Genomic DNA, 135,154 nt, shown 5'->3' on the forward strand with positions numbered 1-135,154 from the left:
GTGGAGCCGGAAAGAAGCCATCTCCAGGCACTGTCCACTGAACTCCGCGTCAGAAGGCACGCACTGCGGGTGGTGGTGCACAGCGGTATTCCCAGCAGTGGGGGAGGCTTGTGGGAGACAACTCCAGTCACTCCCTTTGAATCCAAGACAATTACTCTGACTTTGATTACTTGGAGGCTCATTTTCTCATACTGATATGTAAAAGTTTGGCTAGGGTATTTCCTTCTTTCTTCAATTAGCTCTGAGCATTGCAAATAAGGCTAGCAGAGGTACTAATATGCAAAATCTATAGTCATCAGATAGTCCTGTTTCCTTGCATGGTGCTCTCCACAATACATGATTGAGCTGGTGAGATGTTAGAGCAAAGAGCTCTAGGAATGTCAACTGGGTAGGAGCCTTAAGATAAGAGCTATGACTCCCCGGGGCACAAGAGTTTGCATATCAGAAACAAAGAGATAGTCCCCCCCCACCAAGCAATTCCACTGCTACCTTAATTGGATTATGTAGACTGACCTTTCTGCATATCTTTATCTCTGTAATTTACAGAGATGCCAATCTTGCACCTGGCCAGCCAGCTCAAGTTACTCAGTAATCCAACATCCTCACTATCACTCCTCCCTGAGCCACCTCTCTTCTTCACAAGATAATAAATGCTGGGAGAGGCCTAGGATCGAGGCCTTTGTCCCCATGTCCTCAGGAAGATTGGATTTAGGGCCCCTTGGCTGCCTGTAACTTGGAACATGTCTTGGTGTCTTTACTCTCACCATGGGTTGCATTGGTGGTGGTAGATTGGAATTTTTTAAAAATTTTATTTAAAAGGAAAAAGAGAAAAAACAAAACAAAACAAAGTGGTATAAGGGTACAAGTAATACAGAACTACAAAAAAACAAAACAAACAAAAAAAAAAAACAGTAAGAAATCACCAGTTAATAGATTACATATTATCATCTTAGAGATAGTTGCTCAAATCACAGTACCAAAGGATACAAAGTGGACATTCAAACAGTGAGACTGCAAACAGTTGTGTTCAATGATTCAACCAAAAACATTAATATGGTCAGCTATTTAACACCCTTAAGCACTCTTGCTGTTGTATCCTTTAGAGCTCTTTTTTTCCCTCTCTTTTTTACAACAAAATTTACACATTTTGGGTTTTATTACTCCTTAGTTCTTATTACTTTTTTGGGGGGGGGGAGAGAATAAAGTCAAGTATGGCAAGGTAGATTGGAATTAATTTGCTAGGATTCCAATGACGTTTCAGTGGGATTACAATAACCTTTTGGATTGTGAGGAAAACTAGAAAAAGTATTACAGTACTTGGATGACCGAACTTGATATTTGGGTTTATCATAAGGCTGAAGCAAGAGGATCTCAAGTTCAGCCCAGCCTGGGCAACATAATGAGATCCTGTCTCAAAATTTCAAAAGGCTGGTGGTGCAGCTGAGTGCAAAGGCCTCAAGGTTCAATGCCCAGTGCTGATACCCAGGACATAAATGCAACTCCTAACCTTGTCACGTATGCTGAGTTGGTGTTCCCCAAAATCAAAGAGTGAATTCTAAGGAGCGGAGGTTAAGAGTAGGAAAACTTTGTATTTAGAGAGACAGCTCCTGAGAGATAGGAGGGGACCTGAAAGTGGGTGCCAACAAGCCCACTTCTCAGAGGAAGTTTTATAGAGCAAAACCATGAGGTAGGGACGTCATGGGTCAAAACTACGACCAACCAATAAGATTAGAAATAACTTAGGTAACAGTGATCCAATGGGGAAGCAGGATACATAGCAAGGGCACAAGGAAAGAACAAGGACACTTTCAGGAAGAGGTGGGTCAGGGGTCCTGGTCACCCACTGGGGTGACTGATCCCTCTCTAGACTTCATCGGACCAGGTGATACCAGTTATCCCCTGGGGACCCATGCAGCGTGGTCATTCCATCTCTCTCTCGAGGCCTGGTGTCCGACAGATGCGCCTCCAGCCACAGCTGCGATGCACGCGCTCCCCCGAGGGCCCAGTCCTGCCTGACTGCCTAGGATATTCCTACCTAACTTAGCTGTCAGTAAGCGTGCCGTGTGCGCCTGCGCACACACCCACCCACGGGGACTCTGCATTTCATCTCGTGGCATTAATTTTCCATGGCAGCTGGATAACTAGCACTTGATGAAGGCCCCAGGTTGATTTATTGAGTTACTTTCAGAGATTCCCAGATTCATTCACTCGTCCAGATGTGAAGTCTGGAACCCTGCTGAGAACGAAGCCTGAGCACCTGAGCCGGCTCTCCGTCACGTCACGTCACGCTGCAGTGCCGGGTCGGCAGCAGCTCTGTGATCCCTGTCCCCACCTGGCCTCCGGTGCGGTGTGGGTTGGGGCTGCCCCTGCTCCTGCAAGACAGCAGCAAGAAAGCACAGAACTGTCTGCCTGGAGTTCAGTGTGCCGTGGAGCCTTGAACATCTGGAGACTCAGATAAAATATTTTGGGCTTTTAAGAGCCAGGGATGTAGCCCTGGCTGTCTCTCTCTATATAACACAGAATAGAGCACCCACGGAGTTTGTTGACCAGAACATCACGGGAGTTCATGCTGTCCGTGACTTTCCCTGCTTCTTCTTTGTTTCCCATTCCCCTCCCTTCCCCAGCTTCTCTTCCCCTCTTTATTTACAAAAACTTCGTTTCCATTCTTCCTTGTATTTTATTTTTTTCCTGTCCCTTCTTTCCTCCCCTCACCCTGGTCCCTTTCCCATTTGAACATTTTCTACCCATTTTCCAGTATCTGTTATACATTCTGGTCCTTATTTATATTTTGGTTTCTCACACCAGAGAAACCGTGTGATATTTGAACCCGTATATCTCACTTATTTCACTTAGAGTGTGGTCTCAGGGTGAATCCATTTACCTAGAAATGTTCCAAGTTTATCCTGCTTTATGGCACAGTAGTACTCTATTCCATAAAAAGCCAAATCTTCTTTATCCAGTCATCAGTTGATGGGCCTCTGGGCTGTTTCCAAGACTTAGTTATTACCAATTGTGCTGCTATAAACATGAGTGCACATATATCACTGTGGTCTGATGCTTTTAATTCTTTCAAGAGGACACCAAGAAGGGGAATGTCTGGATCAAATGAAGCCACTAGTCTTAGTTTTCTGAGGAATCTTCACGCTGATTTCCACAGTGGTTGCACCAGTCTGCACTCCCACCAGCAGTGGAGAAGGGTCCTTTCCCCTACAGTCCCTCCATCATTTGTTATTGGCTGATTTCTTGATAAAAGTCATGCTTTGTGGAGTGAGATGGATTCTCAGCGCAAAACTGTTCTCATGCTTTGGTTGGATGAAGAAAACCACATAAGAGTGAGGAGGGGTTAGAGTCCTGAGATGGGAAGGGAGGGCATAGCTGAAATGAACTGGGAAAGGGGGGCTATTTTTAGTGCTTATCTTGACCAACTTTTTGCTCAGGACAGAAATAATCCAGATCAGGAGGAGGAGACCCAGAAGGGTGCTCCAGCACCTGCACAGCCGGAAACAATATGATCTATGGACCTAGGCTGAGGGGAGGCAGCATTATGGCTGGGGTCCAGAATCCCCACCCCCGCCACTTAAGACTTGGTTGCTATCTAATCAGGAACTAAACGGATTGTGAGGTCTGTAACTTTATCAAGTAGACTACGCATTTATGCATTCATAGCTCAGAGATTACTGGGAAGTGGGACTTAATTGGAGGAGGTGAGTCACCGAAGGCCTGGCTTTGAAGGCTGAGTCTCATTTCTACCACCTTCCTGTGACACATTTTCTTTTCCTGGTTTGGGCTCCTGTAAGGTGAGCAGCTTTCCTCTGCCACAATTTTCCACCATGATGTTTCTACCTCGAAGCCAAGTAACCAGGGACTGAGCCTCTGAAACTGTGAGCCAACATAATGTCTCTTCCCCCAGGTGTGCAGAGTAACTGTTTTCCCAGTAACAGGAAGCTAATGATCACACTCTTATTCCAACACTCGGAAAGCTGAGGCAGGAGGATCACTATGAGTATGAGGCCAGCTTAAGCTACATAGTGAGCTCAATGCCAGCCTGAACTGCATAGTAAAACACTGTCTCAAAAAAGAAAAAGCTATCTATTATTTTCCCCAGCAACAGAAAGCTACCTAGTACTCCCTGGAAGGCCCACCTGTCCAGATTTTCCCTGGTCTCTTTGTGCTCCCTTCGTGTGTGGTATGTGTGGGGCTGAGCCTTAAGAGAGCAAAGAGAGGGAAGGAGAGACTTTCCTAAGCTTTCAGGCTTGCTCTGGGTCACAGGTTCAGTTTCTGTGACCTGCCTTAAGGAAAAGTGTAATAACTTGGACCCCGATATAAAATCCAAGGAAGCAAGAGACTGAAATTTGGGGAGCAAAGGCTTTATTTAGGCCAGGCCTGGCGACAAGTCTCCGGGAGCCAATTTGGAGACTGTGAGCCTGAGACTGAAGGAAGGGGGATTTAAAAAGCAGAAGAGAGGGGAGAGGAAAAACAAAGAAACCCGCAGAGCCCTCAAACTTATTAACCCGAATCTGGAAACTGTATAGCTGTCCACTTAGTTCTGACAACATTGGTAGTCTTTGGTGCCTTTTGAGTTACTCTCATCCTGCAGATAAACATTATCTTAGAATAGCACATCTGCAATAACATTTGGAGAAAAAAGTAGAAAGCTAATTATCTCAGGACAGCTTGTTAGCACTAACAGGTGGGAAGGGGTCGAAAGCTACAAGAAGCTGAAACTTAAGTTTTCACAAGGATTTGGAACTTAACCCTTTTGGTGCATTAGGGTTAAGCCACAACATTTTCCTGTAATTTCTTTGAAGCAGAGGCACATTTTATGACAGACCACCACTGGGTTGGGAAGAGGTCACCAGAAACCCAAAATCTTTATGGCCTGGCCTAGATAGATAGGTAAGGGGAGAGGGAGGCAATAAGGCGCCATACAGAACAGAAAACAATGGTTATGTTTTTCTTTCTTTCTGGGGAGGGGGATCAAGGTCAGGTAAAGGGTTATGCTAATAAGCAAATCTCTGCCTGCACACAAGCAAGTTACTTCAAACAAGTGTAAATTGGAGGGCCATCCTGGTTTTCTTTAGCTCTTTAGTGGAGAATAGAGGTGCCTAACAGTGATTAACAACCCTTGTTAGCTTGTTTTAGCACCACTTCTGTTGTTTGTAGAGGGAACAATGTTTAACATATCAGTTAGGTGAGATTTTACAATTCTTTACAGAGGAGAGCATTGCTTAACATATCAATTAGGTCACTCGAGGGAAAAAGGAAAAAGACACATTCAGTAAGCTGTGTTACAGGTTTTGTTATAATACACATATAACGAAACTATTTTCTTCCTAGAGTACAAGAGGAATGCTGGTTTCCATGACTCAGAAGAGGAGGAGAGCAGAAGAGGCTGGGAGACCTGGTCCCCAAAGCCCTGCCCTGCATCCTGTTGGTGGGCTGCATTTCCTCTCATGGCCTTTGAATATGAATGGGAATGGTTCACATCCTTACAGCCTTCCCTCACATTCTCCTGGCCTGGTGCAGAGGGCCTTATTCCTGGACATGGCAGGTTAGGGGTGTGCTGATAATTTTTTTGTCACAGGAACATAGCACGTGACACCCATGACTAAGAGAAAGAGAGCTTTAATTTAGCCCTCAGTTTCAAGGGCTTCAGCGTAGGGTCAGCAGCGCCAAGGTAGGGGCCTCCTGGCTGGAGAGTGTGGCCCAGCAAGGTCAGTTCAGACAGCCAGGAATCGGGGAGCCTGGCGAGGAAGGAAGGGTGAGGGATCAGTCGTGAGCCTGACACACCCAAGAAAGTGCTCGCTGGTCCCTTGGCAGATGGCAAATCACGGTGACATCCACTCCAACTGCCTGGGGTGACTCTCGGGTCAGATGATGCCAATTATATCAAGAAGCACCTGCAAGATAGGCGTCACCTTCACGTAGAGATGAAGGCACCAGTAAAAATGATGACGATGCAGGCTTTCAAAGACCTCAGAGCTAAACACACAGAGCAACAAGATAAAAATACACAGCCACAGAAAAGATTCCAAATGCCTTTGTCCTAAATAACCAGATAGCCCCAAAAGCATTCAGACCAATAAAACAGTGCAATGGTATAATAGTTAAAAATTACTCAGATGAGCAGAGTATAAAATCAAATGGCTTGATATAGTATGCATGAAGACTTCTTGCATGCCATGGAGAAACAAATCTTCATAAAAAAGAAGGTCGTGGGGATTCCTGAGAACATGGCGGACAGACAACAGCAACTGCTGAACGCTCTCTAAAGGCTCGGCTCAGAGGCCAGGAATGATGCGGACTAAGGAGATACGAACCAGTAGAGATATGCTCTGCTGACTCAGGAACGAACTGGGCTGAGAGAATCCAACTTGGAATACAGCCCTGGCGCTAAAATAGGAACAGAAAAATCTCGGTGTGGAGACTTGACTCCGCGCCATCGGAAACCGCGGTTTGGATTTCCCGCTGCGCAGCGGCCGGCCACCTCCACAGCGGCTCGGCAAGGAGAGACGCGACCCCCGAGCTCTGGGAACGGGCGTCTGGGAACGGTCTCGGAAACGCGACGGGCAGGAAGGAAGGCTGACTGGTGGCGAGGTGAGCGAGGAACTGACTCCCTACCGCAGTCTGACTCCAGCGGAGGATTTTCTGGGCGCGGGCAGTCCTGTAAGAGCATTTCCCTCTCGGACGGGATTGGTGAAAGGTGCCTGGCCGGAGGGACGCTGCTCGCGGACTCCCTAGGCTGGCCTAGCCCAGATCCCAGAGCCTGACGGTGGCCCGGAGGAGCCACCGACTTCCGCGTAGGCTGCTTCCTCCGCAACTCCCTGGGGCGCAGCGGTGAGCGGGAACAACTAGCCAGCGCAATTCGATCAAGCTGTAGCTGACAGGCAGGGAAGCCGGGCCTCCTGTGTAAGATTACATTTTATAAGGAACAGAAAATATGGGGAAGGGAAGCAACAAAAAAGGCTCCTCGACCCCCAATCCTGAGAATCAGGCAATAGTGGACACTGTACCAATATACATTAAGCGCCATTTAGAGAGCCTCATAGACCAATTCAGGAATGAAGTTATCAATGACCTGAAGCTAGAAGTATGCAGAATAGTTAGAGAAATGCTAAGCACCACCCAGGAAAAAGCAGATGGTGGAGTGGAAGAACAGAAAAAGAGGGGAGAATTGCTTGATGGAGAAAACAGAGAAAGCATTGAGTATGTGAAGCAGGTGCAAAGGGACTATCAAGAAATCAAGAAATATACCCAAGACTGGCATAACAGCTTGAAAGAAACTAAGGACAGACTATCTGAATTGGAGGGCAGACTTGAAACATGGGAGAATGAAATGAAAAACTTCTTAAAAATAACAAAGAAACACACAGCAATAATACAAAGACAAGAAGATGATAAGAGGAGCCATAACTTAAGGATTAAGAACATAAAAGAAGAAGTAGGGACACAAACAAGTGAACTACAAAAGCTACTCACAGAAATAATCCAGGAGAATTTTCCTAATTTAGCAAAAGGTAAAGATACTCAAATGTATGAGGCATACAGGACCCCAGCTACCTACAACCCTAACAGAGAAACACCCAGGCATATAATAATAAAAATTCCAGAAATTCAATACAAGAACAGAATATTAAAAGCTGTAAGAGACAAGAAACAGATCACTTACAAGGGAAGACCCATCAAAATTACAGCAGATTTCTCTTCACAAACCATCAAATCACGAAGAGCATGGGGAGAAATAATTCAAGCTTTGAAAGATAATAATCTACAGCCAAGATTGAGATATCCTGCACAACTGTCCCTGGAAATTGATGGAAAAACGAGGTGCTTCCAAGATAAAGAGGAACTGGGGGAATTTGCAACCACCAATCCAACCCTACAGAAAGTATTGCAGGATATTCTAAAAAAAGAAAAATACAAAGAACCCAGAAATAGGGGCGGGGAGGCCACAACGAATAGAGCAGAGACCAAAACGAAGAAGACAAACTGACAGCTACTGACAGAAAAAGAGCTCAACAGAAATGAGACAGAGAAGATTGGATGATAGGAACAGCTTTTTTTGGAGAAAATGACATCTTAATAGGTAATGCTGATTTAGTACCATCTTGTTTTGAGGTCTCATCTAGCTTTTGTTCTTCTGTCTCCAATGGTCTAAACAGGTTGTATCTTATTGGATTTTACTATGTACGATAATATAAGAAAAAACCTTTTAAAGACAAGGAGATTATACAGAGACCATTGTTCATTTTCTGTTGGTCGATTCTAAATGCTCTGTAATGCTGTTATTCTCTTAAATGGATATACATTGTTTTGATATACTTAATGCTACAGTGTATGAAGTTGTACTCAAGGACTTCAGGGAGGGAGTCAATATGGTAACTATTTTTGGGTCAGGATTAGCTGGTGGTGAAACACTGTTCTGCTTAAATGGTTATGTTTTAATCTGCCCTGTTTCGCTGTTATGCCCTTTTTTTTCTCAATCTCCACTCCATTATTTACTTTTTTATTTTTACCCATTTAATTACAGGGAAAAATATAGCAGGATATAATATAGTAACCCACTTCGACTTTCTATTATCTCGATTTGAAGCCCTGTATTGCTCTCACCATCTTGTTTTTGACTGAGGTTCCTATATTCTGTTTTGCTGGATAGTATCAGGTTCGAAAGTTTAGGCATCAGCTGAGAAGATAATGAGATTCATTACAACGCCCATTCTCGTTAACTTTTATCTACTTTTGAAGACCTACAATGTCTCCAATGTTTTGGTTTTGTCGGTTTTATTCTTTACGGTTTTGTTCAATTGTATTACAACTAATGATATAGGCAATTCTATTAGAAATAGCGGGAGGCATTAGGGTAACCATTGTTGATCACCTTGTATTATGTTTTTATATTATCTATTATGTCCACCCTTTTGACTTGACCGATTCTGTTCTATTATGTCACATTTGGTTTTACTCTCTTCCAAAAAAGCAACAAGAACCGTGGGAGCAATGAAACCCAAAATGTGTAATAGTCACTGTACAAAAGAGAGGAAAAGAAAGTGCTCTAAACTATATAACTGCATGTATATTTAAAAGTATAAGATAGAAAATGATATCACAGAGTTTTATTGGATCATTGAACAGAACTGTTTGCAGTATCATTGGTGGAATGTCCACTCTACAAGCTTTAATTTTGTGACTTGAACAATTATTTCTAAGATGGCAATATGTAATCCATTAACTAGTGATTTCCTACTGCGCATTTTTTTATTCTGTAAATCTGTATAACTTGTACCCCTTCACTGTTTTTTTTTTCTTTCTTTTCTTTTCTCCTTAAATAAAAATTAAAAAAAATAATAATAAAAAAAAAAAAAAAAAAAAAAAAAGAAGGTCGTACACATTTTTTCAGGTTGGTCCTAAACAAAGCTTTAATAACAAAGATAGTAGAATTTATAGGTCAACTTCTCTGATCAAAAGCTGAAAAATTGCCAGGTGGGGTGGCACATGCATGTAATTCTAGCACTTGGGAGGCTGAGGCAGGAGGTTCCCTGTGAGTTCCAGACCAGCCTGAGCTACACAGTGACTTCAAGGCCCATTTGGACTACATAGTGAGACTCTCTCTCTCTCTCTCTCTCTCTGAAAAATTAGAGACACATGATTTCTAAAATCTTAAAAAAATAGTTAAAAACTAAGAAACTAAACTCCTACCTAAGTCTTAGGTAAAAAAGAAAATACAATAAGCCTCATTACATAGGAACATGGAAAAATCACCTCCTGTTGAGGCCGACTGGAAGTTATGGTTAGAAGCACATTTAGAACCCTCAACCACCTTTACAATCTAAAAAGACAAAACAGTAAAGAAATTTCCTAGTCATCTGGGGAATTTAGAAAAATAAGGCAGGAGATTGGAATTACTAAATATAAAAGTGGGAACTAATGAGATAGAAACAATAGAAACATAAAGGCAGAAGGAGGAATAAATACATTACATCTGAGGACAATGGTGAAGGCTTACAAACGACTTATAAGTTTCAAGGTAAAAAAGAAAGTAGGGGGCTGGGGATTTAGCTCAGCCGCATAAGTGCCTGCCTTGCAAGTGCATGGTCATGAGTTCGATCCCGGTACCGATAAAAAAATAAAATGAAATAGAGGTTAAGAGTAAGTAAGAAAAGCACGGACACGGGCAGGAGAGGCTTCAGGAGGCCGCTCCGCGCGTCTGTGTGGGACATAAAGACCCACAGGGCGCAGAGACTCCATGGGAGAATCCAGCGTGCCGAGCCTGACCCAGAAGAGACCAGAAGCACGAAGGGGCCGATTATTCTAGATGCAGCGGCCCGGCGCTCCGAGGTTTACTGCTGGGAAGACCGCAGGGCCGCGTGACCTCGTGGCGGAACTTCAGCACCTCCGCAGGTGGAAGTTAACGCAGCGCTTGCCGTTTAAGGTGTGCCCAGGGCTGGCACCAGCGCTGTGCCTGAGGGAGCATTAGAAACCAGGCTTGGCTACTCCAGCCATGGACAAAGCTTTTGGACTTACGATTTGAAGCCCTTATCATTTTAATATAAATATTTTAAAAGTACAGATTAATAATTACTAATTATGACAACAATAAGATATTAATTTCACTTATGATTAGGTGGTCAAAATCATAAAGAAAACATTTGCTTAGAGAAGGCTTCCTTATATCAAAGGAATAAAGGACACTGAGTAGGAAAGATTTATTCCACAACTGTGGAAGTCGCTTTGTATTCGGTCTGATCACAGTCCATTCTATCCATAACCAGGCAACTAAATGGACAGCAGGAACCTGGACACCAAAAAGGCAAGCTCGAGCCCAGGTGTGCTGGTGCAGACCTGTAATCCTAGTACTTGGGAGGCTGAGGCAGGAGAGTCACCCTGAGTTCAAGGCCAGCCTGGGCTACAGAGTGAGTTCAAGGCCAGGCTGAACTGCATAGGGAGATCTTGTCTCAAAAAGAAAAAAGAGGGGGGAAAAAAGTGCAGCCAGTATGAATGGCACCGTGGAGAAGAGCAACTAAAGATCCCGAGCCCCATGAAAAGACAGTGGCGTCCTCTGAGCCAGGGAGCCAGCTGGGAGCTAACAGTAAGATAGCAGAGGTTCAAAGGAGCCACACGCCCAGTGCGTGGCTGGTGGGGTCTGAGAAAAGCCTCCACCCACTGGCCGAGGCACCAAGGGTACAGCCTGGGGGAAGACAAGTCAGCGTTAGTAAACAGGAACGCTTAATGTGATATTTGCTGTGTTCATAACGAACGCTGTACAGGTTAGGCTTAGGTAAGCGACACTTCTCAGAGGTAAAATGCTAACCCTGTGACTCAGCAACTCGAGCCTTGGGACTCACTGTTCCGTAGGCTGGGCTGCCTGGGGCTCCTGCTCTGGTTTCCATCCCTCTAAGGGGAGCATGGCCAGCTGCTCCCCAGAGGCTGGGGGAGGGTGTGCTTGAGAAGCATTTATACAGGGCTCGGTGGGTTCAGCTCACGACGCACCTCAGACATGCAGGTCCTGGGGAGGGACTCAGGGACTGGTAACTTTCCAGAAGACTCGGACACATGACCACAGGGCCGTGCGCTAGCTGGGCAGAGCAATACCATGTAGGATATCTAAAGCGGGAACCAGGGTTTTAAGCTATTTACTTGTCATTACTGGTCACGTGTGCAGGACCCCTGGACCACATTCCTGGAAAACAGAGCAGCTACCTCCCCTTTGGATAAACTTGGCCCTGTGTGCACAGAGCTGGCCGGACCATTCCTTTTCCCTTCAACTGGCTCCAAGCAGTGTAAACTGGGCTGGTTGAGGAGCTGATGTGTGATCTTTGAAGCCAGGTGACAGTCGCTGTCTCCCTGCTCTGTGGCTCCCAGAAAAACATGGTTGAGCCACTGGGATGAAGAGCTGTGCTCCTTGCCATCAGAAGGGATGAGCCTAGAGGTGAGAGGCTGTGACTTTCCAGGGCAGAAAAGTTTGCACATCAGAGCTGAAGCAAGGACCCCAGAGTATTAGACACTGCCTCACCTGTGCTACGCAAGTCACTCTCTTCGCTGTCTTGTCCTCTGCATATCGCAGAGGTGATCTCAGACCTCCTACCTAACCTAGCTCACATCAGTCACCCATTTCTGCTGCTTCCTGTTACTCATCCCCAAACCACTCTCTTCTTGGAGAATAAGTAAAACCCAGGATGGGCCCTCAGTTGTGCCCTTAGTTCCCGTGAAGCTTCGTCCTGGCTGGACTCAGGACCCCTTGGCTCCCCATAACTGTGAATATGTCTGTCTTTACTCTTGTCATGGGGTGCACTGAAATGATAGATTGGAATTAGCTTCTAGAATTCCAGTAACTTAATGGGACTGATACGAGTTCTGGGAAAGGCGTCTCACGGTGGACAGAGCTAGCAGCTACTGGAAAATGTGCACACAAAGGGACAACATGAGTCTGGAGAGGTAGAGTTGTATCTTCCAGTGGAGGTGGCAGTTGGGGTCATACAGTGGTTGGCCAAGTCCTGGTGGCACAGGATGGTATCCCTAGGACCAGAGACCAGGCCACCAGTGTCATTCCTTACTGACTGTGTGACTGTAGGCACCACCCATGGTCAGCACCTGGGTCCTGCATTTCAGGAGGGGCTGGCACGCCTGTCCTCCCCACAGAGGACACGACATGTGTGGGAAGGGCTTGTCACAGCCAGCACTGTGTGCTTTAGGGCTGTGTGACAATGGGCTGCCCAAGGGCTGAGACAGGGTGGTGGTCTGACTTCTGCATATCCGGTCTCAGCCCTGCAGCTCCCTGGCCTCCTCCAGCCCAGTGTCTCACAGAGCTGTCCTGCAGGTTGCTCTGGCACTGGGCCAGCAGCAACTACACTCACCTGTCCACTCCCAGGTGCACCCAAGGGACGGGACTCTGCACTGTTTTGTTTCCTGCTCAGAGTTTAGTCACTGCTTAGAGCAGAAAGGGGCATGACCAGCAGGCACAGGAGGTGACAGGAGTCAGGACAAAGGTCTCACTGCTGGCCACAGCCCCATGAGCTGTAGGAAGGGAGAGTGACTAGGAGTTGGAAAACATGTGCAAAGCCCCAGCCCTTGATGGCTGTCAGTGCAGTTACTGAGCTTTGCCTCTGGAGAAGAAGTCTGGCTTTAGCATGGTCGCAGGCTTTGTGCAAACAGCAGCCTCCACACACCATTTCCCGGTCAGTTTTCAACTCTGCTGTACGAAGTATTTGAAGAGTTTTGTTCCTACTTGATCCCTCAGATGTGTGCTTGTGTGTATGAGTTCCTGAAGTGACAAGAGTGACCCCAAGCTTTCTCTGTGGCCTGTCCAGAAGAAAACATGCCTGCTGTGGTGGTGCATGCCTATCATCCAAGTTGCACGGGACGGTGAGGCAGGGGGCTGCAAGCTTAGGGCCATCCTGGGCACCTGAGTGAGTCTCGCCCCAAAATAAAACATAGAAAGGGCTGAAGATGGAGCACAGGAGCAGGTGCGGCTGAGTTCAGTCCTCAGCACCGAAAACAAAGGAATGAACACCACACCATCAGTAAGGATGCGATGCACTTTCCTTAGTGCACGCAGAAACTGCAATAGTTACTTTATTTTTATTTTATTTTTGAGACAGGGTCTCACTATGTAGTTCAGGCTGCCTTGAGCTCACTTTGTAGCTCAGACTGGCTTTGAACTTGCAACAGTCCTCCTGCCTCAGTCTCCCAAGTGCTGGGATTACAGACCTGTGCTACCCTGTCCGGCTAATAGTTACTTTTTAAAAAATCCGTGCTACTATATACATGACGTAAAGTCTTTAAAAGGACAGCTCAGGAGCATTAAGTCTATTTATATGGTGCCACAAATCCCCACTACTTTTCCGTCTTGCAGAGCTGAAACAGTGCCAGGTAAGAGCAGCCCTGCACCTGCTCCACCTGTGTACGCAGGGTCCTGGAGCACAGCTCCAGGAAGTCAGAACCTGGACATTTCTGGGGTGGCCAAGTGGCTGAGCCACAGGACGGGTGATGCAATCCAGACCCACGAAATACAACTGCAACACGGAGTCTTAAGTGCAGGGTTTGCACACAGCGCAGCGTACACTCCAGCCGCAGCTGGAGGAAGGGGCTGGGCTGAGCGGTCACCTACGCAGTCACCCACCCCGTGTCTGCTAAGGAGACTGAACCTGGGGTAGGACAGAGAAAGATTAGGTACCAAGTAGACAAGAGAATCAAGATTTTTAAAATTAAGAAAACCTGCATCTTCAAGACGTGAAAATTCTTCAAGACTCTTCTCAAGCAAACAAACCCCAAAGATCCTTTCGCACTGAGCCTTTGAATCAGGCTCTGCCCCACTGTCACCTGTAAAGAGCGCTTCCTCCGCCCAAGGAGGCAGCAGACCTCAGTCCAAAGGGTGGCGGGGGCTCGGGTGAGGGGATGACCTGCCGGCATTAGGGACACACAGCGGGCTCCCACAGCTGTGAGCAGGCTCCTGTCCCTGGGAGCCTTTGGAGCGCGTCCCACACCCTCCTCAAGGCTCCTTAGCTGGGTGTGGGAAAACCTTCCACCGTGGCAGGGCAGGCTCATCTTGGGAGGTGGGATGGGGCCTGCTTCAGCCTCAGGGATCTGGCTCGGATGCACCAGGTCCTCTGGGAGGAAAAAGCAGACAAAACCAGCCAGAGTTCTCCCTGCCCCTTCCGCAGCCTCCCGCAGCCTCCCGCAGCCGAGCAATAGCCCTCTCCCCTCAAATCTGCTGAGTTTCCAGGGCAAAGACACAGAGAGCCACGTCCCGAGTGGTTAAACTTGGTTTCACCCTCTGGTTCTTTCATAGTTTTAAGGTTAAAATGTTTGCCAAGTGCGTGGATTTAGGCCATGTTTGCCGAATTTCTGCCTCACGTTTCGTAGGTGAAGAAACAGGCGCCCAGTCTCTGACTGGGCAAACTTTGCAAGTCATGAAGGCAGTCAGGATGGGATGGAAGCCTTGCAAGTCAAGTTGGGTGGTGTGTGTGTGTGTGTGTGTCCCCGTGTTACTCACACCCAGAAATGTGTTGATCAGTTCTCACCAAGCACCTATTGTGCAATTTCCGGCCCTCCCTGGCTGGGGTGCCAGATCCCACCGCTCACGTCCAGCCCCTAGGTGTTTACACCTTAGGTGCAGAGTGCTTTCTGTGAGGAGAGAGATTTGTGCTTCCGTCTGTCTCTCTTCCTTGTAGGCTAGTACCTTTTTGTCTACGTCTTGTACTCTGAGTAAGGACTTTGAAAGTGATATGCAGTACATCAGTTATTGTTTTCTACTTTCTAATGAAATTGTTTTATTTTGTCATAAAATAAAAACACCAAACATACCCAGTGCTGCAAAGCAGTGCTTTTGGACGTGAAAACACAGGAAGCTGCTTTCACCTGGGCTGATGCCGGGGGAGGGGGGGTGAAGGGAGGGGCTGACAGGCAAGAATTTTTCTTCTGAAAACAAAACTTCAGGGCCCTGACCACACTGCTGCTGGCAGCCAGATACACTGGAGCGTGTCCTGTGAGGCCCAGGGCTCTGCGACTTCATGTGCATCTAAGTGCATTGTGGGAGGATGGCTGCCCCTACCCAGCATCCTACCTGCTGAAACTGGCTTTGGTGATTGCACAGCCTGTGAAATACGCACTCTGTAAAGTTTCATTTTACATGTACTCATTGTAAAGTAAAAATCAGAGCTGAGTGTACTGGCACATACCTGGAATCCTACCACTTGTGGGCCTGAGATGGGAAGATTGCTGTGAATTTAAGGCCAGCCGAGGAGACATGGTGAGACCCTGTCTCAAAATAACACAGCAAAAACAGAGGCTCTGGGCTGGTGATGGTGATGCAGCACACTGCAGAGCAGCTGGGGGTCCTCTGGGCAAGCAAGGTCCACCCCAAGACCAGGCGGGTGACTTTAGGGACCTTTGCAGCCCTCTTGTCCCCCAAGGTGGTATCTGGCCCCCAGGCAAGTGCCCATCTTGCAAGTGCTAGAGCACGTTCCGAGCCCTCAGCTGGGCAGCCAGGTGTGGGAAGAAGCAGTCGCCACCCACAGGGTCTGCGCCCCGGATATGCTGACCCTGTCAACGATGGAATGGCCTCAAGGGCAACAGCCAGGACTAGAGCCACCATCTGACCGGGCTTACCCACTGAGCTCTCTACTGCAAAGGTGAGGGGCCTTGTGGTGACACCTTGAGATATAGCCACCTGCCATCCAGGCAGAACCTTACGCCCAACACCCTGGCCTTCGCTTCTTCCCTCAGGATAGGGTAACTTAAATTCAAAAGAAAAACCAACTAAGCTGGTTGATTCTGTTATGTATCCATCTACACACTCACATGCCTGTACATACGCCCTCCCTAGACACCACCCCAGGGCCCCTCAGATCTATGATGGGGTCCTGGGTCTCTGGGTGTTGAGCATGTGGTTGAGGTGATTTTTTAAAAGGTGAAAGGACATTCAGGCATCAAGAACATAACCTCACCTCTAGGGTGAGAAACCACCTAGGGAGCTGAGCCAGCAGGATGGGGCGATGAGATGGCTTTCTGTGCCTGCAGGGCCCACGTGCTCCATCAGGCTGGTTACCGAGCCTGGATGTCTGCTGGGGAAAGTGCTGTGGAGCTGAAGGTGGGGACACAAGGCCTGGGTTCTGATCCTGGGACGTCCTTGGAAGGAGTACGGAGTGCTCCTGGGGCCGCCTCCTCTCCAGGGAGGTAGGGAGCCCAGCCCCGCAGACATTGGGGAGACAGGAGGTCAAAGGCATGCATGAGGTTTTCAGAGCTGACTCTTGCGGTGAGTCCCTCATTTGGCTCCTGCACTAAGTGCCAGGGCAGAAGTTCTCAGACCTGGACACACTGATGCCCCAGTTAGCTCTCCGAAGAGGCCCAAGCAGGGCTTGTTCCTTGCCCAACTCTGTCCTGCAGTCGGTTTAGGAGCATCCGTCTTTCCTTTGGCAGCCAGGGCTTCTGAGCAGCCTGCTCTGAGTGGTGGATCCTACCTGGCAGGATGGGAAAGGTTTCTGGGGAGTGGGGAGGTGTTGGGGGGTCTTAGACGGGAGGTTGGAGATCTTTGTGGACTGGGTGATGCACACACAGGGGAGCAGGCTCAGGTAGAGAGAGATTGCTGAATCCTCTTTCTCCTCCCCCATCCCCCTCCTCCCTGGAGGCACCAACCTCTGCCACTTCCTGTTGATACTCCCAGGCAGACAGTGCATGCATGCTCACAAGTGTGTATATGTTTGCGTGCTTGTGTGTGAATGTAAAATTGAGCCCAGTGGGTGCTGAACTGCACCCCCTGCCCTATCCATAGAGTCTCACTGTCTGCCATGCTAGCCTTGAGGTTGGGATCCTCTGCCACCTTTACAACTGCTGCTGTGGTTGGAATGCGCGCCCCCAAAGTCTGTGTGCTGGAGATGTAACCCCAAACTTACATGTGAGTGACACTGGAGGGACCCTCTGGAGAGTCACGAAGTGGGGCCCTGTGGGGGCTTAGAGGCTTCATGAGAAGAGGAAGAGAAGCTGCTTCCATGGCGCCTGCCTCTGATCCCAGCTATGGCAGAAGCTGAGGTGGGGGAATCAGAAGTTTGAGGCCTCTGGGCATCGTGTGAGACTCTGTCTCCAAGTAAACCGGGGCTGGGGCCCTGGATTCAGCTGAAGTGACTGGGGGTTGAGAAGAGGGAGGAAAAGAGGTGGCAGCGGCAATGGAGGGCAGAGAGGAGCCAAGCTGCTCACCATACCTCACAGAGACCCTGGCCCGGCACTGCTACCACCATGGGGGCCCGGCGCTCCAGAGCCACAAACGGAGTAGAGTCGCCATTTACAGACACAGCGAGTGGACAGAGACAGTTGCTGTGGAGGGCCTGGTCCAGTCGGCCAGGGGACACAGAAGGAAGGGATGATGCCATTCCTGTCCTCGAGCCTTGCTGAGCACAGACTGGCACCTCCACAGGTCAGCCTGGGGATAAAAGTCACCCAGAAAGGAACAAGGATTTTCATGGCGGGGCTTTCTTTCTCTGCTTTAAAAATAAAGCAGTTCATTACTTCATCCCGCAACAGAAAATTCTGAACAGCTTGATTTTGTTTTGAGATCACTGTAGATTCCCATGCAGTTGTAGGAAATAACACTGAGCCAGGATTTAGCTCAGCGGCACAAGTACCTGCCTGGCAAGCTCGAGGTTGTGAGTTCAATCCTGGTACCAAAAAGAAAAGGAGAGAAAAGAAATAACACTGAGAGGTCCCCAGCCTGTGCTGGGAGAGTGTGGGAGGGGAGAGGAGAACAGAGTATTTTCAATTTCTTGTGGTTTCTGGGAAATCAAAACTGGCAGGCAGCCCTGGCTCTGTCTCAGCGGGCTGAGCCTCTGTGGGGGAGCTGCTCCTCCTCAGGGTCACCTCCCTTCCGGAGTGGGGCCAGGCTTTCCCCGGGGAGCTGCAGCGGAGGGCTCTGTGAGTCCAGCCCCCAGGCCTGATGTCCAGAGGACCCCGTGCCCCTGTGCAGGCTCGCAGGCCAGCGCTCAGGGGCCTTGGGCTGTGGTCGGGGCAGCAGCAGTACGTGACTGCGCAGAGGGCCTCGCAAAGGAATGCGGATCTCGGGTCTGTGGGGTGCCCTGTCCTGCCACCTCTCACTGTCCTGCTCGGCAGGAAGCGACACACGGTGTGAAACAGGTGGCCGGAAGTGGGCTCCTCTTCCCACACCCAGGCAGCTGCCAGGTGTCCTGTGAGCTGAAAATGCGGCCCAGTAGCCTGAGCTCCACGGTGTCCATGAGGCTGGGTGCTCCCTCCCCCTGGACAGCTCTGGCCTAGCGGGTGGCTTCTTGGGCCAGTCCCATTTGTATTAATATAGAGAGGAAGAATGATCAAAAGGCACAGTGGGTGTGTGTGTTAAAAGTTTATCACAGTGCAAGACTCTAGCGGCCAGCCCTCCTCAGCATGCTGCCCCTCCCGCTCTGGGCTCGCTGGTCCCAGTGTCCCAGTGTCCCAGTGCCCTCACCGCTGTCTGCTGCAGCTCTGCAGGCCCTCTCTCGTGGCATCGCTTGTGTGGTCACAGCAGCCTGGTGTTCTGAGTTTATTTAAAGTGTTTCTCTCCCATGTCTTCTAACTTTGGAGAAGAACCAGACGTTGCATGGTGCCAGCTCTGGAGAATCCAGAGGCTGTGGATGCACTGAGTGGTTTTGTTGGTTTGGTTTTTATTTTTATTTTTTTCTTTTTGAGACAAGGTCTCACAGGCTGGCCTTAGCTCACTTTGTAGCCCAGGCTGGCCTCAGACTTGCAGTGATCCTCCTGTCTCAGCCTCAGGCACCTTCACACTGACTGGAATGTTTTTACTTGAGAGAAACTGGGGATTAACAAATGCAGTGAACGTTTGAATTTTGAAACTGGATTACAGTAAACCCACATTCCTATCAATCCCCCTCAGAATACTTCCCCTTGCACAGGCTTACCCCATTGCCCTCAGGAAACGTGTCTTTCCCCATATAAGTTTAAAACACTCACCATGCATTCCAGTCACCGTCTGCACGTTAGTACTGTGTTCCACGTGGAGCAGACTTCTTTTTCCCTGTGATATTTAAAGCATGCACAGGGCAGCGCGAGGTCCCAGCAGTAGTAGACTCCGTCCCAGACTCTGGCGCTGTGAGACTGGAGGCTTGCTCGCCTGCCAGGCTCAGCGCATGCGGTCCTGTGCTGACAGCAGGCATCGTCCCCTGTCCCCTTGGAGGTCTGGACAGAGCACTAACGTGCGAGGAGCACCACGACCCTGTGACCTGTGCTGCGTGCTCGGTTTTATGGAGGGAGTGAGGGACGCCCGCCAGGCGAAGCCATTGTTGAAGTCCAGACCACTGGACTTGACTTCGCCCAGACCTGTCTGGAGCTGGGGCCAGAGCCAGAGACCTCATCTGCCTTGCCGTCACACTGCATAGCTGGCAGCTCGGCCTCCTTTAGAATGCTGTAATGTGTTTAAATGAAGAACAGGGAGGAGGGCAGAGCGGAAAAACAGCCTCTCCGAGAGTTACCGTCCAGGTGCTGGAATACAGCATCATGGGGGAAGACAGGAGGGAAGGGAGTGGGCCCCTGGCCCAGGAAGAAGCTGAAGTATGAACTGAAGCCCACAGAGAGAGTAAAAAGGTGAACTTCAGTGAAGAAGAAGGCGGTAGCTGGCAGTGTCTTCTTCCTGAGCCAGACTCACTGTGCGAGAGGAGCTGTGGTCACAGTGACGATGACAGCTGGCAACCCAGAGGCTTCTGCAGAGGAGAGGAGTGGTGGACATGGAGGACAGCACTGGCTGGTGGTGAGTGCGGAGGTCTCATGACCAAGTGGGGTTCATCCCAGGGATGCAGGGATGGTTCAACATGCATAAGCCTGTAAATGTAATGTACCGTACTGACATCGAGCCAAGGCCAAAACCATGGGATCATCTCAATAGGTGCAGAAAAAGCTTTTGACAAAGTCCAGCACCCATGCATGATAAAAACCTTACGAAAAAATTTGAATAGGTGGTCTTTATCTCAGTCTGATAAAAATAATCTACAACAAACCAACTGAAAACCAAAAGTTTTCACTCTAAAATCAGGAACAAGAATAGGATGTCTCCACTGTTATTCAACATAGTCCTGGAACTTTAGCTGGAAAAAGAGAGAGAAATAAAAGAAAGATAGAAAAGAAAGAAGTTAAACTATTGTTATTTGCAGATGACATGACACTCTACCTAGAAGACCCCCAAAACCTCACAAAAGACTACTAGAGTTAACAAGCAAATTCAGTAAGGTAGTTGGTTACAAAGTCAACACTCAAATCAACAGCCTTTCTGTACATGAATGATAAATTCACTGAGAGGGAAATCAGGGAGACAGTACTTTTCACAATAGCATCCAGAAAAATGAAATAGCTAAGACTCAATCTAATGAAGGAGGTAAAAGACCTCTACGGCTAAAAACTACAGAACTCTGAAAAAGGAGACTGAAGAGGATATTAGAAAATGGAGAGAGATCTCATGCTCTTGGGTAGGAAGCACCAATAGAGTGAAAATGGCCATACCACAGATTCAATGCAATCCCTATCAGAATTCCAATAGCATATCGCACAGAATTAGAGAATACAACCCTAAAATTCATCTGGAACCAGAAGAGAACTAGAATAGCAAAGGCAAACTTGGGCAACAAAGACAAGATTGGGCATCACAATTCCTGACTTGAAACTATACTATAAAGCTACTGTGATAAAAATAGCAAGGAACTGGCAAAAAAACAAACCTGAAGACCAACGGAACAGATTAGAAGATGCAGAAACAACTCCAGACACACTAAGCCACTTTGTCTTTGACAAAGGTGCCAAACACATCGCTGGAAGAAAAATAGCCTCTTTAATAAATGGAGCTGGAAAAACTGGCTCTGCACATGCCAAAGATTAAAACTGGACCCTTTTGTTTCACCATGTTTAAGCTAAAGTCATAATAGATCAAAGATCTTAATATTAAAACAGAAACATTAAATCTGCTGGAAGATAGAGTAGGAAAAACTCTTGAAGACACTGGTACAGGCAAAGACTTTATGAACAAAACCCTGACTGCACAGGAACTATTGCAAAGAATCAACAACTGGGACTTTACACTATTAAAAAACCTTTGCGCAAGAAGAGAAACCACCAAGAAAGTAAAGAGACAACCCACAGTGTGGGAGATGTTTGCCAGCTGTTCCTCAGACAAAGGGCACTACCAGAACATACAGAGAACTCAAAAAAAAGTCCTCCCAGATTTAAAGACCCAACTCAAAAATGCGCATCTGAGATGAACATGTACTTCTCAGATGAAGAAATACAAACAGTAACTAAATATGTGAAAAAATATTCAACATCACTGGTCATTCAAGAGATACAAATTAAAACAACACTTAGATTCCACCTCACCCCAGAAAAAAAAGGCTATCACCAAGAAATCAAACAATAACAAATGCTGGAGGGGCTGTGGGGAAAAAGGAACCCTTCTCCACTGCTGGTGGGAGTGCACCCTGGTGCAACCAGTGTGGAAATCAGTGTGGAGATTCCTCAAAAAACAACAACCAAAAAAAAAAAAAAACCAGGATTGGAGGACCATTCCACCCAGTTATTCCTCTGAGTATTCCCCCCCCAAAAAAACATCAGACCACAGTGATATATGTGCACCCATGTTTATAGCAGCACAGTTTATAATAGCCAGATCTTGGAAACAACCTAAATGCCCATTGACTAAAAAATGGATTAAAAAGAAGTGGTATTTTTATACAATGGAGTACTACTCAGCCACAAAGAAGGATAAACTAGAGACTTTAATAGGTAAATGGATGCACCTTGAGACCATAATTCATTAGTGTAATAAATCAGACACGTGAAAGCATCATATTATTTCATTAGTGTGAGAAGGTGAAAGAAAAACCATACATATATGTATATGTATATGTATATGTTAAGATCGTTACACTACTGATTTCTCTGAGTCTGCTGAAGCGGAAGGTTTGTGCTGGTGGTGTGTGGACAACTGAAGGCAGATGTTTGGGTGAATGATTTGGGGGTGACAATGTGCATTGTTGCCCCCTGACTGATGTGTTTGGAAATTTTGTTGTAGTTTTTCTTCTTCTCCTCCCCCGCCCCTTCTTCTTTTCTTTCTTTTTATCATTGAAATAAAATGGATTTGGAAAAATATGAGGTCCTGACTTCCTGGGGGTGGGGGGAGAAAAGGAGAGGAGGACAGAAGCAGCCTAGAGACCCACAAACCCAGCAGTCCGCTCACACCCGGTCGGGGTGGTGGGCTGTCTGGAAGGTGGCTCTGGTAGGCCAGGCTCTTGGCCTAGAGTGGCCCTGTCCCAGGGAGGGGTAGCAGAGCCGAGGGGGTGGGCACAGCCAGCCTGCCCCACCCCGGCACACTTATCCCATGGTCCTCCTGCTTGCTGCAGCTGCCCTGGGCCCCCTCTACCGAGGGCCTTTCCCGAGGTGGCCTCAGCGATGGGTGAGCGCTGGCCCAGGCTGTCCACCCCGCCCTCCTCCGCCTGCTCACTGGGCCTGGCACCATGTGGCTCCGGCTCCTCCCTAAGGTCAAAATGACCAGGAAAGGGAGACTTTAAATCAGTTCAGGACATCAAGGCAGCCACTCAGCCCGCTGAAGACCTCAGGAAAGGGGCTCAGAAAGCGGGGAGTACTGTGGGGAGTGGGGAGCTGGAGGCAGGGGTGGGAAGGAACGTGACAGGCAGTGTGTCTCTTACTGTAACAAACTTCTTAAAAACCACGAAACGTTCACCACACGTCATCGCACCTGTGCATCTCTGGGTGTGGTGTGGCTGGGCGTGGACCCTGCTGCATGGGTGGCTTTGTGCCCTGGGGCCCTGCGTGTGTCTGATGCAGGCTCTGAAATCCTCAGGGGTTACAAAGCCATGAGTGACACAGATGTCAATCAGGTCAGTGATTTCTCCTGGTAAAAAACAAAGACAAAAACCCAGGTTCTGTTGGAGCCGCAAGAGTTCCTCGACTGTGTCCACAGTGGGAAGAGATGCCATCTGGTACAGTCACAGGAGTGGCAGGGAGGCCACCTCCCCACCCAGGTGACAGTCTGTCCCCCACCCTCTCCCCCTTCACTGGTGAGGAACAAAGTTCACTGCCAGCCTGGGTCTTGTTCTTAGAAGCACAGAAGCCTGGCAACGTGGCAGGAAAGACAGCAGGTGCACTCCCTGCACAAAGTCCCTTTGGGACAGCCCCAGAACACCCAGGCAGGTCACTTTGGGTCGGCTGAATGGTGACCAGGTCGGAGGCAATGGCAGGTGGCACAGTGGCACCCCCACCCGAGCCCCATGAGGACTAAAGAGCCCTTAACACCAAATGGTCACTCAGTGTTTTTCCCTTGTTTTCTCCACGGTGTAACTAAAGCACCAAATCATCCAATGACAAAACCAAAGCTCTGGTTGTGTTTATGGTGATGCTTTGGAGGAATATTTAAGATCTTACAGAAATAATGTTTGGTTTCCCTCCTCTACTGCTGTGTCAAAGTAAATTAAAATACAGCAAACCGTGGATCCTCTAGCAGACAGAGCCGGCCAAGCCACAATCGAGGTCTCACTTGATTTGCAAACATAAGTGAAACTGAACTCTGGCTGTTTCTTATCAGAAAGCCCCACTGAAGTGAAACGAAAGTTAAACACAATGGCAGGAAGCCATGGCTGTCTCCCATGACCAGTGATTTGTAGCAGGACAATAAATAAGGCCTCTGAAACTCTGCCCAGTCACAGCGCCCTTTCCTCTCTCCCATTCGTCCACCCGACCATCTTCAGTTTGGTGCAGCCTGGTTTACAGGTTGCTGTTTGTTCCAATGAACATTTTACAGCTTTGCTGAGATTCGGTTTCCCTTTAATACCAGGCCAGAAAGATGCCTACACTGGGCAGGAGGACGAGGTTGCCCAGAAGGGAAATGAGTGTTTATCTTAGATCCTGGTCCAGCTCCCACCCACAGGAAGGGCCCTCCTGAGCGCCCTGGGTGGTCGAGTGCCCAGCGGGGCAGGGAGGCTGGGTCAGGCCCAGCCAGCACCATGGGGAGACGCTGCATCGGCTAGGATGGCAGTCTGCCTGCTCTGCCTGCTGGGACTCAAGACAGTGAATACACAGAGACTGAAGAGTTGGGGCCGAAGTCTCACAGGGAACAGCTGCCCCATGGAAGTTCACACGTGATGTGCAAACTCTGAGGGACCACGGACAAGGGAGGCACCCAGGCTGTCGGATGCAGGCCCAGAGCAGCTAGGAAAATGCTCCCTTGGAAGGAAGGCAGCAGGAGAAGCAGTGGCACCGCTGGATGGGCTCACCCAACAGCAGCGATCTTTCTAGAAGAGTCCCCACCGCTTCCTCCTGCACCTGGGCCCAACCTGTGCTCCACGTGGCTCCTTGGCCATTTTTCCAAGATCCAAGAATGGGGACATAACTCTGGGAGCATCAGGAAAATGGGCCACAATTCCTGACTTACTCTGAATGTGCAAAGTTTCCCTGATGCCCATGCTTCATTCTGAAAATGTGTGTTGATTCCATTTCACTCCACTTAAATGTCTACAGTTACGTACAGAAATGTTTCTGCATTGCACAAATAAAGTCATTCCTGTAAGGCCAGCCCTGGCCTGGGCCCTTGACCCACCCGAGTCCTTACTGTGGAATCCCAGGCTTGGGGAGTGGGACCTTGAGTTATGTATAGTAACAAGAAGGTGTATGACAGGGTTTTGGCCCAGACAGGACACTGTAGCAGGTGAAGCCTTAGAGGCGGAACCAAGGAGTTAATATCTCCCCCACCCCTAGGAATTTACCTGTGATTCCAACTTCCCCGCCCCCTAGGAATTTACCTATGGTGCCAAACCAGGACCAATGGGCTACCGGTGCATCCCTAATGCCCCCTTAGATTCCACCCCAAACCAAGGCTACTTACATACCCCCCATGCCACACATCCGCCAGAGAGAAAGCTGGACTCCAGCGGTCCAGGGTTTTGGTTTTCTCTCTCTGTGTTCTCAGAATAAAGGCCTCTTTTGTTTTATATGATAACTCGGACCCCGGAATAAAACCCAAGGAAGCAAGAAATTAAAATTTGGGGAGCAAAGGCTTTATTTTAGGCCAGGCCTGGTGACACAGCCTCCAGGAGCCAATTTGGAAACTGCGCACCTGACAGCTAAAAGTCAGGGCTTTTATCTTGTAAATCCACAAACAGCTGCTGGTCACACAATGTAAAGAAGGGGATGGGGTGTGGCACACTACAAAACAGAAACAGGGCTATTACATGTCTTGGGAAGAGCAGGATCAGGTAAAGGTTGTGCTAACAAGCAAGTCTCCCTGCATACAAGCAAGTTTAGATAAGAAGAAATCCTGTTTTCCTCAGCAAAGAATAGAGAAGTCTAACAGCAATTAACAACCTTAGTTACCTTATTTTAGCACCACATCTGTTATTTGTAGAGGGCAGCAATGGTTAACATATCAACTAGGTAAGATTTTACAATTCTTTACAGAGGAGAGCATTGATTAACATGTCAATTAGGTCACCCAGAGGGGGAAGGGAAAACACATATACAGTAAGGCCAAGTTACAGGTATTTTGGTATGATACAAATATAACGAAGCCATTTTTCTAGAGTACAACATTTTATACTTCTCATCCTTTGGATGTAATCTTATCAGTGTAGGCACGCACAAGTTCTTGATAAATGCTTTGCTGTTTCTGTTAAAAAACCTCTATTCCCCCTAAGTACCTGTGAAGTATGATAAAAACTGTGAGGAACGTGTAGGTGTCCAAAAGCTTGTCACAGCTGGGGTGAGGGTGCCACAATCGACCTCACCACGCCTGTCCTTGCTTCCCACACATGTGTCCCCTTGGCCCCGAGGAGCCAGGGCTGGATCAGTGAAGGAGATGCACTGGAACGGTTTTATGAGCCTGACTCTCCAGCGGGTGGCACTGGGCAGCAGGGTGGCCCGTGCCCTTTATTAGGCTCCTGCAGACTCCAGGGTCGGCTGGAGCGGCAAGCCGGCAGGAGGAGCATCTCGAGGGGCTTAAAGGCAATGTGTTTTTTGACGTAATAATTGTTTTCAATTTAAGCATTCACTGTACGCTTCAATCACACCACCTGCCTGCCTGCCTGCCTGCCTGGCCATCTGCCTGTCTGCCTCCCTGCCTGTCTGTATCTGTTGCCATAACAAAGCACCTTCGCCTGCCTGCTCCCTGAGATAGAGCCCGTCTTTTCCAGGTCTGGGTGTGGAGCCCTGGCTCCAGCAGGCGGGATCTGCTACCCCTTTCTTCCTGACACCCTCAGAGGTCAGGGTGCTCCGGGGCCTTCTCACAGCATGTTAGCACCATCCTGGAACCCAACTCCTCAAGCACCCCTGTTACCATTGAAAAGATTTTGCCCCAGAAAGGACAAGAGGCTCTATTTTGAGGTCACCTTTCCCGCCCCTAGGCAATTTACCTATGGCTTGAAATGAATACCAATGGGCTACCTGTGCATCACTAATGCCCCTTAGGCACCACCCCAAACCTAAACTATACGTATGCCCCCACACCACGTGTGTGGTAGAGAGAATGCCAGACCCCACAGAGTCATGGAGTCTCTCTCCACATTCTTAAAATAAAGGCCACTTTTATTTCATACTTATCTTTTTAGCCGCGCCGAAAATTCTATCAACCATGTCAGCCTGCCTCTGTAGGGGACAGGCCCCACTCGCACCCCAGATCAGCTGGCTCCCCAACAGGGAAGTGAGGGCTCTGCGCCAGGCTGGGAGCCTTGGGCAGTGAGGTAACACGCACACACTTAGGGTTTACTGCTAAGAAATCAGGACCGGTGAGCCAGATATGAATGAAAATGTTGCCAACGGGTGGCCGCAGCGTGGGCTCTGGGGAGGAGGAAAGAAGAACCAGAGAGCTGCTTCTCTAAGTGCATCTTTTTAAAATACTCGGGACCTGTGAGCTGTGAAAATGCCGTATATATTCTAAAAATACAGTTAAATGCAAGAGATAAAAACGAACTGTATAGCTGGATGTGGTGCCGCATACCTGTGATCCCAGCACTCGTGACGTGGAGGCGGGAGAATCACCACAAGCTCGAGACCAGCCTGGGCTGTGTATGAGACCCTGCCTCAAAAGCAAACAACAACAACAAAAACATGCTGCCAAACAACAAACAAAGCATATTAGAGAACAATCACCCAGAGGAAAGTGTTATTTCAAACAGTGTTTATTTAATATAGTATTCTGATTATAGTGGAATATATTCTAAGAATACAAGGAAATCTTGTACGACTCTCAGTGGTGTCTTGGTACTAATAATAACAGCGCTTTAGAATTACTTTGTGTACCTTATAAAGTAAAGAAAATAAGTAAGTATACTACTGTTTTAGGAACAAGATGTCAGTGTAAGAGAAAACAAAATTAGCATGACGTGACGTGAGCTGAGAAGAACTCTTTGGATTTACAATGTGAAAATGAACTTAATTTTAGGAATGTATTAGTCAAGGCACACACAGGCTTCATTCATTTTAGGAGTCGGGGGAAGGCAGCTGCCTTTGTGTGTGTGAGGGGAAGATGGCTGTGGTCATGTCTGTCGCTCAGTGTGAAGTTTGTGAATTTTGCCAAATGCTCTTTTGTGAAGCAAACAGCTTGCAGACAGGCGCGTTCATGAACCGAGGCAGAGCCGTGACTCAGTGGCAGAGCCCTGAAAAAGCCTCGAGACCAGGCCTTGCACTTAGGCTTTACTGCAACGTGCAGGAAGGGGCTCGGGCCCTTTGCAGGTCCAGGACCCGTCTCAGTCCCAGCCCAGCTACTCTGTGTCGTCATCTCCTCCTCCCTGCTGCCCCCCAGCTCAGGTCCTTTGTATCTGATGAGAAGCAGCCCTTCTGTGGGGTTCACAGCCCGCCAGCCCTGCAGGCCTCCATCTTCATTCCCAGGCTGAAGCTCGGCCTGAGACCCTGGCTTCAGGTTGCTACCAGGCATCCAGTATTAGAAGAATAGAAGCAAAAAATCATTAAATCTGTGAAATGCTATACACCAAGCAGAAGTTTTAGCTCCTCGGAGGGGCAGAGAGGAGGGCAAGAGGGGAACCGCAGGATGAGGAGGAGAGAGGCACACAAGACGGGGTGGAGACCAGTCCTCGACCTGTGAGTTGCATGCTGCGCTCTGGCATCCCTGCTCGGGACGGGCCATTCAGTAACATCACTCTGATAGCCCAGAGTCACCCGCAGTAAGTGTATTTCTACCACATGCAGTGGCACAGGCTGACATCGCCGCCTTCCTCAGGGAGCCTGGGACCCCATGGGGCTGGGGCTCCTTGGGCTCTGTGCAGGAGAGAGCGGACAGACAGCCGGTCATCTCTTCTGTCTCATCTGCTCTAGAAATTTCTCTCACTGAGGTGCACATGTGTGGGGAGCCTAGGTCATGATCCACACTGCTCCATAAGTGTGACTGAAAACCATAGTGAACACTTACATTTTAAAATTTCTTACAGTAAATAACGCATTGCCACAAATCCCCCTGAAAATCCTCCCCTTGCTTCAAACATTCTTATCCCATTGCTCCTGCCGCTTTCTGAGGCAGCTCTGGACTGCTCCACAGATTAAAGCCGGTTACCTTACATGGTCATTCTGACTCGGGAAGAGCCAGAAGCCAGCACAAGAGCCAGATCAAGAGGATGCGGGTACAGCATCATGTTTTATGAACCCACCTTCCCAGCACTGGGAGAAAGCTTCTACCATCTATTTTTTTTTTTTTATTACAACTCGTAAAGACATCCACAAAAGAAGGCTTCTAGAACTGCTTCAGAAGGCAGCCGCAGTGAGGGGCTAAGTGTGTTCAAAATAAGTGGGAGTATTTCAAGGAGGGGTTCACGGTGAGTGTATTTTTACTGTAATAAATTTTAAAAATGTAAACAAAAATCACTGTGTATTTTGATCAGACCTTGTAAAAAGTGTCCCCTGGGCATCCTAGGGCTGACAGTGCTCGACCCAGCTGTGCAGTCTGCCCTTGGAAAGAGGGAGCCAGGATGGAGGCTGCTCGATCAAGGCTGTAAATTCAGGCAGATAAACATGGGGTCTCAGGACCAGAGCATGGTGGAGAACAAAGAGGTGGGGATGGATTGTAATCCCAATGTAGAATACAGGAATCCAAGTATCATAATCCTTTTTCTAGTCTTCTTCACAATCCAAAAAGTTTTATTTGCAATCCACTGAGGCATTATTACAACCCGGAAAGTTAATTCCAATCTCCACCTCTAATGCAACCCACGGTGAGTGTAAAGACATCAAGACATGTTCCAAGTTAAGGGCAGCCAGAGGGTCCTAAGTCCAATCCCCGTGAGGATGTGTGGACAAAGGCCCTGATCCTAGGCCTCTACCAGGATTTATGATCCTGTGAAGAAGGGGGTGGCTGAGGATGAGTGACAGTGAGGATGGTGGGAATTCCATGAGTAACCTGAGCTGGGGAGCCAGGTGGGGAGAAGAGCATCTCTGCAAAATGCAGGGACAACCATCTGCAGAAGGATCAGTCTGCATAATTCAATTAGGGTAGCATTCGAGTTGTTTTCGGAGGCTGTTGCTTCGGTTTCTGATATGCAAACTTCTGTGCCCTGAGGACTCATAGCCTCCTTATGGTGAGGCCCCTACCTAGTTGGCATTCCTGGAGCTGACTGGCTCTGCCATCCCATTGGGCTCATATATTTTACGGAGAACGTAAAAAAAACAAGAGACTGTCTGATGGCTTCAGAGATTACATACCACTGCCTTGTCTACCCTTATTCACAATGCTTAGAGCCAATTAAAAATACCATAGTCAGCTCTATAAATCAGTATGAAGAAAGAAGGCTTGATGTAATCAAAGTTACAACAATTGCTCTGCATTCAGGAGAAGTCACTCAAATTGTTTCCCATGGGACCCACAAGGGCACCCCTCCCAGCTGTGGACCTCGTGCTCAGTGGAGGGGTGTGGCCAGAGGTCTGTCACAGGGACGGCTGGCACTGTCACACTGATTGCCAGAGGTCCATCTGCCCGGGGAGGGCTTGCCTGATAAGAGCTTCCAATGTTAATTATGGCCTCTGGATTAAAGCTGCCACACGTGCCACACTGCGGGTCTCAAAGATGGCTGTCCAGAGCACCCACACGTGCGCTGCCAACATGGAGGTGAGGTACCGTGAGCAGGCCGTGCCTGTCCTGCCTGACACTAAGCAGCTGTGGGCCAGGAATATTCCTGCAGGGACTCATGGGCGAGGAGTTGGTGGCAGCAAAGGAGTGACGGGCGACGGAACCAGGCTGCACTGTGTGCAGTCCTGGCCCCGGTCCATTCTCTCCCTGGGCAGCCAGCGAGCAGCATAGACGCCTCCCAGGTCCCATTCCAGGGTGGCCCGCACCCTCTTTTCAGGGTCTCGCACTGCTGCCATCCCACATTATTTGGGGATGTCCATGTCCTGCGTCTAGGACTTCATTATAAATGGAAAGTTCTTTTCCGCTTTAGCTGTGGCTCAAAATATCATCCTCAGCACCTGAGTCCTTGCCGACTCCTTTGCGTCTAGGGGCATTAATGCCTTGGAAGAGGCCAAATAACCGACGGTGGCAACCCGAGGCTCTCTGAGGTCTCCCAGAGATGAGCTGTTGACGGGAGGTGCTGAGAACAGGACGTGCCCCGTGCCCCATGCCTGTCCCCGCAGGGTCGCTCACTGCCTGGCATCAGTGCTTAGCTCCATTTGCTTCTCCTGATACCCAGCAGATCGTGGGGCTTTGCATCTTCTCCACTTTACTTTGCCGGAATTAATAAGCCATGAGCAAGGACATCACTTACCCTGCTCTTCTGTTAGGTCCCCTCCTGGGCGGGACAAAGAGGCTGCTGGGATTGTTTTGAAACTTGGCGTGAGTAAGCTTATGGTTCCAGGCTGGAGATAGTACAGATCGCTTTGTCCTTTGCTGTCTGCTTTTCAGATATTCAATTCATTAGCAACCTTGCTACATGAAAGAAGAAAGGGGTGAGAAAAGAGAACTGAAATAATTTTTTTTAAGAGCAAAGGCTCCGTGTGCAGCTGCTGAGAGTCTGAGACAGTGTTCCCCAGTTCCGCATCTCACGAAGCTAAATTTATCTACATACTGTCTGTTCCCCTTCATAACAGGTAACTGAAAGAGTTGCTGGCCCAGACTGGACACTTTAACCAGGAAAAAGCCGCAGCCGCTGCCTCCCCCGCCCCTATAGACTTGCCTGTAACCCTATACCCCCAGCCCTGTAACCCTGGCGCCAAAACATGTGCCAATGAAATACCTGTGCATCTCTAATGGCCTTAGGGCACTGCCCTAAGCTTAGGCTATTTATATTCCCCCACACCAAGTGTCTGAGAGAGAGATCGCCAGATTCCAGCGGCCAGTGTGCCAGTCTCCTCTCCCTGTGTTCCCGGAATAACCATGGCCCGGGTGCAGCGGAGATGCTGTGCCTCGGGGCCAACGGGGGGGGGGGTGTCTCTCCCCGCATTCCCGAAATAAAGCCACCGCCGCCCACTACTTTCACGGCCGTCCACTCCACTCCTTCCACGGACTTCTTCCTCTCCCTCTTCCCCTCCTCCTCTTCCCCCTCTTCTCAGACCTAACAGTAACTTTTGCCATTGTTCAAATATAAAAATTCTAAGGAAAAAAAAATGTTTTTGAGACAGAGACCCACTATGTAGCCCAGGCAGGCTTCATACTCACAGTGATCCTCCTGCATCGGCCTCCCAAGTGCTAGGATTACAGGTGTGCACCACCAGGCCTGGAAGGAAGATCATTTTTAACTAGCTCTTTTGTAACATGGGCCTTGTGTAATTCCGTCAGTGAGACTGCTTCCTATTAACTATCCAGCCAGTGAGTTTCTGATAAATACCACCATCTGCTGGAAATTAATACTAGTGTCTAAAAGATTAAAAATCGAAGTATACTTTATAAAAACTTACATTTACATTAACACAGCTGATTTGTGAGCCAGCCATCAAGGTGCACACCAGTAAGCCCAGCACTCTGGACACTGAGACAGGAGGATCACTGTGACTTGCTCAAGGGCAGCCTGAACTACATGGAGAAACTTTGTCTAAAAAAACAAAACAAAACTGGTTGGAGTTAAAACTGATTTTAATGGTAAAGATGAAATTGGAGCAAATTCTCTGTTTCTGTGTCCTAGACAACGTCACTGCTGGCCTGGCAGTAAACTGCTGGATTCTGAGAGCCTGGTTTGCCCAGCTTTTTCTAGATGTAGCCCAGAAAGTCCATGCCCCTGGAAATACCTCAGAACCATTCAAACCACAAGTTTTGCTTTTCCAAGCTGGAGGAGGGGGCAAAAGCAAGGATGACGGGTCCAAGGTGCCCCACATGACAGGCACCAAGCCTGGCCTCCCATCTCCTGCCACTGCCTCACCCCCAAACCGCAGATCTGCCATGGGGAGCCATGCAGCTTGCCCACGTCTGAGGGGCTTCAGTGGGAGGAATGTGTCATCCAGGCCAAGGCCAAAGGTTGCATTTCCCAGGGAGGGAACAGTTAACCGTGGAGCTGGGACTTCAGAACACATTCGGGCAGGTCCTGCTCCTCACTCCCCAGGTGTGGTGGCCTTAGTGTCAGTCAATCACAAGGCTAGACAGAACTACATTTCCTGGAGTTCCCCTGTCTAGGTGGCTCTGGCTAGGGTGGCCCAGGAAAGGCAATGCTCCGTCCAGGACCTCTGCATCTGTCAATACACCTCAGTCTAAAAAGTGGTTAAGGCTGTGACTTCCCACCAGGACAACTCAAGCACTGTTTGACGACCAGATTTAAGGTTTCTTCCTAACATAGATCCAGCAACGTATTTGGCTGCCATCTGATTTTGTCCCTAGGGACATACTATGGTTTGGACCTAAAGTGTCCCCAAGAGTCTCACGTGTTGAACGTGTACCCTGGTCAGAAGGCAAATGCTGGTCCCCAGCCCCCACTTCTTGCCTGGCTTCCTACCACCGTGACATGAGCAGGTTCCCTCTGCCAGGCCATTTCTGCCTTGGAGTCAGCTAACCATGAACTGAACCTTATCAAAAACATGAGCCAAACAGAGCTCTCCTCCTTTATGTGCAGATGCTGCATATTTTGTCCCAGTGCCAAGAAACCTGCTAACGCAGGACAGCACGATCAATCAGCCAGTGCCTAAGTCTCTGGGAGCCAAGAGGACTCGTTAGCGATGTGTACCCACGTCCTGTCTTGGTGGCTGAATACGGCCACTCTGGGATTCTGTCATCCCTACTCACATGAATGGTGACATCCCTTACTGTCACATGCAGCCTACCAAGGGGACAAGCCCAGAGCCCTTCATGGCCAAGTGTGCGTTAGTGAGGGAATGTAGCTGCTGGGTGATGAGTCTGTCCCATGACTCTGGCGTCGTCTCCTCTGTTAGCTGGCAGCCATATGAACGAGCGTGGCTCCATCCACTCTGTATTCTGACACCGTTAGGATGCCCACTCACACACGTTCCCCAGGTTTCTGAGAATTCTTTTGGCATATAAATGATTTTTTCCTGGGTCATGGAGTGTACCCGTCCTCCTGGGACTGTAGGAACGACACTAGTTAGGGTCCAGTGGCAAGGCGGGCTGGACGTGGAAGGCTCCAAGGAGAATGAGGAGCCCTGGGGAGCCCCTGGCCCAGATGGTACTATGGGACGTTTTTATGCTGAGTCTGGTCTTTGACAGAAGCTGCTCCTGTACAGGACAGGTAAGTTCAGGAACTGTGAACTCAACTGCTGCCTTAATCCAGCAACCACTTGCTGTGGGTGATACTCAGTATCAGTTTGAGAAGTCTGAAGGCTTAACTGACTCAGCAGCTCTGCATCCTGGGGTGTGGAGGACAAGCCCGTGGGGCTCAGGGATGTTGCTCACTGTGTCAACCTGAGAAGGTCAAAGTTTAAGTGACTCAGCAGGGGACCAAGGTCCATTCTTGGTGACACCCTTAGCCTATGAAAGAGGAGGAGGGCACAGGGATTTTGTGTTACTCAGAGGGAGTGACCTACATACAATAAAAGGCAAAACAAACAACAAAACCTGACTGCTGGTTGTTGGAAGGAGCTCCAGTCTTCACCTTCAGCATGGACGTCATCTCCTGGTTTGGCACAGACTGTTCCACTTCCGCCTGGGACTCTTCAGCCTTCTGTTGTAGACTTCAGTGTTCCACTGCAGGTCTGCTGGCCTCTGATGGGGACTTGCACAGGACACTGCAGGGAGCTCCACCCTTGGGCTGGACCCTCTGCCTCCAGCGTGCAGACGCCCTCTGCCTGCTCCCTCTTCTGACTCTGTGGTGACCACTGTGAGCCAGTCTTGTAACTTCTTATACATGGTACATCTCGTGTTACATCTGTCTCTCCAGCAAACCCTGGCTGATAGACCACTCTAAGTTTTGCATTTCATTTTCAGTAATAGGAGCCCTCTCGCTCCAAGAAGTAGCACATTCTTTTAGGACTCTCATGGAAACTCTGGCTCACTGTCATTTCCTTTCTGCAATCCTGAAAGGGGCCCAGAAAGTTCTCAAAGCACACTCTGTGTGGTCAAAGACCTCCAGCAGTTAAAGGCAGTGCCTGGTGGACTCTGGAAACACTTCACAGCAAGTAGCCCGCACGCACGGTGATGCCACAGGTCACCAGTTGCCCATTTCCCACTGGTGCGGAGCAGGGGGCCGGGATCAACAGATCCCATCTCTGCAGATCCATGTCCCAGGGCTGTTCCTAAGCCAGCCCCATACCAGTCACACTAGATACCAGACCCAGGTCCTGGCATGAACCCAGCAGGTCCAGCCTGACATGAAGACCTGGAACTGTAAGCCGGGATGGCCAGATGGGACCGGGAGCTCTTAAGAGGACCCCTAGGGCTCGAGTCAGAAGCAGTCCCTCTACTCTGGATGGGATTCAAAACTCTAAAGCAGTGTGCAGCCCCTGGGACGATGGAGTTTCTGGGGTGACCCAGGCCACGGCCTGTCCTCGGTCCCTCAGTTCCTTCTTGGAACAAGAGGCCACAGGCTGGCTGAGACCACTGTCAGGCCTGGCAAGCAAGAGGTATCCCCAGGAGCGCATCGGCAAGGCTGGTGCCTGCTTTGGGAAGCAAGGCTGTGGCCAGCCTGGGCGAGGGCTGACGGTTTCCAGGCCTAGTGGCTACGGAGTGTGACGAGGCCGTGTATCAGGGCAGTGGGGAATGGCCAATTGGGTGGCAGGGGCTGAGGGCTGCTGAGCACTGCATCTTCTAGGCACAGCAAGGACTGCTTCGCCACGGCGCTATGGCGGGAGTGGCCTCAGTGCCACCTCCCCGCACGCTGCAGGCTGGAGGGCCAGGTCTCCAGAGGGCCTCTGTCCTTGGCTTGCAATTGGCCTTCACAAACTGTTCCAGTGCCTGCACACGGTCCTCCCATGAGTGTGTGTGCACACACGTGTGTGTATCTCCTTTCCTTGTGGGGACACCAGTTGTATCAGTATAACGACCTCATTTAACATCTGGAAAGATGGTCTCCAAACACAGTCACATGAAGACAGACCTGGGGACAAAATTCAGCCCATCACGCTTGGGCAGGTTCACCGTGGATGTCCTGTGACAGCCACAGTAGGGGCAGGAAGCCTGTCCTGTGCTGTGTCACAAGCCCATCCTTCCTTTTACTGCCTTAACTTTGTGTCTCCCAAGCCACTTCAGATGACTTCTGGGCCCTGGGTCACCTCCACCTGTACACACGGCTGCACCAAGTCAAGCGGCCTCTGCTGACGATGCCCACTGTGGCTCAGAAGAAAGCCTGTGGGCCCAACTGCAGGGCGTGGAGTGGGTGGGGAAGGGCGGCTTGGCTCTTCCGCCTTCTTAGCATGGCTGGGAGTTTCCAGGCGGCCCCTCAGTGCTGTGTCTGCCTAACCCAGACAGCCACATGCTTGGACTCTCAATGAAGTTGTGTTTTGTTTCCCACCTTTCCTGTGACCGTAGTTGTATGCTATATACCTCAATGCTTTGTTTGGAGAAGGTCAGACCAGTTTCCCTGAAAGTTTATAATTCTTTCAGGTACAAATTAAAATCAGTAATGGTGTGCATGGCTGTGGACGGGGGTGACAGCACTGGAAATCCGGTTTTTCTGTTGCTTTTCCTATCTGCTTTATGAGGGTCCCCACTGCACCCTCACTGTTCCTCAGAAAATCACACGGTTCCTTGCAGCACAACGCAGAAACCCCTGTTGATCTTCACTGGAATTCGTCCATAGCACTCTTCCAAAAGTAGCCTCCTTCCCCAATACCCTTTTCCGTTACTAGCCTTTGTGTTCTCCGTAACCATTAGTCACTCATCTGTTACTGGAATGCAAGCTCAGCTGACCATGGTGGTGCATACCCGTAACCCCGGTTCTCTGGGAGGCTGAGGCAGGAGGATCACAAGTTCAAACCAAGCTTGGGCAAACAGCAAAGCCCTGTCTCAAAATTAAGAACAACAAAGGGCTGAGAAAGGCCCTGTGCTCCATTCCCAGCACACACACACACACACACACACACACACACACACACACACATGCACACACTCAGAGCAAGCTCTGGGGATGTAGGGATGAGTTCTGGCCTCTGAGGCGCCCTAGGAACTGGAGTAATGCGTGGCGCAGGCAGGCACTTGGCTCATGGTGGTGAAACGAATGGCTGAAAGTATCACAGAAGGAGTGGTTTTTCCACAACAGAAGTGCATGTGCGGAGAGGGAATTTTAGCCCCTGACTCAGGGTGGCAACAATACAACTGCATTCTGATATTCTTACCTGAACTTGGCGAAGATGATCTGCACATACTTTTCTAAAATTATGCTGCTTTTATATGCAATAAAATACACCCTGTTCTGTGTGTGCACACAATGTTATGAGTACTGGGAAACGCACACACTCATAAGAAACTATTGCAATCCAAATACAGAGTGGCTGCACCAGTTGCCCGAATTTCCCCCTGCCCTCTTTAGACAGCCACTCCTGGGCCTCGGGTCTGGTGGCCACACCTACACTTTCGGTGCCTATATCTCTACCTCTCCCAGAGCATCGCACAACCACGGGACAGCTGTGTTTAGGAGTCTTGCTTTTCTCCACCTGGCATCATGTATTGGGATCCATGCATTTCACACAGGAACCAGTGGTCTGTTCCCCGGTCCTCTTCCGTGGCTGAACAGTCCTCCGTTACACTGGATGTGCCAGGATTAGCTCATCCTTTCATCAGCTGAAAGGGTGTCTGAGATTTTCGGGGGCTGGCACAGTGATTATGGAGGAAGCCACTGTCAACGCTCACAGATAGGCTGTGTGTGAACACACGTGTCCTCTCTAAGTGGCTGCCTACAGCAGCATCCCCAGCTCACGTGTGCAGTCCCAGTTAACTCTGGGAAGTCGCCGAAGTCTTCTGCAAAGCCCCAGCACTGTTCTGCATTCCCACCAGCAACGTCCAAAGCTCTGGTGCCTCTACGTCCTCCCCCTCACTCATTAGAATGAGGCTGGGCTGTAGAGAAACCAGGAGTCTTGGCCTTCTTGTTCTCTGAGTTCCCTCCCAAGGCTTCTGTGCTTGCTGTTCTCTCTTGTAGAACATTCTTACCACGTGGCAGTGAGGCTTCCATTAGCATTTGATTTGAAACCATAACCTGTCTTTTTGGCCGTGGTGACGCATACCTCATCCCAGTACTTGGGAGGCTGAGGCAGGAGGGCTGCCCAGGCTCTTCGAGGAGGGCAAGGTGGGCAGCAGACACAGGACCAAGAGAAGCTGGGAGCGGCATGCAATGCACTGGCTGAGTCTTAGCAGGGTCAGCTTGGCCCCTGTGGCCAGGACAGAACGACAGGGACAAGGGAGAGGGAGCAGCTGCAACTCTGTGGCCGGGACCTGGAGGACAGCAGGTAATGCGGCCAGCAGTGGGAGGGGTGTTTGGATGTGGGTCGTGAGAAGAGCAGCAGAGTCATGGAGGACCCAGGGCCTGTGCCAGGGACACGGGACACCAAATGGCAAGGTGGGGCACGGCATGACAAGGAATTGCAGTGCCCCGCAGGCATCTGTGTGGCATTGAGGTAGAAACACCAGCCTGGTGGCTCAATATTCAATCCTGCCCAAGTCACACTTAAGGACGGTGCAGGCCAGATGGAACAACAGTCGTGGGTCTGTGTCAGGTCATTTTCCCAGGTGACTGTTACTCCATGTCCCCAGGGAAACCAGCTGGGCTGCTGTGATGCAGACACACCTGAACAGAGGCTCTGGAGGTACCAGTAGTATTGTCGTCAAGGTTTGCAAGGGAATGAATTTGATACAGGACACACAATTTATAGAATTACCTTATAATATTCATCCAAAAAGCCAAAGGCAGAAGAGCACAAGAGGCCTGTCCACACTGGAGACCCAGCTGAGGGCTTGGATCATGTGGCAATTTCTTCCCACGAGCCCAGCTGAAGACCCAGAGCTTACGACAATGTCTTATTCAAGTCTGAATCAAAGATATGCATGGGGAAGGCCCAAAAGCCAGTGGTAAAGGCTAGAAGGTCTGCACCAGTGGGGTGAAGGAGCTGTGCTAGCAGGCTGAGGGATTTGCACTGCAGCCAGGAAGCTGGAGTTCCAGGTAAGGACAGAGCTCCCTGGAAAATGACAGCCATCCTCAGTGACAGTGGGGACCCAAGCTCCTCCAAAAATGTGAACAGCTGAGCTCCTATCAGGAAGCCAGCGTGACAGGCTTCTCCTGGAGACTGCACAACACACACTTTCCCCTCCAGGTCTCCTTTCATGCCGCTGGCACCAGTCCTCAGGTGGACCTCCATACCCAGCATCACGCTGACTCAGTTCAGCTGGGTGTTACAAGCTGACCATTAGTTCATCCACCACAAGGCATGTGCTGTGCAATCAATAACTGCATGACTCAAATGTTCATTGCTTTTACAGTTCTCACATGGCTGTAACTTATTTTGATTGTGATTTAATTATTTCTCCAGGCTGTAGTTTCCTTACACACAAAATTAGAGGCTGCACAGTTGTCAAGCTGTGTCCTGTGAATCCTAGAAGAAAGGGGGGTTCAGAAGGCAGGGGCGCCTCTTTCTGGAGGGAAGTGCCTCTTTCTGTGGTCTGTCCATGTGTGGGGATCTGCCTGCGTAAGATCGTGTTTGGACAGAAACCACTTCTGCTGCCCGTTTACTGGAAGCCGGAGGAAGCTGCTGGGGCCAGGTGGTCTCTGCACCTCTCCCTGCTCTGCAGATTGCTGCTTCCCTCCACAGAGCGAGCGTGTGGTGCACGCCTGGCGCTCTGCTCCGTGGACACCAGCCCGGCACTGAGACGAGGACAAGTCCTCCCCAGGTCATAACTAAAATGTTGGCAGGGGAGGGGGAGTAACTAGATGTCCATGTACCTGCTGATCTGCTTCTCCAATCATCTGTCCATCCACCATCTGTTTATCATATCCACCTCTCAATGTATTTGTGCAAACGAACCCAGGGAGAAAATACCACTGGGCGTTTTAGAGCACCGAGAAGCTGGTTTCTCTAGTGCTTCATCCTTCCATACTGGGTACTTTTTAAGTCCTGGGAAGTGGAGGGCAGAGAACACTTCTTGAGGGATTCTTCTTGGGGGTGGTGCAGGGGACTTTAACGTCCTCCTTTCGGCTAGGAAGGTCACCTCACACGTGTAGAGATGCCCAGCGGCTGTCTCATGGTGCGGCACAGAAAGGGCTCAGTCTGATCCCTTTAGGGCACGCTGGTTTAGGGCATAAAGGCAGAAAGTGATGGTGCCGGTGCCCTGGGCTGGGCAATGCAGGGTGAATGGGGAAGTGGCCTGAGAGAGACAGGGTGGGGCCCTGGCTTGAGCACTCAGTCACTGGGGCAGCTGCTCTGGGTGGATGCTGGAGGCTGAGGACACATGTGGCTTCAGGCTGGTGGCCACCGCTGCACTGGCCCCTGGGGAGCCTGTCCACAAGCTCCCTGCTCTGGAACCACAGACAGATGTCTATCCCTGCCTCAGGGTCGCCAGCCTGGGCAAGCAGCCATGAAGACGTGGACACCACTCCCTGAAGGTCCCGGAGCATCCTCTGCTTGGTCAGTGTGTCTGACCAAAGTCTCCAGGAACAGAGTCCTGCTGTTACAAGTCAGCAAGGGCTCTTTACTCAATTCAGATGAAAATCATGACGGTGCCATGTGATCGGACAGGGTCCAAAGAAGTGCCCCAAAGAGGAGTCATCCTTACCTTTCCCTTACTGAGTTGTTTCCTGGTCTTTCACCACAGAAAAAGGGTTTCAGGGTTCATCAGGGAGAGGCATGTTTCACTAGACAACAGCTGGACAGTGAGAAAAATAAGGAAGGGGCTGGACTTGCGGACTTAAAAGGAGGCACCCCGCAAAGGGGCCATTATCAAGAAGACTGTGTTAGCTAGTTGTGGTGGCCCCAGGGGTGGGCAAGGTGCTGCTGAGCTCCCACTGGTCTGTTGGTCAGTCTGGCATGACCTGGTGTTTCAGGGATTTCCTCCTAGGATAAGGCATGGATCAATAGGCCCTCCTGGTGACATCCTGGCACCCCCTGCTGGCACAGTGCACATACCACACCTGGTTTCTGCAATGAGATCAGGAGGCTGGAGAGAGCAGGTTAGCAGAAGGCCAGGTCTCACTCTTCAGAAGGTCAGAGGTCACAGACTGGGGCCCGAGACTCGGCCTGGAGGGCACCTGTCCCAGTGCACCGGCAGCACCCTGCACGCATCTCCCTGGTGGCCACAGTGTCCCCACCCATCTGCCTGCAGCCCTGCCCTGCGGAGCCCCACACCCACACCCCGGACCATTCCTCCCTCCTCGAACGGGTTCCCTGCAAGGCAGGCACAGCCCCAAGCAGTGGGGGGTGGGTGCCAGCCTCAAGTCTGTGCCAAGGCCTTCGCTGAGTTTCTCCATGCTTGGAAATTTCAGTTTCCTCTCGACCACTGAGGGAGGTTCAGTGGCAGCAGCCCATAGCATAGTGGAGGGGCAAGAGAATGGAAGCCCCGAGACAATGAGCTGTGCTCGTGCTGCAGGGATCCTTGGCTGGCACCTGGGCCTGTGTTTGTCAACTTCAGGGGTCCCCTGCATGTTCCAACGGGCTCTGGGATTACCTCCCAGCTGGTTTGCACTGCCCTTCAGATGCAGGGCATGCCATGCCACTGTGCCACCCATCACCACTGGCGGGTACACCTTAAAAACTTACGAACACATGCCACTGCTCCACGTCAAGTCCTCTGAACTTGTTTTTAAAAGGACTTGGACATTTCTTCCTGTTTGCCACTTATTGTCCTTCCTCACCCGATGAGATGATGCCTATCAGAGTGAAGGACCACATCACCCCCTCCAGATTGGTGTGGGATCCTGGGGAAGCGAAGGTCGGCCACACCTAGACGGGGCCCCATGCGGCTTGGAAGGAGACCCGGAAAGGTGGCGGAAGCCAGAACCAACATGTGGCTACATTCTAGGACACACTTTACAATCTCCTTATTTTCTTAAACATCTGTAAGTACTCTAAGAAACAGACTGTTGGCACAGACACAGAAAGCCCTACCAGGAGGAACTGAATTACACTGCCATTGCTACAGGCCAAATCTCTGACGGTAAAGGAGCGCCTCTTAGAAGTCGAGGGCTCTGCCAGCCCAAACCCACCAGCACTGCACCAAACCCCGACCTGGAAGCTTTAGTTTAGAGACAACTGTCACAGGTGGTGCTGAGGGCAGTGCGCTTGCGGCAGGGTGTGACAAGGTGCAGGCCACAGCTCTCCACGCCTGCTCTAGACCATCGAGGACCTCACACAGTGATTCCTCCAGACCATCAAGGACCTCACACAGTGATCCCTCCAGACCATCGAGGACCTCACAGTGACTGCCCTGCATCAGAAATACGTTGGCCATGGATATGATGCAACGTTTTCTAGAGTCATGTTTAAAAACTGTAAGATGGGCTGGGGATTTAGTTCGGTGACATAAGCACCTGCCTTGCAAGCCCACAGTCGTGAGTTTGATCCCCGGTACCAAAAAAACCCCTATAAGAGATGGGTAAAACTAATTTTAACAGTGTATCTGATGTGAAAATAAACTTGAAATTAACATACCTTTTTTTTGGTACTGGGGATCCAACTCATGACCATACTCACCAGGCAGGTGCTCACGTGGCTGAGCTAAACCCCTGGCCCTACATTTCTTTCAGTTTTTACAGTTAGGTAGGTTATACTTAGAAGACTCCATTTCCACCAGGCCTTATCTGCGGGAAGACAGGGAAGTGTAGAGCAACAGCAACAGCCCTCCAACCGCCCTCCAGCCCACGCTTTACTTGGGAGGGAAGCTGCAAAATGTAATAACCTCCTTGCCTTTCTTTCCTCAAGAGATTACCTTGAAGTCTATTTTTTAAATTCAAAGTATATATTAGCTTAAAATATGAATTAAAGGCCAAATTCACAGGTTAGTTTAAAAATATGACATTTAGCTGGGGATTTAGTTCAGTTGGCATAAGCACCTGCCTGGCAAGTGGGCAGTCGTGAGTTCGATCCCTGGTATCAAAAAAAAAGCATTTAAAACTAATGTCCTAACCAGGAATGGTGGTGCATGCCTATAATCCCAGCATCAGGAGACTGAGGCAGGAGGGTTGTTGCAAGTTTGATCAGCTTGGGCCTCAAGTAAACTCAAGGTCAACCTGATTGCATTGTGAGACCCTGTCTCAAAAAGACAAAACAAGTGTTTTTCCACATTCCATATGTCTCTTTTTAAGAATGGTTTTTGTCCATGTCTTGTACCCTGAGTAACTATCCTGAAGATAGCAGTATATAGCGTATTAACTATTGTTTTTCTTACCATTTGATGAATATTGTCTCTACAAACCTGAGGGCAACCTTATTTCCTTCGAAGCAGGGTACAGGGCTGCTCTGGCTGTGAAGCTGCAACCCCCGCCGCCCTCTGCACACTCAGGATCCCACTGTGTCTGCGGGTCAGGCTGAGTAGGACCCTGTGCCCTACGAATTATAGTGCAATAAGATAAAACAAAACAAAACAGAAAGAGCCCCTGATGACCAGGGCTGCAAACAGAAACCAGGCTGACCAAACGTCACAGACGGCAACACTGGCAGATGTCGCTGTAGTAAAAACATTCATGCATCTGCTTAAATTATTCTAAACATAAAAACCAGAATGGCCTCCTGTACACAGCTTAGGAAACAAGTACAGATCAGTGAAGAATGATACTAACTTTCCATAGGAGCCTTTTTCCGAAGAGTTCATGTCTTACAGAGACATCCACTTAGATGAGCACACACATTTTCTGTAAAATATTTTTCCCTTTTATCAGTAGTGTCCATTAATTTTACAAAACCTTGAGTTCCAATGCATGTAATATATTTTGATCAACACCCCTACTAACACATTATGGGTTTTGTGAGGGGATTTTCTAAAGTGCTAAAATACGTCTGCTTCCTGTGACTTCATTCCTGCTAAGTCCCAGGCTTCACAATGGGAAGAATTTTATCAGCAAACAGCTAGATTAAAATCCAGGCAAACAGACTTTAACCCTTCATCTTCCGGCCCTTACTTCTGTAACACATTGTAGCACACTGCTTTTTTAAAACTAATCATGTGGTTATAACACCTGGGAGTGTTTTCAGAATTCCTAGATAAACATTAGTTGTTAATTTTTATTCTGCCATCTTCATTTTCCTTTGCTTTGTCTGTCTTCTCTTTCCACAAATTCCCGAGGATGATCCCCAGGAAGAGGATTATGCCCACTGTCCGGTTGGAGCTGAATTTGTCCCAGCAGTCTGCAGGGCTGTGGATGTCCAGGGTGCGGATCTGTGGGGAGGAGCACAGCACTGTGAGGACCTCCTCTGACCCAGGGAGGAAGGGAGGAAGCAGTTAGGGAGCTGGCAGTAACCAAAGCCGTAACCAAAAGCAGTAACCAAAGCGGCACCCCCAGCAGCCTCCAGGCAGGAGAACCTCCACTGGGCCTGGCTAAGGGTGTGCTGAGGAGCTCCTGGGTGTGTGGGGATGCTGGAGACGCACTCCATACCACTCAGTCCTTCACAGGGGCAGCACCCTCCACCCCCAACCACAGGCTCCAAGACCCAGCACTAGCATGGAGCTGATGGGAAGCCGAGCGGAAAATCCTACCCCTGGCCTCATGTGACAAAGCAGTCAAACGAGGCCCAGTAAAAATACCGCATAGAACCGCCATCGGGCTATGCTTAGCCATCAAATGGATACAAGCTGTGTTCAGACTTGGTTTCCATCCCTAAGACAGCTTCAAGTACAGGTGAATATTAAAACAAAAAACCGAACCAAACCTAAAACCCTGCTGGCCCCAAGTCTTTCAGATAAGGGACGCTCACCCTGTCCTGGGCATGCCCTTCTCTATACAGACAGCCCCGGTGCAGCGCCCACTGCCCAGAGCAGAGCACAGCAGAGCAGAGCAGGACAGAGCAGAGCAGCCCTCAAGGACAAACAGTGTACCTGGGCAGGGGGCACCTGTACAGGGCTGGCCGCTGCACAGGAGGGCACCGAGTGTTCCTAGCGCCCTTCACCCAGGACATGTCTCTAAGCCTCCCTCCCACCCCTATGAGGAGACCTACCACTTCCCCTCGGGAGGGAGTCCACATACACTGAGAGTCTCTCAGGCCTGTCTCACTCTGCCCAGGGAAAGAGAAGGCTGTGTCTGCCCTAAGTGGGCACTGCAGACTGGACAGAGGACCACAAGTGAGACTTGGAATGTAAGTGGCGGGTTCCCCATAGTTTCATACTTGTGACTGTCCTCACAATTTCTCCTCCCATCTGCCATCTGCTACTTAGGTGCTGAAGTACTTAAAATACAAACGTGTATCCAGTATCAGCCCAGACAGTCAACGGATGTGGGCAGTTCGAGTCCAGCTGAGTCAAGGCCGGAGGAGGCTACAGAACTTGGAGGGGAGAAGGAGAGCCGGGGCCATTGAGACCCACTTCAGTGGTTCCGGGAAGGAAACACAGCCTGCTGCAGTCTCCTCCCCACTCCATGACACGGCCCTCACCTACACCAGGGGACACTTAACAAGTCTCTGTGAAGCTCAGTGCTACTTCACTGATGGATGCTTCTGTTCACAAACGATAGGTTTGCAAACAGAATCATTTGGTAACCATTTGTTTCTGTGTGTAAAATCTGTGCCAGGTAACAAATACAACCTTGATCATTTGTAAGAACCCAAACGTGGGCATCTTTTCCAGAATCATGGGCAGAATTCAAAGTGCCACTGTAGGTCAGCTACATTAGCAGGTTCACTAACAAATTTTACTCTGTTCAAAGAAAATAACAGTCACGTTCCTACAAAATTAGTCCATCTGATCTGATATAATCAAAATCAGATTTAGTCATTCATTTTACAAGGCTTAACAGACGCTTGTGGGCGAAGGGATGCAGTGCTGGCTGAATACCTGGAATGCCCATCTCCTGCCCTTGGAGCAGGTCCTCAACATGGTCAGCATTTAGCTTCCTATCTTATTCGGTGCTGCTTTCTGGGCCAGTGGGAACCAAACTTCTGAAAGATTAGTTTGTCAACCATAACCAGAAACAGATTCAAAAAAAAAAAAAAACAAAAACCACAAATGTTTCTTTAAAAAAAAAAAATTCAATTCAACCTAGACATTGTCTCGTACATAGCTGAAAATTTTCCAGAGATACAGCAATTCCAATCCAGGTTTAGGTTTATATTGTTTATTTAAAATGCAGCTTTGGATGGGGGTGGTGGCACATGCCTGTACCTAGCACTTGGGAGGCTGAGGCAGGAGGATCACTGCCAGTTGAAGTTAAAGGCCAGTGTGGGCTACAAAGTGAGTTCAGAGCCAGCCTGAACTGCATAGTGAAACTGTCTCAAAAACACAAAACAAAACAAAAGCAAAGACAAAAATACAGCCTTTTAATAACAAGCTGGATCTGGGGAAGGGAGTCAGGACAGGTCACGAAGTTAAATTTCCTGCCCAGTAAACAGAGACAGCATTCTACTTACATAACCCGTGCCCCCACCAAAGGAGGAAGGAGAAAGGGAAGAGCAAACCTGGTGGGCCAAGTGGGCAGCGACGGCGAGCAGCGCAGCGTAGTAGGGCGGGGTCTGGGCGCAGCTGGCACCCACCAGGCTCAGAGCCCCCAGCATGGCCACGCTGAAGCCGCCCAGCCAGTACTTGGTGTCCTCTCTGAACAGCAGCGCCGTGGACCTGAGGCCGATCAGAGCATCATCTCTTTTGTCCTGATGGCAGGAAACAGTAAGAAACATTATTTTATGGAGCTCCTCCTCATACCATACAGCTCAGGTTTGGCAGCGTGTGATTTGGTGGCATTTAATACAATCCCAAGGTGCAGAATCATCACTGTAACTGCGGGAGAAATGGTCTTTTTAGAACAGGGAGATACACCACACAGTGAGACAGCAGTCATTCCTAAGTGGCCTGTGGTCAGTGGTGGCCGTGCAGGCCAGTGAAGTGGCTGGCTACTGTAGACAAGCCCACCGGCCGCGCTGTCTCTGTGCCCTGCATACTCCTAACCACACGTCCCCTGGAGTCGGCCATGGCTCAGCTCCGATCGCAGGTCCCTCTGCCTCGGAGTCTCTAGTCCCGTAATCTCTCTGGCTGCAGCTCAAGCGTGCTAAACCACACGTACACGACTGCTCACTCAGCACCGGCCATGTCCACCCAGACAGCTCCCGCCCACTCACACTGCACCGCACCACATCCCCCTTCACAAGGATGCACGACTCCGCCTGGCCACCCAGCCACCCGCTCTCCTGCAGGAACTACGCCTCGTACCCAGGACTGTATTTCCCAAAAACCTCGTACTCATGAAGCGCTAGTGAACAGAGTAACAGCATCTGTGATCTTGAAAACTCAAACAGTTTCGGTGGACGTCCTGGTAGGCTGAAGTAATTACGGCTTGCCAAGACCATGGACCACTGTGTCATCTTACAGAGACAATGGTAGGAAGTCAGAAAATAAGGGAAAATGTTCATTCCCTACCCCAGTGAGAAAGCTGCCCAATGTGGTGGTCAGGGTGGTACAGAGGGACAGTGACTTGTGGGACTTTGGAGCTTCGGGCTGACCTTCAGCCCTGCCACCTCCCGACTGTGTGATGAGGACAGGTCACTTGTCCACATCTCATCCATAACACAGGTTAAGGAAAGTACCTTCCCTGCAGCCTCTATGCAGAGTAAATCAGTACGAAGTGCGAAGTGTTTAAAACAGTGCAGAGTCAGTGCCTCCTGCACTGTGATTATTATTTAAATGCTTAAAAATAAAAGAATGATTTGAACTTTTTGGGAAACGAAGATAAACACGAAACAACAATTTTGCTGCAGCCATGGAGTTGTGACTTTCTAGGAAGACTTTCCCCTTATTTAGCACTCATGAAATAGTTCTTATAAACCACAACCCATAAGCTAAAGACACAGCGCTCTTCACCTGATGGGCATAAATAGTATCGTAGACCAGTGTCCACATGACCCCAGCAAAGTAGAGAGGCAGGCACACGGACAGGTCACAGGAGCCCCTCACGGCAGACCAGCCAAGCAGCGCGCCCCAGTTGAACGTCAGCCCTGCAAGCAGACACAAGGGAAAAAGGATGGCCGGTGGGTGCATAGGGAAGGGGGCTGTCTTCAGGCACCATGCTGCCCCTGCAGGCCCACGGGTGGGCTGTGCACCACCAGCTCCATGAAGGCGTCTCAGTGCATCAGTTACATCCTTCAAGAAAGGAAACGGGCTGAGGTTAGTTGGCTCAAGGGCATCTCTGCTGAGGTAAACAGGGGAGCACGAACCCCACTACTGTGTCTGGCTCGGTCAACAGATGGTGGTGGTGCTGTGGTGGGAGCTCAGACCCAAGCAACTCACAAGCCTGTGCTCCTTCCATCTGTGAACCCACAGGAACACTGTCCCTGAGGACTGTAGGGAAACGCCCACATGGTGACAACTCCCAATTCTCTACCTGCAGGCCCCAGACTGGAAGCTGAACTTTTTTTTTTTTTGTCTTTTTCCTTTTTACTGGTACTGGGGATCGAACTCACAACTACCTGCTTGCAATGCAGGCGCTTATGCCGCTGAGCTAAATCCCCAGCCCCCTGCAAGCTGAACTTCTGGCAGGACCTCCTGCCCGTGAGTCCCCCCCGACCCCTTAAACTCGGCAAGCCCACATCTTCTTTCCTAACCCTCCTTCCCCGGAGGCTGCCCTGGGCTAACCCAGTGCCTGTCCCCTGAAGTCCCCAGCCTGTGCACACCAGCGGCTACTCCAGTCGCCTCCAGACTTGCAGTCTCCTCCTCTAGCTCCTTAGAGATGGTGAATGGGTTATCTTTTTTGTATCCCGAGTACTCAGTGCAATTCCTGACGCAACGTAAAAGTAGAGGTTTGATAAAGGTTCACATTAAATGTACCAGTTTCTGGGTATTATATGATAATCTGGAAATGCATCTCTTCCTCTTACCAAGATTCCCGGGTTAGTTAAGATATAAATTATTTACTTATTTATTTTTTAACAATGACAAGAGTATCCAGTGGGAGTGTCTCAGGAAAGGACAAACATTCCCCACAACTTCCCTGCAAGCCAGGCTCTTACCAGTTTTCTGACTGTGTCTGTCCTTTTATGTACCAGAAAAGTGGCTCACCAGAATCATGGTAGGCTTATACTAGTCTTCTAGAAACAGAGTAACAGAGCCAGGGAGCAGCTTTGCCTACCTCCCCACCTCCCTTCCCACAGCAGCACAGCACTAAACACCCACACAGAGGCTGGGCCACACAGAGGGCGCTTCTCTCTCAGCCACTTACCGTTTACTTAAGGGGAGACCAGGAAGCAGTCCTGCTGTGACGATGAGGACTGCACCTCCCGGAAGGGCTCAGCAGGCAGCACAGAAAGGGTGGGAGCCATCTGCCCAGCAGCGCTCCCTACCACGCCCACATTTTTCAGGGTCCCTTGACCAACCTGCCCCTTGTGATACACCTAGATCTATAAAAAGCACTATGAAAACACCATAAAGTTAATCACAGAAAGACACACAATTTCTTAGCCAAGAAGAATGATTAATTGTCCCCTTTACAAATATTCTTGGTTTGGAAATTTTCATGACAGCACACATATGTGTATATATATATATACACATGATAGAGAAAAATGTAACTAGAGCACGTCAAAGGAAACAGTTGTTTCAAGCTCACCCAAGGCTAGCTGAGGCCAGTACGTGACTCTCTTCATCAGGGGGTAGGTGATGACCAGAACCAGCGACGCTGCTCCCAGAGCTATGCTGCAAACAGGAGAATGGTTAATGTCACCGTCACTTGGGAATCACTAAGTACTGGGAGACGTAGCACTACTGGAAATTTTTAAGGTCTTAAATAATGGTTTTTGTCACGAAAAATTCTCTCTCTGGACTACGGCTTTTCCTCTTATAAAGGATGATTAGGAAAGTATTTTATGTTGACTAAACACCAAACAAACAGCTGACACACAGCACGGCGTGGTTTACATTTGCTAGCTTGTTACAGTCTTCACCACGCCCCAGGACATAGCTTTGCTTGTCCTGGTTTGTCCATGGTTTGCTTCTGCCAGAAGTTCAGCTTGCAGGGGGCTGGGGATTTAGCTCAGCGGCATAAGCGCCTGCATTGTCCATGGTTTGCTTCTGGTTCCTCTCCGCAGATGAGATGAAACAACCTGTCACCGTCACACAGCTTGCCCACAGCAGAGCTGAGACTGAGATCGAGTCCAGCCTGCTTCCCACCACACATGGCCTCTTGAAACCATCTGAGGCCGAAGTGGCCAGCGGACCAGACTTCCACGAGAGAACTCCTCCACTCATGGTGGGAGTTAGCTCCCAGGAAAAGGCAAGCGTGGAGACCCAGGATGCTCTGGTTCCTGAAGTCCAACTCACAGCACCCCCAGAACCTCCTAGGGGTGTTTTCAAGTTATTCCGGTTGTTAGCCCATGGCCGGGTGAGCCTGGCCCTACAGCCAGGCTTATAGCTGACACTCCCACCATCTGTGTCTTTTTTTTTTTTCCTTCTTGAAGCCCCTGGTAATCAGGGAGAAAGGCGACAGTTCCTCCCTGAGAATGAGCCTACTTGTTTGTGCCCCACCACCTTTGGAGACAGCTCTGGCACAACCTCCGCACACACAAGCGGTGACACACTTAGCCTTCAGAGGGACCTATGCCCTCAGTAAGGTGGCTCAGAACCCGCTCTGCGCTGACTCTAACTCTCTCAGCTGAAAGCGGGTTTTGGCTATCACTGTCATTTTGTTTTGCAGGACTGGAGATGGCACCCAGGGTCTTCTCACTGAGCTACATCCTCAGCCTCTTTCCTATTTTTAAAATTTTGAGACAGGATCTCACGCATTTGCCAAGTTGCCCAGGCGGGGCTGGAACTCCCAGAATGCTGGGATTGCGGGGTGCATGCCACCTTCTCTGTCTGACTGGAAGCATTCTTGAAGCAGATTTTACAGTGTGTGGTGCGTTAATGTATTTATGCTTCATAACTTACAGATCCTGGATAGACAGCCAATAAGCAACTTTGTTGACAAAGGTTTTTCACTTTTTTTCTTTTACTTCTGGCAACTCTGCCATTATCTTTTTTTTTTTTTTTTTTTTTTTAAAGCGGTACCGGGGATCAAACTCACAACCGCCTGTTTGCAAGGCAGGTGCTTATACCGCTGAGCTAAATCCCCAGCCGACAAAGGTTTTTCTATTTTACTTCCTCCATCTCAGAAGTGAGTCTATACAAGCTCATGAGAAACACATGTAATGTACCTGTAGTAATTCAGACACAGAAGAACACATAGCGCCAAGGTCAGCTGTCCCCCAAGAAAAACCAAGGACTGAAAAGTTGAAATGTCTCCAGCGGCTATTGGGCGATTTGCCGTTCTTGTGACCTTAAACAGAAGACACAGACAGATGCCTTAGCCTCATGCATAGACACTGTGGCTTAAACACTTAGTGAAGAGACTTTCTGTGGTACGCACTGAGGCGCAGATACAGTGGACAGTTAGGGGAATGACCTGGGTTATGACGTGGATTGCAGGGTTTCCAGGTGGGCTCAAAGGTAGATTTAACCCTTAGAGTTCTGGAAGGAACACGACAACATCCTTTCCTGTATGGGGTTAACTGAAAAAGCCTGGGCCAATGTCCCTCTAAGGACACCGAGATCTCTCATATACTGGAGAGACTCTGAAGGCTGTGTCGAGGGGCCTCAGCCTTCAGCTGACACCGAGTTGAAACCAGTCAATGGGTTTGTAAATCAAAGGCCCACTGCATAAGTAGAGTGAAATCAACACTTAAGTGCCCTCAAGAATGAAAGTTGCCTGTTTGCTTGTGGTTGGTTCTTTGCCTTTTTGAGACAGTCTCACTACACAGTTCAGGCTGGCCCTGAGCTCGATTGGAGCCCAGGCTGGTCTCCAACCTCTGCCTGCCTCACTGCTCCTGCTATAAAGCTGCCCATTAACTTTTGGGATAGAGCACAAGGGTCGAGTGCTTCTTCTCCGCAGATGGTATGTCACCATATGGGAAAAAGTCACACGCTTAATGGGATCTTGGGCATCTCCTGAACCTGCAGGCTGGCATAGCCTTGAATCCATCCTTGGCCTGGGTCCACTTTAGCCATTGTTGTTTAAACGTATCTTCTTGAACCACCGGCAGGTAAGACTGGGCAGGCCTAGTTACCTGGATGCAGCTCCAAGCCAGTGACGAATTGTTCTAAATTCTGACACTTCATATGAGAACTGCATAGTGCAGTCTGATTATATTGAGAAACTGAGGCTTAAAAAAACAAAGCTGCCCATTTAAAATAGCTTTGAAAAGGGCTAAGAACTCCGGCCGCTCATTCCCTTTCATTTGACTTTCCAACCCCATCTCCAGACAAACAAAACAAAGCACCTTCCTCATCCAGCCTTTAGCCACTCAGCATCACCAACAGTAAGTTCAGTTTCCACAAAGAAGAGGGGCAAGGATGAGGGGCGTTCTGGGGAGGGGAAGCTGCAACACGCAGGTGAGGCGAACCTATCAGCACAGGGGTGTCTGAGCCAAAGGACAGGCGTGAAGAGAGAAGACAACACCAGCGCTGTGCGGGGAGTGTGTCTGCTGCTGCCTGAGGGCGCTGTGTCATCACAGCACCCATGCTCATTCCTGCGGTGAGATCCCTGGGACACTGAGCAAATTCGCTAAGAAAGTGACGCACATGCGCTGCTTTTCTTTCTTTAAGAAATACGATCAGCCCAAACTCCACCACAAATAAAGAGCACTCCCAAAACTGTCAACAGCGCTAGAAAGTAAGAAGACAGGACCTGGAATTAGCCCAGCATTTGAATTCTATCACTTACTGGCTATGTGAGTTTTGGCAAATTATTTAACCTAGCCTTGGGAACCCATCTGTTAAATACAGAAAGGGAGAAGGAATAACAGCATTTAATCACAGGGTAGAAATGCACAGTCTGAAGCACACGCATACACAATGTTTAATCGATTCTATGTGGCGAACTCGGCCCATTCAAGTAAAACGAAGGGGCCAGGTCTGTAGCTTGATGGCACAAGCGCCTACCTGGCAAGCACAAGGTCCTGAGTTTGACTCAATACAAAAAGAATAAAGAGAGAAAAACAATGTATGAAATCAGAAGACTTGCAGCTTACAAATGTAAACCATAGGGGCTGGGGATTTAGCTCAGCAGCATAGGCACCTGCCTTGTAAGCGCATGGTCGTGAGTTCGATCCCTGATACCGATTAGAAAAAAAAAAGTAAACCATTGATATCCATGTATTAATATTTCGATGCTCTTAACCTAACTTGTGTCACACAATTGTGCTGCTGGTAAATTACAAACAAATTACATCAACAAACAAATTACAAACAAATTACATCAACAAACATAATATGCCCTCATAACAATTTACTTACATTTAATTTATTAGCTCTTTATTTAACTTGGAATGCATTAAGCAAAACCCATAAACATGTCCTTAATGACACACTGCTTTTAAGAAATTGAGGTAAGCATATAGTTAGGTCAAGCTTTTTAACTCATCCTTCTAAAGAAACACACAGCATATTGTAAAACCACCTCAACAGCTATAACACATTCATTTGGCGCCTTGTGGTACGATAGGACACTATCTGAGCTTGTCCTTCTATCCGGGAAAGAGGCATGAGAAGGACACCTAATCAGCTCCCTTTTACCTACAGGGCTAAACACTTGGGGAGAATCAAACTGGCCCTCCTTTGCTGAGTAAAAACACGGAGAAAGTTGGCTGGTTTGAATGTATTTTTTAAAGTTTTTTCTTTTGCAGTTTTAAGGCAGGAAACTCTTTATGGGCTTCCTTTCAACAGTAACATCATACAGGACGTCTCACAACCCAGAGCATTACTTGGAGGGAACTCAGGACTGTGTGTGCTAGGCGTGCGCTCTGGCACCAGTGAACTCTGCCCCAGCCCCTCACAGCAAGGTCCCAAGGCTGCTGGACACAGGACGGGAACACGGCTAGCACAGGTCCCTTGCGTTGCCCTCCGCCAGCCACCTGTCTCCTTTCCCTCTCGACTCCCTGCCAGTGCATCTGCTCCTCACTCTGCAGTGCCACTTCAAGGATGCTGCAAGCATGGAAGCACATGGCATCCAACTTTTTCCAAGGACTTTTCCTCAGTGCGGTCCCCTGGAAGGTGGCACAGAGGTGTCCTACACTGTTTATGCATCCAGTGAAGGACATCGGACTGTCCCAGTTTATTACAACTAAAGCCACTATAAACATCTGTGTGCAAGCCAGGAGTGGTGACACACCCCCGTGATGTGGGAGGCTGAGGCAGGAGGACCACAAGTTCCAGCCCAGGCTGGGCAACCTAGCAAGTCCTTGTCTTGATAAACCAAAAAAGGGAAAAGGGCTACAGATGTAGTTCAGGGTAAAGGCCCTGAGTTCAACCATCGGGCTGCAAAAACAAAAGAAAAAACAAAACACAGAAATTATAATTTTGCATTTCATCTTCAGATTCCCTGTTCACCAGCTACAGGTCTTAAACTGGTTTTGGTAGGTAGGATAAGAACAAAATGCTTTCAAATAATCTTAAATGTCTGATTATCCAAACAGATCTAATCCTTATACTAGTTTATAGTACACTTTTCCATTTTCTGTGAGCCTTCTCCTGAGCTGCTGTAGACATGTGGAGTGTTACTCTGAAGAGCTGTGCATCGGGAGCCTCAGCATGTGGTGCACACAATGAGAAACCGTGTGCGTGCTCCCAATCAGGGAGGCCGCACCTGCTGGGCCGTCAGGCCCCATCAGGGGCCATCAGCACTGTGGAGACACTGGTCACTGCCTCTCCTCCAGCCCCCTCCCGCTGTGCTGTCCTAACGCTTGCTGGTGCCCCCTCCTGCTGAGAGATGGGCCGCACTGTCATGGATGGGCTCTAAGGTCTCTAACCATCTTGACACCCTGCAGTCAGGATGCTCTCCTTCACACAGGCAGAGAGGGACACTGCTCCCACACACAGCACAAAATGTCTCCTAATTAACAGCACTGTGAATGCTGGGTGTGGCGGCACACACTCCTACCAGGCACTCCAGTCACTCCGGAGGCTCACCATGAGTGCAGGACAGCCTGGGCTACACAGCAAGGACTCCTCTCAAAGAAAAAAAAAAGGCGAATGTTGACACTGTGCTAAGCCAAAAACTCTTCTAAATGTGTTTTCCTTAAAGAACATTCAGATTATGTGAAAGTTTATAGAAATTATATAATTCACTGTGGGCTTCTTTTCACTTCAATGGCAATGATGATGATGATTTTGGTACCAGGAATCAAACTCAGGACCTCATGCTTGTCAGGCAGGCGCTGTGCTGCTGAGCTATATTCCCAGACCCAATTCAAATTATGTACACAAGCATTTAATGATCCTGAACTTCGATCAGAGTGCCTAGAATAAAAAGCAAAAAGATGGCCTCTTTGTGGAGAAAATAAGGAAATAATAATACATGTAGTATGCATATAAAATAAGCCAGAGGAATATGGAGGGGCAATTTAACCAAAATTTTCTCTGAGGACTGAGGAGGAAATAAGGAAGATGTGTACTTTCTAATTTTTCATTTCTATATTTCTAGAATTTTTCTAAACAAGTGTGTAAAATTTTTCTTCAAAGAAAAGAAGAGTTGTATTTCTACAGAGTTGTGTTTCTTCAAAAACTAGCTGTGGTTACTCCTCACCCACAAGGGATGCCTATAAGACCTCCGGTAGATGCCTGAAGTCTAACAGTACCAAACTGACTATGCCTGCTTTTCCCTGTAAATACCTCGCAATAGAATTTAAATTTATATTTCAGGTACGGTAAGCAGTTAACCATAGTAATTAAAAATAAAATAGAACAATTATAGCAGTATACTTTAGTAAAAGCTGTCATCCATCACACTGCTCAGAATGGTGCTATTTAAAGCTTATGAATCGCCTATTCTGAAATCTGAAATATTTTTGTGCTGTGGCTCCAGTGGGTAACTGAGACCCTGAAAAGCAAACAGAATGGGGGCATCTCCTGCACAGGTGACGCTAACAGCACCATCCAGGCCCAGCTAAGTTAAGACCTGATTCCGGGAGATGCCTGGGCAGCAGGACAGGTGCTCAGCACAGAGGTGGAGAATTCCAGCCCCAGCCCTGAACTCGGGCACCCTCACCCTGCAAACGCTGAATCATGGCAAAGATACACACCTTGCCCGTGGACACCTGTGCTGTGAAAGAAGGGGACCACACCTGCAGCACCGCTGTCCCCGACGCCCACACTTCTCACGCTGATGTCAGTTAGACCACCGAGTGATCAACCATGGCATTCTGCAGAAATGAGAGCTGCCTCTCTGCTCCTTTCCAGGAGGAAACTACCTTTTTATCGAAGTCACGGTCCCACATGTCATTAATAGTACAGCCTGCTCCGCGCATCAGAACAGCTCCAGTGGCAAAGAGAGACAACATGTACCAGTCTGGAAAACACCCAGGCTCAGCTGCCAAACCAATGCTCCAGGTACATGGCAAATACAACAGCCAGGTTCCTAAGAGGAAGCAGAAAGACAAAAAAAAGTAGGAATTCAAGTTGGTCAATTGGTCTTCTACTGTTTAAACACCACATCCTAAAGAAGTAAAGAACACTATAAGCAGAGTCAAGACTATTCTCACTCATCAGTAAAGATGCCCTGGAAATGGAGAATAAAAAGATGAGGTATCCAACTAGGAAGCACATGAAAGACATAATAAAAGTAATATTCACAGAGAAGAACTAAAAATGGCTCTTCCACATAGCAAGGCACACTCAACTTTGAAAACACACCTTCAAACTAGTCTGGTCACATTTGTCATCTGTCAGACTGGCAAAGCCCAAAGTCTCACAATATGCCCTGGGAGGCTGGATTTCTGATGAAGTCACAAAACGGTTCAACACTCATAGAAGACAACTTACAATGTCTCATACTGTGTGGGTATACACCTCTATGTATTAAAGCTTCAGACAGTGCGTGTTCACATGTGATGTCAAGAAACACACATTAATAAAGAAGACGCAGCACACAGTAGTAATATATTGACAGTGGCTTTTGTAGAGGGGAACTAGCAAAGAATACTTTTCACGCAACACCCAGTAACTTCTGGTTTTGTTCCCTATGCACCTAATCTATCAACAGTTAGTGAAAACTTCCCTTACTGCAGTTAGGGCAACACACTGAGATGGACCCACGAGACAGGGGCTGTTCTACGACAGCTTTTTGCTATTTGGTATTAAAAACGTTCTACTTCTTGGTCTTCTGTACCTATTAATTCTCAGCACCATTTTTTTCTGTCTTTTCTCCTGTCTTTCCTGTGACACTGATTCTTTTTGGTCCCTTCTGTAAAAAAGATGCAGAGATAGTAAGAGACAAACAGGTTGCAGAAATAAATGTCTCCTACCAAGGAAGATAATCTCTAGAAGATGAAATAAGTTCTGAAAGGTGATGGGCAGAGTAAAGTGTCTGTGTAAATCAATCTAAGATTCATTCACCCAATACATTATCTTTAATGTAACATAATCAACCCTAAATAAGTTAGTGGGAAAGAGTGCCACCTGCTGAAACTTCTTGGCATAATGCAGGTTGACTGGCCAGTTTGAAAGAAGTTGTACTGTCCTCTCCAAAAACAATGAAACCTACTATGGGCTTATGAAAGTAATAACTTCAGGAAAGTAAAATAAACATAAAATTACCACACAACAGAACTTAAATAAACAAGTAAACCAGGAATTCTAGTAATTGTTTTTTGTCTGGCTTTATTTTTGCTTTTCTGTCTTTTTGCGACAGGGTTTCACTATGCAGTTGAGGCTGGCCTTGAATTCACTTTGTAGCCCAGGACACACTCAAACTCACAACAATCCTCCTGCTTCAGCCTCCTGAGTGCTAGGATTACAAGTGTGTGTCACCACACCCAGCTTAAATCAGGAATTCTAATAGGGGCTCAAGAAAAAAATATTTGTTGAATGAATCCTAAGCTTTATAGAAAATTTATAAAAAGCATGTAGGCTAGGGCCAGGCGTTTAGCTCAGTGTCACAAGCACCTACTTGGCAAGCACCAGGTCATGAGTTCGATGCCCAGTACCAATAAATAAATGAATGAAAAGTAAAAAAGCATGTAGGCTAGTATCATCTTAACACACATAACTATAAACACAATTTTCTGTAGTACACATTTACGCAGTAATAATGGCTAATATTTCTTTCATGTCAGTTACTGTTCAAAGTACTCAGCATGTTTGTAAAACATCATGCAACCTTACAGAATATTAATATCTTCACATTATAGATAAGAAATAAAGCCCAGAAAGTAATTTAACCAAGGTTCCTGAATGGATAGAGCCCAATCCAAAAGGTCTGGCTCCAGGACTCTGCTCATAACCACTTCATGGCCTCTTGTTAACTGGAAAAATGTCCAGGCACCAGGAGAAAAGGCACAGGTTTGACTACGGAAATGAAAATAACGGCAGCTATCAGTCTTTCTTGGGTGTCTGTAAGCTGATCCCCCACAGTCTCTGGTGCAGAACCCAAGAGGACTGATTAATAGTCAGGCTATGGGTTTGAACTGGGCTTAAACCTTCATGCCTGTTAACTGGAACCTGTCTCTAAAGATGCAAGGCATCTATTCAGCATCTGAATGGTGGCGGGAAGTCCTTATCATCTGATACGGAGGTAACTGCTTTTATGCTCTAAATGCAAATGGTTAAGGCTCCTAGTGCTCTGATCTCAAACATGTGTGCATAACCTTAGAATTCCAAAAACAAGACATAAGCTGGGTCTCTTGGCTGGGCAAAGGTGGTGAGACTACACCCAGGCATGTGCCCCACGTGCTGAAACAGCCAAATGTCAACATAGGTATGAGCTGGTGCTCAGCCTCCATCTTTCCCACCTCGGTAGTCTTCCAATCAGCTGGTGTCCAGCCTTAGCTTCCATTATTGTCTGCCTCCTCCTCTCTTCCCTCCTCTGTAAAAGCAACCCATCTTTTGAGGTTCAATTTCTTCCCTAGACGTCTTCCAGTAATGGAGGCTCACAGTAACTTCTCTTTCCGCAGCACTTACTACCTGTACCACTCCTGTGATCCCACACATTCCCAGTTCACCTGTTTTCATTTCCCCAACAGACCAGAGTTCCATGAAAGCAGCGAGTTTCTAACTTTAAGACTAGGTGATGTGGCAGAAATTTATTAATCCTTTTAGTAACGCTGCCAGGCAACATTTTAGACACTGGATAGACAAGTACACGTCCGTGGGGCGTACACTGAAATGAAACTGCCTGCTATGAAGAAACGCTGAGTAAAGGAGTGGTAGGAGTTAACAGGAAGGTCAGCGGATCCTCACTCTGAGCTATCCGGGCTCAGAGTGGAGGCAGCGGACTACCCGAAGGCAGCTACCTGGAGCGGACAGGCAGCCCGCAAGCGCTGCACCTGCCGCGCCCCCGAAGGCGCTAGACTGGTGTTAGGGATGGTGCGGGGAAAGCTCAGCCCCAAACACCAGGTGCTTCTGGGCTGGCGCGGCGAGAAGCCGTCGTTTCTTCGGGCTCTTCGGGCCCTAATGGATTATTTGTCGCGCAGGCCTTACAGTTGTGTCAGGCTCTGAGGGAACGCAAAAGTGCTCCCAACACTGCAATCCGCAAACGCAGGGCAGCCCGAGCGCAGCGTCCCGCCAGATTCAGCGCCCACGCCCGCATCGGGATGAGTGAGCTTGGCTGCTGCCCGCCCCGGGGCTCCGGGCTCGCGTGAGGCCGGCGGGGCCCTCGGGAAGCCGCCCCACTCACCTATGGGCTTGTCCAGGCGCATGAGGCGCAGGTAGGGCTGCAGGGGGCGGGGCGCCGCGCTCACCACTTTCGCTGCAGACAGACCGAACGCGCGCCCGCGCGGCTCCCTCGGGGCCCGGGCCCGCCAGCCCACCGCTCCGAGCGCCCCTGCCGCACGCGCCAGGGCCAGAGGTCGGCCGTGTGAGCCCCACTGCCAGGCCGGGGGCATGGCCCCCAAGCCGCGCACGAGGCCGGCTCCCCACAAGCTCAGCATTGTACTTGCAGGGGGGGCTTCGGTGACGTCACTTCCGGCGCGGACAGGGCAAGCATGCGCAATGGCGTCCGGGAAGCCAAACCAGGGAGGCGGGGTGGGCGCGCCGCTTCCGAGTCGGCCTCCAGGTAGCGGCTGCGTGTGGGCGTGACGTCGTGGTCAGCTTTCTCGATGAATGCGAAAGGAGTGTTTATTTACACCGGTGGTTGTACCAGAAAAAGGAAAGCTGCTAACCTGCTGACTCCAAAATATCAATCTGTAAAACTGTTCAAGGTTAAAGGCGGTCACCGTGCAACTGTAAAGCGGGGTGCGGCCGCGCCCGCAGGCTCTCTCCGTGGGCCCCGGAAGCCACTCTTCCGATTAGTCTTCTGGGGAGCTGGGCTCATCTTCAGCCTCCTTTCCTTGAAACCTGCACGCTCAATGCTGTGGCTTCTGCCTGGCTTTGAGTGGGTCCCGGCAGGGGGCGCCCGCGCCTCCCCCCTGCGAGAATGACGCCACCCGCTGTCTGCAAGGGCTCCAGCTCCCTGAATCCTGGTGTGACTTCAGTCTATCTGGAACCTTAAAAGGACTTAATATGAGTCACCTATTGAGCTATGAGCTCACCAGTGTAAGTCCAGATTCCACAGCTTGACATCCGAAGCCCCTGACTTAGCCTTTTCCACAAGTTGCTCCCTGACCCTCGGCCACAGTTTATACTCCAGGTGTCTGGTGCTTGCTATGCCAAACACGGGGCACTTTGACGGCCACGCGCTGTTTCCATTGCTTAGAGTCTACCACGGCCTCTATCCCATGATTTAAAATTCAGGAGTATCATGAATACTCGTTCCACCTTCCGGGAAAAGTGTATTATTGATAAAACGTTTCTTGTACTTGGAAGTACAGTATACCCATACATTACAAAGATGAATAAATTATGTTGGAGAATTTTGAGGTTCATTTTGAGGTGCTAATATTAATTGCAGTTTGTGATTATCTACAGGAACAAAGCAGTACTCTGTGATTTGTCTCCCTGGGAGAGGGACCCATCTGGTACGTTTTGGGGGTGCCCAATTTTTATTCCAATCCTACAGGTTTATTCAGTGCAGTTTTCTTTCTAGATAACTGATAGAAGTTGCTAAGGCCATTGCCAGATTCAGCAATCCACTGAGGGACTCAAGGACTCAGGGTATGGTGATACCCGCTTATTGCAACCAAAATATAAAAGCAAAGTCTGTAGAGAAAAAGAGCTCGTGGAAGGATGGCTGAATTATGTGCACGTTTCCAAGTCCTCTCCTGGTAGAGTCCAACGGAACAGAGCTTAATTCCCTCAACAATGAACTGTGAAATGTGTGGTGTGTCATCTCCAGGGAAACTTAAAGACAGTGCCAGGGTTAAGCACTGTCTTGCGTGTAGCAGAATTCCAAGCTTAAGAGGTGTTCAGTATTAACATACTGTTAAAAAAGAAACAACACTTTAGGCATAGTGAGCTAACTTTATCAGTACTAGGAATGATCTCTCCCAAAATGTAAGTTCCTAGATGGAAGTCAAAGGTCAGCCCGGGAAGTAAGGCTTTCTAAAGACTAGTCTCAAACCATTCCTGCACAGTGTTACTGTGCAAATACAACACTGGTCTGACATAGTGACAAAATTGGAAACAAATATTTCTGCCTTGCTGTATGAGGAAAACCAAGAACACAATGGATACTTCACAGTCCAACCAACCTCTTTGACCACCATCTGCCTAAGTGTGTAGTGGTAGGGCCAGTTCTTCTTTTTATAAAACCAGCTCACAGTTTGTTCAATTGCAATTCTAGTGGGATTTTTTGGTTTCAATTTCTTTTTTGGTTTTTGATTTGTTTGGGGGGGGTACATTTGGATTAAGCTCAAGACCTCATGCTTGCCAGGCAGGCACTGTGCTCCTGAGCTATATTCCTGGCCCTCAATTCTAGATTTAATGGAAACAGAAGGATAGCACAAATCATGTGCTATTTAAGCTTCTGCGTCTAATTTATTTCACTTAGTAGTGGGACTCAAGGTGCATCCATTTCCATCCAAATGATTGAAGTATGTCCTCCTTGATGGCAGAGTGGTACCCCACTGTTTAGAGATACCACATTTTCTTTACCCATTCACCTGTTGATGAGCATTGAGACAGCTCCCAAGCTTCAGCTGTTATGAGCTGTGCCATCACTGTGGGTGTGCATGGGTCACCAGAGTGGCCTTTATGTTTGGTGGGAGACTGGGGGGCGGGTTGCGGAAGAAGTGGTGTTGGGGTCTGAGCCACTGCTGCTGTTTGGTTTGCTGTCCTCTCTGCCACTGCCAGAGTCTTCTGCCACGTGGGCATTTGGAATAGTAGGCAGAATCCGACTGGGAAGTCTATTTCCTCTCCTTAAAATACTAATAGAACTTCGTTTGTTTTATGGAATTTAATTTTCCTTTGATGATAGTTGATTGTCAACTCAGAGGCTGTAAACAACTTGCTACAATGAAATGTTTATTGAGTTCTTATTTTACAGAAGTATTATGCTTAGCACAGAGTAAAAGTCCCATCTCAAGCAGCACAGACTGGGAGGAAATGTTCTTTTCCTAACAGTAAGAACAAATCTCTGACAGGAACTGGGTGTCCTAGCTCTCAGGTCAGTTCTGACGCTCACTGCCCAGTTTTGCTGCAGATTCCAGATGTGGATGGGCTCATGCTGCCTGCTTTCTCTCTGCGGGGCTGCAACACCCCTGCTCAGGCTCAGGAATGAATGGCTTGGAACACAGACCAGTGATATGTGTGGCTACAGTGGTGATGGAGGACACAGGTACAACCAGATGAAGGGGATCAGGGCAGAGTTTGGAAGGGCCCAAGCACAGGAAAGTCTGCCCGAAGGGTGGAGTGCGCCCCTCTGCTTTGCACATAAACATCTTTGCAGGCCAGAAAGATGTCTGGGCCTTCTGACTCAGCACGTTTCTATGGAGACTTCCTGCCTAGGCATGATTGAGGAAACCATGGCCACTGGCGACTGAAATCCATCTCCAGTCCCTCTTCTTCTTGAGAATGGAGGTGACAGGGTGGAACAGAAGGTCCCTGGCCTCTAATCTTGTGAGTGGCCATTCCTCCTCTTGAAATCCTCTGCTAACAGGAGGGCATGAGCTTGAAGTTCCTCAAAGTAATGCACAAGAGCCTCCCCTACAGAGTTCAAGGCAATTCTACTATTACTGTACATTAATGCTCCCCAGCACACAACTGGTGGTCATGCTTTTCTTCACGTAACCACCACCATTAGTGACAGCTCACTAAACATTAATTTTTAAAATATTTTCAAAGAGGCAGCAGATAATACCTTCCCAGGTTTGAAATATTAAATGACTTTTAAATACTCAAATGCAAGGGGCTCCAGCCCAGTTTCAAATTTGACTGCTCTTTAATGTCATTAGGAAGACAGCCAAATAGTTACTGTGTGTCTGGTTACAAGTCATGAAGCATAAGTAATTCAAAGGTGATTAAGATATTTGCATATTATAAGGTTTAAGTGAAGCAGATTTACACACACCATGAAAGTACATCACAAGGACCACAGTAAATGTGCAGAGTGGCACAGAAGCAGAGAAGGTAGACAGTATTTGAATGATAGTAGATGTTGAAACTATCATCTGAGCTGTGTCTTCCTTGACAAGCATGAAGCTTGTCCTCCTGACAAGCATCAGGACACTGCAGGTAGGTTCAGATCTGCATGCAAGATTCAGGAATGAAAGGTGCAAGAACTCCTGTGTTTGCACTTTTCAACTCATCTATGCTTAGAGACCCATGGTCCTGGGCAGGTGGCATGAGCTAAGATTGGAGGAACAGGTGGCTGTTGTGCAATGGAAGATGCTGTGTGTCCATAAGAAATGGGAAGTCATTGAAGAAGTTTAAGCAAAGTCAAAATGAACACCAAGGAGATTATGATAGTAATATGATAAAAAATGGGGATTAAAAATAAGTTATTAAGTAGGAGAAGAAAAGAGGGGAAAAATAGACGAGACAGGACTTCAGTGGTGACTGAATCTACGTGATGAGGTAGGGAACTGTTAGTGGTCCCTGTCTTCAGGGTCAACTCCTTCAGTGTCAGAGAGAGGCTGAAATGACAAAAAAGGTGGCAGGCAACAAGGTTCCCAAATGTTGGAATCTGTAAGCTTTAGCTTCATTAAAAGGATAGCCATGTGATATTAAGGTTATAAAAATTTATTGGAAATGTGAAAATATAAAAAAATCACTTACATATAAAATTTAGGCTATGGAACCATTCAAATTTCAAATTATAGCTTTATAAATGTACTTAGATTTGAGATGATAGTCACAGAAATAAATATAAGAATATTAATCCTTAAAGAAGATGAAAATATAGGGAAAATTACTCTATTTTGTCCCTGATAAGCACAGAACTGTCACATCCAGAGTTGTGGATGCCCCAGAACCAAGTTCTCCACTCCAGAGCAGGTTCACTCAGAGAGATCTGGGTATCGTGTGGCCCTGGGCAGTGACTGGGCAAATGGCCACAGGACTTGCCCCTGACATGAAGTGAGGTTTGCTGGGGCAACCTCTGAGAAGTGGCTCTTCAAGCCTGTGAAGCAAACAAGGCTTTAGACCAGTCATCTCCTCCTCTTGGTTGAGAACATGTCTAAATGAGTCCAGGGGATACCTACAGTCACCGTGTGACCAGCCTCAGCAGGAAGCCAGTGCTCGAGATGGCAGTCACAGAGAGGAAAGAAGCCCGGTCACTGTGCCACATCTGGCTACCTGAGCCTGCCCTCTTTGAGACTCTCCTTGTGTGGGGCTGTGACTTTCCTTACTGTCCAAGGCATCTGAGTAGGGGTTTTCTGTTACTTACAGCTCAACTGAAATGAGAATAGTGGAGAAAAATCAAACGCCAGCAGGTGGCTATGATGTATGATCAGATTTGAGAACCTAAAATGTTCTTCAGTGGAGGACTTTAGTGGTTACTGAACCTACGAGATGAGGTAGGAAACAGTGTCATGGTCCCTGTCTTTTTTTTTTTTTTTTTTTTTGTCTTTTTTCTTTTTATCGGTACCAGGGATCAAACTCACAACTGCCTGCTTGCAAGGCAGGCACTTATGCCGCTGAGCTAAATCCCCAGTCCCCATAGTCCCTGTCTTCAGGCCAAGTCCCTCAGCTAAAAGCCTTGACTTGAAGTTTACGCAGTTCCTCCCTCTGACCTGTCTTCACCAGCTTTCCATGCTGTTACATGGGACCAGCTGTCCACTCTCAAACTACTACTGATGAAGACCAGTGGAGCAGGGGAAGAGAAGCAGCGGCTGAATCTTGCTCCTGTTAAGGTGCAGAGAAAAAGTTTCTCTTTCACCACCGATTTCAAGGTTGTGGCTATAAAATTTCTGTGTGGGAGCCACGGAGATGACACATGAAGGAAAGAATCTGACAAGCTACCAACAGTTCCTAAAAATAACACCAGTAAACACTTCCTTAAAGTAAATACTATGTCCTCCACGTATTTGTCTCCTGGCCATACTGAGAGCGTTTGTACACACTTTGCGTATCCTTAAAAACAGTGCATGCAGATACTAGGCATCCGCCTGCCACGAGGTATTACTAGTGACCATCACCAGCACCGCTCTGCCTAGGCCAGCACTGAGGGCCGCCCTGTGTCTCTGAAGCACCCCCTGCTGCATCTGTAGTGGATCTGTTTGGCTTCTGGAGCTCGAGTTGTGCTTTGATCTTATCAATGTATTTGAAATATATATGCATTTCAGGTTCTCAAACAAGCAGCAACTTTGACATTTTTTATCACAAAAAACCCATATGAGAAAGCTGGCAAGCCCAGTGAGCTTCCTGGGTGGAGAGGTTTTTCTGTCAAAGCCGGCAGGGTCTGGTCATCCACCATCCTCAGAGTGTGACCATTGAGTTGGACAGACCTGCAAAGAGGAAAGACAAACGTGGGTCAGCCACGCTGTGCAAGTGCACGACCCTAACAAGTTGTGAAATCTTTTCACTTTTGTCTATGGCAAAAATTTTGTCTATGGCAACTTGTGTTACACAACAAGTACTGTGCAGTGGTGTTTGACTGAGGTGACCTGTGAACTGCTCTGGAGGAGAGTGGTTGGACAGAGACCTCGTGGCCTGCAAAGCCTGAAATATTTACTGTCGCCCCGTGGCAGAAACAACACACCCATCTCTGAGGGAGAAAAAGGGAAATCGTGACCTAGCTTGTGGAGGCATGGCAATTTTATTTGATGGAAAACAACTGAAAATGTTTTTGTATAAAACAAATGAGATCTATATGAAAAAGAATGTAAACTTATTGAATTTAATGTAAAAATGATAGTGATGTCTCTGATGTCTCCTATAAATTTGTTCATAAACTATTTAACTTGCTTTTCTCCACCAAGAAGTATATATTCATTACTAAGATATTTTGGTAGAATTCAGATTGCTACAGCAAAACAAAAAAAGTGTTGTTTGGCTAAACTACAGAAATAGTTGTTTTCTGTGTATTTCACTGTTGGAATTCAAAAACTGAGTCAAAAAAAAAAAAACAAAAAAACAAAAAAACACCAGAACAGACACTACTATCACTTTAGAAATGTTTGCAAAGCCCATTTTGCTTATGGTTCCCCTGATTATGGTCCTGACATTTCCTCCCGACCCCCTCTGAAAGCTGCTGTGCTGTGGTTGTTGGCCCAAACGCCAGCGCTGTGCGCTCAGCCTGCAGCTCAGCCATGGCTTTGTTGCCACTGTGTCTTAGGTGACAGAACTCGGAGCTGAGCCTTTGACCCAGGGACGATGGAAACCAGTCTTTCCTCTTCATGTCCCCAGTCAGGGTAGGAGATGAGAGCTCGTGAAAAAATGAAAACCGTACAGTCATGCTACAAGGAAATGACAAAATAACAGAGCAGGACTAAGTAAATAAACTAGTAACTCCTACCACGGCAGCCTGTGTAGCCTCTAACACTAGGTAGTAGGTGAACTCTAACTGGTATGAATAAATATTAGGGCATATCCATGGGAACAGAATCAAATTTTAAGAAAAAATATACACAATATCTCCATTCTTAAATAGAAATAGGGTATATGTACATACATACAGAATGAGTATTGTATACTGTTATTGTTTAACAGGTTACTGTAATCATCTGAGCAATAATGATACATAATACTTTTATAGGCTTACTCTGCATGGGACTGTTAGACAAGTAAGAGTACATATACTACATATGTGACATAAATGTAGCTCTGATGTTAACTAATCTGCTGTCTTTAACAATAAAAAAAAGAGTACTGTTTCATATTGCAAAAAGGGTTTGAGAAAAAAGAGAAATGTTTCCATGTAACTGGTTTGCTGCTCGGCTTCAGCTGCTGTAACTCAAGCTCCTGGAGTGTTGGGGCTGCACCCTGATGCCTCTGTTCAGAAGTAGACTAGATGACTGCGGACCAGTGCCACGCTGGTCAAGGGGAGGATGCTTTGGGCAAGAGGACCTTGACCACTGTTCACAGACTGAAGACACTGCACTTTGCTGTGGGCATCAGCCTAAAGTCTGTTGATCACTCTCCCACCACGCTGGCAGGGAGGGTGGGGTTTATCTGACAGTGGTAGTTTATTTCTTATTTTGGAGACTGTAACAGGAGGATAAAGAAGCAGAAGTCATTTGTGTCAAGTTTCAGATAAAATAAAGCTTCAGTAAGCTACGAATTTAGCAGAATTGTGGTTGCTGGGAAATTTATCAGAGACAAATAGAAAATACTGATTTTCCATGAGAAATGTGTTTGCTCTTATCGCTTCTCAGCCTTTTGGCTAAGATCAAGCGTAGAACTATATTTGCTTAAATATTTATTACATATTACTCAGACATCTCCACGTGTACTACACACAGGTTGCTCAACTGAACAACTGAGTCATTACTGTGAACAAGTGCACAGACTAGGCATTTGTCAAGCTTATCTGGGATAGCGTTGACAGAGATAAAGAGAGAAGAGCAGAAGTAATACACACTCATCAAAGAAGAGCTGGGGGATAAAGGATCTTCCCTAACTTCACCAGGCTCCCAACTGTAAAGCAGGGAACCTGTGATCAGAATGCAAGACTGATAAATGCAGCCCCAAGGTTCATTGAAGAAACTGGGCCTCTCCCACCTGGGGAGCAGCCAACCCGCTCACCCTGTGGCGTGTGAGAGTGGTCCTAAGAGGAGGAGGCCCAAGAAGTCACAGGTGCCAGATCAGCGGGACAGGTCAGGGCCACAAGGGCAGGAAGAGACAAAAAAAGTGATGACCACCTAAAGCAAACCACCCTGGCAAAGAGAGAAAACATGCCCAGGGTAGCCAGAGGATCCACTGTGAAGAAAAGCTGGCAATGGCGCAGGTCCTCAGGCTGCACTGGGCTCAAAGCCCACGCCCAGCGGAGAGAAGGGGCCTACAGAGCCTCCTGGCTGGGGTGCGCCAGGGCTGCAAGCTCAGCTGTTGAGAGCAGCGGTGCGGCAGAGGCTCCTGGCCTTGCCAAGGAGCAGTGGCTTGGAGAGGACCATCATGTGGGCTGGGGTGGGCAGCCGGGCCACAACTCGCTGTGCAGACTCTTCCAGCTCAAGGCCACTGTGCGATTCCTTCAGAAAAATTTCCCCTCATCAGCGTCAGACACAAACAGGCTGAAGCATGTGAGTTTCAGAAAGGACCAGAACGTGAATGGAGAAACACATCCTTATTCAAAGATGCATTATTTATAAAAGGGAAAAACATGGTTTAGGCCAGGGATTTAACTCAGTGGTATATGTGCCTGCCTGGCAAGCGCAAGGTCGTGAGTTTGATCCCTGGTACCAAAAAAAAAAAAAAAAAAAAAAGAATATGAACAGTTGAGTAAACCATGGTGTTTATTAAATCATGTAGCCCATTAAAAATGTCTACAAAGACTGTTAAGGAAAGGCCTGGAGGAAACCTGTGTGCCCCTCTCTTTTCCCAGTAGGTGTTGTATGATTACACCACATTTACAGTTTGCAAAAGGCACCAGAGAAAGTAAATAAGGAAGAGTCCTGGGGCGAATCATGCTTGCCGTGGGGGATGGGCCACTGCCACCAAGAACAGCACACACTGCATTTGCCAAGATGGGAAAAGGGGAGCGCTGTGTCCTCCTGCTCAGAGCCCCCGGCAGAGCTGCTGCTGTGAAGGGCAACACACTGACCACCAGAAACCTCCCATGTTTGTGCACCACACTCTGGTTCTCTACTGGGTGTGTCTTTTAGAAATGCATTTTCTGGTAACTTAAAAACCAGAATATTTCAGGACCAGCTTCAAATAATCTGTCTAGAATGCTCTGGCCATTTTTCTTTTTCACTCTAGCTGTATAAACCCCACTTTAAATGCCATAAGAAAATCACACCCAGCTCACATAGCCGTATATGCTGTACCGGCCCATGTGTTCCAAGTAATCACATAAAGGTAAATTTTGGTTTAGTGATTGTGTTCTGAGAACTAAGTCTTTTCAGAGCTAATCATCTCAGTGCATGGAGTGGATATGAACTGTTGTTGAAGATGGTAGTTTTTGTTCATCTCTCTTTCTGCTTTGGACTTCTGAATTTTACTTTTATCCTACACAAATTTCCTCAATATTAAAAACACCGCTAAAACTTGAAATACCTTTTTTTGACTCCCTATCAAACTCCTTATTCTGATAAACACCAACAGATTTATTCCAAATTTGAAATGAACAAGGCAAATCACTCACTTGGACAGTAATCCATCCGGGCCCGAAGGTTTCAGAAGGTACTTATCCACTTCTTTATTAAATAAGGGGTAGGGTAATTGCAGGCGCTTGGTGACGTTATGGAGGTTTAAGGCATACAGCGTCAGATCGCCTTCTTTATACTTCGGACTAAAAGAAAATAGGTTAACTCAGTAAAAGTACTTCTTGGAATTTAAGGAAACAAGAACTCGATTACAAATAGGGCAAAGGGTACTACAGATTAGCACCCATAATGATGGGGGACCCATTTGAATCCTTCTTGTTAAAGACAATATGAGACCACTGGCGTGAATTTATTTTGAAAATATCATTGAAAAACTGTTCTCCACACTGCCCTCTCCTGAGCCAGAGCGCTGAGACCTTTGCTGCTTTACTGGGCAGGATTTTCTGCAAGCCAATCAGACCACGCATTTTCATATACAGGAAGGTTAAATGGGAAAAGAAAAGTTCTGCTGGCTCACATGAATTCCAATTATAAATCCTACAAACAGGAGCTATTCTCAGCTTTAGAAGAAAGAAGAAAAGTAAACGCATTGATATTTTTCAAACCATTCCCCTACTACTTCAGAGCAGAGTCCTATTCATCGTTGTCAGTCACTGAAGTCAGAAATTCTAGGTGACCTTTCAGGCTAGAAATAGTACTTTAGTTTTGGGAATGACAGATTGAAACTCCAAAGAGAAAATCCCTGAGATTTAGGAAAAATGTTTGCTACCTAAAGCCAGAGGAGGCGGCAACAAACTCTGTACAGAGTCTCCAGCCCCCACCTGTGCAACTTTTGATAGTAAGGTTTCCGTTGTTCCTGTTTGCCTCTTTTTGATTATTTTTTTCTTTAGTAAAATTATCACAGCATGATGCAAGGAGATAAGTATATTAGATAACTACTCATATTCTTACATTTATATTCACGCATGACCCTTGAATGAACTGTTCATGCAAACATCATTTTGCGTTCTTTTACTTATACTGTTACTTACTAAAATTCAGGATATAGCTCCGTTATAAGTTAGGACCATTACAATCATCACCTAACTCTCAGCAGGACTGCCAGTGCCATGCTTGTATTTTTGTTTTTGTTTTTTTTAAGTTAGATTCTGGTATCATATTGCCACAAATCCAAAACAAAACAAAACAGGAAGAAGAATGCTGAGACAGCTGTGGACACACTGCACTGAAGAGTGCCAGCTGTGCTGGTGTGTCACACTCACTGGTTGCTGTTGGTGCAATGAAGGTATACACGGAGCCTGGCACGCTCAGGGCCTTCCACGTGCGCCGCGAACACGGTGGTGCCCACCAGCTGCTTGAACAGAAGAGACAGCCAGTAATCCTGGTGTGGTGGTTGGGGAAGGAGATACAAAAGAAAATTGTTGCTTATTTTCTTATTCTTATTTTAACAAAACCAACAAAAGACACCGAAATCTTACAAACAGGGTCACTGTTATTCTTCCGGTGTTTAAATGGATTTTTGATGGATGCTGGTGACCACCTTAATTCGAGGGCAGGAGTTTGCTACTCCTCTCTGCCTGAAGGGTTCTGTTTCCATCCCTCAGAGGACCACGGCCAGAGGAAGGCATATATACAGAATGCGGCCCTCAGCATGCTCAACTATTCTTGGATTCTTTCATCCAAGAATCCAAAGCAGAGCTTAAAGGAGAACTTAGACACACAACTCTGACTCTCGCACACACGACGACATAGATTTTAGATAAAGTTTGTTGAAGAAACAAATCATTTCCTCTAAGACCTTCTTGTCCTCCTAATAAAGTAGTAGAGTAGGCAATCATCAGCACTAGCTATCAAGATCAAGAAAAGAGACAGACATTACATACTTCCTGGAAGAAGAACACAGCATCATTTGTGAAGAATCCTTATCAAAACTAAAAATTTTTAATAAGCTCAAGCCTCAAGTTTCCCGGAAACATGCGTGACAGGAGGATATATCAAATGACATGATGGGAATAATTTAGCAAAACCCAGAACGTGGGAACAAATTATCTAGTTTCTTTAATTAATAAAGTACAAAGAATAAAAAAGAAGGGAGAAGGGCTGGGGATTTAGCTCAGTGGCATAAGCGCCTGCCTTGCAAGTGCGTGGTTGTGAGTTCAATCGATCCCTGGTACTGATAAAAAATGAAAAAGAAAAAAAAAAAAAAGGGAGAGAGTTTAAACAGATTTTCCCAGCACTCTTAGAGGCGGAGGCAGGAGTATCACAAGCTCAGCCTGGGTAATGCAGTGACTTAGAAAACACTACCCCTCTTCTCCCCAAAAAAGGCTGGGAATGGGGGCGTAGCTCAGTATGAAGGCTCTGCTGAAGTTCTTTGTAACACACACACACACACACACATACACACACACACACACATACACACACACACACACACACCCCACAGATAGAAGAGATTTAACAACCAAGTGTAATACATGAATTTTAAATTCTGATTTGAATAAATAACAATAGCAATATTTTAGATTAAGGAAATATGAGACATGACAAAATATAGTCAAAATTGTTGTTGAAAACAAATAACCTCAAATGCCATTTTATACTATAAAAATCAAGGTCTTACTTTTTACGGGTTCCATCTTGATTTTTAAAACTACGTATTTTTTAAGATGGAGCTTTGGGTAAAAGAATATATTTTCTGATTTAGTACAAGGTATTGTTAGAGGTTGGATAGAATGAAATTTTATTCATAAATGTCTTGAATATTATTAACTTGCAAATCAATTCTTTAGAGTGAGTTTAAAAAAATAAATAGCTAATGGCTTATATGTTTGTTTTTTGAGATAAGGTCTTGCTGTGTAATTTAGGCTGGCCTTGAACTTACTATGTAGCCCAGGCTGGCCTTGAACTCATGGTGCTCCTCCTGCTTCAGTCTCCCAAGTACTAGGATTACAGGTGTGTGCCATCACACCCAGGTGGTACTGGCTTTTTATAAAGTTAAATAAATTATGATTTCATGACATAAAAATGTAGCTTTGGATACAATAGCAATTTTAACTTTAATTCACTTCACAAAAACATTTTTGATTCAAGATTGTTGTTTTGTAAAATGAGCCATAGAATTTAAAATTACCCCTTTTTGAAAAATACCAACACTGGGACTGTGAATTTAGCTCAGCGGCATAAGCGCCTGCCTTGCAAGCAGGCAGTCATGGGTTCAGTCCCTGGTACCGATAAAAAGGAAAAAGACAAAAAAAAAAAAAAAAAAAAAAAAAAGAAAAAGAAGAAAAGAAAAATACCAACACTATTCTGCAAATGGCCCATGTTTTAGTGAATGGCTCCTGGCTTTGGATTTCTTCCCCTGAGACATGAATATTTTAGGCTAGGTGTCTCCAGCTCATCCTTCAGGGCAGGCTACTTGTGGCAGGACTGGCTGTCCATGGGGTTAGACCCAGGGCATCCCAGGTCCCCGTATGTGTGGAAATAGAAAATAAAGGTCACTTACAGGTAAAGGGTTGAAGTTCTGATCCACTAAGTGGTAGTTTCCGGCACCAAAGAGCACCTGTCTCATCACCACATCTATTCCCATCTGGGCTGACAGGCCCAGTTTATCCAGCCACCTGGGACAGAGCGACACCGGGCTTTATTTAGGTTTAAAAATGCAAACGCTCCATGCCCCACACACTCCCCTGCCTTGCTCATCGGCACATCGTGGAAGCGTGGCTTCAATCACAGCTAAGCCATGCAGCAAAACAGCCAAGGACTGTCCCACTCAGGCTGCGATGACAGCGAAGAAGCAGCAGACTATCTTCCACCCTACGACAAATTCTCACCCTGCAGCCCAGGCAGACACACACCCTGGGAGGGGGCCAAAGAGAAGACACAGACGCGAAGCCAGCGGGGTCCTGAGTAAGGTGCTTCAGACACTCTGCTCCCCCAGCCTCTGTCCCCACCGTCCCTCCAACCCTTCAGTTAAAGGCAAAACGAGTGTCTCTGTTCTCATCATTCCTCAACCCTCCTGAGCATAAAAGGTCTGTGGCTTTATTCTAAATTGTTGTCTGCGAGGATGTGGAGGACGAAAGAACAAGGATGGGAGGGACAGGGAACAAAAATCCCAGGGTGGTGATAGGGATCTCTAGACCAAGACACACTGACGTGACTCAGTAGATGTTTATGTTTTGGGAAGTCTGAGTCCCTGGTGGGACCTCAGACTCGAGGTTCCAATCTTCTTGGGAATCTAAAATGCAGGTGCATAGAGCAAGCATCTCAGAGCCCAGAGTTAGGTGCCTTCTTTACAATGAACTTCCATTACAGGAAAGACTGCGGCATGCTTTGGGCTGTCATTAAGACCGGACACGTCTCAACTGGCTGATTATCCGAGTGATTCACGGGATAATAGTGTCCAACAAGTTTACCAACCATTTTCTGGCAAATCTTGGTCCGATTTGGGGAGATTGTCACAAAAACTGCCTTTGACCTCGTTTTTGGCACTGATGGAAGGAACCTCTGAGCCTGTGGGGTCCACTCACATGAAGCCAGCTGCAAAGGTATCGGACAGCAGGGGCGCCCCGCCCCCGTATGCAGAGCTCGTCTCTCCCAGCCAGACCTTCTTGCCTGGCCTGGTTTCCTCCACCACCTGGGAACAGAAAGGTTGCCATGGTGACCGCAAAGAAGCTGACAGATCACAGTGCTAAAGATTCGTGGTATTTAGGGCCAATGCTGAAAGAAATTAAGGGTGAAGAAGACAGAGCTTGATCTCTAAAATTAGGAAAACACGCCAATGGACACAGCTATAGAACTTAGAGAAAATAAGGACTCCGGGTTTAATGAGAAGTTTTTAATGACTATTACCTGTAAAACTTTTTGCACTGATACAATGAAAGTGTCCAGCACTTCAGGGTTGAGAAAATCTTCTTTTGTAGCAATGTGGCCATTCAAATAGTAGCTAAATTAGAAAATATCCAGGAAAAAGAAACAGGTTTCTTTTTAATTCAGTTTCAACCTTGTTTTCCTTCCTGCTTCTCTCCTCTCCTTTCCATTGTAGAACAAAAGGGCTTAAGTTCTCCCAGGGAGGCACCAAAGGGAAGGGACAAGGGAGGGAAATACTTCTCCAAATAACTGGAGACTGGCCAGGACTCCTGGGCTGCTGCCACCCTGACAAGCAATTGGTCATGAGTCAACTGGTCATAGTGGGCTCCGATCTTTATAGAAAATACCACCTTACTTGAAATTAACACTAAATTTTTATTTTATTAGTATTAAAATTCTAGCACAATGCTGCTTGAAATATTTTGTTTCTTGTTTGGACTACGAAAGCCCATTAGCTGCTGAGTGGAAGCAATTTTTTGAGCTGGTGATGAATAAACTTAGCCCCTTTTTCCTCATAGAAAGAACAAGAAGCACTTACTGGTGCCATGTAATTGAATCTATCACCTCTCCAGCAGTCTGCAGGAAGCTGGAATGGGAATGCCATCATGTTACTGCGTGGTCCTCCCACACATGCACGACAGTCGCTCCAGAGTTTGGTTCCCCAGAAGGAATAGGTTACTACATCAGGGTCACACCCAGACTTCCTAATTCTGATAATAGATTTCATTATCAGTGCCCATCTGTTCCTGTAACCCTGGGCCTCTGAGCCCGTGAATCTGCCGTGGCGAGCCATGTAGCCAGGTGGCCAGCACTTTTTAACATGTGGGCTATTGTGGGGTCTCCACCAGACAGGAACATTTTCTTTAAGAAAAACGGCTGTGCTAGGGTGGTGGCAAACTTGTAATCCCAGCACTTCGGAAGCTGAGGCAGGAGGATCTTGACGAGGTCAAGACCAGCCTGAACCACATAGTGATACCCTCACCAGCATCCCAAAGGAAGGAAGAAAGAAAAGAAGAAAAACTAGTCCTGCTGTCTCTAATTCTTACCTCTGCAGCATCTTCACTGACTTTCCTCGAGGCTGACTAATGTCAGGACCATAGAGTTTTGCATTTTTGAAAGTGGAATTCTGTAGAAGTTTATGCAATGCAACAAAATCTTTTCCTAACTGCCATCCATCGATGAAGATACCAGCCTTCTTCCGAAAATTGTTAGGTTCTGAAAGACAGCAATTCTCATCCTAATCATTTACCTAGCTTTTTTTAAAATATAAAAGCAAACAGACTGTGGTACTTAAACACATGAAACATTCTCCAAATTACGAAATCACGGAACTCAAAGTGAAGAAAGGTCAAACCCTTGGTTACAAAAAAGATATTCCAGAAAAATAAAAATTTTAATTATATAACTGGAGCGGAGAAGGCTTTAAAAAATTTGAAGTTAATAATGGGGATATTAAGCCAGCATATATTTTAGAACTAGTCTACATTCAGTTTTGTTTGCAGTGCGTGCAGTTGAACCCAGGGTGCCAACACTGAGTTTTATCCCCAGTTGATTTTGAGATAAGGCTGCACCTCCAGGCTTTTTTCACTTTAGACACAGTCTTGCTAAATAGCTAAGATGTCCAGGCCGAGCTCAAACTTGTGATCCTCCTGCCTCCGCCTCCTGGAGTTCTGGGAATACAAGTGTGTGCCATCATACTTGGTTACATTTAATAATCTAGTTTACTTTTTTTAAAGGTTGAGTAGAGTCAAGGTATTGAACGCTGGGAACAGCATGCTGGCATGTAGCATGTGCTAATCCTGTTACTACAGCTCATTTTCCATTGTACATTGTTTCCCTGGCTGATACAGTACTATAAAAATTTTTCAAATATGGAAAATCACTAATACATTAGTTAGAATTTATAAGTAAGTATCTTGCCAGCAAAGACTGAGGACAGAGACGCTCAGAGTTTGATTCAGGCAGGATTTCACATCGGCACCTTCTGGATAGCTCGAGCATATAAGGAAGGTTGAGATGGGGTTGCTGAGACTGAATTGTCTGAGGTTGAGAAACAGGGAAAGGAAAGGTTTGCCCTGGCTGAGGCCAGCTTGCCAAGCATCACAGGTGAAACTGACTCTGAGGCTATTTCTTGTAGCCTAGGTATTGTGCAACAGTTTCCTTCAATTCAGTATAACTTAAACTGGTCCCACAATGGTCCCACAATGTACTAAGGTGCTTCTCCCATAAGCAGCTCCAAAAGCTGTGCCTTTGAGCACTTGCAATGATGTGTCCCTGAAGTATATTTAAAAAAATAAACCCACAAGTAGGAACAAATAATGCGGGCAGGAAGTCTCCTTACTAACAAAATGTGTCTGGGCACCTACCATTGCCTAGTTCCCAAGAAATGTCATAGCCTTTGGAAGAACAGTAGTCCAGGAGCAGCTGGGCATTAGAACTGTCCCACTGTGAATCCGCTGTTCGTAGCAACTCATTCAGACCGAAGATGAGGTGCAGTCCTGAGCACTTTGCAAATGAGTACAGCATATCCACGGAGCTTCCTGTAGAAAACACACCACATCAGTGTCAGGTGAGCACCAGCGAGGCATGGCCCTGGACTGGCTTTTCACGGTGAGTTCCTATTTCTGTGGTTAAATCACAGGAATTCCAGGTCTAATGAGTGAGCATAAGCATGTTAAATGACAACAAAATTGGGCAGGTAAGTTAAAGAAAAAAAATCCATCTGACTTTATCATTTTAGCTGTTGGATGTCTCCTGGAAGGTTCCAGAAACTCTGGTTCAACATTTGGGTTTTGTTCTAACCCAACCCATTCTGATCATAGATAAAGGGGAACCACGTATGACTAGGCCAACCTGTCAGTAGCAGCCATAGGCCACTTTTCATAACCTAAATATGTCTACTTACAACTCAATGACAAAACATTTGGGTAATTCTAATTATATTCAAAGCCACTTAAGAGTCCTAGATATGATTTATTTAAAATAAATACAATTAAAGAACTGTCTCTAGGCTGTAGGGACGTGTCTACGTGCCAAGCCACCCTTCAAAACCACAGTGAATTCTCAGGTGTGGCTGCTGGATTTAGCAATAAAGGTACAGGATACCTATTTAAATCTGAACTTCAGATAAATCATGAACAGTTTTTGTGTATGTTCTATGCAAGGGCTGAAAAACACTGCTAAAAAAGAAGCAAATTATTGTCATCTATCTGAAATTGAAATCTAACTAGGTCTCTGTCTCACAGGGCACTGCCAGGCATGGCAAGCATGAGTGTGATCTCAGCACTCAGGAGGCTGAGGCAGGAGTGTGGCCGAGAGCTGGAAGCCAGCCTGGGCTACAGAGTGATAACCTGTCTCAAAAATATATATATATATAAACAAACAAACAGACAAACCAAATAGGGTACTAAAAATCTAAGTTTACAAGGGAAAAACACCTGCTGGACATAACAAAAACCACTGCTATCAGCTTCTTTTGACCCAGCACTTTAACACTGAAACTCAGGTATTTCTTATAGCTTAAGAATGGTGTAAAAATAAAGAATTACAGAGACACTAAGTGCTGTAAGAGCCTGGGGAGCTCTGTACTCTCCTTTCATTTATTTATTTATTTATTTATTTATTGGTACCAGGAATCAAACTCATGACCATGTGTTTTGCAAAGCAGGTGCTTATGCCGCTGAGCTAAATCCCCAGCCCTTTCAGACCATTAGCTTGTTTATGATTATTTTTTGACAGTAGCAAAAATGCAATTCTAAGTATCACGTTTAGATCAGCTATGATACACATAGTATGTCCTTAGGATGTGCACAGATATTTTAGAGTCATTTGTTGAACAGAAATTTGCTCTGAATTCTTAGTTTAGGGAAACCTCTGCCTGCAGGGCAACCTCTGTCACTCCTCTCTCAACCTGGCTGTGCTTTTTTGTTGAGTCTGCAGCTTGCATTCCTTGGGCGACCGCAGGGCCTGGTAAGGGGCTGCAGCAGGTGCTGAGGTGTTTGCCGGGGCCCCTGCTGCCTGAGACCTGCTGCGGCTTTTCAGAACCCTGTGCCCCTGGGTTCTGCTGGACCGCAGAGTCACAGTGGGGGATGGCAGAGGCCTTCGCTTCTGCCCATGAGGAAGCGGAGGTGCAAATAAGGCCAATGCTGCACCAAAGCCGGGCAGTTCTTGGGCGGCAGCACCATCTGTGGAGCCTGTCACCAGGCGACTTGCGGCACCACAAAGCCATGCTGTGCCCTGGACTGAGCCACAGTCTGGACCCTAAGTGGCCCCTCTGAAGGCCCATGCTATGACAGTCTGGTGCCCAGGCTGTGTTATGGGAGGTGATGGGGTCCCTATGCAGGGCCTGACTGGAAGTCTCAAGGTCACCTTGAAGGAGACTGCAGGCCCTGGGGCCTCCTTCTCTCATACTCCCAGCCATTAGGTGGGCAGTTTTGCTGAGCCACACTTCCTGCATTGCCACCCAGCACCCTCCATGCGGGGTGGACAAAAATGTGTCCCTGGATCCCTGACCAGAACTTCTGCAGCCAGAACCAAAACCAACCTCTGCTCTGTGTGAGTGAACTCGCTCAGGTGCTGTCAGTTACAGAGGCCAGCACCACGGCTGGACTTGTGAGCCCTGAGCCCCCGTCCAGCTCTCCCACTTACTGATTGCTGGAGCAATGTTTTCACCTGTAAGGCTGTGAAACCACCCAGACGCACATGCTTAAACATGGCTCGGCTTCTTATACCAGAAGACCAAAATATGAACAGCAAAATAAAAGACAATGGAAGTGGGGTGATGTTTTACAAATGGGAAGGGGAACAAGAGACAGAGGGGAGGGAAAGAAGACGGAAAAATAGAACTGAAAGAAATAAGCAGAAATAGAGCTTTTGTGAACGGGAAGGGGGCCAAGGGTTGGAAGGAGAAAGGAAGGGTAGGGGGGGTAGGAGACAAAGAAAGAATGAAATGTGTCACGTCCATCTACGGACGCCTCATGACAAAGGTGATCACTATGTACGCAAAGGTGTGCTAACAGCTGGGTGTGGTGGCGAACCCCTGAGGTCTGCGGCTGAGGCAGGAGGACTGCTGTAAATTTAAGGCCAGTCTGGGATACATAGTGCAACCCTGTGTCAAAACAAAACAAAGCAAAACACCCAAAATTCTAACATGTACTAATAAAAATACATTTTTTTTGCACCAGGAATTAAACTCACAACCTTGCACTTGCCAGATAGGTGTTGTGCCACTGAACTATATCCTCAGCACAAAAATGCTTTTAAAATATCTTTGTCCCACAGGACCCCCAGCTGTGGACCTACACTCCCGCCTCGTCCCTATTCCATGACACCAAAGTTTAGATAACATGGGTGAAACTGCCAGTAAACCATTAAAAAAAAGACATAAAGCCTTGTTATCTCCTCACCCCCTTACATGTTCAAAAAGCCTAGAAGTCTTGCATGTTAGAGTTTACTCAACTCATACTTTACTCTTCCTGTTTCTTCCTTTTTCTCAAGGCGCTTGGAATTTATGCAGCTTGAGATTCTGTTACCACTCCTGTCTAAGACAACTTACACTGACGTCTCTCAGAATCAAGGCTGTATAATACTGCCGAGTCCAACCCCACTTAAAGAGGCGGCTGGACGGAGGGAAGTAAAGAGAGGGAAGAAGTGTCTTGTGCTCGCGTCACCTCCCCACATGTGTGATCACTGTGCACCACAAAACCTACCGACAAAAGGAAAAATCAGAGAGAGAAAACCACACACACAGAGAGAGAAAACCTTCCCCACAGCAGAGCAGCAAGCAAACGCACCGATAATTACCTTGTCCCTAGTTTTCAGCTCCCTATCTTACTACATGGGGCACAGAGAGCCCCTCGGGACGTGGATAACCGAGCTGACCACAGGAGTAGAGCTGACGCCCCTGTGCACCCCACCCCAACCCCGGAAACTGTCCCAGCACCTGGGCCTGGGTGTTGGGTGTAGAATCGAGTGACAGAGAGAGGGCGAACCAAGTGCCAGCTCCTTAAACACCATTACTGTCACGAGGGCGTCCTCCTCCTCCTTCTGCAGTCACACCCAGTTATAGCCCACCACTGTTCTCTTTCCTGCCAAACAGGTTCACGGTGGAGTCTGCCTTCTGGTGACCGAGGCTTTGTCATCTCCCGCTGGGGTACAGGAGGCCACCCCAGAGGACCAGCCCTGCGCAGGGCACACTTCACGGCTATAATCAACACACCCTGACCACACCAGATTTTTGCTGTCTCCTCCAGTCTGTGACAACCCTTGGTCACTCAGCCATCATCAACCCCAGCCAATGGGTGGACATACCCACTGGCTTCTACAGTATTTGTCACTAGGATGACCAGGCCCGGACTAAGCCCTGTAGATATCTAACTACACTCCATGACATGCAGATTAAAATGGAAAATTTCAAACCAGAGGTCAAAGGCTTCCCATGCTACCTGCACATTTTACTTTTCAGGAGGAACATGTTCATGTTTTCCTTGATCCCCTAGCACCTGAGACCAATAAAGGTCATTACTAACTCACCAGCAATGGACTTCTATATCTCACTCTGGGACAAGCTGGTAACGTCAGATGATAGGGAAAAACCAGAATTTCCCATTAACTCAAGATTTCCCATTAACTTCTTTTTTGATGCTGGTTTTTGAACCCTGCACCTCAAGGATGCTGCCACAATGCTGAACCCCAGCCCCACCCCGTAACTCTTGGTCACATTTTAATATTGTTTAAGTTTCCAGGACAGAGGTCGGACATAACACATCCAAGCCGAAGTCCATCCACACAGAGTGTGTGGGCAGGAAGACCTGCCAGGGACGGGTTCCTACTTGAGTAGGTGGTCGTGTTAAACTTCTGGTACTGTTCCCGGAGCAGCAGCGTCTCCTGGAAAGGCCACTCCAAGTGCAGCCTCTTCTCCACCTTGGAAGGGAGCGATCTGGATTCACAAAACCCTGCAAGTGGAAGAGAGAACTTAGACCATCTATTTCCTCAGGCATAAGGGTGGAATCCTGCATGTGTGTTTGGTTAGACATTTTATCAATGAAGCAAAAGCTGCTAATTGTCAGGTGTGCCAGCAAGTGCCACATTTGCTGACTAACCACACGACAAAGCCAAAGGACAGGTTTCAAAAAAACATTAAACATCCACTGAACACCGAACATCAGACAGGACTTCAGGTTATTTAACAATTGAAAGGCTCCTGGCAGGTTTGAAATCACCAAGAACCTAGTGAAGAACATAGTTCAGTTCTGGTAAGATTCACTTTCCAATGATGTAGGCATTGGCTATGCAGAGGCTATGTGTGTAGTGGGATTTCCTTTTGCTGTAACAAGTTAGGACACAGCGTTCTTGGTGGTCCTGGGGGTCAATCCCAGGACCTTAGCTCTGAGCTATACCCTCAGTCCTGTTTATTTATCTACCATTTTGAAACAGGGTCTCACTGTCACTAAGTTGCCTAGGCTGGGCTCAAAATTGCAATCCTCCTGCCTCAGCCTCTTTGAGTACTGCAATTATACACAAACCCTACCACATCCAGTTCATTGGTTGCCTTGTCTTGTCTTGTTTTGATGAGATAAGGCCTTGCTATGTACTTCAGCCTGACCTACCACTCAAAATCCTCCGCTCAGCCTCCCATGAGCACGCCTCTGCAGTTGGTTACTGGCTATTCTCCCTCTCAACTTGGTACTGTCAAACACACGCCCTGGGAAACCACCGGCCTCCGCCTGGCAGCCCAGATTTCCTCATCCCAAGACAGTGGGACCAGGCCAGTGGCTGATGACTCCCTCTCTGGGAGGCTGCGCCCAGTGGCTCACAGGAAGTTGGAGGACAAGGAGGATAGCTGTGGGACAGGCTCGGTCTCGTATCTGAACTGTGGAATCCTGGGAACGCTGCTGACGGGAAGAACCCGGTCCACGCAGACTTAGTCAAAGACAAGCCTTTGAGCTTTTTCTATTTTTTTCTGTGGCCTTCTCTGCCAATTTTGGCCCAATATTTGATTAACTGTTAAATGTATCCTGCCTGAAGGAAATCAACAGAAGATACATGACTATGTAGTAATTAGACACCACTCATTAAGGTGGCTGTTATAATTTAGTGAAGTACGCAACAAACACCCTTAGTAACTGTTCAGAGCGTGAGTTGATGTCCATCTGAGGTCCTGTAGCACACCCTGGAAAGATCCAGGACCTATCTTCCTGGCTCCCTGGGGTAAATCCTCAAGAGGGCCAGAGCTGCAGTATCAGCATCACCAGATAAGCCTGCTGACACAGAATGTGAGGTTGGATGGAGCCCAGGGAACCAAACAGTCAAACTGTCCCCAGGTTTCAGGGAGCAGCAGTAAAGTCTGAGAAACATCTTCCAGGCCATTGAGTCTCAGGACAGCTCTTAGAAGCAGAGTGACCCATACCCCATCGTGAGACCTTACCCACATCCTGTCTCTCCAATATAAGTGCTCCCCTCCTGTGCATGGCGGGAAAGACTCCTGAGCCTGAGGTCTTTCTGCCCACTCGCTTGCCCCACCAGCTCTGCCTAGGCTGTGACCCTACTCTGTTCACAGCAAGGTCAGCTCTGGGTTCCACCCAGCACACCTTGTCTGGGCGGGAAGCATCAGGAGAAGCTTGCCAACAGAGCGAAGCCTTAATATTGTTAGGCATGAACAATAACACATTTCTGAGGTACTCTCAGGAGGTACACAAGTTAATAAAAATATATAATCTTTAAAAAGTTTCACCTTGGTTGACTCGAGATCGCCGGCAACTCCTCTCTTCAAAGGTTGGTTCTTTCTTAGGGTCAAAAATTAGAAAGTCTGTCTTGGTGCCACCGAATCTCAGGTATGCAGGAGCCAAGCCTCTGGCCAAAGTCCGCAGCCTGGGAGAACTGTTAACACACAAGCAAGGAACTTGCATCATTTTTCCAAGGCAATTCTGCCAAGCATTTTTACTTTCTTTTCTCTCAGAGGACCTATTTCCTACCCTGAGGACCATGGGGAGAGGTGGATAAGTTCAAGACATATTTATGCATGGGAAGAGCAGGTCCAGTCCTTGGCTGGAAGCAGAGGGAGAGCTGAGGTGCCCTCGGGAGACACCTTGGAAGTGGGAACAGCACCTGCTGAGGTGAGGTACTGGTGTAGAATGGAGACGGAGATGGAGGAGGAAGGGGCGCAGGGGTTTGGTTTTGTAGAATTTGAGACGCCAATGGGATACTGACACTGAACTCCCACCAGCCCTTGGCCATGTGCATCCAGCACTCAGGAGACCCATCTAGGCCTGGGTGAAGACATCAGTCCTCAGATGCTGGTGAGGCCAGTGATGACAGCCCCTGACTCCCTGGAGCTGGCACGAGGAACTTCCCAGAGGATTGATCATGTTGGCCAGGCTTCCATTCTGGTCCTTAGCAGCTGGACATGACACACGACAGAGGAGATGCGCTCAAGTCTGTACAGCTTGTGTCTGGGAGCAGGTGACAGTCGGCAAAGAGTTTGGTGCTCTTTGGGAAGTGGAGAGAAAACCAGAGACTGGGAAAGGAGCTGTGGCCTCCAAAGGCAGCCTGGGTTGACACCCAAGGACCGGTGTCTGCTCCGTGAGGTGCAGACTGGACCACCTGGGACACTCCCCACCTCATGCCCCTGCCTTACACTTGTGCATCATCTGCCACTGTCACCCTCTGTCCTGTGGCTCCTAACCCAGGGCCAGCTCACAGCTGGTGCTCAGTAAACACCCTGAAGGGAAAACCCCGAGGACTGCAGGAGGAAAGGGATGGAGAGGCCGAACCCTGTTTGTGGCTAACACTGAATCAAAACCCAGTGTTACGGTTTTTTCCACACAAAAGAAATCACATGCCTCAAAGGTTTGATATAAAGGACCTTTTTGTTTCTCTCTTTTGCAGTGAAATATTTTCATGTCTTGAGAATACAATATTGATGCCTCCTGACAAAAACTCGGTTTAACACAGCTGCAAAACTTGCCATAAAAGAGAAACTGATCAGAGATACAGCATTTCAATCAGACAGAGGAAAAAGGCAGGGAAATGTACCCAGCACCACAGTGACGTGGAAACAACACAGGACCGTGGGACAGCACTGCAGCCTTTGCTGCTCTGGACGGGGCTCGGGGGACCAAGAGTCTGGAGAGTCTTCACTTCACCCCATGTGCTCAGTTACCATTGACACAGAAAGCACAGGGGGTTACTTAAATGCACTAACTATGAAGTAGTGTTTTCCATTTCTGGGTTTGGGGGCCACCCTGTGGGTTCCAAAAGGACGAATTACAGTTGGCCTAAGGCTGGGCCAGGATTTTAGCAGGAGAAACAATGGGGCAGGGGCTTGCAGTTACTCTCACAAGAGGGGTTTGGGCGATAAATCAAGAGGCCAAGTCAGATAGGAAGCAGCAGAGTGAGGCGAAGCTTCAGTGGTCGCACTTTAAAAAGCAGTGTGAGAGCTTACTCTCAGCATGGGGAACTGAGGACAAGAGCTGTGGTTTCGGAGTGGGTGGCCTGGATATAAATTTCAGAAGTGAAAAGGCTTCTATAGACGCGGGGGTGGGGAGACGTGCAGAACTCAGCGTGGCAGTGTGCTGCAGCCAGCTCCCGGAGGCAGGTCCTGTGTGCAGTCACCAGCTTCCACAAGTGCAAATGCTCCACTGTGACCGGCTTCAAGACAACAGTGTGGTGCCCTCGATGCAGGAGAAGAAATGCACTCATCTCCCAAAGCTCGTGCAAGCCGGCTCCATCGCAAGCCTAGGAGAGGTTATCAACTAAGGTATGGAGGAAGAAACAGAGAGCGGATCTGAAGTCATTCTGGATGATGGAGGGATGTGGATGGTGGGACAGGAGAAGTAGGAGGGGAATGCAGAGTGCTGACGAGGAGTGTCGGATGAGACCCTCATGGTAGAGTTAGGGTGACCCCCTCTAAAAGCATCACCAGAGTCCCCATGGAGGGTTTCATCAGTGTTGTTATGATCCTCACTTTACACACAAGGAACCTGGACAAAACGCAGCTGAGCGAACCCGGAAACGAGTCAGAGACCTCAACTGCAGCAGTCTGCATTCAGATGAGTGGCTGGCGTTCCAAAGCTGCCCTTGAGATCAGGAAAAGGACCGAAACTGGGCAGAGTGTGAGCCTGTACTCAAAGAGTGGCAAGGGAAAAGGGGGCCCTCAGAGATGTGCCCTGTGTCAGCACAGAGGACAGGGCAGGGTCACCACGCCCAGGCCTGGGAGTGCAGAGGAAGGCTCGGAATATCAAGAGCTCAGCAGACCCGGGATTGTTCCCAGCCCTAGGTCTCTCTGTGCCCATCACTGTTTCTGCTAGCAGGAGGAGTATGGAGGATCCGTTGCTCTTTCCAAATCAGTTATGAAAATGCACTCTTCACATTGATAATAAACACTTTTCCAAACGCGAAGAGCTATTTGTCCAATGAAGGTAGCTGAATCTAATTGCTGTAGATTTCTAATTAATATTTATCAAGTTGACAAAAGAGATAAACTTTGCTAAAGAAATTGAGCAAATCAGCATGAAAAGCAAGTGGGACTACACCCCTAACACTAGTGCTGTGCAGCACCGCTGCCCCCTGGCGTGCCAAGGTTTGCACACCCGGGCTGCGCTCCACGCCTGGCCTTGCACAAGGAGGCGCGTGCACGTGTATGTGTGTGTGTGTGTGTGTGTGTGTGTGTGTGTGTGTGTGTGTGTAAGCATCGGTGCGCTCCCTAGAACAGCAGCCACCAGCTACACGAAGGCACCAAGCTCCCGAACTGTAGTCTGTGCCTAGGCAGCCAAACACCAGGACTGAAAGAAGAAATACCGAACATTTCATGAGATGTTTATGTTATTTACACATTGAAATGCTAATAGTTTGGATCTACTGAGCTAGATAAAATTATTAAAACATTTCAACCATTTCTTTATACCTTTTTAAATGTGGATACTTGGAAACTTGAAATTACAGATGTGCCTAGCACACGTGGTACACATTATACCCTACCTGGCTTTACATTTCTAGGGCCAGGGCCTCTTGGGGTTCTGCACAAAGTCAAGCGGAGGAAGCAGTTTGATGAGTTGTGAATTAAGACCCGCTTTGGGAAGAGAAAATAAAAAGATGCTCTTCTTCCATTCTGAACTGTTCGACTGTGGGATTTAAGTGTGTATACTCTCTGTTCTCCAGCCATCTGTCCCAATTCTCTTCTTGTCCAGTACCTCCGAAGACTGAGCTCTGATCCTCCCACCTTGCACAAGGCTTCCTTTGATCCATCTATCACCTGCGTTGTCTCCACGTGATCTTTTTGCTCAGTCTCTTGTCTAACTTCCATTTAAAAGTAAATCCGCTTTGCTTTCCTAACAGCGTCTCTGGGATCAGAGTTGGGTTCTAGACTCAGTTTTCATTCTCTGTCTGCTGACCATAGCCAAGTTATTTAGTCTCCCTGTGGTTTCTCTGCTTTTACAGTATGAATGATAACAGGTCCACAGGAGTCCGCGGGGGCCGTAGCTGGGACTGAGCGCAACCACACCCAGGAGGAGCTGTGGCCAGGGCTGGCAAGAGACACAGGCCCAGGAACACTGCTGTTGTTTGGTCCTCACCTCCAGTGTGGGGCATCCCAATCCATGCACCTTCGCTTTTGGGGACCTGAGGTGACCCTGTCTCACTTTCCTCTGTGGTACACAGACATGAAGCTTAGTGTAGCCTCCTGAGATGACTGGGCCACCCCACACTGCGCTGTCCCCCCCCCCCCAAAGATGGATTTTGGTACTGATTTTGCAACAAAGTCAGGAGAAGGAGTTCCTGCCTCTTCTGTCTTAGCTGAGAGCAGGGGCCTGGGGAGCAAGTGTGGAGGATGGTGGTCCAGGAGAAGGGACTGCAGATGGCCAGGGGGCAGCCCTGGAGAGAAGCCTGCAGAAGCAGTAAACTAAAAGGAAAAGCAGAACAGACAACAAACAAAAAACCAAGAGACACTAGTCTACTGCCTGCCGAGGTGTCTGGGCTCCTCCAGGTGCTCTGGTCCTCTACAAGCAGGCAGATGCAAAGGAAGGACAGTGCCGGATGTCAGCACACATGTTAGGAGGCCTAAAGGCATAGTCCTCCTGTCCCGTGGGCTGGAAGATCTGTGTGTCAGGGTGGGAGTGCAAGTTCACTGGGGTGGCGGAGCGATGCGGCCTGGAGGTGCCTCTCCCTCCTGGGTCAGAGGTCTACACTGACTGCCTGTAGGTGGAGGACCTGGGTCCTCGAATTTCAGTTGATGGACATCTACTTCATTCCCAGTTTCAGGAAGGCAACCCTCCCCCAACGCCTGGGTCCCTCCAGACCCAGTCTCCCTCTGACCTCCAACCACCACTAGGTGGGCTTCCTGCTCCTACCCCTACAGGGAGGCAGAGGCACCTCCCTCACAGCAGGAAACTTCTCTCCTGCCACAGGGAAGGGATGATCCAAAGACACAGAAAAATAGTAAATAGTACCAAACATTCACCATTTCCCAGGAAAAAATAGGCTAAACTCTCAGCACTGGATCATCACCATGCAAGCACTTAGGACGACACCGATTCCTCATCAGCACCCAAAGGCAGGTCCAGGAGGTCACTCTGCGGGAGGTGGCCCAGCAACCTGTAAAACCCTGGCTCAGGCCCACTGCACACAGATGGGCGGGGCGCAGGGTCCGACGCCCCGGGCCTGTGAGTGGGCACGGTGCCCGCCATGGCAGCAGACAGTGGCCGCGCAGGTGCGGTCCTCCTTGGGGGCTCCGGGCCTGGGGGACCTCGTGCCGGCCCTGCAGCTCCTCGGTGGGGTCAGTCTCCGGGATGGCGGGAGCCACAAACCCGCCACGCGCTGATGAACTGGGGCGGCACTTGGCAGACCCCACTTTAAGGGGGGACGGCGTTTTCCTGGGGCTCTGTGAGGCACCGCTGTGGGCTCCGGGTCTCACTTAGCTGATACTTAGATTCCTGCCTGGGAGAATGCAGGAAATTACACTTACTCTGCTCTGACACCTTTCCCATTGATTCTTTCCCCAAATCATCCTACGGTTTAAAGGTGGACATTTGGACCCCCGCGTCTTTGCTGCACCGGCGACGTGTCCGCAGCAAACCCCAAGCCCCCGCCCCGGGGCTGCTCGGGCCAGGCAAGCAGGAAAGTACCCGCGCTGCAGAGGAGGGCGCGGGGTCAGGATGCGGCCGGGGACGCGGGCCAGAACAGGGCAGCCAGAAGGCCGGCGCTTACCCCAGGAAGGCGAGGAAGCGCGGGTTGGTGGCCAGGTTGGCGTCGATGGTGAAGGACAAGAAGGCGGGGCTCACGGAGCGCAGCGGCCGCGCGGTGTCCACCTCCAGCGGCGCGGGGGCCACGCGGGGCGCGAGCAGCAGCAGCAGCAGCAGCAGCGGTGGCGGCGGCGGGGACATCGCGGCCACCTGGCTGCCCCGCGCTGCGCTTCTGCCTCCGCGCGCGCCCCGCCCCGGCCTCGCGGCAGCGCCCCATTTCCTGCGGCCCCGCCCCAGGCGCTGGCGGTGACAGTCGCTTACGGAACCGGCCGCACCCGTCCAGAGGGAGCGCGATGGCAGGGTCCGCCCTGGGAGGGGCGCCGGACTGCGGCCCGGCCACCCTGGTTACCCTGGAGCCTCCCCAGAGCTGGGCACGGGAAAGGTTTCGCAGCGAATCGCACCTTTGCTTCCCAAAACTCTGACCCGAGCATCGCGAAACTGCACCCAGAGAGCGACCAACTTCTCCTGCCGGCCCTCCAGCGATCCCTATTTGGTGTTCCGGCGACTGACACGGGATGCGAGTGAGCAGTCCTGATTGGTCCTTGCCCAGGACTTCTTCTCTAGGCACTTAACTTCAGCTGTTCCCAAACCTTTCCTTAGTTTTCCTCTGATGCTCCCATGACATATCACATGTTTGTGTCTGGCGGGAACCGACTGTGTGCGGATACCCTGAGATGCGCTCTATCCCTTGTTAGGGTTAGGTCTGAACACTGACCTTGCCATCTTCATGTCCAGGGGTGGGGCACTCAGAAGGAGCCTGGACCTCAGGGCTCTGACTTCGTCCCTAGGTGTCCACGGATGAGTCTGAAACCTGACAGCATGGTTGAGAGATGAGGGGAATGCAGGAGGCTAGGCTCAGCGGTTGGGCCCTGACCTTAGGAACTGGATCTGGTCCCCAGCTCCCTCTTACCTGGCTCTCTCATCCCCTCCTCCCTGACCTCTGTGCAGTGAGCCATCTCCCCTCACCCTTCTGTCAGGACATTCCTGCCTCGGAGAACTCATGCTTGGAGTCAGCCAGCCCTGCACGGAACTGAACCTGCACATGGAGACACATGGAGCCTGAGCTCTGGGGCAGCCACGTGTGCACAGGCAGCATCGGGATGTGAAGGCAGCTGCTCGCCCCTGGAATTGCCCCGATGTGCCCTCATGGTGGCATTGCACACTCTGAGTATGAACTCCTCTGGGGCAGACCAAAGGAAGGCTTCTCTCTTCCTCTCTGCCAGCCACTGCTCACCCATAGCTTCATGGTTGGCACTCCCTAGGCATCCAGGGAATGCTCACTGAGTAAACAAATTACACCCAAATCCTTAAATTTTTCTGCTTCTGCTGCATAAAAACGCATTGCTTTGAAATGTGTATCTAATTTGCATCAATGCATCTATTTAAAAGTGAAGTGCTCATTCATTTTGCAACCTGAGCAGGTTGACACCCTACAGTTACAGTACATGTAATAAAAAAATTCATATGTAACCACCACTCTGCCCCAGAGCACGATCCCAGCTGCCAGTGTGGAGGAAAAGAAGCAGGAGACCAGGCTCTCTTCCTCTCTGTGTCATTATGGGGCTCCTTTGCCCTCCTTAAGCCCCTGTCTCCCTGTCACCTGATAAAAGTCACCCAATGTCTTTGGGTGGATCCCTGCGAGTCTAAGTTTTCAGCATGCACTCGTGACATCCGGAGATGTGGGCCGTGGTTACTAATATGGAAACCAGCAAGACACAGATGAGGAGGCAGAGCACAGGCCTTGCACCCGAGGGTTTCTGTGGCCTGAGGTCAGAAGAGTTCCTGGCTCCCATGCTAAGTGAGTTGGTCTGGGTAAGAGGACTGTTGGGGATGGAGGAGGGAGAGACACAGAAACCATCGTTTCAGAGACACTTGTAAGTCATCTTACGTTTCTATGGCAAGTTTTCACTTACGAGTATCTCAACTCAGGCCCTTCTCCAAGGGCTTCTTTCCCAGCCCTTGGGCCAGTGTTTCAGTCTCCAAGAGCTTTCATCATTTGTAAAGAATGAAGTGGGGTAAGAATAGAGATCTCGAAGTCCAGCTTTTGAAAATTAACTGACGTAGTCTGTGTAACTCACCTAGCTCCATAAGCAATGTGAAGCATTTGCTCAATAGATGAGAAAATTTTGACTTTTGTGTCGTGGTTTGGGTTTAGAAGGCCTTCAGATCTCACCTGTTAAAGGCCTGGTGTGCTGGGCTTTGGGGGGTGATTGGCTCCTGGGGGTACTGATTTTACCCTTCAGTTCATTCACTGTAGAGTTTGATCATCGGGTAGGGTACAGTCTGTAGGAGGCAGGGCCAGGGGAGGAAGCGGGTCACAGGAGGGTGTGCCCTGGAAGGACATAGCTCATTCCGAGCCTCCTTCTCAAGCTCTGCTTCCTGACTGCCATGAGGTCAGCGGTTTCTCTTGCACACATTCCTGACGCTATCATGCTCTGCTCCTCCTCAGGCCCAGAGTAACAGAACCAGGGGAACAAGGACTGAAGCCTTTGAAATCATGAGTCCAAGTGAACACCTCCTCTTTTTATTCATTTTCTCAGGTATTTTGTCACAACAACAGAAAGTTGACAGACACCCTGTTAAGTGTGTTTAGACCCAGGTTCTAGTCCAAATTCAGATTTTCTACTCCACACCCAGATTTAATGGCGCACAAACTAGGTGAGGAAACTGACGTAGGTGGCAAAACAAACTTCAAATGAACTAGGACATTCGTGTGACTCATTTAAAAACTTATAATGTGGTACCCTTTTGGTGGGGATTTTGGATTGACTGTCAATAGTAGTAGTACTAGGTTTCTACAGATTCACACAAAGTTCACCTGGTGAGCAACTGCAAGCATTTATAAGACAACTGTAGGAAGTTTCCAGAAGACAATAGTCTTTCACTGACCTGTAGGGAAAATTAAGGTTTTCCTACTGTAGAAATCTCTCGGAAGGGGAGTCCAGACTTTTGTACAAGCTGTATTAGTTACATAATGTGCTTTAAATTATTGGGTTATGACTTGCTAAAGCTTAGATTTCAATTGCTTTTATGACCTAACTGTACTCTAAAATAAGGATGAACAAGAAAGAAGTCTTTGCTAGATGTGGGTGAGGGGTTACTGATCAGCCCCAGAGCCCAAGGCCTTGTGACCTCTCCCTGGGACCACAGGAGGTGGAAGGTGTCCCTCCCTCCCTTGTTTGTGTGCAGGACCAGCTCTGGCTTCACAGTACCCCAGGGCAGAACTACGTGGCCAAGGGCTAAACATGACCCCTTGGTGTGAAGTGATTGGGATTCCTTATTAATCATTTACAATTTCTTGAACCCAGGATTGTGTGATTGCCACATCACCTTGATTTACTAAAGAGAATGAGATTTTATGGACTCCCAGAGCTCTTGTCCTCTTGAGAAATTTGTCTCTTTGTCTTTTATTCCTTGTTTTACCCCCAGGTCAGTTTGCAGGCTGGCTCCCAATGCTAGATGTTGAAAGGAGGAAGTTAATGTCACTTGAGTACATACTGTTTCCAAGGTGTTTTCACACATTCACTTTTTATCAATTCATCCAAATATTTGCTGGTGCTGGCCGTGTACCAAGCACCAGACAAAGTGACGCATAATTTGAAAGATATATTTCTTTTGGTGTCTGTAGGTAAGTGGATACCGGGAACCAGCAACAGCGAGTGAGCCAGAAGGTGTCAGAGAAAGCAAGAAATGTCCCTAGAATAAGAAATAAGCTCCAGCCAGCAGGCACAATAGCCAGATTGATCATTATACTGGGCCGGGAGACTGTTCTACAGGCCTGGGCAGAGGTGTGGGCCTAAATTTGGACACCTACCTCTGGGACAATAAAGGTGCTGAGAGACCTACTCATTTTACTCAGCCAAGCAGCATAGTAAACAGTGTAAATAGTGCAAACACAAGCAGAGGAAGATGAATTCCAGCAAATGCACTGAAGACAAGGAAGTGGTTGAAACAGAAGAAAGTATTCCTATCCTACTATTCATTTAAAGGCTAGACTTCTACTGTTGTGTTTGTTGGTTTGTTTTTTGAGCTATGTAGGTCAGGCTGGCCTCAAACTCCAGGTGATTGTCCTGCCTCAGCTTCTTGAGTGCTGGGATTACAGGTATGTGCACCACCACACCTGGCTTCCACTGTATTCTTTCAGTCAGGTTTGACTCTTGAGAAATGAGTATTTTGGGGATAAGTGGTAGAGCACCTGTCTTGATCTGGGGTTCAATTAGCACACAAAACAAAAAGAGAAGAAAAAGAAAAGGAGAGAAAAAATAAATGTTTTGAAGGCAAGCAAAATTTTCTCCAACTTTGCTGATTTCAAATGAGGAGTTTGTCATTGTTTTGAGTCAGAGCTCCCTAAATCTCCCAGAGTGACCTTGCTTTGAGATCCTTTTGCCTCTGCCTCCCGAGTAGCTGGGATTATAGGCATTTACCACCCTGGTGGCTTTAACACGAGTGAATACTGAGGGTGGTTTGTACAGGAAACCATCCTATGGCAGAGCTAGAACCAGGCTGGGTCTGGGGTCCCAAGACTGGAACAAAGAACCTAACCCACCCTTTTTAGTGGTAAGTTTGAAGGTTCGCTGACTCTCATCATGGGAAAAGAACTTCCAGGATGCATCAGTAAAAGGCAAGAGAAAGTTTTATTAGGCACAGACATGGGACACATTCAGAAATGGATTACAGGTGTTCAGGGAAAGAGGCTCAGTACAGTTGGGAACTGGGGACCTTTAATGTGTTTTGGGAGGTGGAAATCTTCAGAATTTGGTAATTGTTGCGGCTGATACATTGTGTCAAGTTGGGAAGTTTAACAAGAGACTCAGCAGGGAGCCAGGATCTTTACTTTATAAATACCCTCATCTTGTGCAAGAGGAGGGCACAGAGGTTTTGTGAGTGCTACACCTGCCCTGGAAGGGGGTGGGGGTGGCCCTGTGTACAAAGAAGGGAGGAAAAGAGGCTTGCTCTTCCCCATTTTGATCTGCCTGCTGCCTTGAAGTGTTGCCCCTGTGCCACACCACCCTACCTCAGAGCCAGTTGATTATGGACTGAAACCTCCAGAAACTGTAAACTAAATAAACCTTTCCTTCCTTAGTTTTGGGTGCTGGGTGTATTGTCCCAGCAATGAGAGAAAAGTGACCAAGACAGTATTCTACAGTCTTAGTCTTGTTTAGTGGGTGGGAGAGGATGGCCACCCCTAGTGAGATGACAGTCCACTCACGGGAAACCCTAATTTCCAGGTGGAGAGAGGTCTGTCCACAGGTAGAAGAGGACCATCTGCCAAGCAAAGGGACAAAGAGATGGGTAAACCCATCTACAGGTGAGAGAAGCTGGTTAAGGCTCCCAGGTTTTGAGAGAAGAGAAACAGAAAAGAAATAATAAACTGGAAGGATGTCCTGAAGCTATAGTTTTTCCTAAAGGTGCAATTTTTAAAAATCTTGTTCACTTGACTCCCTTCTACCTCGTTTTTATTTCTTCTGTCCTACCTTGGAACTGGTGCCTGAGAACCGCTCTTCACATCCAGAGTTTGGTCACAGTCTATGCAGGAGGGTCGCTGGACGGGGCAGGGGATTGCGTCTACAACTTGTATGTGGCAGTTGGTTTGGGCACTGCTTTGCTGAGTCCATGCTGAGATTCAGCCACCATCATCACAGAATCAAGGGGTAGAACCTGTCTGTTGGAGGTAACATTGCCGTTCATTCGTGGGGAGATGAGTGCAGCGTCACAGGATGAGGTCTTTGTGAAAGAAAGGATTCGACCCTCCTTTGCCCTGCTTCTGCCTTCCACAGCAGGAGGGCTCTGGTCCAAAGGCCTGGGCTGCTGCTGGCCCCTCGGTCCAAGCCACACACCACGTGTTATCCAGCCAGATGGGTTCTGTTATAGATGCACAAAATAAGCTAAGATAGAATCGATTATGTAATTATTTGAATTAGTGCAATTATTTTGAATTTGTATTAGACTCTGTCATTATTTGATAAAACGAATAGAAAATACAACGTTTTATTGTTCCAAAATGTGGCTCCTTAGCTTCATTTGCAGCAGATGTAAACTCTTCAGGTGTGTGGACAGAGGTCACGTGTCGTCTGTTTCTGTCATGGAAAAGGGATGAGCCTCCCGAGCACGCCGGAAAGGGCCTGGATCCCCCTTTCTACGGGAGGATGGAAAATTGTAGACAAACACATAGGATGGAAAATATTGTTGTCGCATTTAGAAGACAAAGTCTGCCACAGCCAGTGCAGAAGGTCCGACTCAGCTTCATGAGCTGTTCTCTGGGGTCCGTCTTGGTTCATTCATCCGTGTGTCCTTGAGGCCAAGCCTTCTTTCAGGCTGTCCCCCAGCTGCCCAGAGTGGTTTACTGAAGCTGGCTTGCTGTGTTAGAGAGACAGGCATCCTATCTGTCATCTGTCACTTTTTGCTTCTCATTTTAAAACAATGTCTTTGATATATGTTGATAGAATAATCTTAAACAGTGTGTGAATGGACATCTCAACATTGTTGATTATAAAAACTGCAAATAGATAGAGAAACTGTGTACCTGAATTGTGAGTAGACACCCGTGTCGCCGCTTTCTAGATTCTGTGAGACCATTTTGCTGTTGCTTCGTGGTATCTCCCCTGCCAACCTTCCTCCATCCGTTCCTCGGGCTGTTTTATTCTTTTACCTCAGATACGGCTCCCACGTCTCACACTCACCCTTTGCAGCATATAATTCAGCCCGTTTTCGTGTTTTTGCAGAGTCATCCAACTGTCACTGCCAGCCAAGGCCTGCAAAGACCTCTGGTGCCTTTGGCAGCTGCTCCCAGCTTCCTTCTAGCTCGTGGATTTGCCCCTTCTGCAGGGTTCCGAGGTGCTGTGGCTGGGCCTAGGAATTAAACTGAGATGAGCCAGAACAGCGGGGTAAAATATACATAACCACTTAATATTTCTGCACACACTGGGAGTCTCCAGGGAAGATGAAGACTCAAGGAAGCCATTAGGCTCCAGAATTCATTAATCTTGTACGTGAAGAAGGGTGCACTGGTGGGGATGGGGCAGGACAGCGGAGTCCTGGGGACCGGGCTGCCTGACCCCTGGTGTGCATGGGGAGGGCACCTTCTCAGGGAGATCTGCTTCTAGGGGGTGGTGGGAATAAAACTCAGGTCCTCTTGCTTGCCAGGCGGGCACCACATCACTGAGCTAAATCCTCAGCCCTCTGTTTATTGTTAAAAATGGCAAGATCCATATTAGTAAGCCGAGTTTACCATTTGTTGAGGATTATCTTATTTTTAGGTAAAATTTACCAACAGTGAATTGCACAAACCTTAAAACATGGGGTAAGTTTTGACAAACACATCAAGCCACTGTCTATCATTCCAGAAAGTTCTTCCATGCTCCTTTCCAGGAAGTACCATTGCTAACTTCACTCATCATGAATTAGTTCAGCCTCCTCTAGAATTTAAGACACAAGAATCACACGGCACCTTCTCTTGTGTGAAGCCCCTTTACTGTGTTTTTGAAATGAATTCCGGTTGTATCCGAGCACATGCTTCCTCCAAGTAGTCTCCAGTGTATGAGTAGACCGTTGGTTCACTTCCTTTTATGGGCATTTGAGGTTGTTGTCAAAACTGGCCACCATGCATAGAGCCATGCGAGTGTGCTTATCTCAGTCATTTTGCAGGTCAGTATTGTCAGTTCTTTCTGGGAAATAGTTTGAAGCAGAGTGACCGGGTCACAATGGCCTAGGAAATGGCCGAGATATTCCCTAAAGTGGTTAGGCCATTTTTAGTGTTATCACTTTTAAAAATATTATCCGTTCTGTTGGGTGTATAATCCTGTCTCTGTGTGGTTTCAGTTTTAATTTATCTGATGACTAATGATTTTTGTGCACTTATTTGCCATTGGAATGTGCCTCTTTAGGAAATGACTGTTGAAAATTTTTTCATCGCGTAGCATTTTAACACATGTGGAAGGGTTGTGTGTCGTTGAAGATAGAAAGAAGAGCAAAAAGGCAGAGGTGGGGAGGAATAAGACCAAATTCCATGAATTCAGGTATGAGGGGGGATAAAAATATGGTGAATATTTGTTTAAAATTGTTGCAGTAAAAGACATATTGCCATTAATCCCCGTTTCTGCTCGACACTTATTGTTCTTTCTGAAGCAGTTCTTAAAGGCCTTTTTCATGAGTGTCTTTACAAATTGTGATAAAAAATACAGATATGAGCCACACGTGATGACACATGCCTGTAATCCCAGCACTCAGAAGGCTGAGGCAGGAGGATTGCTATGAATTAGAGGCCAGCCTGGGCTATACAGTGCATAGGGAGACCCTGTCTCAAAAAGACAAAAAAAAATATATATAGATGCTGGTACTGATGGAAAGGCAGCCTCCTAAAAACACGATGCTGTGTCCTCATCTACCTTATTCACTGGATCTGGCACCGTGCGACTTCTGGCTCTTCCCCAAAGTCAGAATAACCATAAAAGGGAGATATTTTGAATCCATTCAGGACACTGAGGCAGCCACGGCAGTGCAATTAAAGACCCTCAGGAAAGAGCGCTCCAGAGCTGCTGCAGAAGGTGGCAGGGAGGATGGGAGAAGTGAGTTCAGGGAGGGGGCAGGATTCTGCAGAGGATTAACGCCAACACATCTCTTACTGTAATCATTTCTAAAAACTCAAATGCGCAGTGTTTTTCTATTATATCTCATACTGAAGAGCCAAGGAAATGTGAAACTTGGCATGATGACCAGTCTGGTGGGTGCCAAAGTCCTACAATTTGATTTATAACTAGGCTCTGATAGGACTTGTGGCCATGAAGGTGGGCTACGGTGACCACGGCCATGTTTATGCCCATTCTGGGCCCAGGATCCTCTAGCCTTTGTGGGGAAAGTGTTGGACACCCTATCTTAGCATGGCCTGGTATACAGATGCGTGGACCCCAAACTGGATTTTTTAGTACATGCTATGATATTATAATATTATTATTATCTTCAATTTTTTTGTGATATTTAAAGAAACTAAAATTAAAGCATATTTGTAGTCACGTAAAGGAATGTGGCTGCAGGCATGGTGCCATCTGCAGAATGGACAAGTCTGCCCTGGAAGAGACTGGCCTCCTTAAGTTACCGCCTGCAGAACTGTCAGCGCTATGAAATGGAGCGTGAAGTGAGCCAGGGTTGAGATGAAAACTATCCTGAAGGCCTGGGGTTCAGGTCTCTGCAGCTGCGGCCTCAGCCTCTGATGGCTCTGTGGGCCTTCACAGCATGCCAGCCGGAGTGCACCCAGCATGATGCCAGCTTTCTCTTGGGAGGTGGCACCCAGGGCTGTGCAGTGACAGGAGAATCACGAGAACACTTCAGGGCGAAAGGGGCTACACGCTTGTCAGAGCGGGACCGATGGCAGTGCTTCTGCAGCTTTATAAGTCCCGAGGAAGTAGGCATTTTTAAGCTGAACTGATGATACAAGTTTAATTGATTAACTTCGCACTTGCCCAAGAGCACGGGAAGGTCCTTTCTGTGAAGCAGATCTTGAAAGGAAGACAAAGTGTGTTACATAAATTACTATAGGTGGAAATATTTAAGGGTGTTTACTCACGTTAACAATCACTTTTTAAGTAAGTGTGGAAATCGTCTGAATTTGTAAATTAAGATGTTTTTAGAACTGTGACTTTCTTTTTAAAACTTAAGAAATAATTAGGTTTTGAATAATTTAAATGATAATTTTAAGATGAAAATAAGTTTTATCTCCAGGACACAGAAAATCCTGCCCTGGCAGGGCACAGATCTGGGCAGGCAGTCGGTCGTGGAGAAGCAGAGGGCAGACAGGCTCCTCCAGATGGGGCTCCGGGACCAGGCGACTGAGGACCCCAGCCTCCTGCCCAGAGCCTGCATTTGCCATTTTTGATCTCTGTCCCAAGACTAAACTCAGCTTGAGCTCTGACTGTGTGCGTAGACTCCTGTGGAAGCCAAGCCCTGGGCACTGAGGCTGCAGTCGCTGCCCTGATGCCTCCTTTCTCTGAAACCTGGCGGCTCACCCCCCAGGGCCCCCTCCCACACAGCTCTACCTTGGCCTGGACTCCTGTTTGCACTATTTGTCTGGCTGTGCGCTACTCCTGGGTGCACAGCAGGGCTTTGGTAGCAGTCTCAGGTCTTCAGCCACTGGGCTCCTCTTTAATTGACCAGACTAAGAGTTCCTCAAGTGGAGCCCTGGGGGCCGGGTGAAGGGGTCCCCACCCTGCCCCATCAGGCTGCCCGATGTGCATCCCAAGCACGGTGTGGCCACCCAGCCAGACTTGGAATTCTGTTTCTGTTGACCTCATTAATCAAGATTCTGGTGGCCTTGCCAACTGTTCTTGGAGTGCTCCTGTCGTGTAGCTTGGGTAAGGGGGACACTCAAGGCCCTTGGCCTGCTTGGGTACTCAAGCTGCTCTGGAGGACACGCATTCATATGCAAAGAGCAGTGCTTTTCAGATGTGGAGATTCTGATCCTCCCGGGTGCAGTGAGTTTCACTGTTGCATCCTGAGGAAGGCACACAGCCTGCTCCCGGGATGTTGTCACTCGCAGGGACACAGGGGAAACTCCCAACCTACTAGATGTCAGGTATGAGTTCGTGTTCTCTAAAATCAGAGAATGATCTTTAGGAATGACAGAGGTTAAGAGCAGAATATATTTATTGAGAGAAAGAAAGCTTCTGTCCGAGAGAGAGAGACATAGAAGGGGTCCCGAGTGGGTTGCCAAGGACCCTGTCTTTTTAAGGGACTTGTGTCGAGCAAACCCACAAAGTGAGGCAGGTCTAAGGTTGGGAAAACATAGGAACTCGCAAGGTGGGCATAAGGTAGAACAGAACTGTGGCTAACCAAAATGATTTATTGCTCAGGTAAAACTGATTAAATGGGACAAATGGGGAAGTGAGTCGCATAGCAAGCTGGCATGCTTAGAGAGCAGTGACGCTTCCTGTGGGGGCTTGGGATCCTGACTCTTGGCTTCCGCAGGGTGGTAGAGACCTATTTAGAATATTGACTCTTGATGCTTACCCTTTAGGATGTGGGTGCATTTGTTTGATCTTTTGAGGTCTCACCCACAGCAGGAGGTGTCTGTCTCCCCCAACATTGCAAGGTATCTGAACTTCTGCTCTGGCTCCTTTGAGGGCTGAGCCCTGTCTCCCTGGCTATAATATTTCTACCTAACTCAGCTGCCTGCAGCACTACTACACGTGTCGGCTGCTACTGGGCCTCCTGGAGCAGCTCTGCAGTCTGTCCAGGGTGGATTCTTTGCAGTCAGTTTGTACCATCTGAGCTCCAGCCACCACATGACACCTGTGACTTCGTTCCAGCTGCCCCCTGTGGGAAGGTGACTTTGAGAGACAGGAAAGTCCAAAGATGGGTGTGGGGGGGATATTCCTAGGCTGCGGTGGGGACAGCTCCAGTCCCTGGGAGCCTGGTGACACAGCCCTACCTGGGGTCTCTGAGGTACAGCAAAGCTCCTCTTCCATCCTGATGACTTTGCCTTAGTTTCTCGTGCCTGTAACCCAAACAACTTTGTCAAGAAGTAAAGACCACTGTAAAGACTAAGTAAAGACTACTTAGTTGCAGAATTGGAATCTTTAAAATTAATGTGTATGACTTCCGGGAGAACATGGCAGATAGATAGTAGCAGCTACGGAGGCTCTCTGAGATACCCCACTTAAAATCCAGGAATGGTGCGGGGCGAGAAGTCCTAAGCAAGGGGAGATATACCCTGCAGACCCAAGAACGAACTAAGCGGAGAGAAACCATTTGGAAACGCAATCCCGGTGCTATAACAGGAACAGATAAAATCTCAGCACAGAAGCTGGAATCTGCGCCACTGGAAGCCACGATTTGAATTTCCTGCTGCTGCTGCTGCATCCAAATTGGCACAGCAGGGAGAGAGACGCACGAAAGCTCTGAGAGTGGGAATCGATGAACGAAGTTGAGAGCGGGACTGGCAGGGAGCCCTGCCACTCAACCTGTGGTGAGTGAGAGGAACGGGGACCCTTCCATAGACTAGGAGGCTCCAGCAAAGGACATACTGGGACCAGGCAGACCTGCCGGAACAGGACGCTGCAGTGACTTTAGTCGCATATTCCCCTCTCAAGTGGGATTGGTGGGGAGTGCCTGGCCTGGGTGACGCCACTGACTAAGACCCAGTAGGCTAGCCCAAACCAGGTCCCAGCGCCTGGAGGTGCACCCTAGCAGTGAAGCCTTTGGTAGGTTGACCTGGAGGGGCGGGCCCAGCAGAGGTTGCCCAGGTCTGTGTCTCCCTAGTACACTGCAGTGGGCAGGAACACCTAGCCGGCACAATTCAAACTAACTGTAACCAACAAAGAGAAAAAAACTAGGCCTCCTATATTTGCTTGTATGGAAGGAACACAAAGTATGGGAAGAGGAAGCAACAAGAAAGGGTCCTCAGTCCCCAATCCTGAGAACACTGATCCAGGAAAGGTAAATGCAAAGGAGGACAGATAACATGCAATATCAGACATGGCACCAATAGACATAAAGCGATATCTCTGGAGCCTCATAGACGAGTTTAAAAGTGAAGTATTAAATGAAATAAAGCAAGATATAAGTAGAATAGTTAGAGAAATGCTAAGCACCGCCCAAGAAAAAACAGATGGTGGAATGGAAGAAGAGAAAAAAAAGGAGAGAATTGTTTAATGAAGAAAATAGAGAAAACATAGAATACGTGAAGCAGGTTCAAAGAGATTACCAGGAAACTAAAAACTCTATCGAAAACTGGCATAACAGCTTGAAAGAAACTAAGGATAGATTATCGGAACTGGAGGGCAGATTTGTAAAATGGGAGCATGAAATGAAAAATTTCTTAAAAATAACAAGAAAACAAACAGCAATAATACAAAGGCTAGAAGATGATAAGAGGATCTATAACTTAAGAATTAAGAACATAAATGAAGAAGTAGGGACTCAAACAAATGGACTGCAAAAGCTATTCACAGAAATAATCCAGGAGAATTTCCCTAATTTAGCAAAAGGTAAAGATACTCAGATGTATGAGGCACACAAGGACCCCAGCCACCTACAACCCAAACAGAGCTACACCCAGGCATATAATAATCAAAATTCCAGAAATCCAATATAAGAACAGAATATTAAAAGCCATCAGAGACAAGAAAGAGATCACTTACAAGGGAACACCCATCAGAATTACAGCAGACTTCTTGGCACAAACCATCAAATCATGAAGAGCGTGGGGGGAAATAATTCAAGCTTTGAAAGATAATAACCTCCAGCCAAGGGTGATATATCCTGCAGAACTGTCCCTAGAAATTGATGGAAAAACAAGGTGCTTCCAGGATAAAGAGGAACTAGGGGAATTTGCAACCACCAACTCAACTCTACAGAGAATACTACTTTTTCTTTTATTTATTTAAAGAGAAAAATAAAACTAAACAAAGCAAAACAGTAATAGGCTAGAAGTAATACAGAATTTCAAGAATTCACCAGTTAATAGATCACACATTGTCATCTTAGAAACAGTTGTCCCGATTACAAAATTAAAGCATACAAAGTGGACATTAATACAGTGAGATTGCAGTCAGTTCTGTTCAATGATCCAAGAAAAACTCAGCAATATGGTTCTCTATCCTACACATTTAAATATACTTGCAGTTATATCCTTTAGATCACTTTCCTTCCTCTCTTTTTTACGCTAACAATCACACATTTTGGTTTCCATTACTCCCACAGTTCTTATAACTTTTTCTTTGAAGAGGAAAAGAAAAAAGATAGAAAAAAACCCCAAAAAACAAAAAACAAAACACACACACAAAAAAAAACAAGACAGACCAAAGAAAAACCCAATGTGACAAAGCAAAACAGAGTCAGTTAGAACAGGAGGATGGACATAGTATATAATGCAAAAAAAAAAAAAAAAAGATTACTAGATGATCAACAATGATTACCATTATGCCTCTTGTTATCCTAAAAAGAGTTGCCTATATCAGCTGGTATAAAAGAATTGAACAAAATAGTACAGAAGACAAATAAAACCCACATTGGAGAGCTTACAGGACTTCCAAAGAAGATAATAGTCAAACAATAACGGGCATCATATCTGGTTGCCTTCCAAATGGTTGCCTATACCCTCAAACTTGATACTATTAAGTAAAACAGAATATAATAAAATCAGTCAGAACAAGATGTGGAGAACAATACAGGGGTTCAAATCAGGTTAATAGGGAAACAAAAAAGTTGCTATAATCTATCACACTATTTTTAATTTAGTTTTCCCTTAGTTAAAAGATAATAAGAAATAAATTAATTTTTAAAAAAAGTACTGCAGGATATTCTAAAAAAGGAAAATACCAAGATTCCAGAAACAGTGGCAGAGAGGCCACAGTGAATGGAGCAGAAAGTTAAATGAAGAAAACAAACTGACAACAAACAACAGAAAAAGAGCTCAACAGAAACAAGGCAGAGAAGATTGGATGGTAGGAACAGCTATTTTGGAGAAAACAAGACATCATAATAGCTAGTATTGATTTAGTATCATCTTGTTTTGAAGTCCCATCAAGCTTTTATTCTTCTGTCTCCATCGGTCTTAACAGGTTGTATCTTATTTGATTTCATTATATGTGATAATATAAGCAAAAACTTTTATAGACAAGGAGATTATACAGAAACCATTGTTCATTTTCTGATAGTTGGTTCTAAATACCCTGTAATACTGTCATTCTCTAGGATGGTTTTACATTGTCTTGATATGTTTGGTGCTACAGTATACGAAGTTATACTCAAAGATTTCAAAGAAAGAGACACTATGGTAACTATTTTTATGTCAGGATATCTTGTGGTGAAACACTATTTTGCTTAAAAGGTTATGCTTTGACCTGCACTGTTTTGTTGTTATGCCCTCATTTATCTCAATCTCTTTTTAAAAATTATTTATTTTTATCTTTTTAATTAAGGGAAAAATAAAAAATAGCAGGATACATTATAGTAACCCACTTTGATTTCCTATTAACTTGATTTGAAACCTGTATTGCCCTCACCATCTTGTTTTGACTGATTTTTCCCTATTCTGCTTTGCTTGATAGTACCAAGTTCAAAAGTATAGGCAACAACTGTGAAGACAGTAACATTCATTATGACGCCCATTCTGATTGACTATTATCTTCTTTTAAAGTCCTGTAATGTTTCCAATGTTTTGGTTTTATTCTTTACTGTTTTGTTCAATTTTATTATAACTGATGATATAGGCAATTCTTTTTAAGATAGCAAGAGGCAGTATGGTAACCATTGTTGATCACCTAGTATTTTGTTTTTACATTATCTATTATGTCCATCCTTTTGATTTGACTGGTTCTGTTCTGTTATGTCACATTTGGCTTTACTCTCTTCAAAAAAAAGTGATAAGAACTGTGGGAGTAATAAAACCCAAAATGTGTAATTGTCATTGTACAAAAGAAAGGAAAAGAAAGTGCTCTAAAGGATGTAACTGCATATATATTTAAGTGTATAAGATAGATAACCATATTACTAAGTTTTGTTGGATCATTGAAATAAACTGTTTTCAGTCTCACTGTTTGAAAGTCCACTTTATATGCTTTAATCTTGTAACTTGAACAACCATTCTAAGATAACAATATGTAATCTATTAACTAGTGATTTCCTATTGTATATTTTTTTCTGAAATTCTGTATAACTTGTACCCTTTTTCTGGTTTTTTTTCTTTTTCTCCATAAATAAAAAAAAAAGGTGAGGTGTGAAAGAATTCAGTAGGACTTCTGCAAAGTGAGAGAACCAACTGATACACGACACACTCATCTCTTATCTTTTCAAATCTGCCAAAAGCAATGGAACAGAGACTTCATTCTAATGTCCAGAGAATACATTGTGCTATTATTCTTTTTTGTGTGTGTTTTTCATTTTTATCGGTACCAGGGATCGAACTCACGACTGCCTGCTAGCAAGGCAGGCGCTTATGCCGCTGAGCTAAATCCCCAGCCCCTGTGCTATTATTCTTGTAGACAGATGTGATTATTGTTAAGCAAACTTGAAAAATCTTGAATCTCGTTACCAATAGTATTGATGAGAAAGTACTTTTCCCTTGATTAAGACATCAGCATGTGTGAATGAGACAAATAAAAAGTCCCAGAATTTGCCTGTGGAAAAAAAACTTTTATATATATATATATATATATATATATATATATATATATATACATATATATATATATCCTTATATATAGTAGGAAAATAATCTTAAATGAGAACATGGCCAGTTGTATTAGGCGCTGGTGTGTTAGGGCTTCCGTTCCCAGCTTACAGCAAATGTCAGCCTGCAGGGATTTAGTTCAAACTACAATACCAAACTGAACACGCAGACATGGCAGGTTGCAATTTTCCTTGAGTATCTCAGAAGCTTCTACTTCCCAGTGGAGTCTAAATCCCAGCTCGAAGGCTCAGTCTGGATGTTTTAACAGACTCCCGGTAAGCATCTCGTGACTATGCTAATACAGCGGTCCAGAGGGAGGAAGAGCCGGCTTCCAGAGGGCGGGCCCAGCACAATACAGTACATTACAGCTATAGACCAAACATCTGTGTACCCTGAAAATTCATGGTTTGAATCCTAACAAAAAACAATATAGAAAGAAAGAAAAGCAAAGAGGAGAGGAGAGAAGAGAGTGTAAGGATGGAGGCCCAGGTTGCAGGCCACACTAACTAGGGTTCCTATATCTTGCTGTGGGAACCTTCTCCTGAGCTAATTTTCCCGTTTATTTTTACAACTGGACAAAGGGACACAAAGAAGCTCAAGGGCAGACCTCGCGGATGCTGTTGGGAGAAAATCCCTAGTTTTTTAGGCAGGAAGGCATTTTTATGGAGGAATAAGCACTCAGGAAACTGCTGATGGCTCTGGGATGGTTCTCCAGAACAGATGGCAGAACGGGCCCCCCGCGGAACCTGGGCCGAAGCCAAGGGCTCACCTCTGTGACCCGGGCCTGGACTCACTGCCTCTGGATACCACAGAGCCGAGGACAGGTCTGGAACCCTGCCAGCCATCCGCAGCACCTTGGCCACAGGAAGTCATCGTCCCAGAAAGGAGGCCTCCTCTCTGCCTGCAAAACAATTGCAAAGACCTCAGTAAGCGCTCACTGCTGTGTGCTCTACACCAAGCTAGGCCACTTCCACAGTCAGACCCTCAGATCTGTACGCTCACTGTGGGGCAGATGCTATGTTGTCCCATCTCACAGGCAAGAAAACTGAGGTGAAGCAAGACTGAGCCTAAGTTTATCACAGACAACTAAGTGAGGTGGGACTACCCCAGCAGGCAGGGCTGGGCGCTTGAGAGAGTCAGGACAAAGGTGAAAATGAAGGCCAGGCCTCAAGATAACAACAGAAGGACCAGGCCTGCATACTCCCCAAGGGACGAGAGCAGTGAGGACACCTAGTCTACACAGGCATCTGGCACACCAATGGGCAGCCAAGGCCCCAGGACCCTCACCTTCCCGAGAAGTTCTTTGTTTGTTCTGTGCCCATTGGCTAAGTGACCTGCTTCCCCCGGGTCAGTATTCTCTGCGCTGCTATACTTACAAGCCTACTGGTCATCACAGCTGTAGCCCACGTTGTAGCCACATGGCAGAGCTCCATCAAACTTCCCTGAGAAGTGACACTGGGTGTCCCTCTCAGGCAGGAGCTTTCTGTCCCTCAGTAAAGATTTCCTCCTCTGAACCTCTACTGTGTGTAGAATTCATTCTTCAACCTCAGAGAAGGTGAGCTTGGGAGTTACATTTTCGTCAAATCTGGAGGCCCTGCCATCCACCCTGTATCAAAGCCCAGGTGAAAAGCAGTAGCAGAGGTGTGTATGCATCTCCTTCAGGCAAAGGAGGGCATGTCTGGAGCCCAGCTGCAAGGAATTCTGGGAGTTGGTTTCCTAACTCTGCGGCTATGAGGGACACACAGAAAGCAATTAGCTTCGTGTCTCGGGTCAGGGATGAGGATAGCAAAAATGTCACAGCCGTCTTCAGTGGTCACCGCGTCCAGTCTTTCATCTGTTGGTCTGAGATTAGGGAGATTGTAGCCATGATGAGATCCTCTGTGAGAAGGTCTGAACTTATTTGGCGCTTGTCTATTCTGTGGATGCAAAATTATGAACTCAAATTTTATGTTTTTTGTCTCAAATTTATTCATTTTTAGCAAGTTACAGTTCTCTTTAAAAACAAAGAAATCCAACTGATAACAATGTGGTTGGGCCTGGGGGTGCATGCCTGTATTTCAACATCTGGGAGGCTGAGGAAGGACTATCACAAGTTTGAGCCTGCACAACTTAATGACTCAGTGAAACCTTGTCTTAAAATTTAAATTTTTAAAAAAGATTTGGGGATGTAGCTCAGTGTGAAGCCCCTGGAATCAATCAATTCTCAGGACCAAACAAAAAAAAGTAAAGCAAAAAAAAAAAAAAAAAAGACAAAAACAAAACAAAAAGACCCTCAGTGGCTGGCTACGGCTTCCCTTCATGCTTCAGGCCCAAATTCAGCTGCCACCTTTTTGGGTAAAAATTGGTTCTCTGGCTTTGAATGTTTGCATTTATTCATCATGTTCTCTTCTGCAAAACATCTGTTCACCTCAATATTCATTTGCAAGAGCTGCCATGGCACCATAGGCAGAGTAGCTTAAAATTGTCACCGTGCCGGAACCTGCAACCCTAAGACCAAAGTGACTGCAGGGTTTTCTCTGAGTTTCTCCGAGGCCTCTCTCCTGGGCCCATAGTGGCCTTCTTGTCTGCCGGGGGGCTAACTAGGTCCCCAGACACTGGGTGGGGGAATGGCAGGGAATAAAGAAAAAACAAAGATGAAATCTTTTGGTGTAAGGGAGACCAGGGACATTTCCTCTCTGTGGGTGCCTGATCTCTGTACGTTGCTGATTTTTATCAGAAGCTGGGGGGGAGGTGGGTAACAAGCTTCTCCTGGAGCAGCAGCTGTGGTAGGAGTGGATAATAAAACAAGCATTTCAAAGAGAACAAGATAAAGCCCTTCTTCTGGATGCCTGCAGTTTGTACATACAGATACTATCTTGTCTCCAGAGGCTGTGACTCTAAGCTTTCCCAACTCAGCCGGAGAGCATGCAGCTATTTGCAAACTGTCACTTCAGGCGGGTCATATGGGCCTCGGACCAAGGGACCACAGTCACGTAGCCTGGTCCCCTGGTTCCCGACACTCATCCCCACAGGATGCCTATGCTCTAATCTCCTCCTCTTATAAAGACACTGATCAGGCTGGATCAGGGACCATGCTCATGCCTTTGTCGTGGCTTTGTTACCCTTTAAGGACCCCATCTCCCATCGCTGGGTACCTCTGCAGGCACTAAGAGTGTGGACTTCAGAACAGGAATGCGTTTAGGAGCTGACAGTTCAGCTGTAACAGCGATCTCTGCCCACTCAGCTACTGGACTCCCAGCGTTTTTTGTACTGATGCTCACAGGCAGTGCTTTTGAAGAGGGAATCTCCCTGAGTTGCCCAGGTTGGCCTCGGACTGATCTCCAACAGTCCTCCTGCTTTGGCCTCCGGGATAGCTTGGACGACAGCACGTGCAGCCATACCCAGCTTACCTACGCAATTTTGATAAAATTTGACTTTCACCCTTGACTGCCGTATTTGCTGTTGAAAGGGGCAGAACTTGCCACCCCCAAATACATCAGTCCAGCAAGCTGACCGTTGTGAGGAAAAGGCACTTACAAAGAGCAGAGGCTGTGAGGACACTGTGGTACTGTTTCCTGGAAGCAGGAGCTGAAATTCCCAGGTGAACAATGCCCTCCCTGCACCCGAAGGAGAGAGGACAGGGCCAAGGACAGTGCAGAGTGGGCTCCTCCTGGCCACTTTCCCCCCGGCACGTGCTCAGGACGTTCTCCCTCTGTCCAGCGCCACCTGTGCCGTGCGCCCTCCCCGCCTTCTCAGGGCCCTGATCTGCACAGACTTGGCATTAGGCAAATGTACACGTATTGCTGCGTGGATCCGTCCATACCTGCCCAATCCTCACGTGTGGTCAAAAGCCAGAGAGGGTCAAGGGAGGTTTTGCCTCCTCTGTGCTACAGAGTTTTCTAAATCTAATATTTTTACACACAGGAGCTAAGTAGTTTTATGTAGTTGCTCAGTTTACACTTAGGTTTTGAATTATCATCTTGTGTTTATCTTTAAAGAATCTTGACCTTAGGCTGGGGGTTTAGCTCAGTGGCAATAAGCACTTGCAAGTACACAGTCATGAGTTCGATCCCTGGTACTGGTAAAAAAAAAAAAAAGTAATAATAATAATAAAAAAGAATCTTGACCTTATTTGGAATTATTCAGGTGAGACCTTACACAGTTTGGAGGCTGAGGCAGGAGGATCAGGGCTGAGGCTAAGGCAAGAGGATCACACAAGTGCAAGGCCTGCATTGGCCACATAGTGAGTTCAAGGCTAGCTGGGACCAGGTAGCGAGACTCTGCCTCAAACAACAAAACCACTAACAGTTTGTATGGTTCTGATTTCTCTAAATTTTAACTGATTATTCCAGCATCACCTCCTGAATGTACTTTTTCTCCTCCCCTGAGGTGTGATAGGATGTCCTATATAAAGTGATGCTCCAGGCAGGGATTTAGCTCAATGGCATAAGCACCCGCCTGGTAAGCGCAAGGTTGTGAGTTCAATCCCCAGTACCAAAATAAAATAAAATGATACTCATATTACTCTTGATTGTTTTGCACCAAAAGATTAGCCTTGAAAGCGAGAAAGTCCTTTACCCTCTGAGGAGCTGAGGAGGGAGGAGACAGGATGTGTGTGTGTGTGTGTGTGTGTGTGTGTGTGTGTGTAGAGGAATGTACAGAAACAGAGGAGCCCTGCCAGGCTGTCAAAGTGTCCTGCTCCTTACTGTAGACCAGGAACTAAGAGGGAGCCATCTTCTTTCCCATCTTGGTGGCCAGGCTGGCCCACGTACTCAGGATTTGGAGTCTGGAGAAGGGGACACCAAGCCATTGCTCATAGTGACCACGGAGATGGTGCTGAGCAGCGTCCACCGTCACCAGTCCCTCCCAGCTGTCCGGCTACACTACCACCTCATCTGCACCCTCCTCCAAGTCCTCCAGTGCTGCCTTAGGGCTGCTAGGTGTCCACATGTGGCTGGCACCAGGGGTCCTTGATGTCCAGCTGCAAGGACAGAGTTGATCCCAGCTCTTGTCACCAAGGGACCCATGGATGCTGAGGCTGAGCTTTGGAACATGGTTTGTGGTTTCCTCTCAGCCTGGAACTATTGGACAGCAGTCCAATACCCCAACTCTTATTTTCTAAAATAAGAATAATCTCACAAAACTTACAGAGTTGTCAGACTCCAACAAAATAAGTATAAACTAGCCTCATTAATATCTTCACTTTCGTAAGATCTTGATGAAGAACTGACTCTCTTCCGGGAGAACATGGCGGACCGATAACAGCAACTACCGGAGGCTCTCTGAAAGACTCGGCTCAGAAGCCAGGAATGGTGCGGACTAAGGAGACATAAGTCGGTGGAGATATGCTCTGCTGACTCAGGAACGAACTGGGCTGAGAGAAGCCAACTTGGAATGCAGTCCTGGTGCTAAAACAGGAACAGAAAAGACTCGGTGTGGAGGCTGGAACCACGCCATTGTAAGCCGCGATTTGGGTTTCCCGCCGCGCGGCGGCTGGCTGCCTCTACAGGGCGCGGCAAGGAGAGAGACGCGCCGAAGCTCTGAGAACGGCAATCTGCGAACGGCAGGGAGGCGTGCACTGACTTGTGGTGAGGTGAGTGAGAGAAACTGACACACTACCACAGTTTGACTCCAGCAGAGGACTTTCTGGGCCCGAGCAGTCCTGCGGGAGCAGGGTGCGGTGGCGACTCCAGTCACACATCCCCCTCTCGGGCGGGATTGGTGAAAAGTGCCTGGCCTGCGTGATGCTGCCGGCGGACCTGGTAGACTGTCCCAACCCAGATCCCAGAGCCTGACGGTGGCCGGGAGGGGAGACGCGTAGGCTGCCTGGTCCGTAACTCCCTGGTACGCAGCGGTGAGCGGGAACACCTAACTGGCGCAATTCGATCAGGCTGTGGCTGATGGGGAGAGAAGCTGGGCCTCTTATATAAGCTTGCATATATAAGGAACAGAGAAGAAGAGGCAGCATGGGAAGAGGCAGCAACAAGAAAGGCTCCTCGGCCTCCAATTCTGAGAAACAGGCAATAGCAGACACCACACCAATACACATAAGGCACCATATAGAGAGCCTCATAGACCAATTCAGGAATGAAGTTATCAATGACCTGAAGCTAGAAGTATGCAGAATAGTTAGAGAAATGCTAAGTACCACCCAAGAAAAAACAGGTGGTGGAATGGAAGAACAGAAAAAAAGGGGAGAATTGTTTGATGGAGAAAACAGAGAAAGCATAGAATACGTGAAGCAGGTTCAAAGGGACTACCAAGATACTAAGAAGTCTATAGAAGACTGGCATAACAGCTTGAAAGAAACTAAGGACAGACTATCTGAACTGGAGGGCAGACTTGTAATATGGGAGAATGAAATGAAAAACTTCTTAAAAGTAACAAAGAAACAAACAGCAATAATACAAAGACAAGAAGATGATAAGAGGATCCATAACTTAAGGATTAAGAACATAAAAGAAGAAGTAGGGACACAAACAAGTGAACTACAAAAGCTACTCACAGAAATAATCCAGGAGAATTTTCCTAATTTAGCAAAAGGTAAAGATACTCAGATGTATGAGGCATACAGGACCCCAGCTACCTACAACCCAAACAGAGCAACACCCAGGCATATAATAATAAAAATTCCAGAAATTCAATACAAGAACAGAATATTAAAAGCTGTAAGAGACAAGAAACAGACCACTTACAAGGGAACACCCATCAGAATTACAGCAGATTTCTCTGCACAAACCATCAAATCACGAAGAGCGTGGGGGGAAATAATTCAAGCATTGAAAGATAATAATCTCCAGCCAAGATTGAGATATCCTGCACAACTGTCCCTGGAAATTGATGGAAAAACAAGGTGCTTCCAGGATAAAGAGGAACTGGGGGAATTTGCAACCACCAATTCAACTCTACAGAGAGTATTGCAGGATATTCTAAAAAAAGAAAAATACAAAGAATCCAGAAATAGTGGTGGGGAGGCCACAACGAATGGAGCAGAGAACAAAATGAAGAAGACAAACTGACAGCTACGGACAGAAAAAGAGCTTAACAGAAATGAGGCAGAGAAGATTAGATGATAGGAACAGCTATTTTGGAGAAAATGACATCTTAATAGGTAATACAGATTTAGTATCATCTTGTTTTGAAGTCTCATCTAGCTTTTGTCCTTCTGTCTCCAATGGTCTAAATAGGCTGTATCTTATTGGATTTTATTATGTACGATAGTATAAGCAAAAACTGGATATTATTATGTACGATAGTATAAGCAAAAACCTTTTAAAGACAAGGAGATTATACAGAAACCATTGTTCATTTTGTTAGTCGATTCTAAATACTCTGTAATGCTGTCATTCTCTTGAATGGTTTTACATTGTTTTGATATACTTAATGCTACAGTATACGAAGTTGTACTCAAGGATTTCAAAGAAAGAAACAATATGGTAACTACTTTTAGGTTAGGATTATCTGGTGGTGAAACACTATTCTGCTTAAATGGCTATGTTTTGATCTGCGCTGTTTCGTTGTTATGCCCTCTTTTATCTCAATCTCCACTCCATTATTTACTTTTTTATCTTTATCCTTTTAATTAAAGGAAAAAAAATAGCAGGATATATTATAGTAACCCACTTTGACTTTTCATTACCTTGATTTAAAGCCCTGTATTACTCTCACCATCTGGTTTTTAACTGATGTTCCCCTATTCTGTTTTGCTGGATAGTATCAGGTTCGAAAGTTTAGGCATCAGCTGAGAAGATAATGAGATTCATTATGATGCCCATTCTTGTTGACTTTTATCTACTTTTGAAGACCTACAATGTCTCCAATGTTTTGGTTTTGTCGGTTTTATTCTTTACTGTTTTGTTCAATTGTATTATAACTAATGATATAGGCAATTCTATTAGAGATAGCGGGAGGCATTATGGTAACCATTGTTGATCACCTTGTATTATGTTTTTACATTATCTATTATGTCCACCCTTTTGACTTGACCGATTCTGTTCTGTTATGTCACATTTGGTTTTACTCTCTTCCAAAAAAGTAATAAGAACCGTGGGAGCAATGAAACCCAAAATGTGTAATAGTCATGGTACAAAAGAGAGGAAAAGAAAGTGCTCCAAACTATATAACTGCATGTATATTTAAGTGTATAAGATAGAAAATGATATCACAGAGTTTTATTGGATCAATGAACAGAACTGTTTGCAGTATCATTGATGGAATGTCCACTTTACAAGCTTTAATTTTGTGACTTGAACAATTATTTCTAAGATGACAATATGTAATCCATTAACTAGTAATTTCCTACTGTTCATTTTTTTTCTGTAAATCTGTATAACTTGTACCCTTTCCCTGCTTTTTTTTTCTTTTCTCCTTAAATAAAATTTAAAAAAAAAAAAAAAAAAAAAAAAAAAAGAACTGACTCTCTTGCGGCTTCTGTATGTATAATCTCATGTAATTTCACATCAAGGCAGAGCAGAGATGCTCATTTTTCAGATTTGGAACCTGAGGTTCAGAGGGGCAAAAGGACACCCTTGGGCTCACACAGGAGTGAGACAGTGTGGGGCAAAACCCAGGTTCCTGACTCAGCTTCCCATTCCTCCAGAGCCCTGGCTGAATGCATGTGGATGGATGTTCAAGACGACCTGGAGGGAAAAGCAATTTGGGCTAGGGAGTTGGGACCTATGACCACGAAGATGGCTTTGAACCCATGTTTTAATGAGCAGGAGGAGAGCGAGGGGTGTCTGCTGGGTGTGAACAAGTGCAGGGGCAGAGAACACTTGACAGGCGTGTGGGGAGGCAGGGAAGCGCATGGTTTAATACCTGGGTGCGGCAGACGTAAGGTGAAAAGACCGCCTGTGGGGAACAGAGAGAGGCAGGCTTCTTCACAGAGCTCGAAGGCAGGCAAGGGACTTAGGTGAGAGCTCAGCCGTCAAAGTTCCCTAAGTGTTTGGTGCCCAGGGTCCAAGTCCTGGCGTGTCCAGTGTGAACGTACAGATGCTCCCAGACGTCCTGGTGCTTAGAAGATTCCATGCCTGTATGACCTCCTCTGACCACATCCTGTGTTTGCTGAGGACAACAGCAGTGCTTGTGCTGTCTCTGAGAACAATGTCACTGCTGACACACAAGCTGAGTGTGTGTGTGTGTGTGTGTGTGTTGGGGGGGGGTTCATGCCTGAATCAACCTGGCAAGGAACTCCAGCCTGAAGGGGAGGAGGGCAAACAGAGGGCTGGAATCGGGCCGGTGGGAATCAGTGTCTTTGAGCACCTGGTGGACCAAGAGTTAGACCCAGAGAGCTCGGAGGACAAGGACTGAGACTGGGCCATGAGACGTCACCAGGATTCAGAGGCACCACAGTAGTTCCCAGGCTGCTTCCCCAGACTCATCCGTCTCCACATGGAGAGTTTTCAACTTTTATTGGTCCACATTCGCAGTGCAGATGATCAACTCGGTGTTGCACGTATCACATCTTCATTCCTCCTCACCCCTCCTCCGACTCTGCTCCTCTTCCCCTCTCTGCCACTTCTAGGGCTCCTGCCCCTTTGCAGGGATCTGTCTTCTTATTACATGTGTCTGTTTTTTATTTTGCATTTTAAATTATTTCTGCTTTGGGTTGGTCATGTAAAAGAAGCCGTGTATATCTGTGCTTGTACTTCTGATTCATTCACTTAGCCTTAGAGTCTCAAAGGGCACCTGTATACCCACAGATGACCTGTCTTTCCAGTGAGGCCGCACTCCATTCCCTTTATCCTTTCTTCTGCTGATGGGTTCACGGGCTCCTTCCAGGATCCAGCTATTAGGAGTTGTGCTGCTATGGACACAGGTGTGCACAGATCACCATAACAGGGTGTCTTTAACTCTTTTGGGAAGGTTTGGGAAGGGGAAAAAATTGCATTTCCTTTCCACTGATTTCCAAGGTGGTTGTTTATATTTCCTCCTCATCCCTCATATATTATCGGTCCATAGTGTTGTAAAACTAGAAATCCATGGCAAAAGAAACCATAGAAATCTTGTAAACAGATGGAGATTAACTAATACATTCTTGGAGCCAGGTATGGTGGCTCACACCTGTAATCCCAGCACTTTGGAGACTGAGCCAGGAAGATCACTGTGAATTCGAGACCAGCCTGGGCTACAAAGAGCTCAAAGCCAGCCTGAACTGCATAGGGAGACCCTGCCTCAAAAAGACAAAATGATAATAATACACGCTTAAGTAATCGATGGAAGAAATTAGACTTCCCTTAGAATCAAATGATAAAGCTAGTACTCAGTACAGGGGCTGGGGGTTTAGCTCAGCAGCATAAACACCTGCCTGGTAAGCACGAGGTCATGAGTTTGATTCCTGGGACCAAAAAACAAACAAAAAAGTCACAAACAGATAAATGCCAGTATGACATATCAGAACTGACAGGACACAGTGAAAGCAGTCCTAAGAAAGATTGTTGCTGTGAACTCCCACATCAGAAAAACAGAATAAGCTCAAATAAATAGGCTAGATCCACATTGAGGAACTAGAAAAACAAGAACAGCCCAAACCTAAAATTAGTACCAAGAAAGAAATTACAAGGGAAGGAAGGAAATGAATGAATTTGAAAGTAAAAGAGAATCAGCTAATCAAAGAGCAGGCTTTCCCAAGAAATTAACAAAATAGGTAAACCCTCACCCCAACTTAACAAAAGAAGGAAAGAAAAGATCCAAACTGGTGCAATTAGAAATGAGAAGGGAAATCACAATGAACACTGCTACAATTTAAAAGACCACCAGTAACTACTTGAAAAACCTGTACTCAAAGAGAAAATGAAGAATCTAGAAGAGACGGGAAGAGACACATCCGGACCATCAGAGCAGAACCAAACTATGAAGCATTTGCTTCACCCACAAAACTAGATGTGAACAAATGGAATAGCAGTAATGGTGTCTGTCATTAAATGTGCTATTATGCTTTTCCCTGATTACCATTAATCCGTTAAATGGTTATGTTCCCAGAAATGGAAGAGCATAATTTCTAAAGTCACCTCATAAAGATGAGGCAACTGCTGATTTTTAGAACATTTCTATTGATCTCTGGTGAAAAATGAATAGCTTTTCTGATACACGAAAGTGCACACTCAACACACAAACACACACACACACATCCAGGGACACAGGTAATGTTGCTGCGACAACCAGAAGCACCAAGATGACAACCAGGATTGGAGGCAGTGAAGAACTGCACTTCATACCCACGGTGCTGGCCTGGCCAGCCCTCTGGTGATCTGGGGCTTTCATAGGGTTTTTCGAGCAGGAAGCATAGAATCAGAACTGTAGGTTTTTAGCAGGGCAGGGCAGGTCCTGTGACTCTCAGGAAAGCGGGCTGAACAGGAAACAGAAAGAGCCCAGGCTGTCGTTGTGGATGGAGAGCTGGAGTGAGTCACAGGCACCCACTAACAAGCGAGGGGGCCACGTTACACAGGGTGGCTTGGACACAAAGCAGAGTAGAGGGACTTGTCCGCAGTGTCAGTTTGTTTGCTAATTTACAGAGGAGTGGATGGATGCATTAATGATGAGAGGTTTGGGGGGCCCTTTGCCAAGTCCAGGAGTACAAGTGCAACCCATGCCCGTAATTTCACGCAGTTCCCAGGTCATCAGGTAAAGCCAAACACAGGTTTAGAATTAACTTTGGACCTGTAATCCCAGCACTCGAGAGGCTGAGGCAGGAGGATTGCTGCACGGTTGAGACCCGCCTGAGCTACAAAGTGAGCCCAAGGCCAGCCTGAACCACATAGCGAGACCCTGTCTCAGACAAAAAAAAGGACCAGGGGTTTAGCTCAGTGGCACAAGCGCCTGCTTGGCAAGCGTGAGGACATGAGTTTGATCCCTGGTACCAAAAAAGAAAAAGAATTAATTTTGGACAGCATGCAGCACAGACAAGGGGACTCATGGCCTCCTTTGGTGCCTTGGGCAACCGCCTCTGGCTTACATGACAGTGTGTTTGCTTTATGATCACAGAAAAATATTTGGCAAATATGATTGATTCTGTATCGTTTTGTTAATTTCTTGAAATTTACTTTCAAATATTCATAATACTAAAATTATGCAAAATAGACTATTAATTTATTTTGATGAAAATTAATACTGTGTTTGCATCATCAAAACCATATCAGTTTTCTGCCTGTCTTTCTCATAAGACCAAAAGAGAAGCACCATTCACTTTGAATTTATTGTTATTATTATTATTATTTTGGTACTGAGGGTTGGGCCTTGAACTCAGGGCCTCATACAAAGCTACAGCCCAGACCTTTAAATTATTTTAAAAATCTGACATGAGATCTGACTGAGTCGCTTGCTGGGCAGGAATGTGCTATCTTCCTGCCTCAACCTCCAGATTCTTGCAATTATAGGCATGAACCACCACACCCCAGGAATGTCAGCAACAGCATGACCTTGTGACCAAAGCCAGCCACCAGAACGTCACCGCTTTCCTTGGTGGTGTGTGCCCGCTGTCACTGTGTGACCATCAGGTGCACCATCAGAGGGACTTGGAGATCTGGCTCCAGCCTGCTTTCCTGCACAGGGGCTTCCAGGCGCTGCTTCTCATCTACCTCCAGGCTCACAGGTGGTAGCTGAACTTAGCCCTGGCCCACAGGCCCTCAGCCTCCGCTGTCCTGCCAGAACTGCAGGTCCAACTGGCAGAGTGGGTCAGGATAGACTGCTTCATTTTCTTGGTGGCTATTATAAACACACAGCAAGAAGGAAGGGTGAGCAGAAACCCAAAGAAAGGCTCAGCGAGTAGGTGGGACACTTGCCAGCTGTATTTCTCTGCTCAGAGTGTCCTGGTACTGACCTTGGGACTCTCCACAGCACTTCTTGCTGGGTTAGATCAACGGGGGCTGGAAAGGCCCTGCAGGAGTCCTGGTCACTCTCTAGTCTTTGCATTCATCTGAGGCCCAAGCAGAGAAGCTGGACAGGTCACACCTCAGGGGTGATGGGTGGGTGACCATGACCGCACCCAGCTGCTGTGTGCAGCTGACCATGTCTGCAGAATGGCCCTCTGCCCCCCAATGGCAGCTCTGGCCCAGCAGGGGCTCTGCCTCATGCTGGCTGTCCTGCCCACGGGTCCTCTGAGGACGGGCCAGGGGCAGAGACAGGTGTTCTGCTGCCTGCCCTCGGGGACTCTGGCTATGGCTGGAACTCAGGAGTTCCACCAGGACCCCACTCATCCAGTTACAGAAACACCAGCATCAAACCAAATGGATCTGTGCACTGAGGAATCTAGAAGGCTATGCTAGCGGGCTGATGGGAATCTTGGTTCCAAGTCATCAGCACTGGGGCAATTTCAGTACAGTTCACAAGCAGGAAGTAGATGACTGGTTACATGGGTTGAACTAAGTCATAGATTGCCAGGTAAACTAACTCTAAGTACATTTGATTTAAAAGGAATCATTTAGCATAACATAGGAACATCCTGGGGACAAGGGGAGAGGGTTCAAGCCAAGCAGATGGAGTCAAAGGGCATCTTTGACTGGGTTACTTCACTCCAACCAAGGTCCTTGAAGCCACTTAGAAGCATTGTACTTCTTATTAAGGGAAATATAAGCCGAGAATAGTCAAATTGGCCCAGCGCATTGTCAGAAGACAGCCAAAGCTGACTGAATTCAGCAGTGTTTACGTGACAGGCAGCAGGAGCATGGGCAGAGGCCGCTATTAGATTTTTAACTTGCTATAACATATCTGTAAGTTTGCTATTCTATAACTGTGCCTTTACTAATCATATCACTGTACCCCAACAATCTCAGAGCACTCAGGGCCCTTGGCTCCATTCCAGCACTGAGACAGAAGCAAAAGGTTTCTCCTGTTGGGCTCTGCCTTAGTGGGAGCCCGTGCCCAGCAGGGCAGCTGAGCAGACGGGCAGCTCTGAGGCCAGGCTGCACAACAGACAGCAGAGCTGGAGGGCAGCCATGCTCGCAGCCAGACCGGCAGGCACAGCATGGGCTCCTCCGCAGGGCCTTTAAGTCTGGAGGAGGAGCCCAGAGCCTGCTGCAGGCCAAGCTGCTGCCAGCTGTGGCTGCCAGGGCCAGTAGCTGTGTGGGTGCAAGAGTGCGGGAGGAGCCCCACAGGCTCAGGTAGCTTCCTAAGATTGACAAGGCACAGTGATGCCTTGGCTTCTTTCAGGAGACTAGACAACTTGGACTGGGGATTTAACTCAGTGGCACAAGCGTGTGCGTGGCAAGCATGGGGTTGTGAGTTTGATCGCTGGTACCTAAAAAAAAGAAAAAGGCATAAAAGTAGACGACTTTTGGAAAGTAACACATTTCTTAGAGGATGCATGTCAGTCTATGACAAATGTGGAGATCAAATAAGACAGCTGTGTGGTGGTGAGGTGGTGGGGTAGTGGGGTGAGGTCCAGGGACGCAGGACTGCTCCTCTGTTTCTGCCACGCCTGCCTTGGGCTGCCTTTCAGAAGGCTGCACGGCCCCAGGCACGGGCCTTTGCCTTAGTTTAGCCTCAGTATGGCCACAGCCTTCCAAACGTGGTGCAGGCCAGGATTACTGGACCTTGTGAGAAACGATCTCACTTGTCCAGACAAAAAACCAACCAACCAGCCAAACAAACAAACAAGAAACTGGACTCCAGAGGCAGCCAAAGCAAAGCTTTTAACCCATACTCTTGCAAGAGTGATACCTAACTCCTGGGATCCGGGGCTCATGGCTGTCTCTCTTTTCTCATTGCTCACACGAAGGTTAAAGGAGGAAAGGGTTATTGTGACGCAGTGTGTAGAGGTTACAGCCCATAGTCAGCTGGCTCGAAGGCAGGATGGAATGGGAGAGTGGTGTCACAGAGGAGAAACAGTGGCAGGGCAGGCAGAAGTACCAAACCCTAATCCGAACCCCCCAAAACTAAAACTAGGAATCCTGTTTGACCCAGCTCTTCACTTTCTGGGTAGCTTCCCAAAAGGGAAAGGCACCATGTTCCAGTGACCCACATCAAGCCCAGGTTAGCAGCGCAATTCCTAATAACTAACCATGGCAGCAGCTTAGATGTCTACCAGCAGATGAAAGGCTAAAGAAAACGTGATATTTACACACAGGGGAGCATTATCCTGCCATGCAGTGAAGTGAGTTCATGAACAATATAGGAATCCAAGCAGTCTAATTGGTAAATTTGGGATTTTACTTAGCTGAGCTCAGGACCACTTGTGTAGAGACCCCTGTTTCAGAGTGCCACTGAGCTGGAAAGTTACAGAGCTTTTAGAACAGAGAACCACAAAAAGACATCCTATTGGAAACAATTTAACTAGAATCTTACATTAATTTTGGTTGACACCTGTATCCTGCTTCTTTGTTGAGCAGGATAATATTTCTCTATAGGAGCGGCTCATTCTGCTTTTCTTGTGGGAGTTGTGCCCTGAGTGATTTTCCATTCTCCTGGGTCAAATGCAGGGCTCAAGATGTCGTCAGTTATGCCAAGCTACAACAGAAGAAGGATAACCTCAGGGCATTTGTAGAAAAATGGATGCAGCTTGAGACCCTAATGTGAAGTGAAACAAATCCGATGCACATTTGAAAATTGTATGGTTTATTTACATGTAAAAATACAAATGAAGGAAAATAAAAAGGATGATAGGAAACAAGAAAATAGGCTTTGTGGATCTGGGAAGAAGATTTGAGGATGGGGCTGGGAATTTAGCTCAGTGGCATAAGCACCTGCATTGCAAGCGCTCAGTTGTGAGTTTGATCCCTGGTACAAAAAAAAAAAAAAAAAAAAAAAAAAAAAGAAAGAAAGAAAGAAAGAAAAGAAGATTTGAGGATAGAGGGAGACAGAAGGGGTAGAGGAAGTGAAAAGGCTCAAGATGTAATACGTATGTGCAACAATTCCCCAAGATGAAAGAAATTATTACGTATTGCAAACATGACACTAATAAAAATAAAAAATAAGTGCTAGTATGAATTATTTCAGGATAGGAAATCTTAAAATTTCTTTTTTGGGAGCTTTTATTTTCTAAATTTTTTTTTTGGTCTTAGCTTAGTTTGTATATTTTCTAAATTTTTATCAGCAAATTTTAGTTCTATCATAATAAAGCCTTTCTTCCATAACAAATATTAATTTCAAAGAATGTTTAAAAAGCACAAAGATAAAGTTGTGCTTTTTCAAAGATAAAGATGTGGTTGTGTTGGTTACTTTCCCATTGCTGGGATAGAATACCCCAAACCTGCAAGTTAAAGGAGGAGAGGTTTATTCTGGCTCACAGTGTGTAGAGGTTTCAGTCCCCAGTTGGCTGGCTCTGAGGCAGGGCAGGCGGAGGCAGTGAGTCTTTCTCCTTCCTCTACTGTATCCCATTTAGGCTGTCAGCCTGCTGGCTGGGGTCACACACACACACACACACACACACACACACACACACGCAGGGTGGTTTTTCGGGCTTTGGTAAATGCATTTGGCCACATCCAGAACTGTGCTAAACCAGTCACTGGACTGATCTAGTTATCACACCTTTAACTCAATATCACACACCCGTGATAGCCAGCAGTTTCAAAAGCCCCACCGTGAGGCTCTGGGGTTACCCTAACCCACTTAAGCACCCATGTGTATTCAATATCCCCGATCTTGTATGGCCCCTGGCAGTAAGGGAGGTCTTTCCTTAGGAGTTTTGTGGTCTCTACACAGGTCTAACATGTGCCCCACAACCTGAAGTCAGAGTTCATCTTAGTTTGCTTTTTTTCTGATTGCATAGTTAATGACTACTTCTTACAGATATAAGAATTACTTTTATTCAACAAAATTCCTACCAATGAAGAACAGAAGAACTTTAAAAAGGAAAAATAAAGACCCAGGTATGGTGGTGCATGCCTGTAATCCCAGTTACTCTGGAGGCTAGGCACAGGGATCACAAGTTGGAAGCCAAACTGAATAACTTAGAAATATGGTCTCAAAATAAAAAATAAAAAAGGGCTGGGTGTGGCTCAGTGGCAGAAGACCACTGGGTTAAATCCCTAATACTGAAAAAAAATCATGCCAGTCAGCTTTACATTGCTAAAATAAATACCTAAGATGATCACCTTACGAAGAAGCAAGGTTGGTTTTGACTCATGTTTTGGATGGTTCAGGTTGGAGTTGATTTGCCCACAGCAAGGTCTGTGTACTGTAGCCCATCATGGAAGGAGCACACGACAGAATGACATGGCTCCCTTTCTGGCCAAGAAATCAGAAGAAGGTGCAGACAAGACCCTTCTAGACCCCTTGGACACACCTCCAATGACTCAAAGACCTTCCTGGGGTGCCACTTCATGAAGACCTCACCACCTGCAATAGCATAATCCTACGGACTGAGTCTTGAACACCTAGGCCTTGGGGTACTTAAAACTCAAGCTATAAAATTGCATTGGTAGAGAGATGTAAGGGAGAAAAAGTGAGAACATTCTCCCTCACCTGGCCTAAGGTTTATGGCTGACATTCCTGTAATAAAACCAGAGTAGCCGTTTATTATGTGTAATGGTATGAACAGATATTCTGAAGAAAGCAAGACATTATGGCAGCCACTGCTGATTTAATATTATCTTGCTTTGAAGTCCTACCATGCTTTTGTTGTTTTGTTTCCATTGGTTCTATCATGTTGTGTCTTATTGGAAATTAATATGTATGATAGTATAAACAAATTTTCAATGGGAAACAAGATAATATAGTAGCTATTGTTTATTTTCTGTTATGTGGTTCTGAATGCCCTGTAATACTTTCAATCTCTTGAATGATTTTATATTATTTTGTTATGTTTGATACTATTGTATGTGAAGGTATGCTCAACTATTTCAAAAGAAAGACAGTATGGTAGCTACTGTTAATATCCAGTTGTCTTGTTGGAAGTGCTATGTTGCTTACATTGTTCTGTTCTGATCTGCTTTGTTCTGTCCTCTTTTGTCTTAATCTCTTTAAAATAAAAAAAAAACAACAGAGTAGCAGGGAGAAGCATAAAAAATTTGTTTGGCCTAACTTCTATGTGACGTACGAGGTGTCAGAAATTAACACTCAAAGAAATACAGGAAACTGAATTTTTGTGGCCAGATTTAATGAGTGGATGATGTGGGGAATATGAGTGGACCAAGGGGTGTGATCTAATGGTAATAAACTGTGATGAATTTGGCAAGCCTGCCTGTTCAGTTGTCTTAGAGGCTGTATAGTTTAGGTTTAAATGTCCCCCCAAAGCCTCATGTAGTCATGGAGGTGACTGAGTCTAGTGTCTGTGATTGGTTCATTGTCTAGCACCAGGATTAGAGATATGAGTGCTGTATCCACCCAGGCAAAGGTAACTGGCACACAGGGAAAGAGGCGTGCTTTTCCCTTTTTGCCCTTTTCACTCTTGTTACTTGTGGTGGCCATGAACCATTAACCCTCAGCCGTACAACCCTGTCTTGGAACCAATTGAGTATGGACTGAAACCTCCAAAAAAACTAAGCTAAATAAACCTTTCCTTCCTTCATTTTGGGCATTGGATATTTTGTCCCAGCAACGAGAGAAAAGTAACCAAGACAGAACTTGGTACCATGAGTGGGGTTGTTTGCTGTGACTGTACCTGAACATGTGGTTCAAGAGCCTTTGGGAATGGCTTGTGGGAAGATTTTGGGAAGGTTTGCAGATGTCATCTGAAAGAATGGCACTGGAACAGCTTATGCTATCCTGTATGGGAGATTCTGATCAGAGTACAAAAGACCAGAAGGCTGACAGAAATTCTTCCAGTAGAGATCAGGCTCTGGAGGTTTCTGCTGGGAAGAAGAACTGCATTGGTTGTTGGACACCACATGATGTGTGTTATGGCTTGGCAGAAAGTTTGAAATCTGGCAAAGAAATTTCAAGGCAATCTAATATTGAGGTTGAGGCAGTGGCATGGCTATTGTTTGGGGCTTTTAGCCAGATTTACACTGTGAATCATGAGGAAAGAGCCCAGCAGGATGATTTGAAATGTTGTGAATTTGGCCAGAAAGAAATCTCCAAAAAAGCTGTGGACTACAAAGATAGAGCTAAAGATCTCTACTGTTGAAAAGGAACAGAAGAATATAAAAGATGGTTTAGGGCATCACAAGTAGCCTCAGGTCCCCATGCTTTGCAGTCTCAAAATTACAAAAGTGAAAGATTTTGCTTTAAGGGGAAAGCTGCAGAAAGCCATGTTCTAGATTGGGAGTGGCTACACCAGGTTGCAGAACAGAGGTGACATAGAGAATTTGCGTCTCAGAATCAGGTTCAGAGGACCCAGCGACCCAGGCCCTTGACCCTTACAGCCAAGAGAAGAAAGCCTGGCTACTGCTCCTCCTAGCAGCAGACCTTGGCGTCATCCACATGGTGCTTATTTTAAGCACATACAGCATGAAAGAGTTATGGGGTTAAAGCTTCTACTCCAAATTCAGAGGGTCTGAGAGGCCAGGCAGTGCAGCCCTGAGAGGGCAGTGTGTGAAGCTGTGAACGTGAAGCCAAAGGTACAATGGAGATCCCAGAAGTTTGGAAAAGCCAGGAACATGGATCATCTAAGGAAACCTGCAAAGAGGGAGCAAAGCAGGCCTAAGAGGAAAGCCATGGGAGCTACAACCCCTGGAAGTGCTAGGGCGTGGAGTCACCCAAGCCTTTCGGAACTCACAACCAGATTGCTTCCGATGCTGAAAGAGGAACTCCAGGACTTGATGTTTTCGTGATGGATTTTGGACTTGATTTGGTGCCAATCATTTGTATCCCCCTGTCTGTACCTTTTGGAATGAGAATGTTTATCTTGTATAATCGTATGTTGGAAGTGTTTAACTTTGTTTTCGTTTGTACTGGGGGTTATGTCTAAGAGTTTGCTTTAAATCTGGGAGACTTGGAACTTGGATTTTTCAGCAATACTACTAAAAACTATTAGGACTTTGGCAACTCTTGGAGATGGAAGATGTCTTGGAAATGTCTTTTGCATAAAGGATGTGCATGTATCTTCTGGGGGTCAAGGGTGGAATGTTACAGTTTGTGTCTGGTGTTTCCCCCAAAGCCTCTTGCAGTCATGGAGGCAGGATTCTAGAGTTTGTGAATGACTCATGGTCCAATGCTGGGATTATGGATGTAAGCACCACACCCAAGTGAGTGTGGCCTGCATATAATATAAGGGACAGAAAGCATCTTCTCTGTGCTCCTGTATTTTGCTCTTTTGCGGTGCTATTTTCTTCCACCATAAACTGCTGCCCTCTGCCATGTGCCGCTCTGCCTTGGAGCCAGTTGATTACAGAACGAAACCTCCACTAACTGTGAGCTAAATAAACCTGCCTCTGACAGTTCCTCCTAGGGATTTTCCATTCACTTGTCCTGATTCTGCTTCTTGGCTGGAGATTTCTGCTTGCCTATGCTGTGCATAGTTCAGCTCAAACTCTCTTTCCCACTGCAATACCCCATTGTAGCTGCTACAGGTATTGTGGTCCTAAATATTCCTTACAGAGATTCTTTCCAGGTTCTTGGTGTCCTGAACAAAGAATTGGTCAAGACATTCTAAAAAGGAAGCAAGGACTTCCCCTTGTTAAAGGTGGGAAAAGAGTACCTTCTGCAGTGACAGTAGGCTACTGAGAGAGCTCACAGTGGCTTCCAGGTTAAAGGCAGATGTCTTTTGTGTCTCCCATTCCTCTGCTTGATGTCAGATCTAGGTCATCCAATCAAAAGTCTGCTTGTTTTCTTGCCAGATATAAATGAAGAATTGAAGATAGCACTTTCTGATTGGTTGCAAGTGCTAGGTTTGGAAACTGTGTGCTGCAGTGTCTTAGGTCTCTGTGATTGACAGGTCATGCCCCTTTCTCAGCCACTTTACCCTGCCCTCTTATCCCAGCTCACAGTTGCTCTTCTGCCTATTGAGACAGCTCTAGACAAAGTCTACCTTTTGAAGGAATTAAAATATGTCATCCAGGTGGAGTGTGGTAGTGTATGCCTGTCATCCCAGGACTTGGGAGCCTGAGGCAGAAGGATTGTCCCAAGTTCAAGGCCCGTCTGGGGTACATAATGAGTTCAAGGTGACCCAAGGTGACTACACAGTGAGACCCTATCTTAAAAAAATAAAAAGTGTCATCCCCAAATAGTGTATTCACTATTTTGTGTTAAAAGCACCTGAAAAGCAGCAGGTACAAGATCAACTGACTTTTCTTCTGTTTTTTAAAAGCAGAAAATGAAATTTGCATGTAAAGGATGTCTTCCCTATACCAGAAGAAAAGTATCATATACCAAGGATGGGAAGCTGAGGCCAAGGAAACCTCATCCACACAAATCTTACTAAACCTCATTTTGCCAGCAAGTGAACTACCCTAGCTCAAGCCCATTTGCTTTACTATGTCATTATATTATTGTAATTTAGTACACAGTACCTAAATCTTTCTCCTTTTCCTCCTCCTCCTCTTCCTCCTTTTCTTTTTGTATCAGGAGTTGAAATCACAATCTCACCCTTGCCAGTCAGGTACCGTGCTGCTGAGCTATCTCCCCAGCCCTAAGTGTTCTCTTCTAATTGCATCTCTTCCTGCTGAAGTCTGCCAGGTCATGTAAAATTTGTACTAAATAAACTTGTATTTTTTATCTTATATATTTTTCCTGTGTGTTGGGAATTGAATTTAACAATAAACAGAGTAACAGGGAAAAAAATCAAAGATGCCAAACATATAGCCAAACATGGGAGTTGCACTATAAGAACAGAAGAGAGGCAGAAAGGAGGAAATGCACAGAAAACCAACCCAAGGCTAGGACGTGGGCTCCTGGGGGAAAAGGAGTGGAATGCAGCCCACCAGTGTTTCATGGGTGAAACCACTTGCTGTGAAGAATGAGCAACGTGCCAGTCATGCCTGTGGAATAAATACTGAGAAAGACTTTGTACTGCTAAACTGACAAGAAGGAAGACTGGACAGAGAATTAGACTCCAGTAGTTTTTGTTGTTGCTTGCTTTGTTTTGTTTTGTTTTTCAGTGACAAAATTTATTTGAAAAAGTAAAAGTGAAGAGTGAGGAGAAACTGGCTCTGCAGAGTGAGTTTGGGTTGAGTAAAAGAGAAAAATCAAGATAAAAGTACACCCTGGAGGACACAGGGAAGCTATGTGAGGAAATCATGGTAGCCTAGATTCCAATCGTTCTGCAGGAAAGAGAACAGAAGAAAAACGTTGTAGGCCGATGGGGACAGCAGCCTGTGCTGAGTTGCACAATGCCCACATAGCAGGTCACAGCCCTGTTCTTCTGCCCAATGTTGTTTGGGGTTCAGGGTACAGTACCTCTCCTCTTTGTGTGCAGAATCCCATTGAGTACACCCAGCTCCTCCACAAGGAATATATGCTCCTCCCGCCCAGCACTTTGGCAAAGATGATTCTTTTTGGCAGCGGAGCCATTAACAATAGCAGGTGTTGGTGTAAATTGTGACAGCCAGGGCTCAGGGAAGGCAGTGACTTGATTCCTGAATGTTATGGTTTGTGTTTAGAAGTCCCCACAAAGCCTCATGCAGGCATGGGGTCAGGGTTCTAGAGTTCATGACTGGTTAATAGTCCAATGCTTGGATTATGGGTGGGGTGTGACACCCACCCTAGGGGTGGGGAGCCTATAAACTATATAAGGGACTGATGGGGTCTTTTGCTCTTCTTGGTTTTGCTGTCTTCTGCCACCATGAACTGTTGCTCCTCTGCTACACCACCCTGCCTTGGAGCCAGCTGAATTATGAGCTGAAAACTCCACAAACTGTGAAATAAGCCTTTTCTCCTTAACTTTGGGTGTTGCATATTTTGTCTCAGCAATGAGAGAAATGGAACCAAGACACTGACAACTACTACAGCCTTATTTCCCTGGAGTTTAGCTTCTCCAGTAGAACGACAGGAATACTAGAGTCATTGAGTCTTGATTTTGACTTAGTGTATCTGCACAGGCTGTGGTAACTCCAGAGTGGCCTGGTGCATGTAAACACTCTCCCCCACTTGAGGTCATCTTGATCTGCACCTGCTTAGGTCCACATGGTGAGTAACAAAGCCTTTCAAGGTCACACCAGCTTCTAAAGCCTCACTTGCTTCAGGAGTCCTGTGAGAGGAATCTAAGAGCTGCATCAAGAACTGGGGTAACTTTTGCAAAGCTCCCATATTGCTCACTTGTGAGCATACTGGAAAACAAAACAAAACAAGAGGGCCATGGATTTAGCTCAGTGGCATAAGCGCCTGCCTGGAAAGCGTGAGGTCACAAATTCAATCCCTGGTACCAAACACAAAAAACAAAACAAAACAAGAAGTACAATTAAGTTAAAGAGCAAAATCCAGGTTTATAACACAGATGGAAACAAATGAGCCCATCTTATTGATGGTATTTTGGTATTGGTCACTAAAAGGTGACAAAGACTTCTTGATCAAAATTTAGACTATTTTTGAACTAGGCCTCAACCTTGACCTTAAAAACCATATACGCTAAGTGTAAATGATTCTGCCCATCCCCTTCCTCTCTCCTCTAAAAGACCTGAAGAGACACTCACATGGTTTCTTACAGCTCAGGGCTGTCAGTGTCACTCTAGCCTCCTTGAAATGTCTGCTGCAGAATCACAATGCTGGCAGGAGAACTTTGTCCTGGCCAAACCTGGTAACAGATGAGGTCCTCAAGGACCCCAGTCACAAAGCAGCTGCAGTTTCTTTCTGTCTCTCTGGGAGATTGTTACAGAAATATGATTTCAAACCAAATGAACCTTTGAACCAAGGAGTTAGAAGGCAACTATAGTGGGACCAAGCCCCACTGAGAGTGGAACAGAAACTTACATACATTCTGTAAGTAAGAAACACAAAAGCTGATAGCAGGTCATCATAAAATTGGTTACACGGGACTGGGGATTTAGCTCAGTGGCATAAGTGCCTGCCTGGCAAGTACAAGGTCATGAGTTGGATCCCTGGTACAAAAAAAATGGTTACATGAATCAAGTCATATGTTGTTAGGCAGGTTCATTCTGGATAGGTTAGTCAGAGGGTTGTTTATCACAAGAAGGGAGAAAATAGGGAGAAAGCTGTACTGAGGGGGTGGTTGAAACTAAGCATATCCTGACTAGCTTATCTCGGCTGGACAGTCCTTGAAAGCAGAATATGTTTATATGAGTCAGGTCATACTAGCTCTAAGTTGCAGCTGATGTCAGTCAAGGTTGAGTCTAATGGTCTATGTGCTGGGCTGGGTGAGCATGTCTTGTCTTAACAGAGCATCAGACTATTGATTTTAAATTTTTCTGTCACAAAATGTTCTACAACCTATGTCCCCATATGTGATATCCTGTGGGAAATGCAGACATTCCCCAGAGGGGCTGCCTCGTTCTAACCCGTGTACCACTTCCTGCTGAGACGGGGTGAGGGCTTTGCTCCTCCAGAGATGCAGCAGTGAGCAACCTCACCTGTGCTCAGGCCTCTGCTGGGCCTCCTGTCTCCCCTGTCATCCTGCCTTGGAATATCTGGTCACCCTGCAGCATCGAAGCTCCCTCCCACTCACATGGGACCTCTTCCCATTTGTAGTCGGGTCACCACAGAATAACCTGCGCCCTTAGCACTTTAGCACCCAGCTTTACTTCTAACAAATATTACATACATTTTTAACTTGTCCTCCTTTCGACAGACCCCAGCACTAACGAGCACAAGATCATGAACTTAGTTGCCACATGGCTTTGCCTAAACTGTGGCCACTTGTGTGGCATCTCCAGCTGTTTCACAGCTGCCTCCCACTGATCACAGGAGAGACCAGATGAGAAAGCAGGGATGGCTCAGCACAAGTCCCATTTCCTTTGTTTCTCATTACTGCTTAAAAACTCCAGTACACAGATGGCACAGCTCACTGTCTCCTCTTTGATACCTCAGCTGGAAGAGTGCCTGTGCCCTCTCTCCTGCAAATGCCTTTCTCTCTCTTTATGTGACATTCACAATGCCCCGTCCTTTTAGCATCTAGTCCTGCAGGAGACAACCTGGGCAGCTCCCCTTGAATGCAGAACATTGCTTCAGCATTAGTTAAACCTGGCCCTGTCTCTACCCACTGATTCGTACAGAGCTGGCTGTGCTATTTCCTTCTCCCATCAACTGTCTCTAAGCACAGAGGTACTGGCTGAGGTACTGATGTGTAACCCTTGAGGCCAGCACCAGCTTCCTGTTTCCTTGAACCGTGTTCCCTATAAGGGGTTGAGCACAGTGGGATGGCAGAGCCACACAGCTCCAGGGATGTCAACTGGGTTCAGCCAAAAGATAAGAGATGATGACTGCCTACGGCACAAAAGCTTACACATCAGAAACTGAAGCAACAGCCTCCTAAAGCCATGCAAATGCTACCCTAATTGAGCTGTGCAGACTGGTCTTTCTGCATATCCTTCTCCCTGCAGATTACAGAGGTCCTTGCTCTCCACCCGGCCAGCTCAGCTCACCTTGCTCAGATAATTCCTCCATCCTCACTGTCACTCATCCTTGAACCACTCCCTTCTTCACTAGATTCTGGGGGAGGCCTTGGATTCAAGGTCTTTGTTTGTGTATCCTCACTTGGATCGGACTTAAGACCTCTTGGCTGCCCATAAGTTTGAATGTCTTAGTGTCTTTACTCTCACCATGGAATGCATCTAAAATTGATTTGCTGTGCTTTCAATAAGATATCAATGGAAATACAAACATAACTTTCCATATTGCAATGTAGATAAAAAGCAATTATAATATTTGGATTATAATATTTTAAGGGATCACAATATACAATATTGAGATTACAACATAGTCCCATGGTTGTTTCTCAAAGATGCTGTCTGTTGTTTTGCTCTGGTGCCTAGAAAATTCGTCATTAATTTCCTGTCTCACCTTGTTACCATCATTGGCTTGTGGCCCATGTATTCGTGCTTTACTATTTCCAAAAGAAAAAAGGACCAAGTATTACCCCTGTTTGGCGCTAATATCAAGCATTAGATGAAGTCTGTTGAAACTAGTCTATAAAATTCATTTAAATGATTTCATTGAGCTTTCTTTTCACTGAGCTTTCAAATGGCTTTGAAAAATTTCAGCAAGATGATGTTGAATCCCTTCATCATTTCTAGGGTAAACAAAATGTTTATTATAACACTGAAAATGCCTACAAATTTATATAGAATCAAATAGTGTTGCTACACCTTTTACAGAGTGAGTAATCAATTGCTTGTGAAATTTCCCCCTACTTTTTGCATGATCACACAGTAGTATATTTTACCATAAAGAAAACTAATTTAGCATGTTATAAGTACTAGTTGTTTGCACATAAATTATTGTTAGCTTACATTTCATAGCTTTAATGCATGTCTCTTTATAATGATAATGTATTTTTTCCCATTTTATTTATTTATTTATTTATTTATTTTTTTTTTTTTTTGTCTTTTTCATTTTTATCGGTACCGGGGACCGAACTCACGACTGCCTGCTTGCAAGGCAGGTGCTTATGCCGCTGAGCTAAATCCCCAGCCCCTTTTTTCCCATTTTAAAGAGAGAAACAAATGTTTTGAGAAGATACCCTAGACTGTGTGGCTCATAAAATTCTTCAGAAGTTAGGAGTTTGCATTTCCAGTTCTCTGTGGAAACTGGATCTTTTTTGTTGTTTCCTAGTTTCATTTTAGTCAACTGTAGATAGAATGTCTACATTTTACAAAAGTCTTTGTTAACACTGCAAGTGAAAATCTTGACTGGAGAAAATAGCAATGAATGAAAACGGCAGGCTTCTGTGGTGCTTAACTTCCATCAGGACAGCTTTAGAAAGCTGAGATGATCTTCCAGGCTGCGATCCAGAAAGGATCCTCCAGAATGGTGACTCCCCATGTGTGCCCCACGGCCCATGACGCCAGTGAGCTCCGTGGATATATTCATTTCCTCTTGCTGGTTTAATAAATCACCGCAAGTGCAATGGCTTAAAACAACACAAATTTACATCTCAGAATTGTGGGTGCAGAAAGGGCCTCATTTGGCTAATAGCAAGTGTGAGCAAAAATGTGCCCTTCTTTGGAGGCTCAGGAAAGAATCTGCTTCTTGCCTTTTCTAGTTGCTAGAGGCTGCCTTCATTTCTTGGCTCAAGACCCCTCCCATATTCTAAGCCATTGCAGGCCAGGGAGTCTTTCTTACATTCTATGCTCTGACTGTGACTCTTCTGTCACCTTTTTCTTCATTTACAAAGATCTTGTAAAAACACAACAACAACAACAAAAAAAGAATAGAAACATGAGAAGACAAGGCAACATGTCTCCCAAAACTCCCAGCTCCCCCAAAGCTAATTAAAAGTCAGGAGAAGAAAGTCACACAGTCAAGGAAAACTGAGAGATTAAAAAGCAGATCAATGAGGTGCTTGGCAGGCTCACAGAAAATATAACTAATTGGATAATGGAGGTAATTAGCAAAGCAATCAGGGAGCTTACACAGAACACTAATAAAAAGCTAGCTGAGCTAACCAAAATATGACAAAACACAAATGACCAGCTTAGCAAACAATAAGAGATCATGAAAAGGTTCCAAGCAGAAATCCAGGAGATTAATAATTATATCAAAGGTATGGGCAATGGCCAACAGTGCCAAAAATGCTAAGAATGGACACACTAGACAGGGTGAGTGGTTAAGCAGAAAGGTGGGGAAGGATGGAATCACAACAGGAAAATAATGCAAGGGCAGGACTAAGTCAGCACCTTTCAGTGATAATTCTCAGTGTGAACAGTCTGAATTCTCCAGTCAGAACACACAGACTGGCAGAACGAATCAAGAAACAGAACCTAATGTATGCAGCATACAAGAAATACATCTAATCCAAAAAGAAAAACACAGATAAAGATGAAAGAGTGGAAAAGTATTCCATAGAACAAGAACTCTGAAAAACAGAGGGATGGTGGTACATACCTGCAATCCCCGTACTTGGGAGGCTGAGGCAGAAGGGTTGCCAAAAGTTTGGGGCTAGCCTGGGATACATAGTAACTTCAAGGCCAGTCTAAACTGCATGAGGAGATCCAGTCTCAAAAACAAAACAAAACTGATAATGCCAGTGCCACATACTGGAACATATAAACACAATAAAAGCAGTCTTAAGCGGAAAGTTTATAGTGTTGAATTTGCGTACCAGAAAAACAAAGCAAGTTCAAATAAATAATGTGATGCTTCATCTTAGATCTTAGAAAAACAAGAACAACTCAAACCCAAAGCCAGTACAAGGAAGGAAATATAAAGATCAGAGGAGAAACTGAAACAAAACAACTCAATGAATCAAAGATTCAGTTCTTTGAAAGCATAAACAAAAGACAAACCCCTAGCCAATTTTACCAAAGGGTAGGGGCCTATCAATGAGATTGTAAATGATGAAGGTGAAACCACAAGACTCTAATGAAATTCAGATTATTAGTAACTACTCTGAGAAACCTTGCTCTCCTAAAACAGGGAATTTAGAAGAAATGGTAGATTCCTAGAAACGTAGATGACCAAAGTCAGGTAATGAGACTGAAGAAGTAATAAAACTACCAAGAAAAGCCCAAGTCCAGTGGATTTACTCTTGAATTCCACAACAGCTGTAGGGGAAGATCAATGCCATTATATTAATACCTTGGTTCATCTGTTTGCAGAAAATTTGGTTCACGAAGGGAAGCAGTTGGCAAAATTTTGCTTCTAACACCCTGGTTCAGATGAGCCGACCACACCGTCTCCTCCCCACACCAAGACTTCCTGCCTGTCTGTGTGGCTGGTACCTGAGAACCCCATTTGCTGCTGCCTGCCCCGGACTGCGGAAATGCGCTGCAGGTGTGCCTGGCTCTCCCTGGGGTGGGAACCTGTCCGCCTCTCCCTCCTGGGTGGGTCCCCCTGCAGCCTAGCTCAAGCTGGCACTGTTCCCGCAGCAGGTGTGGATAGGCCTCTGGCCACAGCCCCCGGGCTCTGTCATCCTGAGTGTGGAGCTGCTGCCGGTTTTTGCTGTTTCTTCACTGTCCGCATTTGATCTGAAGTCATTCCAGGGGCTGCGGCGGTTGGGGGCAAATGCCTCGGCTGTCTGCCGTGCTGGCAGGTTCAGAGCAGAACCGCAGCGCCTGGCTGCGTTCTGGGCACTTTCGGGGGAATGGCTGTGACTTCTTAATGGAGGGTTAGGTGCGGGTCAGAACTAGGTGTCAGGACCCTGGAAGTGTTCCTGTCATGGGACTGGAGCCGTTGGGAGGCTGGAAGGCCCTGGTCACCTGGCTAGTGTTGGACCCGGAGAGTGTTGTCCCCTTCCTGTCTCCCTCCACAGGTGAGCAGCCTGTGAGGGCCCTAGACTGACCACACAAGACCAAGACTGCTAACATGTGAGCCAAGACAAAACACGTCCGCATCTAAGTGGTGTCTGGTGTTGTCTCGGCCACAAGGACACCGAGGACGCCTGCGGCCCCAGGAAGGTCACACTTTCTTAACGTGTGAGATGGGTAAGAAAAGAGCCTCTCAAATGTCTGGAAGGAACCGTGTGGAGCAGCGAAGGCAAACCTCTTAGAGACCGAGTCCGCACTGCAGGCCCAACCCACTCAGCCATCGCGAAGGACTTGTGTGTCCAGCTGCTGGGGCGATGCTGGGCAGCGTGGCCCTCGAGCTGAGAGAGGGCTCTGTACGGCAGGTTTGCCACCACTGGCCTAAATAGTGCCATGGAGGGCACCGCGGTGCCCGCCCATGGGCAGCCCGAGTGGAGGTTACTGGGCCCTTATTAGTCAGGGAGAGTGACAAGGACAGTGTCTCTGTGCTCGTATTATACACTGTAGTAATTATACATTATTGTATTACTGCTCATGAGAACAGGGTGCAGCTCAGAGCTGTTGTGATACTTGTGTGGGAAAGTGATGAAAAACAGACGGATGTGTCGGCACACGCCTATAACCCCAGCACTCGGGAGGCTGAGGCAGGAGGATCACCGGGAGTTTGAGGCCACCACAGGCTACACAGTAAGTTCTAGAGCAGCCTGAACATAGCAATATTGTCTTCAAAAAAACCAAAGAATGAAACAAAAGGTTTGTACTTGCCCAAAGGAGGACATGTGCCAACAGAAAAATCTTGTTTTATAGTCGTTATTTAAGCTTATAGTGCAAAACAAAAGCAGCTTAGATGTTAGTGAGTTTAGTGGAGCTGGGCATCCTAGACATGGGCGAGCTTGGCTCATAGCCTGAAATAAACGTGAGAAAGAAACCACTGACAGTGTGATGCTGGAGAGGAAGGAGCTGAAGGACACCCCCCCCCCTTTCCGTGCAGGGCCACACCCACGGCTGGAGATAAGGCTCAGTGGAAGGGCCCTGCCCTGGGCTCAGGGCAGTACTGGAAAACGTCATTCCACATCTGAAGTTTGGCTTCACCTAAAATTTACTTCTCCTCAAAGAGATGGGCAGAAATTTTGCTCTGTATTTTTTACAGTGGTGAGGCAGCCATTAGTCCCGACTGCAGCCTC

The 135,154-nt window shown here is 47.1% G+C and overlaps 2 protein-coding genes, 1 long non-coding RNA gene and 1 other non-coding gene across 4 annotated transcripts; 1 reads left to right on the top strand and 3 right to left on the bottom strand.

The window, feature by feature from the left end:
- Positions 1-25,522: 25,522 nt before the first annotated feature.
- LOC134476147 (uncharacterized) lies at positions 25,523-32,259 on the bottom strand. The gene is made up of 2 exons (XR_010047682.1): positions 32,138-32,259; positions 25,523-31,408 (listed from the first exon to the last, which is right to left on the bottom strand). It is a non-coding gene; the product is annotated as an uncharacterized LOC134476147 (long non-coding RNA).
- Positions 32,260-43,678: 11,419 nt separating this feature from the next.
- Coq2 (coenzyme Q2, polyprenyltransferase) lies at positions 43,679-59,954 on the bottom strand. Its single transcript, XM_003469405.5, has 7 exons — positions 59,661-59,954; positions 56,239-56,405; positions 51,151-51,272; positions 49,569-49,654; positions 47,828-47,961; positions 46,435-46,623; positions 43,679-44,206 (listed from the first exon to the last, which is right to left on the bottom strand). Exons 1-7 carry the CDS (start codon positions 59,911-59,913, stop codon positions 44,039-44,041), a joined length of 1,119 nt encoding a protein of 372 aa, XP_003469453.1. The 5' UTR covers positions 59,914-59,954; the 3' UTR covers positions 43,679-44,038.
- LOC111756729 (small nucleolar RNA SNORD60) lies at positions 52,075-52,158 on the top strand. Its single transcript, XR_002791141.1, has one exon. It is a non-coding gene; the product is annotated as a small nucleolar RNA SNORD60 (small nucleolar RNA).
- A 2,416-nt stretch (positions 59,955-62,370) lies between the features above and the next one.
- On the bottom strand, positions 62,371-88,936 carry Hpse (heparanase). Its single transcript, XM_003469404.3, has 12 exons — positions 88,627-88,936; positions 83,159-83,304; positions 81,258-81,380; positions 76,794-76,967; positions 75,474-75,642; positions 74,966-75,013; positions 74,410-74,503; positions 74,088-74,194; positions 73,064-73,178; positions 70,824-70,942; positions 69,600-69,746; positions 62,371-65,805 (listed from the first exon to the last, which is right to left on the bottom strand). The coding sequence occupies exons 1-12, from the start codon at positions 88,800-88,802 to the stop codon at positions 65,640-65,642; spliced, it is 1,584 nt and encodes a 527-aa protein (XP_003469452.2). The 5' UTR covers positions 88,803-88,936; the 3' UTR covers positions 62,371-65,639.
- Between the last annotated feature and the right edge of the window lie 46,218 nt (positions 88,937-135,154).

Source organism: Cavia porcellus, unplaced genomic scaffold, assembly GCF_034190915.1.
Source record: "Cavia porcellus strain 051 isolate PalLab524CR breed Dunkin Hartley unplaced genomic scaffold, mCavPor4.1 scaffold_5, whole genome shotgun sequence".
In the NCBI taxonomy this organism is placed as follows: domain Eukaryota; kingdom Metazoa; phylum Chordata; class Mammalia; order Rodentia; family Caviidae; genus Cavia; species Cavia porcellus.

Bases quoted from the DNA above. Each gene is read 5' to 3' on its own strand.
- Coq2 (XM_003469405.5), bottom strand. From the start codon at position 59,913: ATGCTGAGCTTGTGGGGAGCCGGCCTCGTGCGCGGCTTGGGGGCCATG. The intron at 56,406-59,660 runs GTGAGTGGGGCG...GCTTCCTCTTAG, and splicing joins GCGCCTGGACAAGCCCATAG to GAACCTGGCTGTTGTATTTG. The intron at 49,655-51,150 runs GTACATTACATG...TCCTGTTTGCAG, and splicing joins CTGTGTCTGAATTACTACAG to CATAGCTCTGGGAGCAGCGT.
- Hpse (XM_003469404.3), bottom strand. From the start codon at position 88,802: ATGTCCCCGCCGCCGCCACCGCTGCTGCTGCTGCTGCTGCTGCTCGCG. The intron at 83,305-88,626 runs GTAAGCGCCGGC...GTGTGTTAACAG, and splicing joins CGCTTCCTCGCCTTCCTGGG to TTCTCCCAGGCTGCGGACTT. The intron at 75,643-76,793 runs GTAGGTGCCCAG...GCTGTCTTTCAG, and splicing joins TTCTTGGGAACTAGGCAATG to AACCTAACAATTTTCGGAAG.